At 45.3% G+C, this 144,179-nt stretch overlaps 2 protein-coding genes and 1 long non-coding RNA gene across 4 annotated transcripts; 2 read left to right on the forward strand and 1 right to left on the reverse strand.

Moving 5' to 3' along the window:
* The first annotated feature begins 16,479 nt into the window (after positions 1-16,479).
* LOC136619782 (alpha-tectorin-like) lies at positions 16,480-72,979 on the forward strand. Its single transcript, XM_066594545.1, has 9 exons — positions 16,480-16,606; positions 20,619-20,707; positions 35,684-35,788; positions 37,600-37,760; positions 38,574-38,709; positions 40,211-40,305; positions 43,886-44,054; positions 44,147-44,261; positions 72,509-72,979. The coding sequence occupies exons 1-9, from the start codon at positions 16,516-16,518 to the stop codon at positions 72,679-72,681; spliced, it is 1,134 nt and encodes a 377-aa protein (XP_066450642.1). The 5' UTR covers positions 16,480-16,515; the 3' UTR covers positions 72,682-72,979.
* A 3,122-nt stretch (positions 72,980-76,101) lies between these two features.
* On the forward strand, positions 76,102-113,321 carry FBXO30 (F-box protein 30). Of its 2 annotated transcripts, none has more exons than XM_066595824.1 (3): positions 76,102-76,282; positions 101,111-103,106; positions 110,096-113,321. In XM_066595824.1, exons 2-3 carry the CDS (start codon positions 101,124-101,126, stop codon positions 110,297-110,299), a joined length of 2,187 nt encoding a protein of 728 aa, XP_066451921.1. In that variant the 5' UTR covers positions 76,102-76,282; positions 101,111-101,123; the 3' UTR covers positions 110,300-113,321. The 2 variants fall into 2 exon arrangements, with proteins under 2 accessions (XP_066451921.1, XP_066451922.1); XM_066595825.1 differs by lacking the exon at positions 76,102-76,282 and adding an exon at positions 90,467-90,533.
* A 26,954-nt stretch (positions 113,322-140,275) lies between these two features.
* On the reverse strand, positions 140,276-140,833 carry LOC136619783 (uncharacterized). The gene is made up of 3 exons (XR_010791029.1): positions 140,758-140,833; positions 140,444-140,594; positions 140,276-140,346 (listed from the first exon to the last, which is right to left on the reverse strand). It is a non-coding gene; the product is annotated as an uncharacterized lncRNA (long non-coding RNA).
* Between the last annotated feature and the right edge of the window lie 3,346 nt (positions 140,834-144,179).

Raw genomic sequence — 144,179 nt, forward strand, 5'->3', positions numbered from 1 at the left:
TAAACTGTCAGCGGTATCTCGCTTCACCTGCATTTAACTCTTAAGTAGCTGATTAGCTACTTAGAAGTTTATGCAAAGATGATCACCCCTCAAAACTGTTAATCAAACTGTTGTTTGAACGATTTTTGAGCGATCATCTTTCAGTGTGAATGGGCCTTAAGAAAAGTAAAAGGGTAGCAACTTGATTATTCAATTCTAAGTACAGAAGTAAGTGACCCCCTATGTAATGTACCTACTCTAATTCTCTAACTTCCCAATGTCGTACAAATTTGACTTTTGGCACGACCATTCTTTAGGACCTACATAGGAAAAGTAAAGGGGTCACAACTTGATTATTCATTTCTAAAGCCTAAGGTATTTTCACCCCTATTAAATGTACCTAATCTAATTCTCTAACTTCCCGATGTCGTACAAGCATGAAATTTAGCATGAGCATTCTTTAGGTCCCAAATAGAAAAAATAAAGGGCTCACAACTCGATTATTCAATGCTAAGTGCAAAAATATTAGCACTCCTTTGTTATGTAACTTCCCGATGTTGTACAAGCGTGAAATTTGGCACAAGCATTCTTTAGTTCCTAAATAGGAAAAGTAAAAGGATAGCAACTTGATTATTCAATTCTAAGTACAGAAGTAAGTTACCCCCTATGTAATGTACCTAATCCTATTCTCTAACTTCCCGGTGTCGTACAAGCATGAAATTTGGCATGAGCATTCTTTAGCTCCTAAATTGGAAATGTAAAGGAGTCACAACTCAATTATTCAATGCTAATTGCAAAAGTAAGTGCACCCCTATGTAATGTAACTTCCCAGTGTCGTGCAAACATGAAATTTCGCAAGACCATTCCTTAAGTCCTAAATAGGAAAAATAAAGGGGTCACAACTCGATTATTCATTTCTAATTGCAAAAGTAACTGCACATAAAAATTAGCGCGAGCATTCTTTAGGTCTTAAGTGAGGAGGGTGGGAGGGGTGGTACATTCTGCAGAGGGATATCGGTACATGCAGCCTGAGGAGAATTTGACGCTCCTCTATGTGTATCCATATTTTATTCCTTGGTTCCTCTAAAGTAACCACAACTTCATTAAATTTTCTGTGCGAACACCACGTAAACACCTGTATCAAATAACTCGGGAGAAGCCGGGTATATCAGCTAGTATTACTATATTGTCTAAAAAGTCTTTGTATGCCATAGCAACATTATTACCCTGCACTAAAAACACATCAGCTTTTAAGTATAATTGGTTTATCAATTTATGCATATGAATAACTAGCTTATATACCCAGCTTCGCCTGAGTTAATTTGGTACAGGTGTTTACCTGTTGTTAGGCCTTGGTCAGATGACAGTTTTTTTGCCTCGATTTGCTGATCGCATGTCGGATGCGCATCCAGAAATCGCGTGACCGGGGCCGAAAAATCACCGGAAAAATCTCCTAGGCGCGTTTTCATTGAAACGGGCCGATGACAGGGGCGCTGTCCAAACCAAAGCAATGGGCTGCCGGCGAGCGCGGGATGAATTTGAATGACAGCTGAGAGCTGCCCCTGATTGGTCCCTGCGCTGAGCCAATCAGAGGCAGCACTCACTCACCTATTCATGAATTCATGAATGGGTGAGTGAGAGCTGCCTCTGATTGGTGAGGGCTGTGACCAATCAGAGGCAGCCCATTCAGCAGGCAGGGATTTTAAATCCCCGCCTGCTGAATACTACTCAGAGCAGTTCAGGAGAACTGCCGGCCGGCCGCGGCTGAACTCCGGCTGCACGGACAAGGTGAGTATAGATTTATTTATTTATTTTTTACACATTTTTGGATGATTTTCAGGGAAGGGCTTATATTTTTAAGCCCTTCCCGAAAATTCATCCCGCGCTCACCGACAGCCCATTGCTTTCAATGGAGCCGCCTGTATTGCTGGCTCCATTGACTTCAATGGGCAAACATCATTCTTCTCTGCCACAGCTGTTACAGCTGTGGCAGAGGAGAATGATTTCTGTAGTATATGTTCTCAATGGGGTCGGCGCTGCTGCCACCGGCCCCGTTGAGCACATATAGAGAACACAAGGAATCGCAGATCGCAGATGGGCGCAAGCTGCGATTTTTTTGTGTCCTATAATTTATCGGACAAGCGCATAAAAAGCGCCCATGTGTCCGATACCATTGCAAAGCAATGGTTCTAAAAGATCGCAGATCGCATGCGCAAATGGTGGGAAAAATCGCCCGTGTGACCGAGGCCTCAGCGTGGAAAATTTTATGAAGTAGTAATTACTTCACAGGAACTGAGGAATTAAATATGTATACACATAGAGGAGCGTTAGATTCTTGTCAGACTGCAAGTACTGATGTCCCTCTGCAGAATGTGCCACCCCTCCCACTCTCACTTGTATTCAAATTTACCCCCAGACTGGAGGTTACAGCCTCTTCTTAGTCTTAAAGGCATGCTCCATCCCTGCAGTCCATGGCCGCTTCCTTATGTACTTTGCAGCCTTGCAGTGTATGCACACAGAGGTCAGTTAGATTCTCCTCAGTGTATACACACAGAGGTCCGTTATATTCTCTTAAGTATATACACAAAGAGGTGAGGTAGATTGTCCTTAGTATACAAATTATTTCCTTCGGCCTTATAGTTTCATAGAAAAGAACTCTCTCATGTATCAAGGATTTTCACACAGTTTTTCATGTTTAGAATTGAATATTGAAGTTGTGACTGCTTTACTTTTCCTATTTAGGACTTAAAGAATGGTCATGGCAAATTTTATGTTTGTGTGGTACAGATGTGTGTTATTAGTTACATTACATAAGGGGTCACTGACTTTTGCACAAATTGAATAATCAAGTTTACTTTTCCTATTTACAACCTAAAGAATGGTTGTACCAAATTTCACGTTTGTACGATACCAGGAAGTTAGAGAATTAGATTAGGTACATTACATAGGGTGGTCATTTACTCTTGCAGTTAGAATTGAATAATCAAGTTAGGACCCCTTTACATTTCCTACTTAGGACCTAAAGAATGGTCGTGCCAAAGTTCACATTTGTACGACATCGGTAAGTTAGAGAATTAGTGGCAAGTGTCAGTCAGTGAGTCAGTCAGTCAGGGAGGGCTTTCGCCTTTGTATATATAGATTCAACATTAGGCTGAATGTGTAGATCCTTCAGTGCATCTCTCTAATGACCAGTACTGTGCAAAGGTTTTATGCAAGTGTGAAAAAATGCTGCAAAGGAAGAATGCTTTTAAAAATAGAAGTGTTAATAGTTTAATAGTTCTCCTAGATATTTGGAACAACCTCCCTGGTGAGTGCCTTCAAATATTGTGTGGAGGTGTACCGAGAAGAATTGATGCTATTTTGAAAACAAAGGGTGGTTATTAGAGATGAGCGAACGTACTCGTCCGAGCTTGATACTCGTTCGAGTATTAGCATGTTCAAGATGCTCGTTACTAGAGGCGAGCACCACGCGATGTTCGAGTTACTTTCACTTTCATCTCTGAGACATTAGCGCGCTTTTCTGGCCAATAGAAAGACAGGGAAGGCATTACAACTTCCCCCTGCGACGTTCAAGCCCTATACAACCCCCCTGCAGTGAGTGGCTGGCGAGATCAGGTGTCACCCGAGTATATAAATCGGCCCCTCCCGCGGCTCGCCACAGATGCATTCTGACAGAGATCAGGGAAAGTGCTGCTGATGCCGGAGCTGCTATAGGGAGAGCGTTAGGAGTGATTTTAGGCTTCAAGAACCCCAACGGTCCTTCTTAGGGCCACATCTGACTTTGTGCAGTACTGTTGAGGCTGCTTTTAGCAGTGTTGCACAATTTTTTTTTTTGTATATCGGGCGTGCAGAGCATTGCGTCCTCAGTCTGCAGTCATTGTACAGAGTATAGGGCCAGTACTGGTGAGGCAGGGAAAGAGATATCCAGGCTATATAGGCAGTGGGCTTTTTCAAAAAAAATTGGGGAAAAATACTATTTTTGGGCTGCCTGTGACCGTCTTCAGTTTACTGCGTATCTGCTGGGGGTAGTAGTCCTAATTAATACGCAGCTAAGCGTTACAGCAGGCTTGCACAAAATTGTTTCCTGGGTCTGCTGTCTCTGTTACATCACCGCCGTCATCCCGCCAGAGGGAAACAGTATACATAATATTATACGCTGCCTACAGTATCTGTCTGCTGGGGGTAGTAGTCCTAATTAATACGCAGCTAAGCGTTACAGCAGGCTTGCGCAAAATTGTTTCCTGGGTCTGCTGTCTCTGTTACATCACTGCCGTCATCCCGCCAGAGGGAAACAGTATACATAATATTATACACTGCCTACAGTATCTGTCTGCTGGGGGTAGTAGTCCTAATTAATACGCAGCTAAGCGTTACAGCAGGCTTGCGCAAAATTGTTTCCTGGGTGTGCTGTCTCTGTTACATCACCGCAGTCATCCCGCCAGAGGGAAACAGTATACATAATATTATACGCTGCCTACAGTATCTGTCTGCTGGGGGTAGTAGTCCTAATTAATACGCAGCTAAGCATTTCAGTAGGCTTGCGCAAAATTGTTTCCTGGGTCTGCTGTCTCTGTTACATCACCGCCGTCATCCCGCCAGAGGGAAACAGTATACATAATATTATACGCTGCCTACAGTATCTGTCTGCTGGGGGTAGTAGTCCTAATTAATACGCAGCTAAGCATTTCAGTAGGCTTGCGCAAAATTGTTTCCTGGGTCTGCTGTCTCTGTTACATCACCGCCGTCATCCCGCCAGAGGGAAACAGTATACATAATATTATACGCTGCCTACAGTATCTGTCTGCTGGGGGTAGTAGTCCTAATTAATACGCAGCTAAGCATTTCAGCAGGCTTGCGCAAAATTGTTTCCTGGGTCTGCTGTCTCTGTTACATCACTGCCGTCATCCCGCCAGAGGGAAACAGTATACATAATATTATACGCTGCCTACAGTATCTGTCTACTGTATCAGCTAAGCATTTTAAAAAAATAGAAGCAAAATACTTAAGGCCTACTACTGGCCTTTGGCCACTTGACTGCTTCTGCGCTGTCAATTCCACTAGCTCAGTCATACGCACCTACGTCTCACTATAGACGTGCACAAAATTGTTTCCTGGCTCTGCTGTGCGTTCCGTAAGCGAAGTCAGCCTCCAACCACAGGCCAATAAGCGGCACATTTAATTACAGCTTTCTGTTTCTGCACTACTGGTAATACACCATGCTGAGGGGTAGGGGTAGGCCTAGAGGACGTAAACGTGAGCGAGGACGCGGAGGCCCAAGTCAGGGTGTGGGCACAGGCTGAGCTCCTGATCCAGGTGTATCGCAGCCGACTGCTGCGGGATTAGTAGAGAGGCACGTTTCTGGCGTCCCCACATTCATCTCACAATTAATGGGTCCACGCGGTAGACCTTTATTAGAAAATGAGCAGTGTGAGCAGGTCCTGTCGTGGATGGCAGAAAGTGCATCCAGCAATCTATCGACCACCCAGAATTCAGCGCCGTCCACTGCTGCAACTCTGAATCCTCTGGCTGCTGCTCCTCCTTCCTCCCAGCCTCCTCACTCCATTACAATGACACATTCTGAGGAGCAGGCAGACTCCCAGGAACTGTTCCCGGGCCCCTGCCCAGAATGGCCAGCAATGGTTCCTCTCCCACCGGAGGAGTTTGTCGTGACCGATGCCCAACCTTTGGAAAGTTCCCGGGGTCCGGGGGATGAGGCTGGGGACTTCCGGCAACTGTCTCAAGAGCTTTCAGTGGGTGAGGAGGACGATGACGATGAGACACAGTTGTCTATCACTCAGGTAGTAGTAATTGGAGTAAGTCCGAGGGAGGAGCGCACAGAGGATTCGGAAGAAGAGCAGCAGGACGATGAGGTGACTGACCCCACCTGGTTTGCTACGCCTACTGAGGACAGGTCTTCAGAGGGGGAGGCAAGTGCAGCAGCAGGGCAGGTTGGAAGAGGCAGTGCGGTGGCCAGGGGTAGAGGCAGGGCCAGACCGAATAATCCACCAACTGTTTCCCAAAGCTCCCCCTCGCGCTATGCCACCCTGCAGAGGCCGAGGTGTCCAAAGGTCTAGCAGTTTTTCACTGAGAGTGCAGATGACCGACGAACAGTGGTGTGCAACCTTTGTCGCGCCAAGATCAGCCGGGGAGCCACCACCACCAGCCTCACCACCACCAGCATGCGCAAACATATGATGGCCAAGCACTCCACAAGGTGGGACGAAGGCCGTTCACCGCCTCTGGTTTGCACCGCTGCCTCTCCCCCTGTGCCCCAACCTGCCACTGAGATCCAAACCCCCCTCTCAGGACACAGGCACTACCGTCTCCTGGCCTGCACCCACACCCTCACCTCCGCTGTGCTCGGCCCCATCCACCAATGTCTCTCAGCGCATCGTCCAGCCGTCGCTAGCGCAAGTGTAGGAGCGCAAGCGCAAGTACGCCGCCACGCACCCGCACGCTCAAGCGTTAAACGTGCACATAGCCAAATTTATCAGCCTCGAGATGCTGCCGTATAGGGTTGTGGAAACGGAGGCTTTCAAAGGTATGATGGCGGCGGTGGCCCCGCGCTACTCAGTTCCCAGTCGCCACTACTTTTCCCGATGTGCCGTCCCAGCCCTGCACGACCACGTCTCCCGCAACATTGTACGCGCCCTCACCAACGCGGTTACTGCCAAGGTCCACTTAACAACGGACACGTGGACAAGCACAGGCGGGCAGGGCCACTATATCTCCCTGACGGCACATTGGGTGAATTTAGTGGAGTCTGGGACAGAGTCAGACCCTGGGACCGCTCACGTCCTACCCACCCCCAGAATTGCGGGCCCCAGCTCGGTGGTGGTATCTGCGGCGGTGTATGCTTCCTCCACTAAACCACCCTCCTCCTCCTACGCAACCTCTGTCTCGCAATCAAGATGTGTCAGCAGCAGCACGTCGCCAGCAGTCGGTGTCGCGCGGCACGGCAGCACAGCGGTGGGCAAGCGTCAGCAGGTCGTGCTGAAACTACTCAGCTTAGGAGAGAAGAGGCACACGGCCCACGAACTGCTGCAGGGTCTGACAGAGCAGACCGACCGCTGGCTTGCGCCGCTGAGCCTCCAACAGGGCATGGTCGTGTGTGACAACGGCCGTAACCTGGTGGCGGCTCTGCAGCTCGGCAGCCTCACGCACATGCCATGCCTGGCCCACGTCTTAAGTTGGTGGTTCAGCGCTTTCTGAAAAGCTACCCTCGCTTGTCAGACCTGCTCGGAAAGGTGCGCCGACTCTGCGCACATTTCTGCAAGTCCCACACGGACGCTGCCACCCTGCAACATCGGTGTAATCTGCCAGTGCACCGACTGCTGTGCGACGTGCCCACACGGTGGAACTCTACGCTGCACATGTTGGCCAGGCTCTATGAGCAGCGTAGAGCTATAGTGGAATACCAACTCCAACATGGGCGGCGCAGTGGGAGTCAGCCTCCTCAATTCTTTACAGAAGAGTGGGCCTGGTTGGCAGACATCTGCCAGGTCCTTGGAAACTTTGAGGAGTCTACCCAGATGGTGAGCAGCGATGCTGCAATCATTAGCGTCACCATTCCTCTGCTATGCCTCTTGAGAAGTTCCCTGCAAAGCATAAAGGCAGACGCTTTGCGCTCGGAAACAGAGGCGGGGGAAGACAGTATGTCGCTGGATAGTCAGAGCACCCTCCTGTCTATATCTCAGCGCGTTGAGGAGGAGGAGGAGGAGGGGGAGGAGGATGAGGAGGAGGGGGAAGAGACAGCTTGGCCCACTGCTTAGGGTACCCATGATGCTTGCCTGTCATCCTTTCAGGGTGTATGGCCTGAGGAGGAGGAGGATCCTGAAAGTGATCTTCCTAGTCAGGACAGCCATGTGTTGCGTACAGGTACCCTGGCACACATGGCTGACTTCATGTTAGGATGCCTTTCTCGTGACCCTCGCGTTACACGCATTCTGGCCACTACGGATTACTGGGTGTACACACTGCTCGACCCACGGTATAAGGAAAACCTTTCCACTCTCATACCCGAAGAGGAAAGGGGTTCGAGAGTGATGCTATACCACAGGACCCTGGCGGACAAGCTGATGGTAAAATTCCCATCCGACAGCGCTAGTGGCAGAAGGCGCAGTTCCGAGGGCCAGGTAGCAGGGGAGGCGCGGAGATCAGGCAGCATGTACAGCACAGGCAGGGGAACACTGTCTAAAGCCTTTGACAGCTTTCTGGCTCCTCAGCAAGACTGTGTCACCGCTCCCCAGTCAAGGCTGAGTCGGCGGGAGCACTGTAAAAGGATGGTGAGGGAGTACGTAGCCGATCGCACGACCGTCCTCCATGACGCCTCTGCCCCCTACAACTACTGGGTGTCGAAGCTGGACACGTGGCCTGAACTTGCGCTCTATGCCCTGGAGGTGCTTGCTTGTCCTGCGGCTAGCGTCTTGTCAGAGAGGGTGTTTAGTGCGGCTGGGAGAATCATCACGGATAAGCGTACCCGCCTGTCAACCGACAGTGCCGACAGGCTTACACTCATAAAGATGAACAAAGCCTGGATTTCCCCAGACTTTTCTTCTCCACCAGCGGACAGCAGCGATACCTAAACAATACGTAGACTGCACCCGCGGATGAAAGCATCGTTCTCTATCACCATCAAAAACGGGGACCTTTTAGCTTCATCAATCTGTGTATTATATTCATCGTCCTCCTCTTGCTCCTCCTCCTGAAACCTCACGTCATCACGCCGAACGGGCAATTTTTCTTAGGCCCACAAGGCTCAGTCATATAATTTTTGTAAACAATTTTTATATGTTTCAATGCTCATTAAAGCGTTGAAACTTGCGCCTGAACCAATTTTTATTTTAACTGGGCTGTCTCCAGGCCTAGTTACAAATTAAGCCACATTAACCAAAGCAATTAATGGGTTTCACCTGCCCTCTTGGTTGGGCATGGGCAATTTTTCTGAGGTACATTAGTACTGTTGGTACACCAATTTTTTGGGGCCCTCGCCTACAGTGTAATGCAATTAATTTTTTGCCCACCTGCATTAAAGCTAACGTTACATCAGCTGTGCTGCCCACTGCAATGGGATATATTTATGTACAGCCGGTGGGTTCCTGGGACCCTCCCATGCTGTCGGTCCACACAGAGTTGTAACTGCATGTGTCTACTTCTAAAGAACCCCAGTCTGACTGGGGCATGCAGTGTGGGCCGAAGCCCACCTGCATTAAACATGACATTACCTCAGCTGTGCTGGGCACTGCAATGGGATATATTTATGTACCGCCGGTGGGTTCCAGGGAGCCACCCATGCTGTCGGTCCACACGGAGTTGTAACTGCATGTGTCCACTTCTAAAGAACCCCAGTCTGACTGGGGCATGCAATGTGGGCCGAAGCCCACCTGCATTAAACATGACATTACCTCAGCTGTAATGGGCAATGCAATGGGATATATTTATGTACCGCCGGTGGCTTCCTGGCACCCACCCATGCTGTGGGTCCACACGGAGTTGTAACTGCATGTGTCCACTTCTAAAGAACCCCAGTCTGACTGGGGCATGCAGTGTGGGCCGAAGCCCACCTGCATTAAACATGACATTACTACCTCAGCTGTGTTGGGCAATGCAATGGGATATTTCTATGCACCGCCGGTGGCTTCCTGGCACCCACCCATGCTGTGGGTCCACACGGAGTTGTAACTGCATGTGTCCACTTCTAAAGAACCCCAGTCTGACTGGGGCATGCAGTGTGGGCCGAAGCCCACCTGCATTAAACATGACATTACCTCAGCTGTGATGGGCAATGCAATGGGATATATTTATGTACCGCCGGTGGCTTCCTGGCACCCACCCATGCTGTCGGTCCACACGGAGTTGTAACTGCATGTGTCCACTTCTAAAGAACCCCAGTCTGACTGGGGCATGCAGTGTGGCCCGAAGCCCACCTGCATTAAACATAACATTACCTCAGCTGTGCTGTGCACTGCAATGGGATATATTTATGTACCGCCGGTGGCTTCCTGGCACCCACCCATGCTGTGGGTCCACACGGAGTTGTAACTGCATGTGTCCACTTCTAAAGAACCCCAGTCTGACTGGGGCATGCAGTGTGGGCCGAAGCCCACCTGCATTAAACATGACATTACCTCAGCTGTGCTGGGCACTGCAATAGGATATATTTATGTACCGCCGGTGGCTTCCTGGCACCCACCCATGCTGTCGGTCCACAGGGACTTCACAATAGGGATTTGTACCTGCCTGTGTCTATGAATTAAAAACCCCGGTCAGGTTGGGGCATGCAGTGTGGGCCGAAGCCCACCTGCATTTAATCTGACGTTAGCTCTGCTGTCCAGGGCACTGCAATGGGATACATTTATGTACAGCCGGTGGGTTCCAGGGAGCCACCCATGCTGTGGGTGCACACGGAATTCCCATTGCGGAGTTGTACCTGCCTGTGCCTATTTATAAAAAAACGCGGTCTGACTGGGGCATGCAGACACCTTGACAGAATGAATAGTGTGTGGCACATAGGTTCCCCATTGCTATGCCCACATGTGCAGCTCCTGATGGAGGTGGCACAGGATTGGATTTATCATTGCTTCTGTACAGCATTGTGGGCTATCGCCCCGCCCCTTTTAAAGAGGGTCGCTGCCTAGCCGTGCCAACCCTCTGCAGTGTGTGCCTGCGGTTCCTCCTCATGGCAGACGCACTTATAAATAGACATGAGGGTGATGTGGCATGAGGGCAGCTGAAGGCTGCGCAGGGACACTTTGGTGTGCGCTGTGGACACTGGGTCGTGCAGGGGGGGGGGTTTGGGCAGCATGTAACCCAGGAGAAGTGGCAGCGGAGTGTCATGCAGGCAGTGATTGTGCTTTGTTGGAGGTAGTGTGGTGCTTAGCTAAGGTATGCATTGCTAATGAGGGCTTTTCAGATGTAAAAATTGTTGGGAGGGGGGGGCACTCTTGCCGCTATTGTGGCTTAATAGTGGGACCTGGGAACTTGAGATGCAGCCCAACATGTAACCCCTCGCCTGCCCTATCCGTTGCTGTGTCGTTCCCTTCACTTTCTTGAATTGCCCAGATTTTCACAAATGGAAACCTTAGCGAGCATCGGCGATATACAAAAATGCTCGGGTTGCCCATTGACTTCAATGGGGTTCGTTACTCGAAACGAACCCTCGAGCATCGCGAAAATTTCGTCCTGAGTAACGAGCACCCGAGCATTTTGGTGCTCGCTCATCTCTAGTGGTTATTCCAAATATTGATGTGATCTAGATTTCTCTTTCGTGCATTTACTTTGCATTTTGTTAATTGACAAAAATAAACTATGAATATCTTACTTTGCAGCATTTTTTCCACTCGCACAGTATTGTACGTTACATAAATTGTTTGTGTTGGCCATTAGTTTACCTCATAGTGACAGAAAATAAGCCTCTAACAGTGCAATATGTTTGATTGACTGCAGTTCTAAAAAACACCCTGCGTACCCAGCATGTTCCTTTCACAAACATAGTTAATTTCTGATTAATAAAATTGTCAAAGCCAATAAAGTCAACAATATAGTAATTTAACATCCCCTTAGGCAAACAATCCATCATTTTTCAATCTTATTAGGTCAGATGCCAGTATGACATTACTTGCGTTAAAGACTAATCCAGGTTTATTAAAATCATAACAATCCCTCTAAAATCCTAAAACTGATCAATGCCCACATGAGATATGAACATAAAGTGTATGACAGTGGATTCTGACAGTTCATCAATGCCCGTGAGAGCTGAGTTTCCGCAATCAATTTTTATGTGCAAATTCATCTCAAAATGTCATCCATATATTCCTTAAAGGGGGTTTTCCACTATTTAAAATTACTTCATAGCCACTCTGTACTTCCTGGTTGCTGCTGACCAGGACTTGTGACTGCTGCAGCCAATCCTTCTGTTAGGTCTGCTACCCGTGTCTGCCGCCCTCTTGTGGTTCCGGGCAGACGCGAGCATCACTCTGCTCCACCTGTGTATGGACTCCATATGTCTGTTTTCTTTTAGTACTGGAAGAGTTAACCAGTTCTCTTGTTCTTAGCCCAGCTGTGGGGTTAATAGGCATTACTTTCCCATTTAAGCTGGGCTGAGGCACTTCCTCCTTGCCTGAGAATTGTTGTTGTGTTAGTCTCTGACACCCAGCTTTCATAGGTCGCTTGTTCCTGTCTTTATTGTCTTTCTGATCCTATACCTGTGTTCTGTCTATTGGTTGCCTCCCTGTCCCTGCACCTTATCCCTTTTGTGTGTTTGGCCCTGTCATCCTTCATAGTCTTTCCACTCCTGTCTTCTCAGTCTGCCCTTTGATTTGTATGTTTGCTGCATCCTGACGTTTGTTTACCATCTGATCCTGTCCCTATCCTTGCTTGTGTCTTTGTGCACATCGGTCTGCTACCTAATCCAGTCCTGGTACGGTTCCCAGTTCCATGGGTAGTACAGCCCTGTACTATTGGTGCGTGGTATTGTACTGTGGTATTGGTGCGACTTGTGCTCAGTACTTCTCTCCTGTGTCCATTAGGGATAGTCAGGCCTGAGAGGAAGACAGTGCGGCAATTCTTATCAGAAAGCCTAAATAAGGGAGATGGGGAGCCCCACTTAGAGACAGGGGTTTCCCCATTTTCCTTACTTACAAAGGGCTAGATTTCCCATATGATCTCCAGTGGTCAGCTGCCAGCCACAGCGGGAGTAGCCTAAAAGCCAAACCGGTTGGCTGGTCCTGTGGGTCCACACTTGTTATCCGTAACACACTGGCTATAGAATGTCACTGTTAGGACTTCAACCCAGGAGCTCCTGTACTCCAGGTGGCTGCTCTACCTTCTGAGATATCCAACCCTTTGTATAACAACCTACATAATCTTGTTCTTGTCCCTAGCTCCTGCTCCTGGTTCCTGAATGGCTGCTTCCTGTTCCTTACTTGGATTTCCTATTAAAGCCTGGCCCTTCCTCCAGCTCCTTGTGAGATTATTGTGCTTCTGAAGCTCCTCCACCTGCCACTCCTCCAAACTGCTATCTGACATACCTACTTGTTTACTGACAACTGGCTTCCCTGACTATGCTGCCCGCCTGCTCCACTGCACCGCAAACTAATACTAACCTATGTACCGACCTCTGGCATCCCTGACTACGCTGACCACCTGCTGCTTTGTACCGCAAACTCATACCTTCCCATGTACCGACCTCTGGCTTCCCTGACTATGCTGCCTGCCTGCTCCTCTGCACCACAAACTAATACCTACCTATGTACTGACCTCTGTCTTCCCTGACTACGCTACCCGTCTGCTCCTCTGTACCGCTAACTGATACCTAACTGTATAGCAACCTCTCGATTTCCCTGGCCATGTTACTGATCCATACCAGTTACAACAAGAGACTCCAACCCTGAATCGGATCGTTATAGTCACTGCTGTGGCCAGTGATTGGTTGTAGCAGTCACAGGTCCTGGTCAGCAGCAATCAGGAAGCAACTTTAATTTATGGGAAAGCCCATTTTAATAAATAGGTCACTGACTAAACACAATTGGCAAAACTGTGAGGAACTGCAATAAAGTAATGCAATGGCTCATATTTATGAATAATGGTAGATTTTTCACCAATAAAATGGGAGAGGCTATTTGGAGAGACCTATGTCGAATTTACAAGATTCAAAATACTCAATAAATTTGGTGCATCTGCAATTTCTTTGTATGTCCACTGTGGGCAGTTGTAGATTTATGTCACTTATTTGCACTTTTTTAACCTTTTGCCTTTTTTTTTTAGAAAAAAAAATTGCAAAAGAAGTGAGATTGACATTACAAAAGAAAAGAACAGAATAAAGACACATTTTGAAATAGATCATTGGATGAAATAAAAGTTTTAACAGAAAAATAAAACAACCAAACGAACAAATGTGCATATATGGTGTCCCCAAATCCGTAATAACCATTAGAATGACATTATCATCATGCAGCTTTCACACAGCAGCCCTTTGGTTAATATTTGCAAGCCTAAATAAGAATTGGGTTCAAAACACTGAAGATTTACAATTGTTACACGGTACTTTTCTCAGTTTATTCAATTTGGCTCTGTAGTCAACTGTAGACTGAATGCAATTATGGTGTCCTTGATTACATAAGCGTACAATTTACAACTTGTTAGGGAGACAGTCAAAGGAAGAAAAGTAAAGGGCAGTCTAGCAGAGTCTCGCTCAAGCCATGAGGCTTTTACCACCAAGTCATGTCTCCCATCTGTGGGCTTGGCAAACGATAACTAATCACCACAGATAGGGCAGCCAGAACCCACCTGTCTCTTGCAGTAAAGTCACCAAATGAGCCTCCAACAGACTGGAGCGAGAGTTTTGTAACCTTGAAGACCTTTCAGCACATTTCTGCCTTAAGCTGAACATATAGCTTGTTGGTAGTAAATATTTGACTGCTGAAGGGCCAATGCTAAAAGCTCCACGATCAGTAGAACAAGAGTCCTGAGTCCCTATTCTAGAGTTTGGATGGAGCGGTGGTCGAGCATATGTATTATTGCTGCATTCAAAGCCTATAGGACTATTGGAAACAACAGAGCACTGTCATAGGATCACCTCTTTAAGGCCAGAAGGGCTTAGGCATTGTCCCAAACTGCTCATAGTGCAGAAAGTGACCCAGATGTGTTGTTATTGGATTTGGCTAAGCTGAGGGTAGAGTATAAAGAATTTTGTGATTTCACAATAAAAGTGCTGGACAACAGGTACCTAATGAGCCTTACATAAAAAAATAAGGGGACAGATTTTGGCAGATCTGATTATATTTACCAGGGAAACTACTACTTTAATTTTCTAATCTACACTGGAAAAATGAAAGTGATTGTCCAGTCTCCAGATTGAAAAGTCATTACGCCCTCCTTGTGGGATGTATTAATCAAGTTCATGGTTTTGGATTGGAGGGGATTGGGCAGACACTGGTGAATGACATCACCAATTGTGTCAGTCCGATATCGCCACATACTCAGAATGTGCCATACATTGCATAAAGGCTGTATTCAGAATCATTTTGTACTTTTTCCAAGGTTTTTAATGTGTTATTATTTGACGCCATGTCTGCCATCCCACCTGACTTCCCTCCACTGGTGGCCCAGGTACGTGTCCACAGCTCCAGCGCCTTTAACTGCATTTGCTGCCCAAAGGGCACACACGCACATGCACTCTTAAAAGGCTTTAGTGCACCTTTCTAATTTGTCCCCTGCCAATAATGGAGCAGCTCTAGTTATATCAGACATCTTACCCCTAAGGAAGGTGCCTAATCCAACTGAAGATGCTATTAGTTTGCTCTGACCTGCTGGTTTCTAACTTTACTGAGTTCTCTGCTACTGATCTCGGTTTGTTGTATTCACCCATCTTCTGTCTCCTGCCTGCCCCAACCTCTGGCCTATTTGTACCATGCTGAGCTTCTTCTATTTGCCCTGACCTCTGAACAGTCACTCATTCTAAAGTTCCACAGTAAAGTCCATATCCTGACTGGTGGGGTGAAAGGGTGAAGACCGGAGTTTCTCAGATGTTGCCTTTGGATTTGGCCCAAAGCTAATTCTGTGTTTCGTACAGCTAATCCACATCAGCTGATCCTGACATATTCCTTTTTTACTCCCCTGCAATTTCACAAGCAGCACATATGAACTGATGTATGGGTTGTACATACACTATGTTGGGTGCCTCACCAAGACTTTTGTCAAAAACATAACTTACCCTATAATAGTGCAATGCTATATGTTTTAATTAAGAAGTACAACTTCTTCAGCAAATTGACTGATTCTATACAACACCGATAGGATTACTGTCATGTGCAGCAACTACTCAGAGAGGTGTATAGTGCTGTAGCTGTATGCACGTATCAGTAGATAACTAATGGTGTGTCCTTTATGAGCTTTTCTGAAGAACATATGATTTTGTGTATTAAAAACACCCTAAATGTATCACTCTTTAAAATACCTCCACACAATCTTGTATCCTGGGAGTTCCCTACCATCATTTCTTATGCAATGCAGTAGTATTTTTCCATATTTTTAAAGATAATTTTTGTAAGCACAAATTGTTTGTGACACATGAGGCATTTATCGTTTCCTGGAATAAAACACATGGTGTTTCTCACCAAGTCTTCATAGATGACCGGACAAACACTGTAACATTTTACAGGCATCACTGAAGTCATAAGGGGTCCACACTCCAAGCCAATAAATAACACGTTATCAAGCTGCTACTATAGTACAAGCAAAAATGTCCATTGTTGGGCAATTTGGTCTTAAAAGAGAAATGTGAAAGTTTTATGTCTGTTGTCGTGGTTTCCACTAGAGGCTTTTGTGAATTTCGGGAATCCCATTGTTGCCTCTTCAATTTATTGTTCCTTGCCCAAGTAAGAGGCACTCATCACTGCAAAGGTGATAAAATGAAAGAACACTTTTACGAATTGAGGCTAGGCGTTTCCTTGATCACCTACTTACAAGGAACCAACGATGAGAGTCAACACTGAACGTCTGACCATCGATGAGTAAAGAGCTTCTGGACTTTCAACAATGATGCTGTATATTCAGATATTTCTTGTATTAATCCAAGTGTCATTCCTCGTGGACTATCCAGTAACCGCAAATAACGATGCTGAAATAGGTAAGTAGAAAAATTGTGTAAAATTTTGTAAACCCTGTAGGTGGTGACTAAAATATAGCAAATACTTTATCTCAACCACAATGTTCCATTGAACAATAAATTTAGTGTTGTTTTAATAACCACTTTTTATCCCAAGAGCCATCATTTTTTACCTTTTCATTGCGCAGCCATATGAGGGCTTCTGTTTTGCAGGATGAGTTAATTTTATTTTAATGGCAGCATTGATTGTACCATGTTATGTATTGAAACACTTTGAAAATATATTTTGTGAAGTCTAATGGTCAATGTGCAGTAGAAATGAAATGTGAATTACAATACCACATTTATATAGCTTTGGTTCTGTTTGGACTTTTTAAAAAAATACAAAAGCTTTAAAAAAAGAACCAAATTTAAATTTATTTGGTGTCAACATATTTTGAGTCCGGTAAACCTTTTGAATCATCAATGGAGCTTACTGAGGGCTTGTTTTTTGAAGGCCAAGCTGTAGTTTTTTTTATTGTTTTTGGGTGTACATAAGACTTTTTGATCACTTTCTATTCATTTATTAAAAAAAACACAGCAAGTCTTAAATTGTTATTTTTTGCAGCGGTATCAATAAAGCAGTTGGCGGTACCAATCATGTATAGTTTTTTATATTTTTTATGAAACAAATCGGAAAATGAGTTTATTTTATTTTTATATCTGTTTGTTAAAAGTTTTATTGACCTTTTTAAACTTTTTTTTTTAAGTTCCACTAGGGTAGAAGAACATCTAATCAAACTTCTGCATTGCAGCGCATTGTGCTGTCATCATTACACTATTACACGCTGTATTAAGAAGGGTATATTTGTCATACTATAATGGCAACATTTGAGACCATAACTAGGACCCGCTTGCTAACACAATCCCTCGGCATGCCAAAATTGTGTTGCAGGGGGCATATTTGGTGATAGAGGGAGCCAACTTGCAATGTCTCACCATTTAGATGCTGCAGTTGCTATTGACACCACCATCCAAGGATTTAACAACAGGGATCTGTCATTACAAACAGATGTCAGTTCTACAACACATTCCAGTGCGACCCCTGAATCCATTCCATAGATTCCACTGTATCTTCCATCGTGCATTTATACGGCAGGGATAGAGAACTGGTTAAAAATATTACAGCAAAATTTACTGGGAATGTTTTTAATAGTAGATAGTCTGTCTGAGTAAAAAAGAAAGACCCAGGTGAATATACCCATTTAACTGAATGTGTTTTATTTACATCCGATTTCTGATTAATCTTCTCTCTGTGTGAATATACTCTTAGGATAGCTGATGCAAGTCTGATCGATGGGGGTCTCACTGAGGAGACCCCCATTATCCCATGAATGAGGGCCTGCGCCCCCCTCCTCTTTACTGCAGGCTTACCCTAACCCTCACAGTGAGGAGATTAAAAGGAGCGATGGCCATGCATGTGTGGTGCCGCCTTCTTCATTTTCAATGGGAATGTCGAAAATGAGCTGAATACAAGCCCTCGGTTATTGTTTGGCAGCCCCATAGAAATGAATGGAACGGCGGCCACGGATGTGCAGCCATCGCTTCACTCAATCTGATGTCACTGAAAGTGAGAGATAAGCATCCCTGCAGTGATGAGAAGAGACGGACACAGGTCTCTCAATCTCGGGATGGGTGGGGGTCTCAGTGGTGAGACCTCCACCGATCAGACTTTTAGCACTTATGCTAGCACTTAGCACTTAACACTTCAAGTATAGCCCCTTTAATTGGAGAAAAATACCAGAAAAAAACTGCTGCGTATACAAACCCAATGTGAACTAGATAACAAGATTTATTAAAAAGGAACCTGTCAGTGGTTTTAACCGGATTAGACAGACTATAGAGGCAGACTACTGAATAAGAGGTCTTTTCAAATATATGTTTTTAACTGTCCCATTTCTAAGCGTACCTGCAAAAAACGTTTTTAAAATCTTCCCATGCTGCATGTAAATTCCTGTGGTCCGGTGGGTTGGTCTGGACTGTGTCTTCTGGCCGCCAGTTTCAGCATATACCCCCCACCCCACCCCACCTGCTGCTGTGTGACGTCATTATGAGTGTGCTTTGAACTTTAAACATACAGAGATACATAATAGTGTATAAAAAAATGTTAACGCCTCATGCCCATGGCCGTGTCAGACTCTGCAAGCAGAATATCGCAGCCGAGTCCAACATGGCGCCCCCAAAAGATGCCATACTCACCTTTCCGGATCGGCAGTGCGAGTCCTGTCCGGCAAGCCGGCGCACATATGCAGACGCAGCTGGCGGTGGACGGTGAGGCTAATCATGCGATACTTCCGCTGTGCTCACAGCAGACGTATCGTGTGACGGACAGCTTCCATTGACCATAATGGAAGCTGGCCTTGCGTTTTTCGCGACAATTAGAGCATGCCATGATTTCTCTCAGGTTGCAGAATTCCGCAGCGTGAGCTTTGAAAGGCAGAAATCTATTTAGGTTCAATAGAACCTATTAGCTGTGGGATAACGCTGCAGATTCCCGCCGTGGCAGAAATCTGTCCGTGGGCATTAGCACTAAGGCAGGTTTCACACTAGCGATAGCCTATCTTGCGTTGCCAGAGTGAGTGAAAGCGCATGAGCATGAAACCATTGAAAATCATTAGTTTCATTTTCATGCGCTTTCACTCACTCTCGCATCGCAAGATAGGCTATCGCTACTGCGAAGTCGGCCTAAATAGTGTAAAACACTAGATTACAAAACAGGGAAGCCACCAGAATAAGTGAACAACCTCAATTCCCCCCAAAATATGACACAATTATTAATGACCTGCCCTCTAGAGATGAGCGAACATACTCTTTTCGGGTGTTTTTGCACTCGAGCACCACGTTTTCCGAGTAACTGACTACTCGTACAAAAAGATTCGGGGTCGCCGGGGGGCGGTGTGGTGGATCGGGGGGTAGCAGTGGGGAACAGGGGGGAGCTCTCCCCCTCCCCCCACTCCCCTCTGCAACCCCCCGCTCACCCCCGGCGCCCCCCGACTCTTTTCGTCCGAGTAGTCAGTTACTCGGAAAACGTGGTGCTCGAGTGCAAAAACACCCGAAAAGAGTATGTTCGCTCATCTCTACTGCCCTCTACTATCATATAACATACAAGAAATATAAGCAGAATGGGCAAAACAATATTGCAGCATCCTAAAAATCATCTTCATGGTTAATAAGCATATGCATCTAACATGTCATAATAAAAATAGTATGTGCATACTTGTAACACAAATGGAATAGGATCCCTCCCTATAAAACACAATAGTAGAGGTTATAGGCTATAGCATAAATATGCTAAAAATAACAGGCGGGGTGGTGAAGAGGGGAGACTACCCCAAGTGTACTGTCGCCTAAAAATGGGCAGGCTTCCTCAAGGGAAACAGAGCATGGTACTGTGTATGTACATATAACAAAACTCTTAATAACTAAACATAACACACATGTAAAAGGTGAAGAGTCGTAGGCTACGGTGAGGCCATTACAATCCACTTGCTCAAAGAATATAATTTAAAGGGGTTGTCCAGGGTTACAAAACATGGCTCCGTTCTTCAAAACACAGTGCCACCCTTATCCTTGGGTTGTGCCTGTTATTGCAGGTCAGCTTTCATTCACTTCAATACAGCTGTGTGGATTAGGTAGTCTGAAGATTATGTCGGCCATCTTGGACAACTGAAAATGAGTTCTTGAACCAACGGATCTGAGGGGCACTAAAGAGGAACTGGAGGCTATATACCCTCTGGTCCTTGGACAGAATTTTGTCTGGAAACTGGAGGATTGCTTTAAGCTCTGTTTATACTTGTATCATGGCTGCCATTATAAATGGTCATAGGAAAGATTCATACAGCACTCTGCTGGCTCACAATGGGGTCCATCAAAGTTCCATTGAGGTATTTACATTCAGTGCTTTCTAAATGTTTCTTTTGTGACTTTGCTATAGAAGTCTTTGAGCTTTTGATGTTTTCTAACTACTGTCATATAATGCTTTATTTTAATACAGAAATTAATGAAACTGTCATTTGTACTAAGGACTTAATAGAACTGGAGATTCCACGTAGATTTTTCTTGACAAAGAACCCTCCAATTTACGTAAGTTCAATTACTGGTAGATTCTCAGTTAACGAAAATGAAAAGAATAGTTCAAAGGCATGGAGACACCGGAATATATGGAAAATGGTGGTTGGAAACACCAACCTGTGTGTGGCATGTTGCCAAGTTAAAGGTAAAGTCCCTTGGTGCAAGCACCAAGTCATGACTGACTCCTAAGGTGACGTCTTCTTGGCAGACTGTTTTTGCAGGGTGGTTTGCTATTGCCCTCCCCAGTCATCTTTTACCCCCGCAGCAAGCTGGGTACTCATTTTACCGACCTCAGAAGGATGAGTCAACCTTGAGCTGGCTACCTGAACCATGCAGGGATTGAATCTGCAACCTTCAGGTTGTGAGTGAGAGCTTGCAACTGCATTTCTGCTGCCCTAACATTCTGCTCCACACGTAAAGGAGGCAAATCTGTGAGTGGCAGTGTCCAACATTGCTGCCATTTAGAAAGCTGACATCTAGGAACCAAGTCAATATTGTCAAATAGGAAGGGCTGCATGTGTCATATGTATCTGATAGAGAATGCGATGGGTAATCCAAATCAAATGGCATGTATCTTTATTCCTGCCAAAATGATTAACACTTTTTCTGTGACATGGAACACAATAGCAATCAACTTCAGGATATGCTCAATGTGCTTCCCATTGTTTCAAATCATCAAGGCTATCCTCTTCTCCCATTCACAATGCACTGCGAGCAACCACTCATCAGAAATGCTTGCACAGGCATCTTGGATCCGCTGTATAATGTGCAGCACACTCTGCATTTTCACTGATTAAACCCTAGACATCACTCCACAGATAAAAGTCTTAGAGGGTGACATCTGGCGAGCAAAGGGTCAACGATGCCCCATTTCCTCGAAAACTGCTGATCCAAAAACTCACATACATCACGTCCATAATATGGTGGGACACCACTAGAGATGAGCGAACGTACTGGTCCGAGCTTGATACTCGTTCGAGTATTAGCGTGTTCGAGATGCTCGTTACTAGAGACGAGTACCACGCGATGTTCGAGTTACTTTCACTTTCATCTCTGAGATGTTAGCGCGCTTTTCTGGCCAATAGAAAGACAGGGAAGGCATTACAACTTCCCCCTGCGACGTTCAAGCCCTATACCACCCCCCTGCAGTGAGTGGCTGGCGAGATCAGGTGTCACCCGAGTATATAAATCGGCCCCTCCCGCGGCTCGCCACAGATGCATTCTGACAGAGATCAGGGAAAGTGCTGCTGATGCTGGAGCTGCTATAGGGAGAGTGTTAGGAGTGATTTTAGGCTTAAAGAACCCCAACGGTCCTTCTTAGGGCCACATCTGACCGTGTGCAGTACTGTTGAGGCTGCTTTTAGCAGTGTTGCAAATTTTTATTTTTTTTTGTATATCGGCCGTGCAGAGCATTGCATCCTCAGTCTGCAGTAATTTTACATAGTAAAGGGCCAGTAGTGGTGAGGCAGGGACAGTGAAAAAGGTGAAAGAGATATACTGTCTATATAGGCAGTGGGCTTTTTCCAAAAAATTTGGGGAAAAAAAATCTATTTGGGCTGCCTGTGACCGTCCTCAGTGTACTGCGTCTCTGCTGGGGGTAGTAGTCCTAATTAATACGCAGCCAGCTAAGTGTTACAGCAGGCTTGCGCAAAATTCTTTCCTGGCTCTGCTGTGCGTTCCGTAAGCGAAGTCAGCCTCCAACCACAGGCCAATAAGCGGCACATTTAATTACAGCGTTCTGTTTCTGCACTACTGGTAATACACTATGCTGAGGGGTAGGGTTAGGCCTAGAGGACGTGGACGCGGGTGAGGGCGCGGAGGTCCAAGTCAGGGTGTGGGCACAGGCCGAGCTCCTGATCCAGGTGTATCGCAGCCGACTGCTGCGGGAATAGGAGAGAGGCACGTTTCTGGCGTCCCCACATTCATCTCACAATTAATGGGTCCACGCGGTAGACCTTTATTAGAAAATGAGCAGTGTGAGCAGGTCCTGTCGTGGATGGCAGAAAGTGCATCCAGCAATCTATCGACCACCCAGACTTCTACGCCGTCCACTGCTGCAACTCTGAATCCTCTGGCTGCTGCTCCTCCTTCCTCCCAGCCTCCTCACTCCATTACAATGACACATTCTGAGGAGCAGGCAGACTCCCAGGAACTGTTCTCGGGCCCCTGCCCAGAATGGGCAGCAATGGTTCCTCTCCTACTGGAGGAGTTTGTCGTGACCGATGCCCAACCTTTGGAAAGTTCCCAGGGTCCGGGGGATGAGGCTGGGGACTTCCGGCAACTGTCTCAAGAGCTTTCAGTGGGTGAGGAGGACGATGACGATGAGACACAGTTGGTTTGCTACGCCTACTGAGGACAGGTCTTCAGAGGGGGAGGCAAGTGCAGCAGCAGGGCAGGTTGGAAGAGGCAGTGCGGTGGCCAGGGGTAGAGGCAGGGCCAGACCGAATAATCCATCAACTGTTTCCCAAAGCGCCCCCTCGCGCCATGCCACCCTGCAGAGGCCGAGGTGCTCAAAGGTCTGGCAGTTTTTCACTGAGAGTGCAGACGACCGATGAACAGTGGTGTGCAACCTTTGTCGCGCCAAGATCAGCCGGGGAGCCACCACCACCAGCCTCACCACCACCAGCATGCGCAGACATATGATGGCTAAGCACCCCACAAGGTGGGACGAATGCCGTTCACCGCCTCCGGTTTGCACCACTGCCTCTCCCCCTGTGTGCCAACTTGCCACTGAGATCCAACCCCCCTCTCAGGACACAGGCACTACCGTCTCCTGGCCTGCACCCACACCCTCACCTCCGCTGTCCTCGGCCCCATCCACCAATGTCTGTCAGCGCACCGTCCAGCCGTCGCTAGCGCGAGTGTTGGAGCGCAAGCGCAATTACGCCACCACGCACCTGCATGCTCAAGCGTTAAACGTGCACATAGCCAAATTGATCAGCCTGGAGATACTGCCGTATAGGCTTGTGGAAACGGAGGCTTTCAAAAGCATGATGGCGGCCGCGGCCCCGCGCTACTCGGTTCCCAGTCGCCACTACTTTTCCCGATGTGCCGTCCCAGCCTTGCACGACCACGTCTCCCGCAACATTGTACGCGCCATCACCAACGCGGTTACTGCCAAGGTCCACTTAACAATGGACACGTGGACAAGCACACGCGGGCAGGGCCACTATATCTCCCTGACGGCACATTGGGTGAATTTAGTGGAGGCTGGGACAGAGTCAGAGCCTAGGACCGCTCACGTCCTACCCACCCCCAGAATTGCGGGCCCCAGCTCGGTGGTGGTATCTGCGGCGGTGTATGCTTCCTCCACTAAACCACCCTCCTCCTACTCCTCCTACGCAACCTCTGTCTCGCAATCAAGATGTGTCAGCAGCAGCACGTCGCCAGCAGTCGGTGTCGCGCGGCGTGGCAGCACAGCGGTGGGCAAGCATCAGCAGGCCGTGCTGAAACTACTCAGCTTAGGAGAGAAGAGGCACACGGCCCACGAACTGCTGCAGGGTCTGACAGAGCAGACCGACCGCTGGCTTGCGACGCTGAGCCTCCAACCGAGCATGGTCGTGTGTGACAACGGCCGTAACCTGGTGGCAGCTCTGCAGCTCGGCAGCCTCACGCACGTGCCATGCCTGGCCCACGTCTTTAATTTGGTGGTTCAGCGATTTCTGAAAAGCTACCCATGCTTGTCAGACCTGCTCGGAAAGGTGCGCCGCCTCTGCGCACATTTCCGCAAGTCCCACACGGACGCTGCCACCCTGCGCACCCTGCAACATCGGTTTAGTCTGCCAGTGCACTGACTGCTGTGCGACGTGCCCACACGGTGGAACTCTACGCTCCACATGTTGGCCAGGCTCTATGAGCAGCGTAGAGCTATAGTGGAATACCAACTCCAACATGGGCGGCGCAGTGGGAGTCAGCCTCCTCAATTCTTTACAGAAGAGTGGACCTAGTTGGCAGACATCTGCCAGGTCCTTGGAAACTTTGAGGAGTCTACCCAGATGGTGAGCGGCGATGCTGCAATCATTAGCGTCACCAATCCTCTGCTATGCCTCTTGAGAAGTTCCCTGCAAAGCATAAAGGCAGACGCTTTGCGCTCGGAAACGGAGGCGGGGGAAGACAGTATGTCGCTGGATAGTCAGAGCACCCTCCTGTCTATATCTCAGCGCGTTGAGGAGGAGCAGGAGGTGGAGGAGCATGAGGAAGAGGGGGAAGAGACAGCTTGGCCCACTGCTGAGGGTACCCATGCTGCTTGCCTGTCATCCTTTCAGCGTGTATGGCCTGAGGAGGAGGAGGAGGATCCTGAAAGTGATCTTCCTAGTGAGGACAGCCATGTGTTACGTACAGGTACCCTGGCACACATGGCTGACTTCATGTTAGGATTCCTTTCTCGTGACCCTCGCGTTACACGCATTCTGGCCACTACGGATTACTGGGTGTACACACTGCTCGACCCACGGTATAAGGAGAACCTTTCCACTCTCATACCCGAAGAGGAAAGGGGTTCGAGAGTGATGCTATACCACAGGACCCTGGCAGACAAGCTGATGGTAAAATTCCCATCCGACAGCGCTAGTGGCAGAAGGCACAGTTCCGAGGGCCAGGTAGCAGGGGAGGCGCGGAGATCAGGCAGCATGTACAGCATAGGCAGGGGAACACTCTCTAAGGCCTTTGACAGCTTTCTGGCTCCCCAGCAAGACTGTGTCACCGCTCCCCAGTCAAGGCTGAGTTGGCGGGAGCACTGTAAAAGGATGGTGAGGGAGTACGTAGCCGATCGCACGACCGTCCTCCGTGACGCCTCTGCCCCCTACAATTACTGGGTGTCGAAGCTGGACACGTGGCCTGAACTCGCGCTGTATGCCCTGGAGGTGCTTGCTTGTCCTGCGGCTAGCGTCTTGTCAGAGAGGGTGTTTAGTGTGGCTTGGGGAATCATCACGGATAAGCGTACCCACCTGTCAACCGACAGTGCCGACAGACTTACACTCATAAAGATGAACAAAGCCTGGATTTCCCCGGACTTTTCTTCTCCACCAGCGCACAGCAGCGATACCAAAACAATACGTAGGCTGCACCCACGGATGGAAGCATCGTTCTCTATCACCATAAAAAACGGGGACCTTTTAGCTTCATCAATCTGTGTATTATATTCATCCTCCTCCTTCTGCTCCTCCTCCTGAAACCTCATGTAATCACGCCGAACGGGCAATTTTTCTTAGGCCCACAAGGCTCAGTCATATAATTTTTGTAAACAATTTTTATACGTTTCAATGCTCACTAAAGCGTTGAAACTTGCACCTGAACCAATTTTTATTTTAACTGGGCTGCCTCCAGGCCTAGTTACAAATTAAGCCACATTAACCAAAGCGATTAATGGGTTTCACCTGCCCTCTTGGTTGGGCATGGGCAATTTTTCTGAGGTACATTAGTACTGTTGGTACACCAATTTTTTGGGGCCCTCGCCTACAGTGTAATCCAATTAATTTTTTGCCCACCTGCATTAAAGCTGACGTTACAGCAGCTGTGCTGGGCACTGCAATGGGATATATTTATGTACCGCCGGTGGCTTCCTGGCACCCACCCATGCTGTCGGTCCACATGGACTTCCCATTAGGGAGATGTACTTGCCTGTGTATACTTATAAAAACTCGAGCCTGACTGAGGCATGCAGTTTGGGCCGAAGCCCACCTGTATTTAATCAGACGTTAGCTCTGCTGTCCAGGGCACTGCAATGTGATATATTTTTGTACCGCCAGTGGGTTCCAGGGAGCCACCCATGGTATCGGTCCACACGGACTTTACATTAGGGAGTTGTACCTGCCTGTGTCTATGTATTAAAAACCCCGGTCTGACTGGGGCATGCAGTGTGGGCCAAAGCTCACCTGTATTTTATCTGACGTTACCTCAGCTGTGCAGGGCAATGCAATGGGATATATTTATGTACCGTCGGTGGCTTCCTGGCACCCACCCATGCTGTCGGTCCACACGGAGTTGTTACTGCATGTGTCCACTTCTAAAGAACCCCAGTCTGACTGGGGCATGGATTGTGGGCCGAAGCCCACCTGCATTAAACACGACATTACCTCAGCTGTGCTGGGCACTGCAATGGGATATATTTATGTACCGCCGGTGGGTTCCAGGGAGCCACCCATGCTGTCGATCCACACGGAGTTGTAACTGCATGTGTCCAATTCTAAAGAACCCCAGTCTGACTGGGGCATGCAGTGTGGGCCGAAGCCCACTTGCATTAAACATGACATTACCCCAACTGTGTTGGGCACTGCAATGGGATATATTTATGTACCACCAGTGGCTTCCTGGCACCCACCCATGCTGTCGGTCCACACAGAGTTGTAACTGCATGTGTCCACTTCTAAAGAACCCCAGTCTGACTGGGGCATGCAGTGCGGGCCGAAGCCCACCTGCATTAAACATGACATTACCTCAGCTGTGCTGGGCACTACAATGGGATATATTTATGTACCGCCGGTGGCTTCCTGGCACCCACCCATGCTGTCCGTCCACAGGGACTTCACAATAGGGAGTTGTACCTGCCTGTGTCTATGAATTAAAAACCCGAAGTGCCGAAGCCCACCTGCATTTAATCTGACGTTAGCTCTGCTGTCCAGGGCACTGCAATGGGATACATTTATGTACAGCCGGTGGGTTCCAGGGAGCCACCCATGCTGTGGGTGCACACAGAATTCCCATTGCGGAGTTGTACCTGCCTGTGACTATTTATAAAAAAACGCGGTCTGACTGGGGCATGCAGACACCTTGACAGAATGAATAGTGTGTGGCACATAGGTTCCCCATTGCTATGCCCACGTGTGCAGCTCCTGATGGAGGTGGCACAGGATTGGATTTCTCATTGCTTCTGTACAGCATTGTGGGCTATCGCCCCGCCCCTTTTAAAGAGGGTCGCTGCCTAGCCGTGCCAACCCTCTGCAGTGTGTGCCTGCGGTTCCTCCTCATGGCAGACGCACTTATAAATAGACATGAGGGTGGTGTGGCATGAGGGCAGCTGAAGGCTGCACAGGGACAATTTGGTGTGCGCTGTGGACACTGGGTCGTGCAGGGGGGGGGGGGGTTGGGCAGCATGTAACCCAGGAGAAGTGGCAGCGGAGTGTCATGCAGGCAGTGATTGTGCTTTGTTGGAGGTAGTGTGGTGCTTAGCTAAGGTATGCATTGCTAATGAGGGCTTTTTAGAAGTAAAAATTGTTGGGAGGGGGGGGCCCACTCTTGCCGCTATTGTGGCTTAATAGTGGGACCTGGGAACTTGAGATGCAGCCCAACATGTAGCCCCTTGCCTGCCCTATCCGTTGCTGTGTCGTTCCCATCACTTTCTTGAATTGCCCAGATTTTCACAAATGGAAACCTTAGCGAGCATCGGCGAAATACAAAAATGCTCGAGTCGCCCATTGACTTCAATGGGGTTCGTTACTCGAAACGAACCCTCGAGCATCACGAAATTTTCGTCCCGAGTAACGAGCACCCTAGCATTTTGGTGCTCGCTCATCTCTAGACACCACCCTGCTGAAAAAGAACACTGGGAATGTGCCATCTATATTGCACAGAGATAGAAGATGAAGAATAGACCCACTAACTTTGTGCCCTACACATGGCACCACACCATGACTTTGTGTGCCAACCATCTTAGAGGGATCTTTCCAGTGTGGGTTTGTGTTAGACCAATAGCGAAGGTTTTCTTTGTTCATCTTCCCATTCACGTAGAAGTTTGTTTCAACAGTGAAGAGTACCATCTCTGTGAAATGTGGGTCCCGTTGCAATTGCTGTGACACTCATTCCGCAAATTCAAAATGTTGATCGGGATCATCCTCATTGAGATGATGCAGCAACTGGATCTTGTACATGTGCCATTTGTGCGTAGCCAGTTTCTACCTGATGGTGGTTTGACTCACCCCGGGTGGGTTCTTGCAGAAGGATGAAAGGATGCCATTGTTGCTGCTCCATCTGTAGCAGTTTTGTTATATCCACTTTTTGGCAGGTCTAGCACAGAACCTGTTTGTCAAAATTTGGCAAGAAATTGCAACTGTGCCATGGCGGATGGGTGGTCTGTTAGGGTGCCGATTATTGAAATCTGCTGCAATGACTTAGGTACTGCGCTCCCGCGAGATCAGCACAATCTCTGTCCTCTTCTCTCATGTTAATATCACAATTATATCTGTGTCTGTAACAAATAGAAAACTAATAAATAACTTTGGTAGAAATAAAGGCACATCACATGTAAGCCAAGATTTGGATTCCTCATCAAGTTCTCTATTAGATACATATGTCACATTCAACCCTTCTTCTCAACTTGGTTTCAGGATGGTAGCTTTCAAAATGGCCACCGTGTTATACACTGTCCCTTACAGACTTGCTTCCTTCCCTTAGCATTATGCCACACTATTCCAAACCACTATTTTCCATTTATTTCGGTATCCCCATACCTTTGGACCACCCTGTATATTGTCTAACATATGAAGACTTGGGGGGTGTGGGTAATTATTGTGTAACTAAAAGAGTAAATATTATATGGAATATATCATGGTTACTTAGAGTATAAGGCTGTGTCTGGTACTGCAGCTCAACCTGTTCACATATATCCACTCTTGTGTTTGGCTTCAAAAACAATACCAAAAACTTAACCCCTCAGTGACCAAGCCTGTTTGCGCCTTAATGACCAGGCCAAATTTTGCAAATCTGACATGTGTCACTTTAACATGGAAAAACACCAGAAAGGTTTTGCATATCCAAGCGATTCTGACATTGCTTTTTCGCCACATGTTGTACTTCATTTAGGCGGAAAAAATAGACCGATAGAAATTGTGTTTATTTATTAAAAACGCCAAAATTGGGAAAATTTTGAAAAAATCTTAATTTTTTCACATTCCCAACTGCAATATCTTAATTACGTGCAAACATAATATAGAAATTGTTGCTAAGATTTATATTTCCACCCGTTTACTTTATTTTGGGCACACATTGGAAAAACTTTCGTTTTTTTTTTAACCATTTAGGAGACGTACAAATTTAACATTACTTTTTAGCATTTTGAGGAACACTTTGTTTTCCTACACCAAGCAAAGATTGGAAAGGCTCATGAGTGTCAGAATAATAGATACCCCCACAAATGACCACATTCTAAAAACTACACCCTAAGGGTGCCCACCCACTAGCGGTTTTTTACTGCGAAATTCGCCGCTTTTTTTTCTTCTGCAGGGGTCTTTGGGCTATGGGACATGCAAAGCTAAAATCGCGATTGCGCAAAATCGCGATATCGCGGTAAATCGTGACTTTGCGCGATCGCGATTTTTACATTACAAGTCCCATAGACCCCCTGCAGAAAAAAAAAACCTGCGAATTTCGCAGTGAAAAAAAACCGCCAGTGGGTGGGCGCCCTTAGGGCGCCCACCCACTGGCGTTTTTTTTCCCTGCGAAATTCGCAGCATTTTTTTCTCTGCAGGGGTCTATGGGACTTGTAATGTTAAAATCGCGATCGCGCAAAATCGCAATTTACCGCGAAATCGCGATTTTGCGCGATCGCGATTTTAACATTACAAGTCCCATAGACCCCTGCAGAGAAAAAAAATGCTGTGAATTTCGCAGGGAAAAAAAACGCCAGTGGGTGGGCGCCCTAAGTGTATTCACTGAGGGGTGTCATGAATATTTTTTTTTCAGGAATTAATTCAATTTAGAGGAGAAAAAGTAAAATTTCATATTTTTGCAAATCTATCATTTTAAAGACATATTTTTTCCTATAATTTACATGAACATGAGGATTTACACCCCAAAATGGATACCCCTGTTTCTCCCGTGTTCAGAAATATACCTATTGTGGCCCTAATGTTATATCTGAGTCCACAACGGGGCCCAAAATGAAAGGAGTAGTCAGTGTCTTTCAAAACAGAAATTTTGCTTGAAGTCCTTTTAGACCCCATAGCACACATGTAGAGTTCTTGAGCGCCCAAAACCATAGAAAACCCCCACAAATGACCCCATTTTGAAAACTAGACCCCTTAAGGAATTTATCTAGGGGTGTACTGCATATTTTGACCCCACAGTTTCTGAATGAATTCAAGCCAATCAGAAGGAAAAAATTGTGATTTTCGTTTTTTTGGCAATTCTGTCATTTTAAAAATAGCTTTTTTTGTACAGCACACATATGAATGAAGACTTGCACCCAAAAATGGATACCCCTGTTTCTCCCGTGTTCAGAGACATACCCACTGTGGCCCTAATCTTATATCTGGATGCACAACAGGGCCCAAAATGAAAGGAGTAATCAGTGGCTTTCAGAACATAGATTTTGCTTGAAGTCCTTTTAGGCCCCATTGCCCACTTGTAGAGTTCTTGAGCGCCCAAAACCATAGAGAACCCCCATAAATGACCCCATTTTGAAAACTCGACTCCTTAAAGAATTTATCTAGGGATGTACTGTGTATTTTGACCCCACAGTTTTTGAATAAATTCAAGCAAAGCAAAAGGAATAAATTAGGATTTTTGTTTTTTTTGGCAATTCTGTCATTTTAAAAACAGCTTTTTTTGTACAGCACACATATGAAGGAAGACTTACACCCCAAAAGGGATACCCCTATTTGTGCTGTTTTCAGAAATATACCCATTGTGGCCCTAATCTTATGTCCGCATGCACAACGGGGCCCAAAATGAAAGGAGTAGTCGGTGGCTTTCAGAACATAGATTTTGCTTGAAGTCCTTTTAGGCCCCATTGCCCACTTGTAGAGTTCTTGAACGCCCAAAACCATAGAGAACCCCCACAAATTACCCCATTTTGAAAACTAGACCCCTTAACGAATTTATCTAGGGGTGTACTGTGCATTTTAACCCTACAATTTTTGAATACATCGAAGCGAAGCAGTAAGAAAAAATTACGATTTTCATTTTTTGGGCTATTGCGTCAATTTAAAAACAGGTTTTTTTGTACAGCACACATATAAATGAAGACTTTCACCCCAAAATGGATACCCCTGTTTGTCCCGTGTTCAGAAACATACCCATTGTGGCCCTAATATACCCGTTGGATTTCAGGGTACAACTGAATAAATTCCAGGCCCAATTCCCCACTTATAGAGCCATTGAGCAGCCAAAACGATAAGGAAGCTCCTCAAATGACCGCATTTTGAAAACTAGACCCCTTAACGAATTCATCTAGGGGTGTACTGCGTATTTTGACCCCACAGTATTTGAATGAATCTAAGCAAAGCAGAAGGAAAAAGTTACGATTTTCAATTTTTTTGGCAATTTTTTAAATTTAAAAACTGTTTTTTTGTACAGCGTACATAGGAATGAAGACGTTCACCCCAAAATGGATACCCCTGTTTGTCCCGAGTTCAGAAACATACCCATTGTGGCCCTAATTTACTTACAGGACCCATGGCAAGGCCTATAAAGGAGGGAACAACCGTTGGATTTCAGGGCACAACTGAATAAATTCCAGGCCCCATTGCTTATTTGTACGGGATAAAAATTGACTCCCTAAAAATCCCCCCCCCCCCCCCCGCCCTACACACACTTCGCGCCCTTTGTGGCGTTCGCAAATCTTAGATAAAAGTAATAATGTGAACTGTGCGGTATTTCCAAAGACAGGGGTAATTACGGAGGCTGGTTGGAATGGGCCCATGGGGCAATAAAACCGGGTATCCCCCCTCCTCTCATGCTTTTTGGGGGTCATTTCTTGGCCTCAGTGGCAGGGACGGGGTGTGAAAAGTGGCGTTCCATGAGTCTCCGTAAGCTTGATGAGGTGCGGCGGTTTCGCACAGAAGGTGCTCAACAAGCTGCTTCTGGAACTGCATGAAGGCGAACATTCCCGGGGCTTCTTGTAAAATACATATTACAGGTAGCGGTCTGAATAACGCCGGGCTCTCGCAGCCGTAGGCGGAATCTGCTTGCAGAGGCCTGCAGCGGATCCCATCTGTGAGCCCGGCTGTGACCCTGCGTACGGCCGCGTAATGTACTGCGCATAACTGCGTACTTACACGGGCGGTCATGCGCAGTACACCTTTTTTTTGTTTGTATTCCCCGCACCGTCGCTTAGCGATGACGTGGGTACCCACAGCCCTATACAACGTAGTTGCGTATGGGCAGCGGGTATATCCGCGACAATGGAGCACAATGGGCTCTATGTTGCGGATAGCCGCGGTAAAATAGAACCTGCTACGTTCTCTTTTCTGCGAGTGGATTACACAATTCCAACCCACTAATGTGAGCGGAATTGTGTAATCCAATGCGATTGATCTGCGTATTACCGCAGATCAGACGCATGCGGAATCCGTAATTCCTATCCAGTCATGTGAGACCGACCTAAGGTAGATCACTACCTTTTTATCACATGACCAGGGACCGCTCAACGAGGCCACCCATCACTGCTCCAGGCTCTCGGCGACCGTTGGTCGCCTGGGAGCAAGGAGATTTTAAATTTCCTGGGCTCCCCGACTTCTGCGCATGTGTCCGGTATTTTGCCGGCGGTCACATATGCAGAATCCGCGTAAGTTCACTGATGAGGATCGCGTCGGGGTGCAAATACGGAAAAAAGTTTCATCTCCTCTCACCGATCGCATCGGTGAGGGGAGATGAAACTTCAATTTTTTTTAAAAACTTTTTTACGTGATCGCCATTATCCATTGTATAACGGCGAACCCATGATCAGGAACCGCTCACCGCGGCCCCCGTGAAATCTCCAGGCTCTTGGCTACATTTTGTAGCCAGGAGCAGGGAGGATTTCAATTATCCTGGCAATCCACAGCTTTTGCGCATGCGTCCGCCATTTTGGCGACGGGCGTGTGCGCAGAAGCTGGGGTAAGGTCCGTGGATAAATCTGGGGGCCTTATGTGCGTACTTTCATCCTCCCTTACGGATATGATCCGAGAGGGAAGATGAAACGTACACTTTTTAAACTTTTTTAAAACTTTTTTAAACTTTTTTTTACACTTTTTTTTTAAACTTTACATGATCACTGTCATCCATTGGATGACAGTGATCATGTCCCCAGTGACATCCCTCTGCTCTTGGCTACACATGGCAGCCAGGAGCAAAGGGATTTTGAATTTCCCGGGACTTGAGCCCCTCTGTGCACGTGCCCGATGTCAATCATCGGGCGCGCATGCGCAGACGGGCACTTCGGGTCCCGGGACATCGGGACATCGCAGAGGACCCAAGGTGAGTATTTTCACCTCCCCTCATGGATCCGATCCATGAGGGGAGGTGAAACTAGCACTTTTTAAAAACGTCTTTAACTTTTTCGCGATCGCCGCTATCCATTGGATTGGCAATTGTGTCAATCCATTGGATAGCTATCCATTGCACATAAGGCACATCTGGCCACCTGCACAGACATAACACACGTTGCTGTTCACACCAACATACCAGGTTGTGCATACAACATATAAAGGAAACTCCACCCAGAGCTCAGGCATCATGCTGACATAAGAAAACAGTGTGAAGCATCATCCATCTGACACACACATAGGACATCAGATGTCTGCAGGCCGTACCTGTCAAGGGGAAGGGAAGAGGGGGTCTGCATATGATACAGACAAGGACTACAGGTGTCCAGACTGTCTTTAAGGAAGACGAGAGACACTTCAGACAAGCATGCACCACACCAGCTCTGAGTGGGATTGAGGCCTCATGTCCACGGGATAATTGTTCTTTAAAATCCGCAGCGTTTTTCCCGCACGCGGATGCGCGCGCCCATAGGGATGCATTGGACACCCGCAGGTAGTTAAATACCTGCGGATGTCATTTTTCCTTCAGGCGCGGATTGCGTGTGCCGGAAAAAAAACGCGACATGCTATTGAAGCCTATGGAAGCCGTCCGGATCCGCGGAACACCCGTACCAGAATTAAAAGTTACCTGTCCGGACGCTCCGGATCTTCCCTCCGTCGCGGCCGGATCTTCTTTCTTCGGCCCGGCGGATGTGCCCGGCGCACACTTGCGATCGCAATATTGCTGTGTTTTTTAATGCAAACATCACTAGGATTTCTAATGTTAAAAGCACAATGCACAAAAATCGCTAAATCACAATCCTGCGATTTTTTGGTGGTGTGTTTTTAACATTAGAAAGTCCTAGTGACGTTTGCGTAAAAAACCGCAATGATATTGCAATCGCAAATGTGCAGGAGCCCTGAGGGCTTATTTAGACGACCGTATATCGGATGGGTTTTCACGCTGAGCCGATATACGGTGTCCTTGTCTGCAGGGGGGGGGATGGAAGAGCCAGGAGCAGGAACTGAGCTCCCGCCCCTCGCCACTATTTGCTATGAGAGGGGTGGGATGGGGCGTAGCTAAGCGGTGTTACTTAGCTCCGCCCCCGTCTTGCCCACTCCTATTGCAAATAGTGGCAAGGGGCGGAGAGGGGGTGGGAGCTCAGTTCCCGCTCCTGGCTCTTCCATCCTCCTCCCCCTGCAGACAAGGACAACGTATATCGGCCGGGCCTGAAAACCGAGCCGATATATGGAAGTCTAAACAAGCCCTGAGGCTGCTATTACATGGCAGTATTTCTTCCCTGCAAAGCACAGGTGGAAAAATGCTGATTGTGTATGGCACGTGGAAAAATCCCGGTGATTGAACTGATTCTTCCAAGTGCTTCCAATCAGCATTTCTCCACCTGCGTTTTGCATGAAAGAAACGCTTTTGTAGTAGCAGCTTAACCCTTTTCTTTGCAAACTGCACAGCTTAGAAGGAACACTGATGCTAATGGTAGTGCATAAATACAGATGTAGCAATTACATTGCATATGGGTGGCATGTATGTAGGAAATATAAGCAAAAGCAAAAAAAACAAGTGTACTGCGCATGACAGCGTGCGTGAGTACAATTTTGAGCCATACGGGGCGGTACGCAGGTTCACAGCCGACCCCCACAAAGTTTCACACTTATGGCCGTGTGAGCCCGTCCTAATACCGGTATAAAGCCGGCTGTAATTACTGTTATTCATTATTTTCTGTCTCTTTTACATATTGAATGTCTCCTTCAGATTTCTGATCTGCACCTGAATGACGCAGAATGTCGAGGAAGAGAAGATGATGATTACTATATATTCAGCATTCAGACGAATTTCACAGACTGCGGGACGATAGTGGTAAAATGACACTGCAATATTACATATGTAATAACAGTCACAAGGCGACTTCTATGTAGTTCATGCAAAAGGTATTTCCAGTATACTCTGCCTGGGACCAGTGCTTTCTGGGGCTCCCATCCCAGAACCTTAGGCCTTATTCACACAAACGTTTATGGAAAAACATTTTTGCTGCAATAAAGCATCAGGTGAAAATTGTTATCATCCTAAGCATTGGATTCCAATGCTTTCATTTAGATGGGCGATTTTCCAGCACGTAAAATTGGCCGGCAGGAAGAGATAACACATACGCTGTGGATTACAGCTGTTCGCTTTTACGTGCCGCCGGAAAAGACAGGTCTGTCCTATTTTTTGGCCGCGATCAGCTGGCAGCACCTATAGAAGCCATAGAAGATTTTAGTAGCGGCTCGCACTGCTAAACTCCCTCCCATCTCTCCCCGTCCCTTTGCCGGCAACTCCCATAGCTTCTATGGGAGCTTCTATTGCCACTATCAGCTGGAAAAGGGAGGGGGAGAACTTAGCATCGCTATACTCTCTCCCCCCGGGCAACGGAATTCCAGGCTACAGAGTACATACATTTCACCAGGCTGTCTGAATGGGCAAGAAAATGCAAGGTTTACCCCCCATTTGGTCGTGACTTTCTCTGGCTTATGCAATCACATCGCCCGTGATGCAGGTGGACAACAATCCCATCGCCCGTGTGAAAGAGGCCTAACACTCAGTGACCCTCACCCACCACTATGGAAGTCCAGTCCTTTTACAGGTCGACACTTTTTAGGAATTTTAACCATGTGGTTGTTTTACTGCCCTATTTTTTTTTTCTTCAGCTACCAGAATTATTTTTGCAGCATTTTTTTCCCACGACATATAGGGCTATTTTTAAAAAAATTTTTTCACTGGCTTTTTTTCCCCGTTTTTTAGTTTTATTGGAGGTAAAAAACTAAAAAAATAAAGACTTTAAATTTATAGTTGTTTATTTTAAAAATTAGTATATTACACTTTTTTTTCTTTATTTCACACTTTTCCACTGTAGGTGGGGCATCCACAGGAGCAGCCTCTTTAGAAACCCCAGTTACAGGGAAAATACCCCCTGTAGTGACATTAGTCACTGGCAGAGCTGATCTGGGTCAGTAGGACCCTACAGCTCTGCTGTTGCAGGGAACACCTGGCGGTCACGTGACTACCAGGTCAAATAGTGAAGTGGCACTTCTGCTTTCTCCCTTTATTACATAGTGCTCATTTAGCACTATGTAGAAAGAGAGGAAGGCAAAAGCAGTTAAAAAACGCTTCAGTCTTCTCCTACAGGGCCTTAGCTGTGATTAACAGCCGAGGATCCAACCTCAACCAGTCAGGATTGAAGCACAGAACCAAGAGCCGTAGGTTTATGATGCTTGAACCTTAATGGGTTAATGGAGGCTACAGGTAATTTTTGGAGAACAGCAAATCAAATATTCAGCATCTGTGTTATATTCATCCTCACTGACTCTTGGTGCAAAGTAGTGCACATTACATGGCAGGCACCAATGGGATAGCTTGGCTGCCAAAGTTCCATTAGTGCTGTTCACTGGTATCACTTGCATTTTACAGTTGCACCAAAGGTTTTGACAGCGCAAATCTCTACTGCTTGTTACAAGTTTTTCCACTTCATGCATTAGTCAGGAAATATTAGTATAAATACCAGAAGTCATCATGCTAACACTAGAGGAATACTATATTCTAGCACTGCCATTTCTATTTACTTTCATCCCAGATCTTGAGACATAGACAATGCAGCTCAACCAACAAGAATTGTCTCTATGGTTGTCTTCCAGGCATCAGATGACACCCACATTGTATTCAGCAACACTATACACAGCAACTCCTCCGATGTGGTCACAAGATCTTATATCAATATTACTTTTGCCTGTCGCTACCCAATTAACTACATGGTGCAGCAGCCAAAAGGGGAGAGCAGGATCAGTGTTAATGTTAGGTAAGTGTTAATTTATGGAGGTTTTATGCTGCTTACTAATTGTTTTCAGTAACAAACACTGAGGGGAGCTTGTGATGTTTTCTTTTTTTTGCACACCTCTGTATGTATAGCTAGGATAGCAGGCAAATTATGGTAGATGGGATAAATAGATTGTGTAATGGCGGCTTCACACAAGCAGATGCATATTTGCATGCACCTCAGCACTGTGTATTTGCATAATTAACTATGCTTTGTTGTGTGTGCATCAGCGTGTTTTACTTCATTTTCTGCGATCACAAGACATGCTCATTTGTGCGGCAAAGACACACTGATTAAAATGGCCAAATAGTCTTAAGTAGTTAGAGCAGGAAAAAAAAATGAAAGTGTTTCATGAATCCCCTTGCGTGTGCATTTGTGCACTTTCCATTGACTTTTATGGAGACCTTTGGTGCGCAAATAGGCAGAAAAATAGAGCATGCTGAATTGTTTTCTTGCACAATGTGCACGCAAAATATGTAAATGTGACTGAACCTATTAAAATCAATAGGTTCTATTCTCTGCATATTCTCTGGTATTGATACCTGTGTAATGCCGGCCTAACTGTAATTCACATCAGGTTGCTGTCTTCCGGTATGTGAAGTAGCTGCTCATAGCCGCTTTACTTTTACAAGTAGAAAATGTGAAGTAGAATCTATGGTTTTTCTATCTCCACTTTTTCTCTGCACTACTTTTGATAACTCTACCTCATCCAACCAGAATTTGTTCATTAGTCTCTGGGAAGGGCCTCCTTTTACTATATTGTCTATTTCTAACAGATTTGCACTTAATTTTCAGAACCATAACTTTAAGCACAGAAGATGGAAACTTTTCAGTCTCCATGATGCTGTACAAGGATGAAGAATTCCAGGACATGTGGACCACAGTCCCATCTCTTACCCTTGATGATAACATATTTGTCAGAGTTTATATGGTAGGTTCATTGTGATGTTAGTGAATCTGGAAGGCAGCATTCCTGCACGTCAATGTCAGACCTTTTAACACTGATGAGGGGCAATGACCCCTTAACAGGCTGTCTGTACATGGTTATCTTTTTCTTCTGGAGAAGACTCTGGATTTGGCTCATTATTCCCAGTCATTGTTACAAGTCTTGTTAAAAAGTCTGACGTTGACTTGCAAGAATGCTGCCTTCCATTAGGTGGAGCTGTCGAGGCATTGTTCCATCATCCTTTTTGCATATTTCCCAGAGGAGCATGCATAGTTTCCTCAGACACCTTCTAGGTGCTCTCCACAAGGAAAAATGATACCCCTCCTGACCCATGTCTATAGTCCTCTAACTAGTATAAACTTACTGTATAGTGATGTACTAATGTACTAGATGGCGCTAAAGAGGCATTGTTCAAGCTTCCCATTTGCAATTTTTGTTTGCATTCATCCTGTATGTGCGGACAGCTCCTGATATACACGCTAAACACATCCATAGAGTTCCATAGTCAGACAGAGGCCAAAAGAATGTCCTGGTCTCTGTCTGCTCAGCATATGCCAGTAGGCCAAGTAGACTAGGCTTTTTTGTCCCGCTGTGTGCAAGAAAAAATGTATGTTAAATGTGCATGTGTAGCCTATGGATGATGGATTCCATAGTATGGCATCCATCACAGGCATCTGTTAAAGGGGTTCTCCAGGTATGGGATATTGTTTACCTACTAACATCTGATCGGTTGGGGTCTGCCACTTGGGATCACCGTCAATCAGCTGATTGAAGAGCCTGCGATACTTGGGTGAGTTTTGTGGTGTCTTCTCAGACTTGGGACATCAGTGTCATTGGTCAGCACCCCCCAATGGTGAAATAAAACATCACCTTGTACTCACTGAAATCCATATCCTGCCTGTGTAATACATGGACAAACAGGGTCTTATAAAGATGCTCTTAGCTCCAGCTAATTGATGGAAGTCTTGATGAGGAAACCCCCTTCTTGTAACTGAAAAATGCCCTAATAGGACATATTATGTGTTGTTACATTTGGATATTAATTACGTTATAGACAAAGTGTAAAATCATTCAAAGGACACTCCAAATGAATAATACATTATTTTTCTCAAATTCATTCATTTGTAGATGCTCTAAATATCGTTCATCAAACTAACAAATTGTAATTGGCAAGTGATGATTTTTGTTTGTAGCCATTGTAAACTATTACATGTATGCAAGTGATATTTTTTTGAATTGCTTTATCAATTTTAGAACGACTTTGCTATTTATTTGTGATGAATGTGTCACCTGTGTATATCAATATTCCCAATCATGGTTATAAGACTTGTATAAAGAGTCTAAGACTAATTTTCATATATGTGTATGGCAGCATTGATTTGTCCTCAGTAAGTCTCTGCTGCCCCCTGCTGAAAGATGTTTTCTCATTAATAAGTAGACATAACTTCAGTGACAAGAATGGGACTTTTTCCTTATTATCTTACAGATTCCAGAACATTTTATTATAAAAGTGGACAAATGTTGGGCCACTCCAACAAATGACCCTTCTCATCCCGTGCAGTACACATTTATCCAGGACAGGTGAGCGTAAGAAAAATGTACGGATGATTAAAAGCACTACTCTGGCCATCAATAAGAAAATATATCAAGCCTGTTCTTATTCCATCTTGCAGTTTAAAGTATATAGGCGACACGTGATCAAGGTTGTTTTTTCATCATAAGCATATAAAATGGACTAGTAATTATTAGGAAATTATAGTACCAGTGTTTCTGGTGGCGCAATGCCACACAGCTCTGGTACATGCACGTCACACACACAGCTCTGGTACGTGCACGTCACACACACACACAACTCTGCTACATGCTTGTCACACACACACACAGCCCTGCTACTTAGCTTTCGCATATGAGCTGCATGTGTTTTACAAACTTCAGCTGCTGGCTGAGGTGCAATCATGCTTTGTCGCTGTGTCATGTAAGCTGCATTAGCTTCACAGTGGCGTTGAACCGTCTATGGTGACATAGTTGCACGACAGTGACAGTTTGTTTCAACCCTGGACAACAGTTCACGATTAAATGAAGGCTGGACTGGTGTTGGCGGCATTAGCACAGGAGATGACATTATATCATGTTCAGGGTAATGAAGATAGTGATGAAGGACTATGCTTCAATGTTTTTAATCAATATGCACTGCCAGCTATGTATGTGGACATTTGTGGGGTGTCTTTTATTGGAGTCTCCACACAGGTGTCCAGCTGTCTCACAACATACAAACTACCAGACTGAGTACTGCTGTATCCATAGCAACTGAGGCTGCAGGGGTTTGTGGAGAATATAGTCCACCCATAATCCCTCATTCAGCTCAGACACCATGTGACTGATCACATGATGGTGATGTCATCACAGGGTCTGTCAGCACACGAGCTATGTATGTGCAAATCTGCAAGGTGTCATTTATTGGAGTCTCCACACAGGTGTGCAGCTGTCTCATAACCAGGTACAAACTGCCAGACTGAGTACTGCTGTATCCATAGCAACTGCGGCCACAGGGGTTTGTGGGGATGTAGTCTGCCCATAATCCTTCATTCAGTGCAGAAGGAAGATAAAGGACCTGTGATGATGTCACCGTCATGTGATCAGGGGGCAGAGCTAAAAACCAGTAACTGATATCACAGGTGCTGTCATGCTCTGCATGAAATGCACACGCCACACACACACAAATTGCTGGACAAGTGATCATTAGTAGTTTGATAAGTCCACAATGCAGGCCACAAAGAAAGTCCTCTCCTTCAGTCAAACCACTTAGATGCCACAGTCAACATTGATTGCAGCATCTAGGGATTTAAGTGGCTGTGGTCTGTGTTATCTCTGATCCCGAACATTGCAACAGAGTGTCACTTTTAATACACATGTATGAAGGCTGGCTTTAAAGATCTGGAGGCAGCGCCGGTTGACTTTAACCCATTCAGGCCACAGGATGTATATGTATGGGGTTAATATGGCACATACACAACCGGTGTCGGCTGTCTTGGACAGCTAACACTAAGCTGCAATCACACTGGCATCGCTGTACTTGTAATTTGCACGCACGTGAAAATCGCACATTATTACCTACAGGAATAAAAGCGCATTACACTCGCATGAAGCTCGCATGCATTTTTTCTGCTCCCATGCAGAAGAATGAGCGATTCTTCAACAGAATGACATGGGTTTTTTTTGTATCACTTCTTTTCACTGTGCTTGTTGTAGAAACAAGACGCACGGAAAAATTGTGAAATGTCAGTTGTTTTTTTTTTCTCTTCGCTTAGAATTTTTAAAAAGTTTTTCAGTACATTCTATGATACATTAAATAGTAGCATTGAAAAGTACAACTCTTCCTGCAAAAAACAAGGCCTCATACAGCTACGTCGATGTATAAAGGAGTTACGATTTTTTAAAAGGGGAGAGGAAAAAACGAAAATGGAAAAAATGGGCTGCGTCATTAAGGGGTTAAAGGAGCTGCAGGAGTTTCTGATAAGTAGTGGTTGTGTAGCGCATGTGACAAACATCTCCTGCATTCTTCATATGTCTGGGCTGTGTGGATGGGGGGCAAGATGGAAAAACATTAGAGATGAGCGAGCGTACTCGGAAAAGCACTACTCGCTCGAGTAATTTGCTTTATCCGAGTATCGCTGTGCTCGGGTCTGAAGATTCGGGTGCCGGCACCGAGCGGGGAGCTGCAGGGAAGAGCGGGGAGGAACGGAGGTAAGATCTTTCTCTCCCTCTCTCCCGCCCGCTCTCCCCTGCTCCCCGCTGCGATTCACCTGTCAGCCGCAGCGGCACCCGAATCTTCAGACCCGAGCACAGCGATACTCGGATAAAGCAAATTACTCGAGCGAGTAGTGCTTTTCCGAGTACGCTCGCTCATCTCTAAAAAACATCCAAGCTCGGCTATAGTTTACCAAAACTATATCAAGTCTGCCAAAGTCTGTGGCAGAACATGTTATGGACTGATGAGACCGAGGGGGAACTTTCTTGTCATAATTCAAAAAGGTATCTTGTGGTGCTAATCCAACACTGTGCATCACCAGTGGAACACCGTACTCACAGTGAAAATGGTAGAGGCAGCATTATGCTTTGGGGCTGCTGTTCTGCTGCAGGAACTGGGACTTCAGTCAAGGTGGAGGAAATTGTGAACAGTTCCAAATATCAGTCCATTTTGGCACAAAACCTTCAGGCCTCGGCTAAAAAGTTGAAGATCAACAAAAATTTCACTTTTGGGCACAACAACGACCCAAAGCATACCTCCAAATCAACAAAAGAATGGCTTCACCAGAAGATGATCCAAGTTTTGGAATTGCCCAGCCAGAGCTCAGACCTGAATCCCATTGAAAATCCGTAGGTTGTCCTGAAGAGGGCGCTACACATGAGATGCCCTCGCAATCTGACTTGGAGCACTTTTGCAGGGAAGAGCGGGCAAAGATAGCCAAGTGAAGATGTGCCATGCCAATAGACATCTACCCAAGAAGACTGAATGCTTTCAAAAAGTCAAAGGGTTCATCAACAAAGTATTAGTCTTAGGGTGTGTATACTTATTCAACCAAATGATTTCAGTTTTTTTTAAAAAATTTCCACCCTAAAAGATTTCCGTTTGTTTTTCTCTGGAAATGTACAGATAACGGGTCACATTGAAGGTGGAAATAATTCTGAAATGATTCATCATTGGCATATTTTTTAGGGCGGCTTCAGACGACCGTATATCAGCCGGGTATTCACGCCGGCCGATATACGGCGTCTCTCTCTGCAGGGGGAGGAGGCTGGAAGAGCCGGGAGCAGTGATCTGAGCTGCCGCCCCTCTGCACTATTTGCAATGAGAGGAGGCAGGACAGGGCGGGGCTAAGTTCTGGGAATTAGCTCCCCACCCCATCCCACATCCCCTCATTGCAAATAGTGCAGAGGGGCGGAGAGGGGGTAGAGAGTTGGTGGAGAGGGGGCGGGAGCTCAGAGCACTGCTCCTGGCTCTTCCAGCCACCTCCCCCTGCAGAGAGGGACGCCGTATATCGGCCGACATGAATACCCGGCCGATATACGGTCGTCTGAATAAGCCCTTAACATGACAAATACCTGGCATTTTAACAGGGGCGTGTAGACTTTTCATATTCACTGTATGTATTTCTAACAGCTGTTCTCAGGTATTTCTGGATGAGACCTTATCAATAATCATGAATGGGATGAGTGCAGAAGCCATGTTCAGGATTCAGATGTTCAAGTTTGTGGGTCTGGCTTACAACAATGTCTTCCTGCACTGCAGCGTGAAGATCTGTCACAACACAGAATCTATCTGCAAGCCAGTAAGTACCATAGTTATAACCTTACTATATTCTGTTTATTCAGAGGACTATAAGATACTGTCTGATGTCAATCTATATTACCCCGGTTCTAGAACTGCACTAAGCACAGAAGAGCAGCCAAAGAGAGGAGAGACTTGTCCGCTTCCCATACTGTGACCTATGGGCCAATTAAACTGAAGGTATCCGATGACTTAGCTGCCAATTCAGGTATCTGATGTTAGACTTAAGTATTCAAATTAATGAAGGTTATATAAAAAGCATTTAACAGGATGTCTTGTTTAAACTGTATGATGAAAAACATGCAACTTTCAAAGTTATCTTGTGCTTCCATTACTCATCATTTTTAACCCCTTAACGACCGCCCCATCGGGAAACTACGTCCTCAATAAGTGGGCTTTAATCCTAGAGGACGTAGTTTTATGCATCCTCTTTGGATTGATGCCCACTTGCCTGAGGACGTGACAGCTCCATGCTGTCGGTGCCCGCAGGTAGCCGACAGCATGGAGCTGTCATCCCAGGATGCGGGCAGTCCCCCCCGGCATTGCGATCGGCGCTATCCAATGGATAGCACCGATCGCAAAAAAGTAAATAAAACAGTGAAAAAAGTTAGATATTCAGCTGCCCTGATGGATCGGATCCATCAGCGCAGCTGAAAATACTTACCCGCCTTCTCCCCGCTGCCCGCTGAAGATCTGGTCCTCCCGGACCCGCCGCCGGCCTTCTGCGCAAGCGCGCCAGACGATGACGTCACGCGCACGCGCAGAAGCCCGGGAGCCCCCGGCAAATTTAAAAACTCCTGGCTCCCGGCTCCTGAAGGTAGCCGGGAACCAGGAGGTGTTACCCCCGGGCACGCGATCGCCGCTATCCATTGGATAGCGGCGATCGCGAAAAAGTTTTAAAAAAGTAAAGTTTCACCTCCCCTCATGGATCGGATCCATGAGGGGAGGTGAAAATACTCACCTCGGGTCCTCTGCGATGTCCCGATGTCCCGGGACCCGAAGTGCCCGTCTGCGCATGCGCCCGATGATTGACATCGGGCGCGTGCACAGAGGGGCTTGAGCCCCAGGAAATTTAAAATCCCTTTGCTCCAGGCTACCATGTGTAGCCATGAGCAGAGAGATGTCACCAGGGACACGATCACTGTCATCCAATGGATGACAGTGATCATGTAAAGTAAAAAAAAAAGTGTAAAAAGTAAAAAAAAAATGTAAAAAGTAAAAAAAAAAGTTTTAAAAAGTTAAAAAAGCTTGCATTTCATCTCCCCCCACGGATCATATCTGTGAGGGAGGATGAAATGACATACCTAAGGCCTGCGGAGTTATCCACGGACCTTACCCCAGCTTCTGCGCACGCCGCCGCCGCCACAATGGCAGGCGCATGCGCAAAAGCTGGGATAATTTAAAATCTCCCTGCTCCTGGCTACAAAACTTAGCCGAGAGCCTGGAGATTTCACAGGGGGCCGCGGTGAGTGGTTCCTGATCACGTGTTTGCCGTTATCCAATGGATAATGGCGATCACGTAAAAGTAAAAAAAAGGTGAAGGTTCATCTCCCCCCACCGATGCAATCGGTGAGAGGAGATGAAACTTTTTACCGGAGGCCTGCGTATTTGAACCCCGACGCGATCTTCCTCCGTGAACCTTCCCGGATTCTGCACATGCGACCGCCGGCAAAACACCGGACACATGCGCAGGAGTCGGGGAGCCCAGAAAATTTAAAATCTCCTTACTCCCAGCGACCAACGGTCGCCGAGAGCCTGGAGCAGTGACGGGTGGCCTCGTTGAGCGGTCCCTGGTCACGTGATAAAAAGGTAGCGATCTACCTTAGGCCGGTCTCACATGACCGGATAGGAATTACGGATTCCGCATGCGTCTGATCCGCGGTAATACGCAGATGAAACGCATTGGATTACACAATTCTGCTCACATTAGCAGGTCGAAATTGTGTAATCCACTCGCAGAAAAGAGAACGCAGCAGGTTCTATTTTACCGCGGATATCCGGAACATAGAGCCCATTGTGCTCCATGGTCGCGAATATACCCGCAGCCCATACGCAACTACCTTGTATACGGGCTGCGGGTACCTGTGTCATCGCTAAGCCACGGTGCGGGTAATACAAACAAAAAAAAAGTACTCCGCATGACCGCCTGTGTGAGTAGGCAGTTATGCGCAGTACATTACACGGCCGTACGCAGGGTCACGGCTGGCTCACAGCTGGGATCCGCTGCGGGCCTCCGCAAGCGGATTCCACCTATGGCCGTGTGAGCCCGGTGTTATTCAGACCGCTACCTGTAATACGCAATTTACTAGAAGCCCCAGGAACGCTTGCCTTCATGCAGTTCCAGGAGCACCTTGTTGAGCGCCTTCTGTGTGAGACCGCCGCACCTTATCAAGCTTACAGAGACTCACAGAACCCCACTTTTTACACCCCATACCCGCCACTGAGGTCACGAAATACCCCCAAAAAGCATGAGAGGAGGGGGGATACCCGGTTTTATTGCCCCATGTACCCATCCCAACCAGCCTCCGTAATTACCCCTGTCTTTGGAAATACTACACAGTTCACATTATTACTTTTATCTAAGATTTAGGGAACGCCGAAAAGGGCGCGGAGGGGTAGGGGTGTGTGTGTGTGTGTGGAGGGGGAGAATATTTTTTTAAGGTGTCAATTTTTATTCTGTACAAGTGGGCAATGGGGCCTAAATCACCTTCATGCTAAATTTCTGTTCTGAAAGCCACCGACTACTCCTTTCATTTTGGGCCCCGTTGTGCATCCAGACAAAAGATTAGGGCCACAATGGGTATGTCTCTGAACACGGGACAAACAGGGGTATCTATTTTGGGGTGCAAGTCTTCATTCATGTGTGTGCTGTACAAAAAAAGCAGTTTTTAAAATGACAGCATTGCCAAAAAAAAAACGAAAATCACATTTTTTTCCCTTTGCTTTGCTTGAATTCATTCAAAAACTGTGGGGTCAAAATGGGCAGTACATCCCTAGATAAATTCGTTAAGGGGTGTAGTTTTCAAAATGGGGTCACTTGTGGGGGTTCTCTTTGGTTTTGGCCGCTCCAGAGCTCTACAAAAGTGCTATGGGGCCTAAAACGCCTTGAAGCTAAATTTATGTTCTGAAAGACACCGACTACTCCTTTCATTTTGGGTCCCATTGTGCATCCAGACATAAGATTAGGGCCACAATGGGTATATATCTGAACACGGGAGAAACGTGGGTATCCATTTTGGGGTGTAAATCCTCATTTTCATGGGCACTATAGGAAAAAAATATGTCTTTAAAATGACATATTTGCAAAAATATGAAATTTTATTTTTTCACCTCTAAATTTAATAAATTCCTGAAAAAAACTGTGGGGTCAAAATACTCATGACCCCACTCAGTGAATACATTAAGGGGTGTAGTTTTTAAAATGGGGTCATTTGGGGGAGTATCTATTATTCTGACACTCATGAGCCTTTGCAAACTTGGCTTGGTGCAGGAAAACAAAGTGTTCCTCAAAATGCTGAAAAGTAATGTTAAATTTGTATGTCCTCTAAATGGTTAAAAAAACACAAAAGTTTTTCAAATGTGCATTCAGAATAAAGTAAACAGATGGAAATATATATCTTATAAAAAATTTGTACAGTATGTTTGGACATATTTGAGATATTACAGTTGAAAATGTGAAAAAATGACAATTTTTTCAAAATGTTCCCAATTTTGGTGCTTTTAATAAATATACACAAATTATATCGGTCTCTTTTTACAACCAAAATGAAGTACAGCATGTGGTGAAAAAACAGTGTTAGAATCACTTGGATATGTAAAGCCTTTACGGAGTTATGCTACGTTGAACAACGCATGTCAGACTTCCAAAATTTGGCTCCGTCACTAAGGCGCAAATAGGCTTCGTCATTAAGGGGTTAAAGTCTCTACTTGCTGTTCTTACTTTCAGCCTGAGAATCTGTTTTGCGCAGGTCGCAGTGTAACTAAACTCGAAAGAGCTTTGCCCTTGTATCATTTTCAGGGCAGGGGCAAACATACGTTTTTTAAATGAGGATTTTCAAAGAGGGGCAACACAAGCAGCACTTGTAGTGCACCGTGGTAATTTTTTTTACATTAAGTCATGCCTCTTACCCCACCAAATCCTGCCCACACAAATCCTACTTTTATACACCCACACAACAATATTGCCACTTTATGACATCTCCTCTCATAGTAGAATAAATACAGCACCAGAACCAAGCGCAGTACATGAATAAGCACCAGAACCCAGCTCAGTACATAAATTCAGCGCCAGGACTAAGCTTATAGCATAAATATGGCAGTAGAACCAAGCTCATCATATAATAACAGCCCCAGAACCAAACTCATAATCTACATACAGCACCCAAAACAGGCTCACAACATACATACAGCACCAAAACCAAGCTCAGAACTAAAACCAGCACCAGAACAAAGCTCATAACATAAATACAGTACCATAACCAATCTCAGTACATAAATTCAGTGTTAGAACAAAGCGCATAGCATAAATATGGCAGCAGAACCAAGCTCATAACATAAATACAGCCCCAAAACCAAGCTCATAACATAAATACAGCCCCAAAGCCAAACTCATAACATACATACAGCACCAGAACCAAGCTCATAAGATACACACAGCACCAAAACTAAGATCAGAACATAAACACAGCACCAGAACCAAGCTCACAACATACATGCAGCACCTAAAACAAGTTCATAACATACATACAGCATCCAAACCAAGCTCAAAACCTAAATACAGCACCAAAACAAAGTTCATAACATAAATACAGCATACCCCGCTCTGTATATTGCATAATGCGACTTCTCCCTCTCTGCTGCTCTCACTGTTAGCAGCAGTGCCCGATGAAAGAGGATAGGGCTTCTGCTGCTGGTTAAAGCGACTGCTGGTCTTTGTGGGGGTGGGGTTGTAGGCAACTGCAAATCTCCCTATGTGCACCGCAGCTGAATGGAAATTTTAATGTTTCTATTATATAATAGGCAGGGATCTACAAAATGGGGATAAACCGAAACTTCACTTTTCAATTTATTGAAGGTTGTGTTGAACAATTGTGGCATAAAAATGATGCAATTTATGGCACAAGCCACAGTTGTGCAATGATTTAAAGGGGTTGTCTCACGAAAGCAAGTGGGGTTAAGCACTTCTGTATGGCCATATTAATGCACTTTGTAATATACATCGTGCATTAAATATGAGCCATACAGAAGTTATTCACTTACCTTCCCTGCGCTGGCGTCCCCGTTTCCATGGCTCCGTCTAAGTTCAGCGTCTAATCGCCCGATTAGACGCGTTTGCGCAGAAGGGTATTCTGCCTTCGGCTCGGTTCGGCAGCAGCGGTGTTCTGGCTCCGCCCCCTTCTACGCGTCATTGCGTAGCTCCGCCTCATCACGTGTGCCGATTCCAGCCAATCAGGAGGCTGGAATCGGCACATGTGATGGGGCAGAGCTACGCGATGACGCGTACAAGGGGGCGGAGCCAGAACGCCGCTGCTGCCGGACAGACCCGAAGGCAGAAGACCCTTCTGCGCAAGCGCGTCTAATCGGGCGATTAGACGCTGAACTTAGACGGAGCCATGGAGACGGGGACGCCAGCGCAGGGAAGGTAAGTGAATAACTTCTGTATGGCTCATATTTAATGCACGATGTATATTACAAAGTGCATTAATATGGCCATACAGAAGTGCTTAAAGGAGATGTCTCGAGGAAGCAGTGAATTTTTTTTTTTGCCCAGTCCCCCTAATTAAACATACATTACTAATTACCCCTGTAAATGACTTTCCTAGCTGGTTTCTACTTACCGTTCCAGCGTTTCAGCAACTTATAAAACTTTTTCCCAAGATGGCCGCCAGCTCTTTTCGCATCGCTTGCTGTAGCCCGACGTGCGCGCTCCCGAGACGCTACCAGCTGTGTCTCCATGGCAACCAGACGCCCCGCAGCCGCCGACCGGACCCCTGGAGTGAACACGGCCGACCTGTCACCCACCGCCAGGCAGAAGGTAACCGGCGCAGCCCCCCCCCATCACAGCGGCAGCCCCCCCGGCCCAGCGACAGCCCCCCCCCGGCCCAGCGCTAGTTCCCCCGGCGCAGCGACAGCCCCCCCCGGCCCAGCGCTAGTTCCCCCGGCCTAGCGACAGCCCCCCCCCGGCCCAGCGACAGCCCCCCCCAGCCCAGCGCTAGTTCCCCCGGCGCAGCGACAGCCCCCCCCATCGCAGCGACAGCCCCCCCCATCGCAGCGGCAGCCCCCCCCCGCGCAGCGGCAGCCCCCCCGGCCCATCACTTACCAGGACAGCTGGACGGCGGGACAGCTGGGTGGCTTCTCCGGACAGCTCGGCAGCTCTGCACCTTCCTCTAACAGAGGAAGGTACAGAATGGCCGCTCCAGCGCGCTCCCGAGCAGTGACAGCTCGTCTGCGCATGCGCAGAAGAGCTGTAGCGGGGAGCACACTGAAGCGGCTCGTGCTGAAAGGAGAAGACCGGACTGCGCAAGCGCGTCTAAAAAAGCAAGCTGCCAGCGAATTTAGACGGAACCATGGAGACGAGGACGCTAGCAGCGGAGCAGGTAAGTGGAATAACTTCTGTATGGCTCATATTTAATGCACGATGTATATTACAAAGTGCATTAATATGGCCATACGGAAGTGTATAACCCCACTTGGTTTCGCGAGACCACCCCTTTAACCCCACTTGCTTCCGCGAGACAACCCCTTTAAGGCATTTTGTGCCACTCTTATTGAAGCAAGCGGGTGGAGCTTAGCAGAGGGGCGTAGTCTACTATATCCCAACATATTTACTATAATTTATGCCAAAAGTTCTATAAATCAGTGGTTCCTAAAGAGGTGTTGTGACTCAGTGGGAAGACTTGTAAGGAGCTGGGGGCTGTGGGGGGTTGTTTCGCAATAGGATTTACTAAACAAAACCAAAAAAGGCTCACAACAATGTTGAACATGAAAACAAGGAATATTTCTGTAGTTAGAGTTTATTCAGCTTTAACCTGCTTAGGACCAAGAGCCATACGTGTACGGTGTTTGATCCTGGGGTTTAATCTTGACCAGCATTAAAAATATGGTGCGGATTTAATGCTCCTGCATTCTCACAGGAGCAGGTCAGGTACTTGGTTGTTACTGACAGCTGAGGACCCGGAGGAGAAGATAAAAGCGGTTTCTAACTGATTCTGCCTCCTCTTCTCCAATCTACTTAGTGCGTAGTATGCGCTGTGTAATGAATAGAAGAAGCAACAGTGCTGGTCTCTTGATTGCCGGCTACCCCTTCGCATAACAGAAATGTTGGGTTTTAGCAGAACCAGATCAACTCTGCTAGTGACTAGTGGTAAGTTTTTCCCAGTAAATGGGTATTCTATGTAAGCCTCAGATAGGCCTCGGTCAGACGAGGGTGCTTTTTGTGCACGCAAAATGAACGCTTCTAAAAGAACCAATGAGTTCCTATAGAAGCGTTTATATGTGTTGAATTAGTGGCACAAAACTCCACGCATCTAAGAAAGATAGAACATGCACTATCTTCGGTGCACGACGGGCAGGAGTTTCCATTGACTCCTACGGGAGCAGGAGTTAATGGAAGCTCCTGTGTACAGAATAGCTTCCCCGTTGCTTACAGCAGGACATTTAAAATGTGCTTCTGGTATTCCTCCTGTTCCCCTGCTGGACAATTCCCCAGCAGCGGGGAGCAGTAGGGGACTTCCCCCACCTCTCTACACCAGGGATTTCCCTATTGCGGTGAGAGAGAAGGGGCAGGGTTACAGGGCTTTCCCCGAGAGCATGGGAGAAGGTGGCAGGGCTAGATGGATCGCCCTCTAGCCCCACCCCTCTAGACCTGCCCCTATAGCCCCACCCACTCTTTCAAATTCCACCCACTCACTATTTGCTATAGGGATATCCCTCTGGATTTCTCCATAGCAGGGAGATTTAGCAGAGCTATGGGGATCTCCACAGAGCAGGAAGAGTGAGCGGACCTATGGGGTTTTTTTTCGTAGTAAGGGACAGAGAGCGGAGCAATGGGGATTAACCCTTCGCCCGTTTTGTCTCTCCGTGCTATGGGGAAACCCCCCATAGCTCCGCTCACTCTCCCTGCTTTGGGGAAATCCTGAAGTTCTGCGGGGCTTCTTCTCTCTCCTCCTGGATTAGCTGCGCTTCTCCAAGCTCAGCAGCTCCACTGAACTGGCAATGTTTCATGCTGAGGCCTTACAGTGGGAAACTGCAAAATGAAAAATTCAGCGTACATATACTAATTTTAAAAATAACCATTAATTTAAAAAATAAAAATGTTTTGTACACAATAACTAATAAAGAAACTGAAAAAAGTCTGTGAAAAAGGTATTAAAAAGTCCTGTATGTCACCCAAAAAAATGCTGAAAAAATAATTTTGGCAGCACAAGAAAAAACAAATTTTGGCCAATAAAATCACCACGTGTAAAATCGCTAAAAAGTACATATAGCTTGTTCTAGTCATTTAATTAATATTATACTTGTCGCTCAACAGTACAGTGCACGGACTTGAAATTATGTGTTATCGCACTTCACTGCTTATGTATAGTTGAATTGTTTCCAGAAAACTACAGTGCCATCTAGCTGTAAATAGCACGCACTGTCAAATCTAAAAGTAAAAATAAAAACTATCCTGCGCCTGGCAGAAAACCAATCTTTTTTTATTCTTATTAAAACGGCACTGTCAAATATGTCAGACAGTCAAGAAAACAGTCAAATCAGCAGAATCCCTCCATCTATCGCTGCCATTGCAGAATTGATGTGACATTTTTTACCAGATTACAGCAAGTGGGATATGCTGCACCTGGATGATATATTGTGTATATTAGGCAACCCCTTTGGTCATTACTCATTAAATTAAAATCATTGAGTTAGATGGGAAGCCTTACTAAACAATCGGACTACAAATATATCTCCAAACTCTAGAAAGTTGATTTCGCTCTTCTTCCTAGACACAGAATAAACTATCGCTCGATCTTGGCAAAAAACCTCACTGGACTTCTCTGAGGTTAAACACCAAATGAATTGATACCTGATTAATGAGAAATTAACTTCAATGTCAGAGGATAGGTAGGACAGATTTCTAAATATTTGGCCCCTATAGATAGCATACACCCTCCCTACAGTGGAGGCTGGCACCTCAACTACACTATAAGTACAAAGCCCAAAAACTAACCTTGGCGATCGCTTCCCCCTTGGGTTGCTGCCCCGTGAGAGAAGAACCACCCCACCCCCACCCCCACCCAACCCTAATACCTGCCTACCTCCCTCCTTCTCCCCTTCTGTAAGTTGGCCCCTGATTTTAAATCATTTCTATGACAAAAACAACAATGAAAGAAGAATCTGGCTATAACGGATTAGAATTATACTACTACCACTAACCCAGCCAGCCATGTACGCCTACATACATTATCTCAATGTTATATTCCTTTGTAAAATGGAAAATTTTCAGTATAAATTATTGTGAAAAAAAAACATCAATGGGTTAGGCTGGGCTTACACAAATTCAATAGAAATCAATGGGTTATTGGCATTCCTGGTTACGTGCCATATGTAATGCCAATACGCCCATGTGAGCCCCACCTCAAAGATGATCTATCCGCTCTCCTGACAATTAGCAAATAGTGGTATTCCTTATGAAATAACCATTCGGGTTAGAGTCAGGAGTCAGCAGTGGGAGATCTCAGTTTGCAGTACAAATGGATAAGGTGGGCATCGTAGTCAGAAGGGAAGTCAGAAGTCAGCAATGGGAGGTCTCAGTTAGCAATACAAATGGATGAGATGAGTAGCATAGGCAGAAGGGAAGCCATAAGTCAGTATCAGGAGGTCTTGTAGTAATAGTAGAGGATCAGGCAGAAATGAAGCTTTACCAAATGCTGTGGAGCAGAATAATCACACAAGGATGGAGGGATCAGGGCTAGGTTTATATAGCAAGCATAATCAGAGACAGAGGTGGGGTCAGGACTAGGAGCCAGGAACTGAATAACTGGGATCATGAACAAGGCTAAGAGTCACGCAGGGGAACTGTCCACAGGCTGGATAGCTCAAAAGGGAGAGCAGCTGGCTGGAGTACAGGAGGTCACGGGTTCGATCCCTGACAGTGGGCCCCTCCTTTGAGGATGGTGTCCGGACATCCCAGGGTCTGGTTTACCAGAGTGCCTCTTGTGGCACTCCCTTGTGAGTTTTGGGGCATGCACATTCTTGTCTGGTTCTCAGGAGTTCTGCTTTTGCCTGTATCCTTGCCACTGCACATGGTATTGTAGTTTTCCTCTGTATTTTTGGGAGCCCAAGATTTTCTCAATGATGATCTTTTCGTGCCCCCAAACCTTCACAGAAGGGGGACGCAGTAGCTGTCTTTCTGTGAAGGTATTCTCCCGAAATGGCTTTAGTAGGGACACATGGAAGACTGGGTGGATCCTGAGGCTGCCCAGGAGCTGCAAGTGGAAAGCTGCCTCGCTGAAATTGCAAAAGCTCTAATAAACCTTTGCCCAAGTTTGGGAGAAGGTACGTGGGTCTTCATCAGGTTCCTGGTGGATAACCATACCTTTTCTCCAACCAAGAAAGGAGAAGTCACCAGATGGTGTTGGTCTGCCACTTCCTTGTAGGCCTCCTGACCTTCCTGCAAAGCGTCCTTTAATTCCTTTTGAATATCCGCCAATGCTACCAGTCTGTGGTTGACCGATGGGACAGGAGTGTTGGCAGGAAGGTTGGAATGAAAACAGCGTGTGTCCTGTAGTTGGCATAGAATGGTCTCTGGGCGGTAGAACTATGTTGGGCATTGTTATATGCAAACTCCACTGTTGATAAATAATCCACCCAATTGTCCTGGAGATGGGAGATGAAGCAGTGGAGATACTGCTCCAGAGTCTGGTTTGTTCTCTTGGTCTGGCCGAAACTGCAGATGAAAGGCAGAGGAGAGATTCACGGTAGTTCCCAAGGCCATGCAGAAGTGTTTGGAGAGCTTGTAGGTAAACTGTACCCCTCTGTCAGAGACCACATTATCAGTAATTCTATGTGATCAGAACCCTTCCCGGATCATCAACTCCATGGTGTGCTCAGGGGTGGAAATCTTTCCTATGGGGATGAGCCATCTTCATAAGGTCCACGACAACAAGGATGGTAATCGTCCCTTACGAGGGGGCAAGATCCACAATACATTCCATAGATATAGATCCCCATGGCCTTGGTGGGACTGGAAGGGGCTGTATAAAGGGCTTGTGGCGTCTTGGTCCAAGCAAATAATTTGCAAGAGGAGACATAACTCTTCGCATCCCTCCTGCAGGCGGGCCACCAGAAGGAACAAAGCAAAAGTTCTAGAGTCTTTTTGACCCCAAGGTGACCAGCAAGCATGGCATCATGGACTAGGTTAAGGACTTTGAGTTAACCAGCCTTGGGAACATATAGTTGTGTTTTTGCCTCCAAAGCCCATCTGTAAAGAAAAAGATACACATCCTTAGAAGGACGACTCAAGAATGGGTCTTTTTTGTATCCTCCCTTAAACTTCGTTAAATGGTCTTCAGAGTGCAGGATGCCTCAAAAACTTTGTGGGGGAAAGAATTGTTGTAGTGTCTTACCGGTGCTGGCTAGGAGCCGTGGGTGTAGTAGCTGTGCAGGTCACTGGAGAGTAGTCAGGATAGCCAGGAGTCATTAACGGGAAGTTTTGGTTTGCAGTACAGAGGGATGAGGCAGGAAACATAGTCAGATGGAAAGCCAGAATTCGGTATCAAGAGGTCTTGTCACAATAGCAGAGGAGCAGGCAGATGTGTAGCTGATCATTGCTGTGGAGCAGAATAATCATGCACTGGAGGAGTGTGAGGGTCAGACTTTAATAGTGAGCCTGATTAGAAGCATGACGGGGCCAGAACAGGGAGTCAGGAACTAGAATACACAGAATCATGGAACAACATTAGGTTCAGCAGTGGAGCTTTGTCCAGAAAGCTGGATAGCTCAGCAGTGAGAGCCACTGTCTGGAACGCAGGAGGTCCCTGGTTCAATTTTCTGACAGTGGAGCCCTCCTTCAAGAATGGCCTCCAGACATCTTAGGGCCTGGTTTACCAAGGTACCTCTTGCGGAACTCTCTCCAGTGAGCTCTGGAGCATGCACATTTTCATCTGGCTCTAAAGAGTTCTCCTCTGGCCACTGCACCAGGTAGTGAAGTCTTACTGTGTCTTCAGGTAAATGAAAAAGCGTCAGGCAGCAAGTTGTCGGTGCAATTTGTTATGTATCCATCAGAATACAGGCTAACAGCCTCTACATCACACAAAACACGACGTTTCGACCTTCTGTGCTGGTCTTTGTCAAGCTTGACAAAGACCAGCACAGAAGGTCGAAACGTCGTGTTTTGTGTGATGTAGAGGCTGTTAGCCTGTATTCTGATGGATACATAAAAACAAATTGCACCGACAACTTGCTGCCTGACGCTTTTTTATTTACCTGTGACTACAAGGGATTTGGATCCGATCCCGGTCAGGCGTGCACATTATTCATCCTTTGATCAAGGACCCCCCCGGATAGGTAGTGGTGAGTGCTGCTGATACCTTCTTTATTTGTGCTTACTGTGTCTTCAGGCATCCAGGATCTTTTCCACAAGGAATTTATCATGTCTTTGTACTTTTACTGAAGGGGGAGATGGTTGCTGTCTTCCAGTGACAGTGTTTTCCTGAAAAGGTTTCAGCAGGCATATGTGGAAGGCAGGACGGATTCTGAGGCTTTTTGGGAGCTTTAAATGGAAGGCCACCTAGCTGATCCTTGAGGAACTGATGAATCTCTGTCCAAGTTTGGGAGAGGGTACATCAGTCTTTAGATTTTTAGTGCACAACCATACCTTTTCCCCCACCTGGAAGGTAGGGGCTGCTCGGCAATGCCTATCTGCTGCTTTCTTGTAAGCCTCTTGGTCTTCTCATAAGGTTTCCTTCAATTTTACTTGTCTTTTGGACAAAGCCATCAGTCTATGATTGACCATTGGGACAGGAGTGTTGATCCAAAGGCCAGGAATAAAAATGGGATGGGTACTATAATTGGCGTAGAATGGGCTCTGGGTGGTGGATCTGTGCTTGGCATCATTGTAGGTAAACTCCACCATTGGTAGATAGTCCACCCAGTCATTCTGGAGATATGAAACAGCAAAGGGTCTGGTTTGTTCCCTCAGTCTGCCCGTTAGACTGGGGATGAAAGGCAGAAGAAAGATTTATAGTGTTTCCCAGGGCTCTACAAAAGTGTTTCCAGAATTGCGACGTGAACTGAACCCCTCTGTCAGAGACGACATCATTGGAAATTCCATGTAGTCTGAAAATCTCCTGGATCATCAACTCTGCAGTGTGCTCGGCAGTGTGCATTTCTTTGATGGGGATGAAGTGCGCCATCTTTGTAAATCGGTCCACGAAAACAAGAATAGTGGCCATCTACTTTCAGGGAGGCAGATCCACAATGAAGTCCATAGATATAGACCCTCTATGGCCTGGCTGAGACTGGAAGAGGTTGTAGGAAACCCAGAGGATGAGCCTGTGGTATCTTGTTCTGAGCACATATTTTGCAATAGGTGACATACCTTTTCATATCCCTCCTGCAGTTGGGCAACCAGAAGGGATGAAGCAGGGGTTACACAGTCTTTGTGACGCCAAGGTGACCGGCAAGCTTGGAATCATGGTGTAGCTTGAGGACTTTGAGTCGACCAGCCTCTGGAACATATAGTTAATGTTCTTGCTTCCAATCTGTAAAAAAAAGTTTCACATCCTTAGAAGGACAACTCAGGAAAAGGTATTTTTCTTATGCTCCCTTAAGCTGTGTTAGAAGGTCTTCAGAATGCAGGATACCCCAAAAATTTCTTGGCGACAGAATTGTGTGGTCTGTATTTGACTTCTCTTCAGGCTCCGAAAATATCCTGGAAAATGCATCTGCCTTGCCATTTTGGGAACCGGAATGGTAGAACACAATGAAATTGAACCTTGAAAGGAAAGGGACCATCGTGCTTGTCTCACAGATAACCTCTTGACAGTATGGAGAAATTCTAAATTTTTATGGTCAATAAGAACTGGTATGGGATGATGGGCTCCTTCCAAGAGGTGTCTCCATTCAGTGTAAGACACCTTGATAGCCAGAAGCTTCTTGGTCCTGACATCTTAGTTTTTCTCCATGGGTGATAAGATGTAGGACAGAAATGCACAAGATTGTTGTTGCATTTTTATCTCCGACTCATTGTGACAGGATAGCTCCCACAGCAGAGTCGGAGGCATCCACCTCCACAACAAAAGGTAATTCTGGTCTTGGATGGATCAGTACAGTGCTGAAGTAAAAAGTGTCTTTAGTATCTCCAAAGTGGTTTGTGCCTCCAGGGACCAAGAAAACGTGCGTGCTTTCTTAGTGAAGGAGGTGATGGGAAAGGTGACTTTTAAGAAGTCCTTGAAAAATTTTCAGGTGATCAGGCACTGTATTTCCTTCAAATTTCTTGGAATGGGACAATCCAGGATGGCTTTAATCTTGCTGGGGTTCATACTTAAGCCATCTGGAGAGATAATGTATCCCAGAAATTGCATTTGGGTCTGTTCAAACTTACACTTCTCTAGTTTGATGTAGAGGTTATTCTTTTGGAGTCATACCAAGACCACCCGAACGTGCCTGCAACGTTTTTCCAAATTGTCAGAGAAGTGAGGATATCGTCGAGATATGCCACTACAAATTAATTCAGCAGGTTTCGAAATACGTAATTGATAAAGTGAGGAAGCTAGTGGGAGCACTGCAGAGACTGAACAGCATCGCTAGAGATTCAAAGTGTCCATATTTTGTTCTGAAAAACGCCTTCCATTCATCTCCAGAGAGGATCCATACCAGATTACATGCTCCTCTGAGGCCCAGTTTAGTAAAAACTGGCTGCCTGAATCCTCTCCAGCACTTCTGGGATTAACGGGAGATGACAGCGATTCTTAGTAGTAAGCTTGTTTGGTTCCTGATAATCCGTGCATGGTTGAAGAAAAGAATTTTTCATTTCAACGGAAAAAATAGGTGCTCCTGCTGGGGGCGAAGAGGGCTGGATAGAGCCCTTCTTTAGATTTTCATCCGAATGTTCCTAAAAGGTTTTTAACTCTAGTTCTGAGAAGTTGTAGATACGCCCAAATGGAATAGAAGAACCAGGGAACAGCTCTATGGGTCAGTCATACAGCTGATGAGGTGGCAGCTGGTCAGCTTTCTTCCTACAGATATCCATGAACATTTGGTATTGATTCGGTACCTTTTTAAAGTCCTGTTGACAATCCTCAGACTCTTGTATTGGTTTAACGGCGGATGGTGTTATCTGGAAGCCTTCTTTACAGTATTCTAAAGGGAAGGCAATAAGATTGGGACATCGAAAACCGATATTGAAATATCGATATATCGCTAATGCTTTGGCGAAACTTTTCATCGATGTTGTTATGTCCGATATATCGGTAACATCGATAGTTTAAGGCGATATAATATAGATTTTTGTACGGAAAAACGTGTCTTATGGTCTGGTGACCAGATTTTCTTTCTTTATATTCTGCCCTTTCCTTTGTGTTGGTACAGGATGTAGTTTTGCTCGAGGCACTAATGAACTTATAAACAAGTTCTAGAAACTTTTGGAAAGTGTGAGGTTGCTCTGTAACCAATAAGGTTTGCTGCAGGCAAAATGACTCTCAGAAAAAGTGGGGGTTTTAGGCCCCTTGTCCACATGCGTTTGTTCATCGCGTTGGACGCAGGCTCTGAACGCTTGTGTCTAACGCGATGGCTGTGGGCAATGCTTTCTAAATGGAAGCTTCTCCACATACAGATGGAGGGCTGCGCTGAACGCACGAAGGTCGCGTCCAGAAAAGGAGACATGACATGTCATGCGTTCAGCGTCTAATGCGAACGCAGTGCCCATAGAACCATTACTTGGCTCATTAGATAACGATTATTGGGGCCAATGATAAAAAACTTCTTTTCATACACCTAATTTTAATTATGTTTCATCTGTAATTTTTAATTTTCATTTGTAACTTTAATATATTTTATGATGTTATGAATAGTTATAATTTAATAAATTCAACAGTTTAAAGTTTTAAAAGAAAACTATAATTTTTTTGTTGATTGGGTTGCTTTATTAACCCTAAACCTGTTTTATTTTTATATAGCATTTTGAAAAGTCGATATATCGAAATCTCGATATTTTTCCACCAATATTTTACAATAATCGATAGTTTGTTCAGTGATAGTCGATACTATCGATATTTTTGTCTCGATGTCAAAATCTTACATGGCAATGGTCCTTGATTCCCAGTTAATAAGAGGGATTATGGATAGAGAACCAGGGGATCCCGAGAATCACCAGAAATTTAGGGGACGAGATGAGCTGGAAGCTGATCGTTTCCTGCTGGTTAGATTTCACGTGGAGCTCCAGTTCGATTGTTTCCTGTGTGACAGGTCCTGAGGACAAGAGTGACCCATCCATGGTTTCCATATCAATCGGTATGGGCTAAAGTCTGCTGGCAATGTTTTTGTCAAGAGTGAATTTTAAGTCCGTGAAGTTCCCTTCTACTCCTGAATCCAACATTACTGAGCCCTGCATCTCTATTGGGAGGAAAAAATGGTGGAGCGGTGGAAGGGTTTTCACACCATCTTGAACTACCAGTGCGAAGGTGTGTTTGGTGGCATCCCCTTGTTTTGTGACAGCTGGATTGGTTGTGGTCCTGATGTTGGCTAGGGAAAGAGTCCTTTGGAACTTGTTGGTCAAGCGGGATGTCATCTCTCCTTATGGAGAGCACCCAAAAAGTGTGTGGAGACACCTAGGGTATGATTAGGTCAGAGGATGGCATTGTCTCTCCCCAAGGATAGCACCCAGAAGGGGTGTGAGAAGACACCTGAAAAGTGAGTGAGGAGACTTATAAGGCCATGCATGGGTAATTTATGTAAATAAGGAAGATGGAACAATACCTCTGCAGTGCCACCTATTGAATGGCAGCATTTCTTAAAATCAATATATGACTTTTTAACAGGTCTGTAAACAATGATTGGGAATAGGAAACCAAGCCAGAAAACCATACAAAGACAGCTGTTTTGGGGTGTTAACCCATCATCAGTGTGCAGTAGATTTCTGGCTTGACTGGGGAGAAGCCTGTGATGTGGGTCTAGAGGGGCCCCTATTGATCCAACAACAGCGTCTGTAATCCAGAAAACTTCTCCTAGTAGGAGGCACAGACTTCTTGGAGCCCTGTCACTTGTTTCTGCAGGGTGGTCACTACAGGCTCTATTTTGGGCGTGATTATTTTGTAGGAGTTTCAGGTACTAAGGTGGAGCCTCAGGTGTAGCAGCCGCAGGTCTGTAGATTAGTTGGAGAAGAGCCAGGAATCAGCAATGGGAGGTCTCGGTTTGCAATACAAATGGATGAGGAGGGTAGCGTAGTCAGAAGGGAAGCCAGAAATCAGCAACAGGAGGTCTCGGTTTGTAGTACAAATGGATGAGGTGGGTAGCGTCAACAGAAGGTTAGCCAGATGCCGGTATCAGGAGGTCTTGTAGTAGGCAAGCAGAAATAGAGCTAGACGAAATGCTGTGGAGCAGAATAATCACGCAAGGAAGGAGGGATCACAGCCAGGTTTATATAGCGAGTCTAATCTGAGACAGAGGCAAGGTCAGGACCAGAAGGCAGGAACTGGATGACCGGGATCATGGAACAAGGCTGAGAGTCATGCAAGCAAACTGTCCACAGGCTGGATAACTCAACAGGGAGAGCCAGGGAGAGCTAGAGTACAGGAGTTCCCGGGTGCAATTCCTGACATCATTTGAGAGAGCTATGCATTGTATTAATCCTCCTGCAAATGTAAAAATAAAATTGACAACTGGGTGTTTCTATTTTCTTTGTTAAATGGGCTTTGTCACTGTCAGCACTGATTGGACACTGTCAGTCTATTTAGGGACGTCCCAACTAGTAATACCAAATTGTCAATTTATTCATATATTTCTAGGAATAATAACTGCTCAATGCAACGTTATAAGAAAAGTTGTTCCAGAATGGTAATATTATGTAAAATACAATAATTTACAAAAAAACAGACACGTCAGAACTGGTGTGGTGGAAAAAATGGAAAGAAGGAGGGTAGAGCTACTTTGGAGGGTCATTACTGGGACAGAAAGCACCGATGTGCAGATCTTGAGGTTTATGGGGAGTAGATGATCCCACCTAGTTGCACTAATCAACTAGAGTTTATGTGAGATTTGATGAACATTGACAGACTAACAAAGAAAGGCTAGGAACATGACGCGAACTACTAACGATGAAATGATGCTAACTGGAGCACCAGTGGTATGAAAGAAGTCTTTACTGAGAACCAGCAGTTAGCTCGTTTCGAAGTCAGTAAACTTATTTTTACACAAGAAATATCAAATCAGGAACATATAAGTGTGAATCCAGGAAGGTTGGGTGGCATACTCCTGTTCACTCTTAAATAAATTATATAAATTACAAAATGTCTAATAATTTCACATATTAACCAGGTTCTTATTCTTGGTTTTGGGTGGGATTTTTCCTTTTTACGACTCCTCTACTTTAAGAATGACGGTCATTTTAAAGTAATAAAGCAGTGATCTCAGTCTACAAAGAATTTGTGCAGCGAGACTAAGAGATTACTAAACTGTGTAATCATTTTATCTCTGTCAGTAATAGGAATAGTCCCATCCACTGCAAACAATATCCACTAAAATATGTAAACACAAGAAGTGTTCTAGTCTCCAACACCCACATAGGCTGGAATCTACTGGTCAAGGGCTTTCTATAAATGGGAGTCACATGCCGTCTCTGCTCAATATAGAGTCTGATTTCAGTTACCTAAGAGCACTTGGGCTGATATGTAAGATCTTTTTGATGACTATACTCCCTGCAGTAGTGGATTAAGGCCTCATGTCCACTTGTAAATTATCATTTAAAATCCGCAGCGTTTTTTCTGCACGCGGATCCGCGCCCCATAGGGATGCATTAGACACCCGCAGGTAGTTAAATACCTGCGGATGTCATTTTTCCCTGCAGACGCGGATCCGCATGCAGGAAAACATCCGGACCATGCTCCATTTGGTGCTGGTCTCCCGCAGGCTTCTATTGAAGCCTATGGAAGCCATCCAATCCGCGGGAGACCTAAAATCAGAATATACTCACCTGCTGCGGGCCGTGCGTGTCTTCCCTTCTTCCCGGCCGGATCTTCTTGCTTCGGCCCGGCGGATGTGCCCAGCGCATGCGCGCGGCACGCAGCCGGCGTGCCGAGCACATCCGCCGGGCTGAAGAAAGAAGATCCGGTCGGGAAGAAGGGAAGACACGCACGGCCCGCAGCAGGTGAGTATATTCTATTTTCAGCGCTCATGTCAGCGGGGCAGGAGGGACCCGCTGCAGATTCTCCATGGAGAATCCGTAGCGGGCCTGATTTTCCCCCTGGACATGAGGCCTTAAGGAACCATGGACTCGCGGTTGTTCACACAACTTGTCCCCCGACCCCGCTATGTAGAATATTCTCTGGTAAAGCATCAAAGGGATGGTCCAAGTTATATTTGTTTAGTAAAGGTTTGTTCTCCATGCAGTAAAATACTAAATTGGCATATACTTACCTCTCCCCGCTGTACCCCGTACCACAACCATGGATCTCCTCTCTGACGTGATGTTTACAGGCTGCCCCAACCTGTTTACGAGACGTGACAGGCACAGCAGCCAATGACAGAGCTCAGTTCTCGATTGTTGAGCCCGGTTATTGGCTGCAGTGCCTGTGACATCCTGTAAACTTGGCGAGATTGCCGCCTGTAGATAAAGAGTATTAGTATAAAAGAGTTATTTTACTGCATGAAGAACAGATTTTTACTAAAAAAATATTACCTGGCCACCCCTTTAAATAATCAACGACAACAATATACATTTAGTGTGAATTTTGGTGTGCATCTGTACCAGGTTTCACGCCATCAATTGATGGCATGAAATCTGATGTGGAACTGTACCAAAATCTGCCATGTGTGCATTTTCCAACCCCCCCCCACTACCTTTCCCCTCAAAAAAAGAAAACGGGCTCTACACAATTCTAGCAATTACAATGCAGTTACCTCCAGTGATCACAGGTGATATCATCTGTGGAGTCATCGGCATTCAGTTTTCTTCTCTCTAGGTCCAGACTGCCATTTACATTTCTTACAACCATGACTTCTCTCTGCACATTCTCCCCATTCTGCTGCTGCAAACCTTAATCTACTTTCCAGCGCCCCCATAGTAATAATGAGCATGCTGTGTTCCCATTTATTAAAAGTGAACCCCTCTGTGTTCCCACTTATTATTAAGACCACCTATGTGCCCCCGCTTAGTAATATAACCCTCTGTGGTTCCAATTAGTAATAGGACCCACTCTGTAGCCACACTTAGTATTTGGACCCCTTGGTTTCCCCTACATATAAATAATGACCATCTCTGTGGCGCCACTCATTAGTAAGACCCTCTGTTTTCCCGACTTAGTAATAAGACCCCTGTGTGCCCCAGTTAGGAATGGTGATCCACTTTGTGGCTTCAATTAGTACTAGGACCCTTTGTGGCCACAGTTAGTATTAGGACCCTTTCTCTGCCACAAATAGTATAGAGCACCATCTGTAGCAGGTAGAGAGACCGGCCTCACTGCTAAAATTCTGGCAGCTGAGAGAAAAAGGGGTTAGATTCCTATATTAACTCATGCTGAATGCCTTCTGGCTGGAAGAGGAAGTGGTCAATTCATGAGCGCACTCAAACAGCCTTCTCTATGCTGCTCAGCAATCATGGTGTCTTTACTCTTACCCTGACTTGGGCACTCCACACGTACTGGAATGATTTAATGAATCCTGCATTGAGCAGTGGGTTGGACCCGATGATCCTAGAGGTCCCTTCTAAAGGCCCATTTATACACAACGATTATTGCTCAAAATTCACTCAAAAGCCATCTTTTGAATGGTAATCGTGTCTAAACGAGCGGCCATCATGCACTATTCGTTCATCATTGTTTTTTAGCAAGCCAGAAATCAATGATGACTCTAATCAGCACCGCATGCTGATTTTCTCAGCGGGCGGCACTGATAGCATTCTTTCAGCTGGTATCCCACCTGGACTTCCCAGCAGGATACTAGCTGAAAGCTCCGATAACAAAGCTATCAGCGCTCCTGCTGTTTCTCGGAGCTATCAGCTCAGCGGGCTACTGCTGATAATTGCAAGAACAAAGCAGCTGTTTTGTATATGCAAATAGCTGCTTTGTTCAAGCAATCAGCGGTGTCCTGCTCCGCCTGCATGTATAACTCTTTAAGTAGCTAATTAGCTACTTATGAGTTATGCAAAGATGATTGCTCAAAACTGTCACTTAAACTGTAGTCTGAGCGATCATCTTTTTAGGCTAAATGCACCTTAACTCTACCATTCTATGAATCTAAGACTGTGAACCTGTGCAAGATTGTTGGGCAGCAAATAGAAGGCTTTGTAAGTGCTTTAATGAAATTTACCCCCTCCTCTCCCAGTGGCCGAAGTTTTAGTAGCGGGGCCAGGCAACCCTCAATAGCGGGGCAGTTTCAATGGCCGTGGGCCCACCTGGAGCCTTATGTCCTGGGTCGACCACTCCAAGAACCCCACTTTTATTATAATCCACCATTTTATTTGGCAAATAACTGTCAGCAGCAAGTTGTGCTATTTTGTCCTGTAAATTCTGGCAAAATGCTGGACTGCTGGCCGGAAATCAAACAGACCCCATTATATTCAGTGGGGGTTTGTTTGACGACGTTTGGTTCATGAGACAGATATGTTCGGCCAGGAGTGATGTTTTTCTACTCCCCGGACCCACGAACAATATAAACGAGCCCTTACCTATTTATGATAATTACGTTTCATACAGAACATGATTATAATTACAAATTGATGTTAATATGATAGCCAATGTGTTATCTAGAAAAATTGCAATCTACTTTATTTACCAAAACTGATGTTTTCTGCATGAAAAATCACTCCAACATTCTGAACACTAAGGGTCTCCCTTGCTTCTAATATGCTGTCCACTGCCTGTTGTCAAGTGATGTCTGTCTCTAGTAACAGACTGATTTTAGGAAGTTGGTGACGGGATGTAGCTAGCATGAGGGAGCTCAGTGTAATATATACAGTTCATACAGGGTTCATCCTGCTTTACTCAGCTGTTACCAGGGGCGGATTGTGAAATCAAAGTGGCTCTGGAAAAATTGACAAGGTGGCGCCATATGGTAGGTGGGCCCAAACCAGCAACAAGTGGGGTGAATACAAGTAGTAGGGGGTCATCAGATCGCCTGCCGCAGCCACGAGGGTGTTGGGAGGGGAGAAGCCTTTATGGCTTGCATGGTTCACCACAGCAAATTTACTATGTAGCACAGAACATGTTAGTCCTGGCGATCACATTAAGGTGCTACCTATTTCTAACCCGTTAAGTCCCCATGATGTAAATGAACGTCATAGACTGGCCTGTCTTTACCTTCTATGACCGACATTTATGTCTTGTGTCCCGTGCCCTGTGCTGACTGCCAGCTGAGCTCTAGCTGTAATGCAAGGGTCAGAAAGACTCTGATCCCTGTCATTAAACACCCTAGATGCCACGGTCAATAGTGACCATGGTATCTAGGTGGTTAGACTGAGGGAGGGAGCTCCTTCTGTTCCCATCAGCCCTCACAAATGCAACTGCAGGGGTTCTTGATGGCATATTACCCATGGCAGCCGGAGACCTAGGAAAGACCCCCCCAGGCATGCCACAGCTGTATGCCTATTTGGATGAGCCTATAGCACTGCCTAATAGATTGTTTTGCAGTTTTAGACGCACATACAATAAGGCCCACTTTACACGAGCAACACTGCATCACTGCGAGGGAAAAAAAAATTGCAGCAATATCACATCGCTGGTCTGTGCGATATCGCTGTGTTTTCTTGAAGCGATACTACAATTTTGTAGCCCTACAAAGTCGCGTGACTTTGTAACACCACATGCGAGGATTTTAGTATGGTGGGCTTGAAATATAAGCCCTACCCCGAAAATAAGCCCTAGCTGCAGGAAATTTTTTTAAAAAAGAATACATCACTTAGAAGCGCTTTCCAGGGCTTCGCTGCATCTTCTCCCCAGTCACCAGCACTGTTCTTCTACATCTCTTCTGGCGGGGGGTTGAAAAATCCCTGCCTTCTGGAAGCGCTGCGATTGGTTCATCGAGCGCTGGCTCTGATTGGCTAAGTAGATTTTTCTACTGTCAAAGTTGCATCGCACCTCACGAAAATCGCGCTTTCTTGCGATGCAAAAGAGAGGAAGCCCCGTAGGGAAATATGGGCTACAAAACCTCACAAGATCACATTGTGGGTCTCAATAAATAATGGAATACATGTTAATAAAGTCTATTTAAAAAATGTAAACAGTTAAAAAAAATATATGTATATATTTTTTTTTCTATAAGTGAAGAAAAATAGACCACACACACTATCACTGTAATCATCATGGCCCATATTATTACCTCCATACTGTCAGTGAACAAGACCCATTATACCAAGACCCACATTACCAATAATAAGGGGCAAATAATTCCACTACAATGATCAGCATTACACTAGATTAAGCCGAGATAATAGCCCCAGACTGTGGCCATAAAATACCACTGCAGTGTTGCTAAAAAAAACTACACAAAGACCAATATTGCACCCGCATACAGTGACCATATAAGAGTATATACTAGATCTACACAGGCACTTTGAATACTGTATAAATGATTACAGTACCGTTATATCCAGTGATAACAGGTGACATCCCCTCTGACTGGAGTTGTTGACTTTCCCTTTTTCTTAGTCTGACCCAGACCATCATGATGACTTCTTCTGGTCATAACTAGTCTCTGCAGAATTTGACATACAAACATATTTGACTCTTAAATTTTCCAGGGATCTAGTTTTATTTTCCAAATTTCTATATGATCTCCCCATCTATAGTGCCCCATATAGTAGTAATGTCACTTGAGGTGACCCACTTTTCATGTCCCACACATAGTAAAAGTGCCCCCACTCTATAATAATGCTCCCCTTATGCCTTCACTCTTAACAATAAGCCAAATATGCCCCATAAAGGCACTGTCTCAGTAATAATGCCCCATATAGGCCCTAATTTAGTAATAATGCTCCTAACAGGCCCCCACTCAGTCAAAATACCCTATATAGGCTGAACTCCGAAATAATGCTCCATATAAGGCCCCACTCAGTAAAAATACCTCATATAGGCCTCTACTTAGTAATAATGCCCCTCACAGGTCCCCATTCAGTTATAATGACCCATATATACCCCATTCAGTAATAATGTCCAACATAGGCCCCACTTAATAATAATTCCCCTTAACACCCCCCCCCCCCCCCAGTAATAATGCTCCTCATAGGCTCCCAATTCGTCATAATACACCATGTAGGCCCAACTCAGTAATAATGCTCCATACAGGAACACTGAAATGTTCCCAGTTGGTTGAATGGCCAGTCTGCCCCTGGCTGTTACACTGTGTGCCTTGTGAACCTGTGTACCACCTCTTCCCCCTCTGTTTTCAGCTCTGTACAGTAAGTAGCCATCAGTCTTGATAAAGCCCTGTCCTCCTACAAGCCTGACATGCTATGTCTGCCAGACAGCTGTTATGCTTTTGCTAATCCTGCAGCTCTTACAAAATTCATGAAGAGCGGCGGGGTCACAGATCAGGACAGTACTCTTATTGGTCAAGTGCCAGAGACTACTAAGGAAAAGGAAGTGGCAGCCTGTCTAGCACTGACAGACCTCTCAGGCAGGGTTACTGCCAAATGACAATGAGTGGATGGATTATAACAGTGCAGCAGCTCTAGGGCGCTGTTCAGGGATATGTACCACAAAACACATTACTGAGGCATTACAGCTGCAAGCCCATGGACACTCATTGTAAAAAAAACATCCCTCCCCTAGAAGTTGTCGGGATCAAATAAAACTTTCTCTGTGTGATTGTAACATTGAGATAGGTAAATGATTACAATATCAGAGACAAAGGATCATTTATTGCAGAAAACTGACCCCTTGAAGGGAGGCTCTAGTACCCTGTTGGGCCGCCTCTAGCTTGGATGCAAGATGTGATACAGATGGGCATGGAGGCTCTAGTACCCTTTTGGTCCTCCTCTAGCATAGAAACAAGATGTGATACATGTGGTAACGGAGGCTCTAGTACCCTGTTAGGCCGCCTCTAGCTTATATACAAGATGTGATACGGGGAGCATGGAGGCTCTAGTACCCTGTTGGGCTGCCCCTAGCTTGGATGTAAGATGTGATATGGATGGGCTCTACATTTGCTGTAACTGCCCCTCTAGATTGTGCAAAGTCGTATGCTGTCAAAGTTGGTCCCATACATGTTCTATTGGTGATAAATCTGGTGACCAGGCAGCCCACTGAAGTGTGACAATGTTGTGGGGGTATTCCTGTGACATCCTTGTGTGTGCAGTCGAGCATTATCCTGCTGGAAATGCCTCTTGGAAGCCTCCATGAGAGGAACACATGTGGCTGCAGGATGTCCTGAACATATCGCTGAGCTGTCATTGTCCCCCGTACCACTACTAGGGGTGACCGACTGTTGTATGCAATAGCCCCCGAGACCAGCAGTGAGGGCCATGTGTTGCTCTAGATCAAAAGACAGAATTGAAGCACTCACCCCTAGGTCTGCAGACACGAACATGGCCATCATCAGTGCCCAAACTAAACCTGGATTCATTGCTGAAGAGAACCAGGATCCATTCCATAGCATCCAGTTTTATCATTCATCACACCACTGCAAACGGAGGTGAAGGTGAGTGTCCAAGGCAGTACATGTAATGGGTGCCGAGAGACCAAATGTCCTTCAACTAAGCACCTGGAAATGGTCCAGACAGACACAGGGGTGTAATGATGGTGTCACCTGTCTCTGGATAGCGGACAATGAAACAGTTGGAGCTGCTTGTGCTTGTCGGATGATCCTCTCTACTGGTGGTCCATTGAGGATGTCCTGAGTCCAGTCACCTTGTGTGCCCTCACACATCCACTGGTCCCAAAACCTCCTAACAGTCTGGTCAGAACGGCCCAGGTGGGGGGCAATTCGTCAACGACCATCCAGCTTCTCGCATTCCAATAATGCTCCCCCTCAGACTCCGGTAACGGGGTGACATCTCTTCTCTGCGTCGTAGAGGCGTCTAGTGGTCAGCAAGCTCTACACAAGTGGAAAAAGAGGTCACTACACACAGGGAGCCTCTGAGAGCCTTTTATAGGCCAAGGGGGGAACCTCTTTTAGGGCCTCAGGAACATTCATCTAATCACACCCACTCTCATCATTTGCATATCTGCCTGAGATGTAACTGCGTGCTGAGTTTTGCAGCAAAACAACAACTCCTTCTACAAAGGATGTATTTTTTTCAGAATGTGATGAAATGACAGGTGAGATTTAACTTCTTTAGGCCTCATGTCCACTTGTAAATTAAAATGTAAAATCTGCAGCGTTTTTCCTGCACGTGGATCCGCGCCCCATAGGGATGCATTGGCCACCCGCAGGTAGTTAAATACCTGCGGATGTCATTTTTCTCTGCAGACGCGGATCCGCGTGCAGGAAAAAATCCAGGCCATGCTTTATTTGGTGCGGGTCTCCCGCGCGGACGGCTCCCGCAGGCTTCTATTGGAGCCTATGGAAGCCATCCGGATCCGCGGGAGACCTAAAATCAGAATATACTCACCTGCTGCGGGCTGTGCGTGTCTTCCCTTCTTCCCGGCCGGATCTTCTTGCTTCGGCCCGGCGGATGTCCGCGCGGCAGGAGGGACCCGCTGCGGATTCTCCATGGAGAATCCGTAGCGGGCCTGACTTTCCCGGTGGACATGAGGCCTTAGGCCTCCTGCACATGATAGGGTTGAATCTGGCATGCGGGATCCAACCCTGTGCCTGCCGGTGACCCCTCTTACCTATCTGGATTCTTCTATATCTGTACTGCGGGAGTGCCGGCTATCACACCGGCGCGCATGCACAGTACAGATCATGGCGCGCCGTGGCTAGGCGATGTGGATCCCGCGGCCTTTTCGCAATGGTTATTGCAGAAGGGCCGCAGGATGGACGGCTTGCGATGACTTCAAACGGAAAACTGCACAGAAATGGAGCGTGCTGCGTTTTTTCTGCAACAAGCAGAAATCACAGTTGATTTCCGCTCGTTTGCATGAAGTAGTGGTTCTCCATAGGAGGCTATGGGCAGCATTTGCTGCGGAATCTGGGGTCAGCCGCCAGCCCCGGTTTCCGCAAATCAAATCCGCCCGTGTACAGGAGCCCTTATGCATCTTTGTTGCACCGGAACAATCCATCGTGTGGGCGAGATCTATAGCACTGTTTAACCTCGGCTATGTTGTCCCGCGCCGAAACGGGTTGTTTTTTTTTTCAATAGCCCCCCCATTCGGCGCGAGACAAACCCGATGCATGAGTTGAAAAAAAAAAACGGATAGTACTTACCCGAATCCCCGCGCTCCGGTGACTTCTTACTTACCTTGCGAAGATGGCCACCGGGATCTTCACCCTCGGTGGACCGCAGGTCTTCTGTGCGGTCCATTGCCGATTCCAGCCTCCTGATTGGCTGGAATCGGCACATGTGACGGGGCGGAGCTACGAGGAGCAGCTCTCCAGCACGAGCAGCCCCATTCAACACGGAGAAGACCGGACTGCGCAAGCGCGTCTAATCGGGCGATTAGACGCTGAAAATTAGACGGCACCATGGAGACGGGGACGCTAGCAACGGAACAGGTAAGTGAATAACTTCTGTATGGCTCATAATTAATGCACAATGTACATTACAAAGGGCATTAATATGGCCATACAGAAGTGTATACCCCAACTTTGTTTCGCGGGACAACCCCTTTAAGACTTTCCCCCTTCATAATAAACTTCTGTTTACTTGCATCAGCCACTAGGGGGTGCTCACTACCTATAGATCAATACAACTCCTGTTCAACAGGGTAGCTGTGTAAATCACTACAGTGAGCTCTCTTCTGGTGGCTAATAGAGATATATATGACTAGATAGTCTTTAACTCTTTCCTGACCTAGGACCTCTATTTATGCCCTGGGTGAGAAGAAATTCCTGAGAATGGGCATACATTTTCTGCGTATTCCATCCGCAAATACATAGGCGTGAATCTAGCCTAAATCTTCCGTATTGCATTTGATTTCTGTAAATACCCCAAATCTAAGGTTTCCAGAAAGTTAGTTGATGGCCTATGTTAGCATTAGTTGTCACTAGAAGTTGTCATCCAGGATCTTTGAAGCGTTGTAGAAGACTCGACACGAGAAAACAACTGGAGGACGTATACGGCTATTTAAATGCATTTGATGATATAAGAGCATGACTGATAAACTGTGCCTAGATCATTCACAATGATTCCAGTAACAAATCTTTGCTTTTTCTTTACAGCCCGGGGAAAACTCATTCCGGTAGAAACGATGATCCTTCTCTGTGTTTTGACAGTGGTGTTAGTCATCATTGGAGCATTTGGCATGCTCATATTTAATTCTCGGAGAGCGTATCCCGCCATGCAAGCCCAGTTAACACTCGCCAATATCCACCACTCAGAGGTGGCATCATGATGGAATATCCTACTGCTCATATATGTACATAAGACCATGAGTAGTCAGTGACAGCGTGAAGAATAAATGCCATTACTGTTAATTAAGATATATTTTTATATTTTATGGAAGAATGATACATATTTCTAATATTAGACTGTTTACTTAAACTTCATAATATGTTGTGGACGTTGGGTACTAGTAAATTCTAATGAGCAGTAGAGTATTCTGCGTACCTTTCGGTGAACGGCAGTATCCGCTGATATCAGTGGTATTGTATAAAGATACTCTTCATTTAATAAATAACTTGAGTATATTACATGGACACATCTCTTTCTTCTTTTTTTATTGCACTGATATATGTGAAGTGCAACATAACCACAAGAGGGCGCACAATTACAAATTTCAGTCATAGAACAAAGGGCAGCGACTAATTTCTGGTTTAATATATATAAAGGTTATTAGGTGTCGTACCAAGAAGGTGTCCCCATCACGGCATATGAATGTCATAGAGCCGGGATCCCTTTCGGTACCACCCTCTGTGTTCTAGAACGTGGACCTTCTGCTGCACTGTTTTTACTGTCTATTCACATGGGCAAGTTTAATCTCTTCCCGCAACATGATATAAATGTATGTCATGGGTGGGCAAGGCTTCCCGCAAAATACCATACATATATATGGCATATCGATGGCACAGGCTAAGGAGCTGAGCCTGTGCCATCCACAGTGGGAGCTGGCTGTGAGTGATAGCCGGAGTACCTCTGCAACGGCGGGGATCAGAGAGAACACCGATCCCTGCCATTAGTACCTTACATACTGGGAGCACTTGCAGACGGCTGTATGCGCAACTATGCATGAGCGGTGTTTTTCCCCCTTCTTCTCGGGCCATTCAAACTCCACGCAATAGCACATAAGCTTGAAAAAAAACAAAGGAAGACAGAGGAGAGAGGCAGGGAGCTGGTGAGGGGGAGAGAAAGGGGGGACTGCATAGATGGAAGCGTATATCGGCCGGCCGTGAAAACCCGACTGATATGCGCTCGTGTAAATAAGCCCTTAGTCCCCTTATTGCCTGTCAAAATAACGAAACGGAACTAAACCATTAATTCCAATGGTACTGACCTGCATAATCACATGATACTTCCGCTGTGCTCACAGCGTTTTTCCGTGGCAATTAGAACATGCCGCGATTTCTTTCACACTGCAGAATTCCGCGGTAAATATTGATATACTTACCTCCCCCTCGTCGTCTTCAAAGCGCTGCTGCTCCTTTGTTCGGCGCGGCAGTGAGCAACCAAAGTGGAGATTTCATGGGAGAAGGATCCCAGGTGCACACACTGCCCTCAGTACGTGCATCCCACAGCAGCGCCACTGATTACCAGCCATGGAGATGTGGCACCCCAGCTGGTAATCACCTTCATGGTGACCCTGCATCCAAAAAGCGGGACAGACATCCCAAAAGCCGGAAAAAAGGCTGTCCCGCTTAGAGACCCAGGAGAAAGCAGGACACAGGGTCCCAAAGCGTGACTGTTCCGCCTAAATCGGGACAACTGGTCACCTTACCTAAGGGGTCCTTCACACGAGCGTGACGTTCTCTGAATGGAGCACGATCGCAAGCGATTCTGCACATGTAACTATACTTTTTTGCGCAGCCCGTTGTCTCCCATGGCGGTTTGGAACCGACTCAGTAGCCTAATTACTCTCCGGTGTTAACACTGCAAAATCGTTCAGTAACCTGCGCGATTTTGTGCAGAGGGGGTGCGCATTCCCATAGACTCCTATTGAGCTTTGCGTGTGCAAATGTACACAAAAACAGACATCTAGGTGCAAAAACGCTCCCTGTGAAAGAATGGCTACTTTTGGATGCGGTTTGTGCGCACTTTTTGCACGCGCAAAATCACCTGTGTGAAGGAGCCCTAAGGCCGGCTTTATTCGAGCATATGTGCAATTGCTTACACCTTAGCACAACATTTTTGTGCTGTGAACGAGGCTTTTTTGCGTGCAAATTGGTGTATTTAACTATACTTTTTCTTGTTAAATTTTTTCTTTTTCACGTTCATTTGTGAGCGTCAAACAAACGCACCGATTGAAATGGCTAATGAGTTCCAGATGTGTCCTTTTTCCCGCAGAATCGCGCAGTGTTCCCCACTTCTCCTTGTGTATTGCACACACATTTGCGCACTCTGCATTAAATTTTTTTGAAGACCTTTGGTGCGCGAATACGCAGGAAAATAAAACACGGTCTGTATTTTTTGGGTGGCTGAAAAGTGCACAAAATATGCAACTGTGAAGAAGCCTATTGAAATCAATGCAGGACATGCAGCTCATGTGAAAGAGCCTTCAGTCTGGATTCACACAAGCATATGCGTAATTGCACCATTGTTTTGTCGAAAGGGCGTTCCGTAATTTGCGCACACAACTGTGATTTTTTAACGGTACTTTTTCCACATACAAATGCGTGCACAAATATGCAACGATGCTCTCAGCCATTAAAATAGCCAATGAAAATCACGTCCACAAACGAAGCAAAGCCATTGCTTTAAATGGTTTCGTTCTCAGAAGCGTGTTTCTTGCGAGATATTCCTAAGGCGAGAAAAGATAGGCCTTGCCCTATCTTTCAGCTTTTTGTTTTTTTGCGCATGCAATAGCGCGAAGTTTGAACTGCAAAAAGTAAAGACTGTGGACTAGTTCATGCGCGAGTGCGCTCCATAGCGGTGAGCGTATTTGTGCCTGCGCCTGTCTGTTGAAGACCTTACTCAACTTTTTAAGGCTCCTTCACACGGGCGTGTTTTCATTTGTAGTTGCCTGTGTAAAATTTCCGTGCGCAATACTCAGAGAATAGAACTTATTTCAATGGGTTTGTTCACATTTCCATATTTTCCGCATGTATTTTGGTTGTACAAAAAAAAACGCAGCATGTCCTACTTTTTTGCACACCCAAGGACCCCATAGAAGTCACTGGGGGAGCGCAAATGCGCATGCAATACTCAAGAAAATGCGTTAAACACTGCGTAATTGCGCAGGAAACAGAACACATCTGGAACTCATTAGCCATATCAAGCGGTGAACCTTGTTTGCCGCACGCAAATGAATTTGCCTTACAGGTTCAAAAAGTACAGTAAGATACGTCTATATGTGCGCCAAAAAGCACTGATCATTACGCAAAAATGCAGCGCTCAACAAATACCCACACGCCCATGTGAAGAAGCCATTAACTGGATTACCAATATTAAAAGTACAAGCACCCCAATCCTTCGTCCCGTTTACTTTCTGTACTGCATCATACAATATGGATGCTGCCATGAGCATAACAAGAAGCGTTTCCATAGCTACTCCTTCCAACAAAATGGCTTCCGACAGTGACCCAGCGACACTTTGTTGACGTCACCGCCTCTTTCCTTGTGTTGGGCGGGGAGTGGGCGGAGATTGGTGACGCAGGTGATGACGAGTTAGCCGACGGGAAGGACGGCGGAGCAGTAGAGCAGTGAGACAGCGGGTGCCGGGGCTCGGCAGATGTAGGGGGAGTGCTGAGCGGACCACTCGGGCTTATAAGGAAGCGGAGAGGCGGCGGCTCCGGGAGCGGAGGAGGCCACGTCCGGACGAGAGGAGGCCGCAGTGGGACGAGGTGAGACCTCTAGGCCCCGGCGTAGTCCTCTAGCAGGGGCTCATTATATAACCGGTCTACCGGGACGGCAGTGACGTCATAGCCACCCTGCGCCGCTGTCCACAGTCTGTGCGGTGTAACGTCACGTCACGGCCGTAAAGCGGCTTGTAGGACAACTTTCTACACGAGTCGAGTTTGATGCTGTTCGAAAAGTTGTCCCCCCTGTGCCCCCCCTTCCCATTTCCCCCCTCAGTGGTGAGAATAGCATATATATAATTGTTTCCGATTATGTCCGTTATTGGGGTCACTCAGTGGATACCATGACAACGCGGCCGAGTGATGGTCGCTGTTAACTGAGCGGCGATTTCTGTATCGTTACGGGCTGATTGGACGGCAATACGATTTTCTGTCGGTGCTGATCTCTGTGGGGGCGAATGCGTATTCCTGTCCGTGAATACGCCGCACGTTCACAGGTTGCGGTACGCCGTTGCCTTACGTTTTTTCGTCAGCCTTTCCACGCGCATTAAAATAATGCACAAAACTTCAGTTTATTTTGTGCGTAAATACATGGCGAATCCGGAGGTTTCCTACCTATTTACGGGCGTCCATTGATTTCAATGGGCCGTTTCGCTATCGCGCTGTGAAATGGGACATGCTGCGTTTTTGTTTTTTTTTTTCAATGTTGGCGAAACTGTGTGAAAAATGCGCCGCTGTGAACGTATCCATTGAAATGAATGCATTTATACTGGTGTAGAATGGCCCCCGCGGCCCGTCACAAGGGCGGAGGCGCATTTCCGTTCACACTTACACAATTAGCGTTGCGTATTTGTATGCTTGTTTTACTGTACTTTGTGTGCGGAAATTGTGCACATTTGCGCACATTAAAACAACCATCGCACACGTAGGTAATATATTTCGTTTTTTTTTTAACCATTTCCATAGATTTTAATGGGTGAATACAGACCATAATAGGAGGTGCTCCGATCCTGAGAGTTGGGGTCCCGTGTCTCCCCTCCCTGTGCTCTCCACACCCACCCACAGTGACGTTCCGTTCATTTTTAGTAGGACCGCCGGAGGTCGCTTAGCACATAGTTGGCGCCATAGAAATGAATGGATTGGCGCCCACACACGCTGCATGCAATGTGACGTCCAGTGATGGCAGTCCCGCCCCCATCTTCTGTCCTTGGGATCGGTTGTGTGACCCCCAACGATTATACTTTTATCACCTATCCTCTGGATAGACAAGTGTTTTCGGGTACAACCCCTTTAAATCTTAAAGGGAACCTGCCACGTCCCCACCAGAAACTAAGTTATGGTGGTGTTAGGGGACATGACGGAGCCAGGCGAGAGATTCATTATACTTGTGATCTAGCTGAATTTGGCGCGGCACAAAGTTCTTACTCTTCAGAGTCCCGTGCGTTCGCTCCCTCCGCCATAGTCTGGTATAGGAGAGCGTGCACGGGACTCTGAAAAGAGGCAGATTGCCATGTGCTGCTGGATGGCGGGTGAGTATAACAAGTAGATCCCCGACTCCCTGTCACACCCCCTAACAGCACCATAACTCCGTTTATGGGGTGGACATGGCGGGTGCCCTTTAAGCATCTCTACCACCATGACTTACCATCTGTCGACATGAGTTTTTGGGGAACCCTTGGTTGCATCCTCCATCCCAGGCCATATCATGGGGGTTTCTAGGTGGGAATCTCTCCATATGGGGCCGCAGACCACCCCGCGTGCCAGTGTGCAAACCGCTCACGAAGGACGTGTCCGGGTACACCAGAGCTTCGGCTAAAATAAACACACAAGATATGACAAGTCCTAGTGTACTTTTTGGTTAACTGTGGTCACATCGGTGTGCACATAAAACTCACATCGTCTTGCTGTAAAACCAATCTTCTTATCTATAAAACAAGACCAGCCTCAAAAGCCTGTCAGTAATAGAGCCTGAGATATAGCCATTTAAATCAAGGACATGCAGTAACTCCTACATCCTTGGCTATTGAAGGGCCACTCTGCAAGAACGTAGGAGATATGCCTTGGGCAGCGAAAGGGTTAAAAGGCAGCAGGGACGAAAACTGCGTGAAACGAAGACCGAAGAGATCCGTTAGTGGAAACGGGCGTCTACTCTACTCTGTGATGGTGGGGTGCTTGTGCCTAGTCCTTAAAGGGGATGTTCGTCTTTCAACACCTGACATGTCCATGAAGCATCATGGATGGGAGTCCACACCCTGTTATCACAAACCGTCGCTTAGATGAAGCAATTGCAGGCGGTGCGGCATAGATCGCCCTGGTGAGGCGTAAGGGCTCTCTCATACGAGCATATGCAACCGCGTATTACACCCTGTGGTTTAGCGGTGCTGATCTCACATTGACTTTCAGTTGTGCCTCTTGCACACAGAGAGCGAAATGCATGGCAAAAAAGCCCCCGGCATGCCCTGTCTTGGCACGTATTACCAATGCATAGTGTATGGGGATTGTCGGCACGCAGCAGATAAGCGTATAATTGCTTACTTGCTGTGTGCTGCTGCGCACAATAAAAATATGCTGGCGCTAGAGACTGTAAGGGTCCTCTTGGGCTGTATTTACACAAGTGAGTTTCACGTGTCAGAGACGGACAGAACGCAGAACGCGCACATGAATAGAACCAATCACTTTCAATGGATTAATTTATATGAGCAATTTTTCACTTGCCCCAATAATGTACAAGCAAAAAAAAAACTCGCAGTATGTCCTATTTTTGGGCAACTGATGTAAAAATCACCCATTATTTCCCGTTTTTATTATTGGAAGCACTTGCAATTTTTGTGTGCGTGAAAATTGCCAGTACATCTGATGCATATCGCACGTTTTTTGCTCCAAATGCATTGCGACACTCAAACTGCGTGTAAATTGCAGGTAAATGAGTGTAATGTAGGATTGAATTTCATTCACCCGTGTAAATACAGCATTAGGCTGCATTCACACGACCGTATATTAGCTGGGTTTTCACGCCGGCCGATATACATCTTCTCTCTCTGCAGGGGGGGAGGATGGAAGAGCCAGGAGCAGTGCTCTGAGCTCCCGCCCCCTCTCTGCCTCCTCTCCGCCCCTCTGCACGATTTGCAATGAGGAGAGGAGGGACGGGGGCGGGGCTAATTCACGGAACATAGCCCTGCCACATCCTGCCTCCTTTCATTGCAAATAGTGCAGAGGGGCGGGAGCTCAGTTCCTGCTTCTGACTCTTCCCCCCCCCCCCCCCCCCGCAGATGAGGACACCGTGAAAACCGAGCCGATATACCGTCGTCTGAATCCACCCTTAGGCTGCTTTCATGCAACCAAGAAAATTATATGAGATTTGTGCATTGTGAGACATGCAAATCTTGCATGAATATGAACCTCATGCCTTTGAAGAGGGTCATATACATGAGCGATTTCTTTGGCTCTTCGATACGGTAATCATGTGCCTGCTGAGTGCTCCCTGCACAGCAGGGCTGCAGGGTCCTAGCAGACCCTGATCAGCTCTGCCAGTGATTACTGTCACTACAGAGAGGTTTTCCATGTAACTGTAGCTCCTAAAGGCCCTTATGAATGCCCCCAGTTACAGTGAGAAAGTGTGAAAACGCGGCCTAACTCACATGAGCTTCGGATTACCACGTATTGTGTGTGCTGTACGCTCCTGTTATACACAGTAATTCACAGGCAGTCAAATACATTGTCATACGCAGTTTTGCTCAGAACTGCATGTAGGAATAGCTTAACCCTTTCCAATCCAATTTGTATCCTGGTTTTCCTAGGGGGCTTTCTCTTTTTCTGCCGTTATACAACAGCGCTATATGCTGGCTAAAGCCAGTACTGCATGAGGTGACACGTTGGATAGGCTCCGACAGCAGAGAGGCTGGCAATATACAGTAAGAGAACCCCGATGGATGTCTTCCAACATCGGAGCTGTACAGCCTTAAAGGGGTTGTCCCGCGGCAGCAAGTGGGTCTATACACTTCTGTATGGCCATAATAATGCACTTTGTAATGTACATTGTGCATTAATTATGAGCCATACAGAAGTTATAAAAAGTTTTATACTTACCTGCTCCGTTGCTGGCGTCCTCGTCTCCATGGTGCCGACTAATTTTCGGCCTCTAATGGCCAAATTAGCCGCGCTTGCGCAGTCCGGGTCTTCTGCTGTTTTCAATGGGGCCGCTCGTGCAGAATGCCGGCTCCGTGTAGCTCCGCCCCGTCACGTGCCGATTCCAGCCAATCAGGAGGCTGGAATCGGCAATGGACCGCACAGAAGCCCTGCGGTCCACAGAGAGACAGGATCCCGGCGGCCATCTTCAGCAGGTGAGTATGAAGACGCCGGACCGCCGGGATTCGGGTAAGTACTACCCGGTGTGTTTTTTTAACCCCTGCATCGGGGTTGTCTCGCGCCGAACGGGGGGGGTGTTAAAAAAAAACAAAAAAAACGTTTCGGCGCGGGACAACCCCTTTAAATCATAATGTCTTCAGAGGTCAGACAGTGGATTGGAAAGGGTTAATATGCAAGCGCAAGAAAGAATGTTCTATTTTCCTGCGTATTACGTGCAAGAGAGCCCATAGTTCTTTGAGTGTGTAATCGATGCCACCCATTTCATTGCGTATAGGCCGTGTGCATACACACAGTGACAAAGCTACAGATGGACTGCATGTGACAGTGTGTGTGAGATACGCTGCCATACGCGGTGATGGGCCGGGTCACCGCCGGCTGAACAGCAGTTAAAAACTCATGGACATGTGAGTGCGGCCTAAAAAAATGTGAATGACCCCTAGAGGCCTTATATGATGTCATGGGGGATGTAGATGTTAAAGAAAAAAAAAAGTTACAAAAATAGGGGTAGGGCTTATTTTCAGGGAAAACGTATCAGAATGTCAAAGCAAAATGAAGAACCCATTCCTGTACTTTATTTTAGTATGAATCTACTAATTTTAAAAATAAACCTTAACTGACCGACTGGTAAAGAGCCCAAAATGCGGCCTTCCTGCCGCAGACTTGGAGCATGGCATATGATCGTGCGCACAAGCAAAACTATTCTGGGGAGCGATGGCACAATACACCCAAACTAAATGGAAGGTAGAAATAGGTGTAAACAGGCCCTCCCTACTCTTCCATGCCGAACCCAACAGACCCGACCGAACAACCACCCATCCCTTCGTACATGTGATTCCCCCTAGCTGCCAAACGTACAATCCTAAAACACTGGCTCTCAGACGCTCCCCAAGGCAGCAGAAGTGGTGGCCCAACTCACTCACACAATGTACAGAAGAGAGGCACAAGGATAGGGGGGCAGAAAACACTTAAAAAATGGAAGGGATTTCTCACTGGTCAGAGACGGAAGTATCTGCTATAGTAACCCCTTATATATACAGAATGGTACCCAATGGAGGAAGTAAGGGGAACGCTGGGCAGGCTAGCGGAGAGCAAGCAAGGGGCAGGGAGCCCCAACCATAAGGCAAAAACTGCTCCTGGTCTGTATCTTGTAGTAAACGTATGCACTTCACCTACCCCCTCCCACTGGACACCCCCCCCCCCCCCTTCCCAAGGGGGTCAAGGGCATTAGGGGTCAGGACTCTTCTGAGTCTACTCCTCCGGCCACCAAATAAAAAGAATGTAGAAACCAAGTACAGAAACAAAAGCCGCTTGCAGGAAAATATTGTACGTCTGTTCAAGAAACCTGTCCTGTGCCGTGTGCCTGATCCTGCGTGATCAGTATGAACATTGATGCTGCTCGTTAGTATTAGGCTAATGTTCTTGTATCCCAATAAATGATTAACGATGAAAAGAAAATTCTAAACTAAAAATCAGGAGGCTGGAATCGGCACGCATGATGGGGCGGAGCTACGCGATGACGCGTAGAAGGGGGCGGAGCCAGAACGCCGCTGCTGCCGAACCGAGCCGAACGCAGAAGACCCTTCTGCGCAAGCGCGTCTAATCGGGCGATTAGACGCTGAAGTTAGACGGAGCCATGGAGACGGGGACGCCAGCGCAGGGAAGGTAAGTGAATAACTTCTGTATGGCTCATATTTAATGCACGATGTATATTACAAAGTGCATTAATATGGCCATACAGAAGTGTATAACCCCACTTGCTGCCGCGAGACAACCCCTTTAAGCCCCTTTGGCACTACACAGAGATTTCTGTTCCTGGAAGTGTGCCATGTCCTACCCCAGTGAGATGAGCGGGTACGGAGGGGTGGTAGTGCGGAGGTTCCGTCTGCGCTCGTCAGGCCTCTGCATGGTGGTAGGGAGAAGGATGAGAGCAGCGGGTTCCCCCTCCGCCTGCATGAATCACAATGCACTTATCACGGTGTGGTATTTGCTCTGTCCTCACCTGTGACTGCACAGCAGTGATCTAGATACACAAGCCCAAAACCGCCAATAACAAATACAGGGTGACCTCTGGCATTCCGCGCCCTGCCCAGTGCAGATTAATGGGCTTTTCATCTGCCACCGTACATTTCTTGGGACCAGCGAAGTGCTGAAGGGAAGATTCCCGTCTCCTCTGACCAGTATTCTCGCTAGATCAGCTATAGGACGTGAACAAGATGCGAGCGGGACCCTTCATACTGTAGACAGGAGAGTAATCCGATCCTTAAAGGGAAACCTCAGTAAAGGTGTAGTTCGTTGACTGAATTCTGAGCTATGCGGCCAGGTCCACACGGTGAACCTTTCTGCTCCCCGCAGTGGATTTCACACCTGCTGCATTGAAAGGGGTGAAATCGGCAAGCTGCGGGTTTGAAAATCTGCACAGGGGGTCAACTTCTGTGTGCAAACCTTCTGCATCACACAGATGAGACTTGTTGGGATCTGATGCAGCACTCGCTGCGCAAATCCAAAGGTACAACCCCCACAGCATTTCTCTCCCCTGCGGAAGTTTCTGAAGTCACAGTAGTCTCTTGTAGTGAGGAAACATCCGGGCTGTTCAGATTGTCCTTTTGCCACCATCCGACTGGTCTACGTCTGTATTCATTATTTTTTTTCCCCCTGAGTTGTATGGAGTAGCACGGTTTGCAGAGCTGTTCCATACAGAGGCATCCGCAAAAAAAAAAGTATATATGTGATATATTATGTTTTTACCATGGGAGCCCATGTGTAATAAATGCCAGTGTGTGGCTATACAGCAGTGTGAACATATCTGAAGGCTTTTCTGTCCTTCCTGCAGTGGGTTGGATTTTTCGCACCGCCTTTCATTTGCTGCAGCGCAGCCCGCAGCCTCTCCTGGGCATTGCATCTGTTGCTCTCCGGCAACTAGAACCCTGAGGAAATGACTGACTACGACTTCCCCCGGAATAATCAGCTGTTTGTAAGGTGGTGTCCATGTATTTTTTTTTTTTCCCCCCTTTTTTATTTTAGTAGCGTAAACCTGCAAAGAAGTGCGGCATTGTGGACGTCCTAATAACTACTTCCGCTTCTACAAAGTACTCTGCGAAATACCATTGTGACTGCGGTGCAAATAACATCACTTCACCTAATAAGGATTACTAATAAGGTTAAGTAGCTCGTCTCATGAACGGCCTTCAATTTCCACGTAGAGCGGAGTTTATAGGAGATTAGTCTGTTAGGTATTTAGCATGTTTTTGAAAGCATTTCACATCTGTATGATCACGGGGACCGTTAAACCGGAAAACATCCCCGTGATCGCTTTACCCTTTTACGGAGAAAGCGTAATTTTTCCATTAAAAAAAATGCATAAAAATTTTGTTTAGTGGTAAAAAGTGGGATCCAAGCAGAAGGTTAGATGGGTAATACCTGCTAAAATTACAACTATGGGTTCTCCCTCAACATGTGCAGAATTCATTTATACCTTTTGGGTTACCCACACACAGGCGAGCGCGATCCGGGGCCGAGAAACTTGCGACGCAGGAAAACATTACTCGTGTATATGACTTCATTCAAAAGGATGGGGTTCATATTCGCATGAGATTTGGGAGTCTATTTTATGTGAGGGTATGCTCACACGGTGGAATCGACTGCATAATTGTTCGCACAGATTCCGCCTGTGAAACCATGGCGGTAGTTCTGTCGCAGTTTTTGCCATGGATCCGCAGGTGACATTAGCTCTGTCAATAGGCAAAACCGTTGTATGGAATTCCGCCGTGCGTGAAGGGACTTGTCACTTCTTGGCGGCGATCTGCACAGGACGACAGCGGAATTCCGCACACAGATTTTGCCTATTGGTGGCGTTAAATATCTGCGGGTATTTGTTGCAGTTTTACAGGTGGAATCTGCACAAAAAACTCTCTGATTCCACCGTGTGAACACAGCCTCAGGTCTTTGTACATATCTTAAGAAAACTGAACTAGAAGAACCATAAATCTGGTTTTAAGCTGGAAATGTAAAAAAAAAGTAACCTATAAATACAAGAATTACACACCTTAAATAGTGCACCCCCTAAACCCTATCTATTACCTGAAACTGGACAATCTGCTTAATGCATTTGTGTTGACCGCTATATCCACCTTTACATAACTTTTTAGGCAAATGGGAATTATTTCTTTTAAATGCATTAACATCGGTTTGCACATAAAACTCACATCGTCTTGCTGTGAAACCAATCTTCTTATCTTTAAAACAAGACCAGCCTCAAAACTCTGTCAGTAATACAGCCTGAGATATAGCCATTTAAATCAAGGACCTACAGTAAGTAACTCCTACATCCTTGGCTACTGAAGGGCCACTCTGCAAGAACGTAGGCGATAGGTCCTGGGCATCAAAAGGGTTAAAAGCCAACAGGGACAGAAACCACGTGAAACGAAGACTGAAGAGGTCCACGTCTCACATTATTGAATTCTATGGTCCTGTTCCACTTTCCTTACCTAATGTAGCTTTTTGCACAGAAAAAGGGAAGTCAGGATAAAGCCTGTGCTGGATACAGTGGGTATTATGAGTACTGTCTCTTTAAGAGTATTCACGTTTAGTTATTACGTTAAAAGTATGAAAACCCTCCTATGGAGCGTAACTATGTTTATTATCCAAACGTTCAGTAAAGTTTTTGGTTTTAACACAAAAATTAATCGCCCCTCCCTCCGTCTGCGATCGCTACGCCATCTTGAGCCGGTGCCGCACCATCTGCGACAATATCTTCAGTTATTTGCATTTGTCAATCTAGCATCCTAACTGAATGTCTAAAAGTGCTCAGATGGGGGTATATTTTTATAAATGACGACCTCTGATGCTACCGTAATATCCTAGAACCAGCGCAGCGCTCACGACGGCGGTTCGGCACACAAATCTCTGCTCTGTTTAGATGCAATAAAGCTGAAAAGTAACAAAAATAAACTGTTATATTTAGAAAATGTTGTGAACAATACCGCCGCCTGTAAGCGGACACGCAATGGCTATTCTTTGCCCATGAGACATCAGGGAAATGTTTTTACAAGGTTTTGCGTTACTCTGGGCTCGTGTGGGTTTATACAGAGGATCTGGCAGTGCGTTACGTCTTAAAGGGGGTTTCCAGGGTGTAAAATATAATCCAAACTGACCTGCTCACCTTCTCCATTATCCTCAGCAGGAGATACAGCGCTCCCTCACCTCCGAAGACTTCGCTCTGACAGCCGGCGGCCTGCAGCGAGTGCAGTGCCAGTTGACAAGCGGAGCTACGCTGACTGCAGCCTGGTGATGAGGGGGGCGCTGTGTTTTCTGAATTCTGCTTTGGAAACGCAGCCGGTTTTGAGTTGAATTCCGCACCAGCGGTACAGATTTTGACTCCAAAATGCTCCTGAATTTTCCGCTGTGTAAACTTTACAGCATTTTCCCTACGTGTAAAACGAACCCGAAGATGAATAATTTGTGTGTGTGTTTTTTTTTTTTTTGTTGTCCCCCCCCCCCCCCCCCCCCCCCCCCTCTATTCTCTTGTACGATTGGTTTATGGTCAGATGTAGGAATCGTTTAGACTCTCTCCCACTTTCTGATTGCCTACAGCTTATGTTATGTGTATGCGCCAATCCTGGAAGTGCGTCGCCCACACTGCGTCTGGAACGCACAATATCTCCAGGAATGCAATGTGCTGTGTAGACACCGCATGCTCCGCACTCTCAGGATGTGACGGCAGTGTCTTCAGCCAAAGAAAGCTGGAGACCTCAGTCAACTGCATATTGGTTAGACTGAAGCAGAAAGAAGGTAAGAGTCCAGGCGATTCCTAAGCCGTATGCCAAACACTGCACTGCTTGTGCCTAATTAGTATAGGGGTCAGGAAGGGTATCGTTTCTCCTTAGGGAGAGCACCTAGAAGATGAGGGGAAACCTAAAAGGCCATTCATGCTCCTCTGGGAAATATGCAAATGGCAGATTGGAACAATACCTCTACAGCGCCACCTATGGGAGGGCAGCCTTCCAGCAAGGCAATTTCAGACTTGATAAACAAGCCTTGTAATATTGACTGGGAGTTGTAAGCCATGGTGATTCTGGCTTTGGCTCACAATTCCCAGTCATTGTTACAAGGCTTGTTTATAAAGTCTAACATCGACTTACAGGTTGTAAACCGCTATTTTGGGGCCGTGAAGGTGATGACCATTAAAAACAAAAGGTATAGTTTGATCTGTCTACAGTTAGTATAGGTTGATGGGAGGGGGATGTGACTGACAGATTCCCTTTAACTCTTCATAGATGTGGATCCTACTGTCACCTTTTGATGGGAATTTCTCGATGAAGTCTCAGAAAATTTGGACCCCTTTACACCAAACAATATGTAGCGTTTGAATGAGCAAATGATGTCGGTGTTTGGTCATGCCTCTTGTTTATACAGCAGATAAATCGTTGCCTCGTTCAGTCTTTCACATTCCCTGTGTAAGGGAATGAGGACGAATGAATGATCGCTGTTTAAACCGAATGGTTAGTGAACGAGCCGACTGATTTTTTTTTTTTTTTTTTTTTTTTTTTTTTTTTAATGTTTGCGTAAAATGACCGAAAAGTGAACAATTTATTTGTTGTTCGACCGTTGAGCGCGTTTACACTGAACGATGATTGCCCGTTTTGGCTGGTTTGAATGATTTCTGGAACGATAATGGCTTGGTGTAAGAGCAGAGCACTGCCTGCCTGCCTATTTCCGTAACCCCCATAGATTCTAATGAAGATGTCTGGAAGTAGGCGCAGCCGCCTCTCGACTTCTATGCATAAAGTGACAGATCTGACTTGGCATACGGGGCGTTGGACCTCTGTTCTGCTGATTATTGAGGGTCCCAGAGGTGCGACCCACACTTGTACTATCACAACCTCTTCCGTGGAGAATGGGAATGGTGTAACATTGGCCCATGGAATTGTGTGACTTCATGAAAACGTTGTTCGTAAAACTGTAACTTTGGAGTTGCCTTACTCAGCCTTTTTTTTGTAAAAGGTGAAACTCCAGAAGTACAAAGGCTGAACTGCTGAGCTAGAAAGGAAGTCTAATCCATGTGACTCGGCTTCTCTAACTTATCCTGGGGGCACGCTCTTCTACAGTCACAAACTTGGCGTTGTTTCACATCTGCGTCGCGGGGGAGCAGGAAAGGGGAATCCCCGCGGCCAAACAGCTTTCTCTGGGTGGACCCCATTGACTATAATAGGGTCCATCCGCCCCTCAGGTTGGCTTTTGGATGGAAGAAAAAGCGCTTCATGCAGCGCTCTTCTATCATTTTCAGCCGAATTGGTGACTGAACCTCCAACTGGAGATGTGGCACCGACCCTAGCATTTCTATAAGTGAGAGGGGAGATGTTGGACATACTGGGATCAGTTTTATGTAGAGGAGAATCACCGCAGTTATACGTATACCTGTTTCTACTTTACTTAGGCCAGATTGTAGTAGTGTAGTAATAGTGTAGGCCGAAGTGTAGTAACGCACACATTTGCATTTCTTTTTTTGGGGAATGGGCACTGCGATTTTGAGAGGGCAAGTGCGCATCTGTACACACAAAAAAATGCTTTCAGCCATTCAACTGGCCAATGAGTTCAAGTTGTGCTCTTTCCCCGCACAGGAAAATGGAGCATGCTGCGTAGTTTCTTTTTTTTTTGAGCGCCAGATAGGCGCATGTGAATGAATGAGTGAAATAATTCGGCTCTATTTTCTCCGTATTGTGCACACAATTTTTTTATTCTTGCGCAGATAATGCTGGTGTGAATCATTTACATCAGCGCTTTTGTTTTCTGCTCTGCCACCAGAGGGGACACTAAACTGTTCTTCTGGATTCTCTCAGCTTCGGTAACGCTTGGTTCAGTTTCCTCTGCCTTTTTCTTTTTACTGGAAAAAATGGCGCTGACTGTAACAAAGTTAAAAAAAAAAAAATGTCTACCAGATCTGTTAAAGGGGTTGTCCCGCGGCAGCAAGTGGGTCTATACACTTCTGTATGGCCATATTAATGCACTTTGTAATGTACATTGTGCATTAATTATGAGCCATACAGAAGTTATCAAAAGTTTTATACTTACCTGCTCCGTTGCTGGCGTCCTCGTTCCCATGGAGCCGACTAATTTTCGCCCTCCAATGGCCAAATTAGCCGCGCTTGCGCAGTCCGGGTCTTCTGCTGTCTTCAATGGGGCCGCTCGTGCAGAATGCCGGCTCCGTGTAGCTCCGCCCCGTAACGTGCCGATTCCAGCCAATCAGGAGGCTGGAATCGGCAATGGACCGCACAGAAGAGCTGCGGTCCACGGAGGGAACAGACCCCGGCGGCCATCTTCAGCAGGTGAGTATGAAGACGCCGGACCGCCGGGATTCGGGTAAGTACTACCCGGTGTGTTTTTTTAACCCCTGCATCGGGGTTGTCTCGTGCCGAACGGGGGGGGGGGTTAAAAAAAAAAAACCCGTTTCGGCGCGGGACAACCCCTTTAAATAGAAACTACAGTCTCCGTTTGGTTGCATTTTAATCTGCTTTGCTATCCATCTCATTTAAAAAAAAAAAACAAAACAATGGATCCATTAGAGATGGAAAGCAAAATGCTGTTGTGAAGGAGCCCTCGCTGGGTTTGGCACATCCGTCCATTTGTGAAAATGCTAAATGTGTCCTGATCAGAGAGAATTAGGCCGGGGTCACACGGACAGACCAGATTCGGCATACAGGACGCCCACTGTGAATACCGGTGGTCCACCATGTTGTCTGTGGTACATATGCTAGGACGGAGTGGAACCCTGCTCAAACCGAGACCTCATTAGTCTCCTTAACAGTAGAGTCCTATGCCCAGGTTTCCCTCTGTCCGCCGGTTTCGGCAATCCAGTTAGAAACAAGTGATGTAATCCAGGGACAGATGAACTTTATGAGTGCTGGAAGAAACCTTGTGTTTTGGGACAGAGGGCTCAATTAAGTGCGAACACGCCAAAAATCGATAATTGTGATGCTGAAATATAATACATCTAAAAGTTCATCTTTCCAGGATAATGTTGGGAAGCTCAGCAAGGGAAAAGAAGAATTAAGTACCTGTGAAGTCTCAAGAAAATAACTCCTTAAGGGGTTGTAAGTTTGTAGGGATATATGGATAGATTTCCTCCCCTTTTTTTTAGTGCTGCCCATGCCTGAAGATAATAAAACCCCCTCATGCTCTCTGCAATCCCAGTGCTGCAGTTCCAGTTACCTGGCTGGGTCTGTGTGATCCCAGGCTACTACAGCACTGAGGTCTGATTGGCTACAGCAGCTTGTGATGTCCCATACACATACTGACTGCAACCATTAGTGGGGGACACCGGAGCTCCAGGGGAGTCAGGAGAGGTGAGTATAGGATGATTTATTATTTTCAGAAATGGGCAGCACTAATTAAAATCTATAACTGACCTCTTTATTTTCTATATGGTAAAGATGTATCATGTTCTAATGCTCCTATATCCTGATATGTGTAAAACTTGTGAGTAAGGGATTAGCATCATATTCTTTCCTCCACACCCTCAGTCAAGTGTGACCAGCAGCTGTCCTAGCGCAAGTGGCGGAGGGGGGCTGATAAATGAGATGGAATGTTCAGATGCCTCGTAAACCATGGCACATTCACACATAGTGCTCACCGCAGCATATGCCGTACTGTACTAATCCTTACAGCAGACACTACTCCCTTCCCAACCAAATCGACTTGTATTAAATAATTATCTTCTACATTTTGCTGTCTTTTATAGCCTGGTAAATTGTCAGCATCTGTCTCGGCTTTCTGAGTCGCAGCCCATGTTCTGTTACAGTATATTCTCACGTCTATTACTTCTTGGTGACCTGTATTTCAGGAAACCTTACTTGGAATCGGGCTAAAGGTGGGAGCTCCAGTGAAGAAACCAGCCAATCGCATTCACTGCTGAGGTCACGTGATTGGCCAGCCAACTGTTAGTATAGATTTAAATTACCATCCATTCTTATAAGGCTAAATTCACACGGGGCGAGCGCGATATCGGGGCAACGTATGTGAAATGAAAACCGCCTTGCAGCTCTGCTGTCAAGTTGCGATCCTCAGGCGTGAGTTTCAACGGGAAACCTCACATCAGTTCTGTGGGAACGCCAAAGATGGAACATGCTGCACTTTTTATCTTCGCAGCGTCGCTGTACGGGCAAAAAGCGCTCATATGAAGTCCATTCAAAAGAATAGTTCAACACACAAAACTCACAAGAGATTCTCGCCCATGCGAATAATTCTTGTCTAACACTTGCTGTAGACACCTCTTGACATTTCCGCATCTTTGTAATAAGGATCCTTTTGTATATATTCATGTGGAACCACTTGAACACAGAAGCGGTGATCGCTGGCATGACTGTCGTCCTCTATAAGAGGACCCTGTAGCTCCCTGTTGTCTTAATCATGGACTGGTAGAGTTGGAAGGGACCTCCACGGTCATCTGGCCCAACCCCCTGCTCAGTCTAGACAGATATTTGTCCAGTCTTTGTTTTGAAAACTTCATTGAAGGAGAACTCTCCTCCTCCTGTGGCAACCTGTTCCACTCATTCATCACTCTCACTGTCTAATATCTAATCTGTGTCTTATTGTACTTGCTTGAGCATCCAAAAGAGAACAGATGTTCACCTTTTTAGGGTATGTTCACACATGGTGTAAGGCCAGTCTCACATCTGCGCCGGAACCTTCGGCTGGAGGTTTTGTCGCAGATCCACCCCAAAGCCGGCCAGCTGGGTGGAAAGTGGGCGGACCCCATAATAGTCAATGGGGTCCACCCTGCTCTATTCGGCTCCATCCAGAGATGGAACCATTCAGCCGCGGGATTCCCCATTCTCCCGATGGAGCAGGAAATCCTGCCACAGATGTGAAATTACCTTTAAATGTTGCAGAATCTTTGCTAGGAAACTCTGCCACATTTTACAGTAAAATTGCAAGGAGAACAATCGGCTAGGAATCTGCAGCGGGGCTCTCATGCGGGGTGGATTTTAAATCCACATCATGTCAATTTACAGTGTGGATTTTCAGTGCAGATCTCGCATCTTGATGATGGGGATGAAATCTGCACCAGAATCTGTATGTACATTTCGCTGGGGATCAGCAGCAAAATACAGCAGATTATCCACTGGGGACGCCAGAATCTGCCTTGAAATCTGCATGCAACATGTCACACTAGGGTCACACAGGGCGGATTTGTTGCGGTTTTGCTGCGGTTTTTCCGTTGCGGTTTTGACGCAGAAGAACTGCTTCTGCGGCAAAACCGCTTCAAAAGTTAATTTTGGCTTGCGGATTTTCGTGCGGAAAAATCCACAAGCGTTTTTTTCCGCAGCGCTTTTTTACTTTGACGCGTATTTGGTGCGGTTTTGGCTGCGTCCATAGAGGTCTATGGACAAAAAAGCGCTGCGGAAAAGACCAAAGAATGAACATGCTGCATCTTTTAAAACCGCGACGCAGTTGCATTTCCACACTGCGGCTGTGCGGAAAATATCCATCCTGTGAGAACAGCTTTTTGGCAAATCTCATTTGTGCTGCATTGCACTGCAAACGCAGCGGTTTTGCCGCAGTGCAGATATGCAACGGCAATCCGCGGCAAATCCACCCTGTGTGACCCTAGCCGTAGAGCTTAACGCAGCTTTCACCCTCCCGGGTGAAGGGGTCAAATCCACACTGAAATCTGCACTATTAATTGGCCGGCTGTGGATTGAAAATCCTTACTGTAGGTCACTTTCTCTGCAGCATGTGGATGAGGTTTCTTGAGCTCTCCCCCACTGCCGGAACTGTAAGATGCCACGGGCTTCCCACAGCCAATTCTGCTAGGCGTGAAACCTCTTTTATGAGCCTGCAAAATTAAACAAAAATAATCAAAAGCCAATTAGTCGTTCACATCTAAATAGTAATGAATTACTTGGGAAATGATCTATCTAGTACCACATACATTGCACACAAGGAGGGCGAGAATGATGTAGATCCTCTTCTACTGGGGTGTAGTCATTGACATCCACACGATATAAAATAGTGCGTCTGACGAGCTCGTGCTCCTCATATCTCCCCATTTAGAAGAAACTTGTATATACGGTATTATTTCCCAGAGCCCTTGGAAAAAGGTGATGCAAAATGTATGTGCATGCAGTTGGTAGGAGAGGATGTCTGTGGTGCCATACAGTGTAGGGACCCCATGTGCTGCTGTCCAGTCTCCATACTCGGCAGTGTCCGTTTTGGCTTTATGCTCCAGTCTTTTATTATAAAAATGTAGTTAAATTAGTCTATTATGAGATGATTGTCTGAGTTGTTTAGTTTTTGTATAAATACCTTCCCCGTGTGTAATAACGGGGCGTGTACAAAAACTAAATCCGACAACAGCTCCCCATGAATGATTGACTTATCCCCCCCTGCATGTTGGTCTAAAGATGGGGACATGATTGAAACTATCGTAGGAGCCTGCGCAACACCCGGACAACCACTTTAATTCAATTTTAACAATCTGTTAAAATAATGGTGATACTTGCCTGTCCTCACACCCATCAATCCACAGCTGCAGCAGTCTTTGTTTTGGACCAGTTACCACCTGACCACTTCAGCCAATCTGCAGCCACAGCGGTCGCATGGCGTTCTTTTGGCATCACTGCTTAGATGCTGGGAGCGATGATGCAAGGAGAACGGAACCCGACCGCTGCTGCAGTGCTGGGGAACAGGACTGGTAGGTACCTCTGCTTTTATCATTTTAACAGAATTTTAAAAAAATTTACAACACCCCGAAAACCCCTTTAAGATCCCCCATTGCAGTGGTCCGTTACCCTTGTGTCTGAAAATCATATATTGAAGTGGTGCTTCTGCAGGGGAGCTGAAAACCTCATTCAACTCTTATACTTTGACACGCCGGCGCACACTTATCAATGTATGTGCGCCAGTTCTTGGTGTAAACTGCACCAAAATTGCACAAAAATATCTTTTTACACTATGCACAGCAAAAATGTTACAATGGAGTGGTCCCCGTGTCTGAGCGCTGCATATTTGTGGAATGAACAATGCTTTTTTGCGCACGTATCTGCATATTTTACTGTACTTTTTGTGTGCAGAAAACGGACGCATCAATTGAAATGGCTAATTAGTCTTACAGGGGTATTCTTTTTCCTGCACAATTGCGCAGTATTAAACACATTTCCCCAGCATATTTTGTATAGGGCCTTAAAGAAAATGGCGCATGCTGAATTTTGGTTTTTTTTTGCGCAACCAAAATGCGCAGAGAAAAGGGCATGTGAATGAATGCATTGAAGTCAACGGGTTGTATTCTCTGTGTATTGCGTGCTCAGATACGCCCGTGTGAAGGGGCCTTATACGAGGATCCAGCCAGACGCCCGCCTGTTACAGCTGCGTAGTCCTAATCGGAGTTAATCTTGTAAGATTTCTCCTTCCTTGCCGGCCGTGTTTATCGCTGTCTGACATGTAGCTGGTCCGCTGCCCAGAACTGAATGTGCAGGAAATCTTTCTGCTTTCCTTTTAAGGTCTGACAGAAGACAGTGTTATTAATTTAGTGCCTATACCCGGTACAAGAACGCCTATCTGTTTATCTGCTAAGTGGAACTGTTAGATCTACCAACATCAATGCAGAATGATGGGAAACCTCTCCACCTATCTGACTCTACCCTCCTGCCAAGCAGAACCCACCAGAAGCCGGATGCCACCTGACTGTCCATTGTGACTTCACCTCTGCGCTGGGGATTCCACTTTCCTGCTCCATTCTGGGGGAATCTCCTCAGCCAAATGGGATCAGTCTCTGAACGGAACCGAATAGCGCCGGTTGGCAAGCATAAACTATTATGGGGCCCGCCCACTTTCCACCCAGCTTTTGGATAGAAGAAAAAGTGCTGTAAGCTGTGCTCTTCCAGTATTTTGAGCCAGATCTGTGATGGAAACTTCAGCCGGAGGTCCCGACACACATATGAAACCGGCCTTACCTAGGCTGGCAGACCTGTATTATAATGAACCATGCCATCCTGTATTATAATGAACCATGCCATCCTGTATTATAATGAACCATGCCATCCTGCTTTTTTATAAGGTTGATTCACACAGAATCACGCAAAACTTACGCTCGCAGTAAACGGAGAATAGAACCGATTGGTGTAAATGGGTTTGTTCACCTGCACATAGTTTTCCTGTGTATCTCGGTCAAGCAAAAGAATCCAACATTCTCTATTTTCTTGTGCATTTACGCACCAAAGGTCCCCATAGAAGTCAATGAGGGGTGCGCAATATGCAAGGAGATGCGTAATACTGCCGGAAAAAGAACATTTCTGGACCTAATTAGCCAGTAAATCTGTACGTGTATTTTACAGGCGCAAAAAGTCCAGTAAAAGGAGTCGATACATGCAGAAGAAAAGCCTTGTTCAGCGCACGAGGTTGCATATATGTTTGCCTTCCCTGTAATAACACACAGCATTCCCACAACACTCTCCTGCAGTCCCAACTGTAATGGCCCATTCATACGGGAAGATTGTTGGGTGCGTAACCCCTTAGTGACTGCCAAGACGCATTTTTACTGACCTCACTAATGGACTTTTAAAAAGATGTATGTGCTGGTTGTCTGTGGCTTGGCTGACTACTGACAGCCAGGCTCCTGCTCTAACCACCAGGTGCAGAGAAACCTCAGATCCTGGACGTTTAACCCCTCACATGTGGACGTACCCTTAGGCCAGCTTCACACAAAACTTGCGTGCAATACGCAGAGAATAGAACCCATTGATGTCAATGGGTTCGCTCACATTTCTGTATTTTGGCTTGCACATTTCGGTACGTAGAAGATGATAGAATAAGTTAGTTTTTTTTTCTCCATATTTGTGCCCCAAAGGTTCCCAAAGAAGGCAATGGCGGGGGTGCAAATGTGTGTGCAAAACGCAAGGAAATGCATGAAAGGCTGCGCAGTTCTGCTGGAAAAACGAATGTGGAATGAATTGGCCATTTCAATCGGTGCATTTGTTTGCTGCACGCAAATGAACATTCCAGAAAAAGAATCGTTAAATACGCCAACGTGCGCAAAAAAAAGCCTTGATCATAGCACAAAAACATTGCTCTTGTGTGAAGACTGTTTTGGGTGAGTTCACACATCATGGAGTTGCTGTGGAATTTTGTCTGCACACTCCATGTTGAAATTCCGCCGCAATGTAGAGTACAATGTAAGTGGGGGAGGGCAGGGGCTTTACCAAACTCCATTCACTCACAGCGGAAAATAGTAACGATGCAAATTGTGAAATCCATAGCGGGCTTTATGGTGCAGATATCATTCATCGCAATGCAGTGGGAGAATTCTGTCAATCTGCATCAAATCAAGGTGTGGATTTTCTCCCCTATGTGAGTACATACCCCTGACCCACCCAGTTTTGGGACATAATTTTGTCCCGGGACCTGAGGGTGGAGTGGGTAGATTATCTGTCGTTGATTTTTCTCACCTGACAGTTAACGTTTTTCGGATGGCCTAGATTACCTAATCGCCTATAGTGCATGAGTATGGGCACTGCCGATACACTATACATCTGCTCTGTGATGGCCCAGTACTAGTTATAGGATCACCACTGGCCAATCACAGCCTAGTTAGAAAACGGATGCAATGATATTGGCCACCCTGAACCGATGGAGCAGGGGTCGGCCAAGAAGATCCAAGTACAGGTGATAGATCTCCGGTCCAGGGACAGAATTAGGTGCTAAAACCAGAGGGACCTGATATGTTGTAGCTCTGCGGCTTCGCTAATTGCGCAAAATAACAAATCTTTGGAATGGCTGTTGTGGGAGCAAATGGCCGATCCCAGAATCATGTAAAGAACATAGAATAAAAAGCAAATGAGAGAATAATTTTAGTAGATCCTGTTCTAATCCCGCTTTCTATAAAGTAAATGTCCTCCGCCGCCCCTCTTAGGTTTACTATGTGTTTAGTGTGGGGTTTTTTCCCTGTTTCATTGTTGCTGCATGCTAGATCCATACAGAAATGTGAGATTAACGACGGTGTGTCCTCAGATACACTCTGGAGGTCTTGTCCTGACAACTCTCAAGAAGTCCAATACACCAAGCCAAAAGTGTTCTCGAGTAGAGGGGGGCGCTGGGTGTTCAGTACACACTGCACTGTATGATCCCAGATGGCAGGTTACTTCCAGTAGTGAGCGCTCGGTATATTGCGGCACACCGGGGCCGTTTGGCTACATACATGTAGTTTTACAAACATGCTGCACATGGAAAAAAGTTGCTTCTGTGAATGAATTGATTCAAAACGATGGATTTCATATCCGTACAAGTATTTGTGAGCATCATACAAAACTCACGTGAGAATAGGGTTCATGTAAGGGCGCCCTTAAAGGCATATGCATTTTATGGGATGTAAAGACTATTAATATTCACTGTGTGCTTTGGGATATATCATTTTGAAGTTTGGTAAAGAAATTCTATAATGGCTCCCTATCAGCATTTTTGTGTTTTTCTTTTGTTTTTTGCTAGGCTGATGAGCAGCCAAATAGAAAAAAATGATTTTAGTGGGATTTTAAGTTACAACTACTGTTTTTTTGTTTTGTTTTTGACAGCTCTGCCTGTTGGATCTGTTTAAAAAAAAAAGTAAACTACATGGTTTCCTTCTAAATCCATTTTACATCTGAGTTATTAAAAAAAAAGAGATCCCTTAAAAGTAGAACACTCATGCAGATGAGCCTTAACCCTTTCCAATCCAGTGTGGGACCCCGTCTGACATTGAGATTTGGCTGCACAGCTCCCATGTTGGGCGAGGTCCGACACGTGTCTCTAACACTATGCAGAGGAGAGCTCCGATGTCAGACCTCTCTGGTGCATAGTGTTAGAAACATGTGTTATACACATTGTGTGCAGTTATGGGATACCTCTGTATTGCAGTGTATTACAGAGATAGATGGCTATCATTAAAGAAATGAAGTCTTATTATATAAATATCACTATACATATACTTACAGGATTATTACAAATTATCTTCCCGATGAAAACCGCTTTAGTACTCATTTAATTTTCAAAAAAATTGCTTTTAAAATCATCATGACGTTTTTAGGAGTTTCTCTTGAGTAATTTTAAGCAATCCACAACGCACTTTCCCACCCAAAATAGGAGCTGGGGAGTGTGCGGGTGGCAGGGAAACTGGGTTGGAATGGGTTAAGTATAATAGCAAACACAGTCCCCCTACCTGATTTATGCTAGGGGATTTCAGGTTTGCCTTGGCTTCACTTTGGTAGCTTTAGGCCTCATGCCCACGGCCGGGTTGGATTCTGACTGCAAAATCTCACAACAGAATCAGACCCGGTGCCCCACAGAGACCCTATACTCACCTCTTCGGATCCGCTGCAAGCGTCTCGGCCGGTGCGCATGCGCTGTGCAACACATGACGCGCCGGTGGTAACAGGATTTCCCGCAATACTTCTGCTATGCTCACAGCGGAAGTATCATGGGACAGACTGATTCTATTGACTGCAGTGGAAGCCATCCATGCGATTTTTGATTTTTTTTTTTTTTTTTTTTTTTTTTAACGCGCAAATTAGAACCTGTTGCGATTCTCTCCCGCAAGTTGAAAATCGCAGTTGATTTCTGCTCAGAGGCAGGAGAGAATTGTTTAACATGGCATGTCTATGGACGGACATTGCTGCAAAATTCGCGTGAGGTGTCTAACTGTGAATTCTGTGCCGATAATCCGTCTGTGGGCATTGGGCCTTAAGCCCCACCACATGTGGTTGCAATGTCTACATGCAATCGCCTTCAAATGGGAGGGTGTCGCGGCTTGAAACATGCCAGAAATTATATAGCAACTCTTCACTGATTACTTTCTAACTTCTAGAACTGTCACCATGATTGACCCTTCTGAGGGTGTGCTCACATGTAGTGTAAATGCAGCAAATCCGCATTTACATTACACGCCATGTGGACCACTTTAGCCGATCTCATTGACGTGGTGAGGGAAAAAATCCACAAGTAACTTATATGTAGAGTGGATTAGAAATCTTCAACATGTCAAAAATTTGCTGCAAATTTTCACTGTAGAGGTTACCCGTCTCAATATGCTGGATGAATCCCATGGTGGACGGTGTGTCCTGTGTATCGGGTCCCCAACTCCAGTCCTCAGGGACCACCAACATGTCATGGTTTCAGGATATCCTATAGTAAGAACACCTGAGGCAATGTCTGAGGACCGACAATAATTACATCACCTGTGCAACACTGAGGAAATCCTGAAAACATGACCTGTTGGCGGTCCCTGAGGACTGGAGTTGGGGAACACTGCTGTATATAGCCTTTGTGTTCCACAGATGCTCATTTACAGACATGGCTTCCAACTAACTGGGTGGCCTCAGCCTGTCTGTCCGGAAGCTCATGTGAACAGCCCCTAGATCCTTTAGAACACCTGTTGGGGGGCATTTAGATCAGCATCGTTGTACAAATGTGTTCGCGTTTCTCCATGTTAGTCTGGATTATGGAAGGTGTTTTTCTTGCGTGATTTTCCTAATGTCCTGCACAGAAAACACAATGTTGCAGCAATATCGTAACGTGAGTCCATGTGTAGCCCTTTACTACGGACTGCAATCTGCCTCGTGTACAAATGTCCTACCGAGCCGAGAGGTTGCGTAATCTTGTTATAAACAGCCGGCACAAGTTGCTTGTCATGAGTTTGTTGTCACGCAGCTGTAGGAAATACCCTTTATAGTTCTCTGCCCAGCTGGTCCTTCACAAAATCTGCTGCTGTTCGTGGAAGCTTTTTAATCAGCACGGACGTTTCCGTGGAAATGCCTTATTTATAGTTTTCCTCTACCAACAGATTGTTCTCGGGATCATCTTTTTTAGAAAACATCTCCATTACAAAGCGGACCTGTAACCCGGACGACAGCCCCATTTACACGCGACGATTGTCGTTTGAACAAACACGTTAACGCCTTGTTATGCTTTCAAATGCTGAGCGTTTACACGTACAGATAATCGTTTGAAATCCTCGCCATTTCCCTTGTCAGCTGTGTAGACGCTTTATGTGTTTATGAGAAGAATCTCTGGGCGGGAGGTATTTAATTAGTGCAAAGAAAATGCACTTGTCTGCCACATGAGTCATTGTATTTAGCATGGCAACCAGCACCCCTCCCCTCAAGTCGTTTGAAAGACTAACAGCAATTGAACAAACTAACAACTATTTCTATAGAGGCTAAAACTCTGCAAGAAACGAAACGTTATCAAATAGTGCGCAATGGCTTCACGTTTACACACAACTATTATCACTCAAATTGGTTCATTTGAACAGATTTTGAGCGATAATCCTTGCGTGTAAATGAGCCTTAGGTTCACCCAGTCACTTATCCTCAACTCGTTACGATTTATTTTTTGTTTTACCCTATTTCACATGTATGAAGGTGTCCATGGCTTCCTCTGGCTGTGTCAGCTGATTGAGGGACCCTCCGCCCGACATCAGCTTATTTCTGGGTGAACTGCATTTTTAACGGGCTCTCCAAACTGCGATAATCACTGTTTTTTATGCAGCGTTTTTATATGTTCTTGTTAACATGCAAAGCTGGAAACGAATTACACTCCACATCTTGGCCTGTATAATAACTGCTTTTGAAGAGTGCCATATTTATTGTATAATGTATGCAATCTGCATGTAGAGCTATGAAAGTAAGTAAGGTAATGAAACTTAAAGGGAACCTGTCAGCAGAAATATCTGCACATGAACGAGACGGCTGTGACCCCTGTCTATCTGCAAAATCTGTATTGCAGGAAAGGTCATGCACAGTACAGATATATATTTTTAAATATTTTTTCCCGCTCCGTCGCTAGGCGATGACTCGGGTACCCACAGCCCATCCACAATGTTAATTGAGGATGGGCAGCGGGTTGGACCGCCTCCATTGACTTAATTATTTTTTTTTATTTTTAGTCCACATAGGGGACATGAATTTTTGATGGTTTGCTCTCTCCTGCAGTATGATGTAATATCATAGTATTACATTATACCGCGATCTGACAGGCAATCTATTAAACTACGTCACAGGCATGACGTGCTGGACAATCTGCAATGGCAGTCATCGGGGCTTTCAGAAAGCCCCTGACTGCCATGGAAGCAGAACTGCACCTCACCATGTCATAACAGGGGGCCATTTGGGAACCCCTGAACTCCAGGGCATTTAAATGCCACTGTCAGAATTGACCATGCCATTTAAAGGGTTAACAGTTGCGATCAGCGGCAGTGCTGATTGGAGCTGTTGTGGGCGGCCGTTGGCTGTAAAATAGCCAGCACCTGCACTGTATGTAGCGGGATCACATACAAAAACATGTGACATGCGTATCACATGCCCAGTAGCTCTATGGGGGCAGATTTACATAAATCTTTCTGCTGATAGGTTCCCTCTTAAAGCTCAGTGTTTTCTCATACTGACATTTATAGGCAGGAACAGTTTAAAAATGGAAATGTCTGGTTTGAAAGAAGTGATTTAGTCAGAAATGGTGTTATTAATTTTGTTTTTTTTCCTTATTTTTTTTTAGACCTGGCCTCATCATGGATGAAGAAAATCAGCATTCACATTGTACTTATTGTGTCAGCCGACGATGCATGATTAGACCAGAGACTGGAATTTCCTGTGACCTGATAGGCTGCCCTTATGTTTGCGGGGCAGTCTTTCATTCATGCAAAGCCGATGAGCATCGAATGTTGTGTCCCCTAGAAAGAGTACCTTGCTTGAACAGTGGTTTTGGATGCCCTTTTGTCATGACCCGTAATAAACTAGCTGAACACTTACAGATCTGCCCTGCCAGTGTAGTTTGTTGCACAATGGAATGGAATAGGTGGCCGGTGAGCTACGCGGATAGAAAATCTTACGAAAATTTGAGCAGAGACGTTGATGAAGTAGAACAACTAGATATGGCTCTAGCATTGCAAGATCAGAGAATGCTCTTAGAGTCTCTGAAAGTGGCAACAATGATGTCTAAAACAGCCGAGAAACTTGAATCTCCCGAACAAATATCGGTCAAAACGGAAGACGAGGACAAAGTGATTACAAACGGTATATCGGCCGATGAAGATTCCTACAATGCACTTTATCAAGTAACGGTTGAGACCACTAAAAGTTTAGCCGCTGCTCTTGACATCCTAAATAATGCCACAAGAGACATTGCAATGCTTAATGGAAGACTACGAGATGCAAGTTGTGAGATGAACAAGAATTTCCAGCTCTCCGAGCACAACGGTAAACCCTACAACTTTAAGGATCAGGAATTTGACGATGAAGAAGGCATCGGGGCTGCTAGTGGAGTGGCATGTAGTTCCTTGAAGCAAAAGTGTCAAAATGGTTCAAGCGATTTCTATCCAGGAACAAATGGTAGTTACGTGGTGGACCATGATAACGGTAACGTGAGCCCAGTACCCGTTTTGTGCAACGGTTACCATGATGACAGCGCACTTGCTCCTCAGGGAAAAGAAAATCTGTTCACTGTGGGACCTAATGAAAACGGGGCTGTCATCACCTTGGAAGGCGTCGAAAATCTAGTCAGTCAATGTAGTTCGTTGCCTAGTGTTGACCCGCTCTCTTCTGCTCCGTGCATTAATGGCTCTGACGAACAAGTACTGGATAAGAAAGATGAACAAGGATTACGAAACATTGCTGTTTTTGGAAGACGTCCCTTCTTGGTTGATACCTATTGGTTCAAAGCTAGAACAGAGAATAAAGCAGTGGACACTTCTGACTTGGAAGTCCAAGAAGACCCAATGGGACTGAACGGTATTGACTTAATCACGGCTGCTTTGTTGTTTTGCTTAGGGGATTCACCTGGAGGTAGAGGGATTTCCGACAGTCGAAATGTAGATGGTTATCATGTTGACTTTGGGACACAAACCTTTTCATTTCCATCTGCGATATTGGCAACGAATACCATGGTTGGGGAGATTGCTTCAGCTTCGGCTTGTGATCATGCTAATCCTCAACTATCCAATCCTAGTCCTTTTCAGGCGCTCGGTCTGGACTTGGTTCTTGAATGTGTTGCGAGACACCAAACGAAACAGAGGTCTATGTTTACATTTGTATGTGGACAATTGTTTAGAAGAGACGAGTTTTCTTCTCATTTTAAGAATGTTCATGGCGATATTCATGCTGGCCTAAACGGCTGGATGGAGCAAAGATGTCCATTAGCATATTACGGATGTACTTATTCCCAACGTAGGTTTTGTCCTTCAACACAAGGATCAAAAATTATCCATGATAGACACTTAAAATCATTTGGCGTTCAACCTCATTTACCCAGTAACCTTGAATTTACAAAGAGTTCTTCATTAGGACCATCTGTTGATCATTTTAGTAGTTTGCCTTATGAGGTTCTGCAGCACATTGCAGGGTTTCTTGACGGTTTTTCTTTGTGCCAACTCTCAAGAGTGTCTAGACTTATGAGAGATGTGTGTGCCAGTTTACTACAAGCTCGTGGAATGGTGGTTCTGCTGTGGGAAAAAAGACAGTATCCTCATGGAAGTTCCTGGCAAATCAAAGAGAAGGTATGCTAATATGTTAGTTTTTTTCTTTATTATCCAAAGTATTATCAAAGTCACTTTGAATTGTTGCAAGGGGGGGGGGGGGTTGTTTTGGTTTTTATTTTCTCTTTTGTGCACCCATTGATTTGAAGTCAGACCAGAAAAAGACATACTTAAGTTGTTTTTTTTTTGTTTTTTTTAATGCAATTTTCAGTTGCGTGAAAACAAAACACAGCATGTACTATTTTGGTGTGCAATTAAGCATCGGAATTGATGGACTTGTGTATATACTCAAAAAACGACATTACTGCTACGTATTTACGCAAGAAATCAATTGGATTTTTTGTGTAAATACGGACCGAAATATGCAATACTTTCATGGGAATGAGCCCTAAGGCTTAGGGGCAACTTGCCTTTATGCTATCTGATTTACACGGACACAGCACATTCGAATACACTGGTATGACCTATTTCTTGTCCATGAGACGGACCGGAATAGGACATGTCATGAGTTTCTTTGTGGACAAATGCATGATGCTGAAACGAGCAAAAAATGAAGTGTGAACGGAGTCCATAACCATAGTGAAGTGGAGTTTCCTATAGAAGTCCGGATACTTCAGTCTTCCTCGTAATTTTGGGCTGCTGTGACTTTCAGCCTGGAATGTCAGCGATATGCGTCTTATCTGTCAGTTACTCTTTTTTTAGGAGTTTCATTGCAGTTTTGGGTAAGAGAACATTCCCAGCGGTCAAGAGTAGTGAAATTTAATGTCCCTATCCCTGGTGGTCTGGTGGTAGTAAAGGGGTGAATGTTTGTTTCCTTGGTGGTCTAGGGCAAGTGCTTCTGAATCTTTTAAAGAAGGCACCGCCTATTCAAATAGATTTAAAAGTACCCTCAAGGCTACAATCACATGCCGTGCTGTGTACATCTTGGCATACATTCAGCATAGTTGGTGATCTTGGGGTATTTAAGGCTTACTCCCTGCTTCCCTAGGTAAAGGGTAAAGAGAGGGAATGCCCATCTAGGTGATCTATTATAGCGGGTGAGTTAGTTCCTTGTGTATAATGGAACACTCGTCTCCTTAGGCTCCGGTGAGGTCTCCTGCACCCAGTTTCTCATCCTGTCCCTAATCCTACAGATCATTGATGGGCAGAGACTGAGTATTACTCTGTGGCAGTGATTGAACAGTCGCACAAATCACTAGAAATGGGCAAAGCTCTTAAATACTCTGTATGATCGTTGAAGAAATTGTTAGAGGGTTTCTACACTCTTATTTGCTAAAACACACTTCTTGGTCATAAAAACTTTGTCAAAAAAAAAACTCCAGCCCCTAGAAGTTGTTGTTGTTTTGCTGCAAACTCTGCACGCAGTTCCATCTCAGGCAGATATGCAAATGATGAAAGTTGTGGTGTGATTAGATGAACGGTCTTGTCACTGGAGGCCCTAAAAGCGGTTCCTCCCTTGGCCTATAAAAGGCTCTCAGAGGCTCCTTGTGTGTAGTGACCTCTTCTTCCGCTTGTGTAGAGCTTGTTGACCACTAGACGCCTCTACGACGCAGATTAGAGATGTTACCAGAGTCTGAGAGAGGCGCAATATTGGGATGTGAGAAGCAGGATGGTCGTATCAATGAATTGGGCCATTCTTACAAGACTGTTTGGAGGTGTTGAGACTAGTGGATGCATGAGTACACACAAGTCAAGTGCGCTCAGGACGCAGTCAAAGAGTCTTTACTTACCAGGTTTACTGGTGGTCTGTCAACTGTGTCGTAGAGGCGTCTAGTGGTCAACAATCTCTACACAAGTGGAAGAAGAGGTCACTACACACAAGGAGCCTCTAAGAGCCTTTTTATAGGCCAGGGGTGGTAAGACCACTCATCTAAGCACGCCACAACTCTATTTGCATATCTGCCTGATATATAACAGCATGACGGGTTTTGCAGTGAAATGACAACTCCTTGTAGGGCTTATTTTTTTGACAATGAGTGTTTGTAGACTACAGCCGCCTTCAGAATTCCCTCCCAGTTTTAGTGACCTCGTGTTTGTTTTCCGTGCTGATACTTGAGCCATATGAATTGCATCTTCTGACAGGCGGCATGATGAGGCACATTTCATTATAATCCTATTTGGTTGATTTGTAAGCTGGGGCAGGAAATGGCTCAGATGAAAAACACTAATAGCTTGCTAGAAGCTGTGGCCTACAGCATCCACGTTGTGCCCTCTAACTGTTTTTTCTCGTAGTGCGATCATATTTTACTATTTTCGTGTCGGTCTTTCTGGAGGCTTTCCCCATCTGTTCTGCGCTGACTTTGCCTGCTGTTCTCTGCACGGCTCCGTCTGCTTCGTCATTTGGCTAGCACATTTGGAACGATAGTCTTTGCCAATCAACACGTTTTGCCATCGAACCAAAATTAGCAGTGAAAACAGCTGTTACCGGGCAGTTCTGGGGTGGAGGACAGAAATGGGTGCAGGCAAACTCCTTCATGTTGGGAGAGCTACAGAACGAGGACTTGCAAAGGACAGTGTAAAGTAATGACGGACAGTGGTCTCGCTAGAGCCTCTAAGATGGGGTGTGACAAATAAGAGTATCCTTCAACATCAGCAATGGCTTTAGAGTTCTTCTACATTTTTGTGATGCCATGTAGGAGACGCTGCTGGTGGGGGGAATTAAGTGATTTTTCGAGCTGAAAAATTGTAGAAGGTTCAACCTCTACGGGTACGTCTGGAATTACATCTGTGGACGTGAATAGGGGTAATCGCACCGTGCTGCGTAAAGAGGATTAAAGCTCTGTTCACACTTCATTTTGTACATGAATCCGGCATATGTGCCAGGAACGGTCTTTGCGTATGTGCTAGACGTAACCGTGCCTTCACCCAGTATGTGCCAAGTGTCATTTTGGTGAACGCTGAGCCAGGATGCTTCAGCATACTTGTTTCCCTCCTTTTTATACCATACAGTTTCCTGGTTTTTTTTATATGGGAAGTCAATGGCTGACGTGCTGTTGTATGCATACGTATACAGCAGCATACCCCAAATATATAGAAAGTTGATATATGGCTTTTAAAGGGTGTTGTAAAAATTGCTGCAAAGAATGCTTTTAAAGATAGAAGTGTTAATAGTTTATCAATTAGTTTATCAATTAACAAAATGCAAAGTGAATGAACAAAAGAAAAATCTAAATCCCATCAAAAGTTGGCGGGACCAGCCTATGTCTTCAAAACTGCATCTGTTGGTATACTTGCCCACAGATTTTGAAGGAATTCAGCAGGGAGGTTGTTCCAAGAACTAACCACAGATCTTCTGTGGATGCAAGCTTGCTCAAATCCTTCTGTCTCCATGTAATCCCAGACAGACTGGATGATGATGAGATCAGGGAGGGCCATATCCTCACTTCCAGGACTCCCTGTGCTTCTTTAGGCTGAAGATCGTTCTGCTGGTATTGCATGATGGGTAAGTATCTGGCTGCACTTCTCACCATGGAGGACAACATTAAGAGCTTATTCACACAGACGTAAGGGTATTTCGACCACACAGATACGCTACGTGTTTGTGTGACCGAAATAAGCTTAAAGCCATGTATTTTGCTTCGGTGCGGTTTTGTGTGCATAAATGCACCACGTGTTAATGCACACGCAGATGCACACAATCATATTAATTCTGTGCGTCGTATATGCCGGTTTTCTGCATATGTCATGGGGATTTATGCTTGCCTATTGATTTCTATGGCTCCTGCTGTGCACAAATGCGCACTAAGAGAAGTCATGCCGCGTATTTCTTCACACGATTGAACATTGTGTGAAAAATACAGTCATGTGAACGAAGACCTTGAAATCAATGGGTTCTATTCACTGCGCAATATTCTGCCCTAATCCTGACCAAATCCCCAACTCCATTTGCTGAATGCAGCCCCAAACTTGCAGGGAACCTCCACCGTGCTTCACTGCTGCCTGCAGACACTCATTATTATTCTCCTCTCCAGGTGAACAAACCGCCTTCTGTTCCAGATGCATATTTTACATTTTGGCACCTTGGCCCGCAGCTCATGCTGCCATTTTCTGCAACCCAGTTCCAATGGTTTCCTGTATGGTTTGTTTCGCCTTGTTTCTACTTTGAAGATAGTTTGTGGCCAGACTTCTCTGATCAGTAGATGGGTGTACCTGGGCCCCGCTGACTTCTACCAGCTGTAAGGTGATAGCACGGTTGGATATCTTCTGATTTCAAAGGGAAGTAAGCTGCACCACTTCCTTGGCCGACCCCTGCATCTACGGTCCTCCACGTTGCCCATTTCTTTGTTCTTCAAAAGAGCTTGAACAGCATATCTTGAACCCCCAGTTTGCTGTGAAATCTTTGCCTGGGAGAGACCTTGCTGATGGAGTATAACTCCATTGTGTCTTGTTGCTGGGCTCAGTCTTCCACAGCCTCACCTTAGTGTCAGAGTTTGGCTGTTCCTCACTCAGATTTAAGCCTCCTACACAGCTGTTTCTATTTCAGTTAATGAGTGATCATCATTTTCATATTTAGGTTGAAATACAATTACCTGCTTTGTATACTTGGTTAATCGTACACCTGATTATAATTCTACAAAATCCCTGACTTTGTGCAAGTGTGCCTAGAAGAGCCGATGCTGGTGTGAAGACAAAGGGTGCTCACACCAAATACTGATTGAATTTAGATTTCTCTTTTCGTTCATTGACTTTGCATTTTGTTAATTGACAAATTAAAATATTTAAAGACCTACTTACATGGAATGATGATCGCTCAAAATTCGCTTAAACAGTTTGAGTGACAATTTTAAGCGATTATCTTTTCATAACTCTAAGTAGATAATTAGCTACTTAAGAGATACGCAGACTGAGCAGGATACTAGCGCGATAGCTCCCGAGAACGAAGCAGCTATTTTATATATGCAAACAGCTGCATTGTTATCGGAGCTTTCAGCTAGTGTCCTACTAAGAACTGCCAGCTGAAAGAATACTATCAATGCCGCCTGCTGAGAAAATCTGTGTGTGGTACTAATATTTCTTGCTTGAAATCACGATAGCCGTGCGTTTAAACACAACGATTATCGCTCAAAAGGTGGCTTTTGAGCAATAATCGTTGTCTAATGGGCCTTTACACTTCTGTTTTTTTAAACCATTCTTACTTTGTTTTGTTTTTTTTCTCTACACCCACCTAAAACTTACTAGTACTTGACAAAAAACAATAGTATGCTGATATTCTTTCACTATACATTTTAAGAGTGATAATAAGGGGCTTGTTTTACGACCTCAGCGAGGAGGGGTCCACTGATAGAAATCTTGCAAAGAATGCCCAACAGTACATCAATATTCTACAAGCCCCAAAACCTAATGGCGCTAATGAAATGGCTAAGGAAGTAGGTGTTAGGGGAGCTCCAACAATCCTTAGCCAGGGTATTAACACCTTGGAGTGTTTTTAATTTTTCTATTGACATAACTGCATGAGGGCTTTGTTTTCTGTGGGGCAAGCTGTATTTTGTTTTTTTATTTTTTTTTGTAATTGTACCATTTACTTAGTGTATCAAATGTACTGAAAAACTTTACATTTTTAAGTGGAATGAATTTAAGAAAATGCATTTGGGCCAATATCGGGTGTAAAAATGATGTGAACTGTGTTCTGTGGGTTAGTGCGGTTACAGGGATATCAAATTTATGTTTGATTTACTACTTTTAAAAAATAAAGAAACTTTTTTTTTTGAGTACCTGCACTTTCCCTTTAAAACAAATGCCTTTCATCACTAGATTTTGAGACCCATAGAAAATTTTTCCTTTTGATTTTTGTCGTCTGGGTTTTCGCAGGGTGAGCTATAGTTTGTATTTAATTCCATTTTGGGGTACATACTCATCTTTGATTTTGAGGCCAAGCACAATTTTATCTTGCATGGTTTACCCAGCTGGGTTGTTGCGATATTTTAAAAGTTCGCGCCTTTATGAGCATGGTGATGTCAAATATTTGGGTATTTTTAATGTTAAAATTTAAAAACCCCTTTCCCATAAAACATTTCTAAAATGATCATTTTTAATGGGTTAAAAAATTTTATTCAACATTTTTCTACATTTTTATTTAGTCCCCCATAGGGAAGTTGAACGTACAATCATTTGATTACTTTTACTACATCTGACTATATTTTAATGATGTCTGTTAGAGGGGCTCTCCAGTGGTATAATTTTTTTTTTTTCAAAAACTTGCTCAACCCTCTGTAGTAAAATAACAGAATGCATACTTGCCTTGCCTGATCTCCTCCGGGAGGGATGGGATGATGAAACGACACGAGGTCACAATAGCTGGTGACTGGCTGCAGTGGTCATATGGCCTTTTTGTTGGAGACCTTTGGGGACCAGGCATGCTCTAAATTGAGGCAGTTGGGAAGGGGAGTATGTATTCTGTTTTACTGTGATTGTTCTCAGCAAGAGAAACCACGTAATCTTGTAGATATGATACCTTTTAATGGCTAACATTTTTGTTAGCCATTAAAAGGTATCATATCTACAAGATTACGTGGTTTCTCTTGCTGAGAACAATCACATTTTGCTCTACTGGCTAACACGGTACCAGATCTTTGTTTTAATTATACCTTCTGTTTTACTAGCATACACTTTGCACATTTTTGGAAAAAAAAGTATGTCCCTGGATGACCCCTTAAGCTTAAGGCCGTTACACAAACCCATTGACACCCTGTGGGTGGGCAGTGGAGTACTGGAGGGGCCCTTCCCCTCCAGCTGAGTGTCTAGATAAGTGATCAGCTTTGATTGTTGCAGTATGTAAACATTAACTGCTGCAACTGGAACTAGATGCAATCTCGGCAGTTGCTAGCAGTCAAAAATAGCTTATAGCCGCTGGATATGGAGCGAACTCTGCTCCCGAGCCTGCACCCTTCATAACCGGATGATGTATATTTATGTAATGCAGTCTGGAAAATACAGGCTAGGTCAGCAAACTGAATCTTGGCCCCTTGTGATAGAAAACCTAACCAGGACTCTAACGCTACTGTGTTTTTCAGGTTTGGCGGTTCAGCACTGCTTTCTGCACGGTGAAGGAGTGGAAGTTTGCAGATATCGTAAGCATGGCTGACCATTTGAAGAAATGCAGCTACAATACCGTGGAGAAGAGAGAAGAGGCCGTCCCTCTACCCTGCATGTGTGTGACCCGAGAACTAACAAAAGATGGCCGCTCACTCCGCTCAGTCTTGAAACCTGTTCTTTAATAGGAACGGAGCGCCCACGGTACAAAGCACCAACACTCAAGCACCAGTTTTAAATGCTATACGATATCCTTTGACACTTTAATATTAGACTATAAGAAGCCACTCTATCACTGTATATAACCGGTTTTGGAAGTGATGTTTATTTTTTTATAAATCTATTAAAGAGAAATAGTTTAGGCAGAAGTGGTGAGAAATGCCTTAAAAAGTTTGTGGGACTTTTTGGACTTTTTTTGGATGTGTAAATGACAAGAACCTTCTCATGGATCTCCACCGTGGTATCCCGATTCACGAATGGCCGGTATCAAGCACTTAACAATACTAACCAGTTCCTTCATCCTGACCAAAACAAAAACCAGAATGTACATGTCGGTTCACGTCCGTTTTAGCGGAGGTCAACCTGCAGAGCGTTTTCTCTTAAACTTCCTCCCTCTTCATAGATCGGCCTTCCATCAGTACTGTATATGGGATCCCTTCCTGGTGGTAGTGTTCCCGGCTGACCTCATATAGTGCCATTAACCCCCTATAGTTTCCTCCATATAACACAGATTACGCACTTGTATTTGGAACAGACGCTGTGTTAGCACTTTATCTCCAGGTTCTGGAAGTTTTTGGGTTTTTTTCAGACTGTGCTAGGGATCAAGTACCGCCTCTCGTCATGCAGCGTATGGAAGTAAGAGGACTTTGGTCTGGTCTATCTCCTTAGGAAATGTTTTTCTGCATGTTTGGTCTTCTCAATTGCACTCACTAACGTATTTATCTACAGCGGAATCCACTCAAGACTGGGGTTGTACGGCATAGAGCACACGCGCACACCTACCATTTTAACATACGGCTTCTTTTACATTTTTAACGTGTTTTTCTGTTTTACTGAATGATATTTAAGACTAAGAAATATGTGATGGACTTTTTAAGACTTTTTTTTTTCTTCTTCTTGTTTGGTTTTACTTATCATCTTTGTGAGATGAGACAAATCGGTTTTCAATTCTACGTTTGGGATACAGATTTTTATTTCTAAGCAAGTCTTCCATAGCTGAGCTCAACTTCAGTGCCTTTTGGGCAAAAAAAAAAGTGCTATTTAAATTTTTTTTGTTCTTTAGCCGGATTGGTTATGGGCATATCATGTGAAAACAAAACAAAACAAAAAAAAACCTCAAAACAGGCTGTGGGAAGAAGCGGAAGGAACTTCTAGGGAGCATAAATGTTTGTACTGAAGTTGCCTGTGTGGCTTCCCGGTTAGCAGTATTGGCCAAAGGACCAGAAGATTGTTACAGTTGAAAACAGTAAAATTAATATTGATGATTTTTTTTTTTTTCCGTGTAGTTGCTCCATTAAAGGCCACTATATGTTTAATACAGATGCCTTATTAGTTAGGTTTGTGTGGATCAGTAATTGTGTATGTTGACCGGTTTTTAATTACAATAGGTTAAAACTTCTGTGCAGATTAATTTCTTAAAAGGGGTTTTACGGGAATAAGAAGTTATCCCCTAGTCACAGAATAACTTGCTGATCTGTGGAGGTCTCACTGCTGAGATCCCCGCCGGTCTCGAACGGGACTCGTGTCCTACTCTCCTGTCACTGCGATGGTCGCTCTTCTTCTCTCTTCAACCCCTCAACAGAGACATCACTCAGAATGGAGTGCTGGCTGAGCGCGTGTGGTCCGCGCTCCTTTCACTTTCAGTTGAACTGCAAAGATACCCGAGCGGGACCCGCCGAGGCATTTCCATAACTGAATGGAGCGCTGACTCTCCATGCTTGATCAGCGCTCCATTCAGAGTCATGTCATTGCTGGGGAAAAAGCAAGCCCTGCAGTGACAGGAGAACAGGACACTGAAGTCCCATTTTCAGGATCGACAGGGGTCTCAGAGGTGAGACCCCCACCTATCAACTACTTGTGGTAAAACCCCTTTAATGTGTCTTTATTTAAAGTGGATGTCCAAGGCTTAGGGCATTTTTTTTTCTATTGATGGCCTATCCTGATCAGTTGATTCCTAGCACCGCTGTCTTTATGGACAGCCCAGGAAGTAAATCACATGGTCTGTAGTACAGTGGCCCAGGTTGGTATTGCAGGCACAGCTCTTATTGAATTCAATGGGAGCTGTGTCTGCAGTTCCAAACTGGGCCGCAGCATTGTTGACTGCTGTCTGTTTCCTGACTACATTGAGAGGGCCGATTGGTGGGGTTCCCTAGCCACAAACCCCCTGCTTATCATTTATTGATGCCCTATCCTGACTATAGGTCATTAGTAGGAAAAAAAAACCCACGTCCTGGAAACCCCTTTTCACCATCAATGCAGGAGACTTGGAGCACTGTATCTGGAAAACAGAGCTCTGGTGACTCGAAAGAGAAATTAATCCGCCAAGAGTCTTGTACGTAAAGGCGGTGGACAGTCTAAGGTTTTTGCTGTGACGTGAGCCCACTCTGTACCATCTATATACTTGTCAGTGTTTCATAAAATCTCGGCAAAGGGTGAGTAGCCAACAAGGCTTTACTACCCGTGTATGGAAATACATTCATACCTTGCCCTATGCACCAGGTGAAGACATGTTTTATGCTTTTCAGAAGTAGCAGGCCACGTCCAAAGTGTTAACACAGTAAATGAACCTGTTCTAATAAGTTCTGAGTGTGGGCGACCTCGTTGTACAAGTCTTGTTTCTGTCGTTTTGATCCATCTTTTGAGAGTTAAACAATGGAACAATCTCACTATTACATAACTGAAAACCTCATGTAACGTCTTGGGACTACAACTATAAGTATTGATGCCTTGCTAATACCTCGTAATCTACCTTTCTGTTAACTGATTCTTTCACAGCATCCAGATCTGCCGAATGGATCGCAGTAAGATATTCCTAGACATGCATGGTGCCTAGATTACCAATCTTGTAATGAAGCCTTTTCTTCCCCTCCCCTTCTCCTGAGTTACATTTTGATCAGTAAAATTTGATTGTCACTTATCATTGTGTTCAAATGCTTTATTTTCCGTTATGAAATATTTTGGTGTATAATAAAAGCTAATAAAACAGTTTCACATTTGTTTGCACGTTTTCTTGGATGGTTTTTTTTTTTTTTAGTTGTTTAAGTTGTGAAATGGTGTTTAATTTTTTTTTAATTTTTTTTTAGTTTCTGTGTCTGTATAGAATGATACTCCATGAGGTGTGAATGTCATGTTGTCTCTCTTGCATAGGACGATGCAGGCCTCCTCACTTGGGTTTCACACAAGCATATTATTACATATATAATACGGGCATTTTACAGCCCTTATACACAGAACGATGATCGTTCAGATTCTCTCTGGATTGCGGGAATTTGAATAATCGGTCAATGCCGGCAACGACTGATTAACGAATGATTCTTTCATCGTTCAGTTTCTGCAAACATAAACATCCACCTTTAAACAACCGCCTGTTTACTGTGAATGGATGCGGGTGAAGGCTCAGGAGCCATTATCACTGGGATGACGGTCGGGCACTTAAGAACCCAACAACCGTCTGATGTTAAAGGGTCCTTGCAGCTGATATTGCAACCTAATATTAGTATTTCATCATTGTTTTTGCATTTGCTGTCATAGATTTCATTTTCTACTGGGTAAATACTGATCCACACTGGCTTAATAAAAAAAAAAGGAATGAAAAAATGGCCTGAAAGCGGACTTAAGCAGGGAAACCTTACAAGACTGAAGTTGCAGAAATGCATCACAAGAGCACTAAAGGGTGCCAATTTGTGTTGCTAAAAGCGGTTTTGTCAGGACTCCTGGGCTACTGTATCTGAGGGCAGCTTAGTATAGTGTTTAATGCCAGGACTCAGAGCGAACCTTTTATTTTTTTTTTTTTTTTGGAGCGAACCTTTTTTAGGTCCAGTTACACGCAAAGATGATCATTTAGAATTAGTCAGAAACTGACAGTTTTTAGCAATCACTTTGCATTAGCTATTAATGGGCTGCTCCACCCATTAGTAGCTATCTCTCTGTGTTTGCATGTATCTAGAGAACAGCGGGTGGGCTGTTCTCTAAATACATCACTTTTGTTCGGCTGCTGGCTGCATACAATGTTATCAGCACTGCCCGCAGTGAACACAGCATGCGGTCTCTTATCAGCGACTACGGATTCTATGCTGATTTGAAGTCTGTGATGGATGAAGAGTGCACAGTAAGTGCACGATGGGCACATATTTACACGGAACAGCTATTGCTCAAAAGCCGTCGCTTGGTCGAATTTTGAGCAATAATCGTTGTGTGTAAATTGGCCTTTAGAGTCCTGCTTCCCCAGCCTATACTAAGTGATTGACAGCTTTGTTATGTATGCGTTTGTATACAGGCAGAGCTGTCACTCCCTGCATGTGGGTGGGGGACTCGGGACTCAAGGCTTTGTTGGATTAATCTTGGCAGCAGCACTTTACACGAATGTAATCAAGTTTTAGAAAACTGTACATCCCAAAGCTCAGCATATTCCCGCTAGTCTATTGCTGCTATATATGTAGGACATCTGACATATCAACTAGAGGTTTACCATCTAAAACCTTCAAATATAATAATGACATATTGCTCAGGACTAGTGTTGCTCATCTTGGTTAGTCAGGCGATAAAATTGTCCGAATGAGGAAGAGGAGGAATAATAATCTACGGTAAACATTTAAAACTTGGCTAAAATGTAAACTCAACACGTGTACAAACAGCCTCATAAATTCCCACTGCCTTGGGAGAGTCCACCTCTTCCTCCATCTCGCACATCCCCCTCCCATCCCCGATCATGCAGTAGCCTCTTATCACAGAGAGGCAGTTTTGTGTAGGGAAAGTAGCTCGCCTACTTCAGGCCTCTCCTCTGCAATTGACAAGCCAGGAGTGGGAAACTGAAAGCAGAATTTGAGACGCCACCATCACCTTCACCGACATTAACATCTACCCCATATTGCAGCATGTCCCAGTTCAGCAGCCAGCTCTCCATTCCTGAGCTATGGGAATGTAAAACAAATACCACCCCAACCATTCATGAGCACTCAACCAGAACGAAAGCCTTACCTAGCTGCTTGCAATGGAAATGCGCTTCAGCCAAGTGGACACCAGCACCTTTCGCAATGTTATGCTCTGCACTAACCCACATTACCAGATACCCAGCTGCCATTTCTTTGCTCCAAAAGCTGTACCTGCACTGCCATGTAAGTGATATGTCCTTGGTGTTGCAGAACGCTGCCAGTGGCAGGCTGCACCTGCCCACAGACATGAGGTTCAGCAAGCATGGCCAGGGGCATTACAGATGCTTAACAGCACACTGGGTCAATGACCTGCAGGTGGGGGAAGTCAAAATTGGTGATCCATGTTTCATGGTACCACCAAGAGGTGCAGGACATTTCATCCTTGCTTGTTCCCTCTTCACCCCCACTTCCCCTTTACCACTTTGAACCACATTTCAACACACTCCACATCGGTAAAGATATCTGTATGTGACAAAAACTGGCCCCCATACTGCACTGCACATTGTAAAAGCCAGGATGCTATCCTAAAACTCAAATGAGCATAGCCACATGGCCAAAAACCTGTTGATGGCTCTGCAAGCCCAGGCTGACACATGGCTGAACCCACACAATGTGAAGCTAAGCATGGTTGTGTACAACAATGGCGCCAACCTGCTGACAGCTCTTTGACTTGGCAATTTGACACATAACTTGCCTGGCCTGGCCAATGTGATGAACCTTGTAGTCCAACACTTCCAAAACAGTTACTCAAGTTTACATCCACTGCTGGAAAAGGCCAGCACACCTGCTGTCTTCCAATTTTTGATCTAGGAGACCCTATGTGGGCGTCCTTTGTTTTAAGTGACACCCATGTACTACGATTGACCCCCTACTCCACTGTACACTATTTTGACCAATGTTTGGAAGGAGCACAGTGTTCTCTAGATGTCTGTCTGTTCTCCCATGGAGTTTTGGCTGCATTGGGGACCTTCTGGAGGTCAAACTTTAAATGGAGTCAGAATTGACCATCCCGATTCACAATGATTTTCGTAAAATCGGCCTGATACACAAACTGATTATTCCACAATCACTCATCACTACTCAAGATGACTGCTATGATAAGTAGGAAAAGGATTGTATTTGGATTTACTATCGAAGAGGCGCTTGTATGAGCACTGCAACCCCTTCAAACAACTGATCAGCAAGGGTGCAGAAAATCAGACCCCTGCCGATCAGATGTTAATGGACAATCCTGAGTATAAAAGCGTGATAACTTAAGGTTTTGTAGTGTGAAATTAAATTAGTTTGCACTTTTGATGCCACTTCTTGTATCTACTGAACATGTCCTCTTCATAAGTAGCGGTTCAGGAAATGACCTTTCAGTACAACAGATGCCCAGGCCTATGTCGCTGAGGAGCCGAGATCTAATTTGTGCGCCATTTACATGGAGAGGCCTTTTAGACTTATTACATTTATAAAGGTCGTGACATTCTGTGAATTGTTAACAAAGCTGAGAAGTTAATTCAGAGCGACATTTCTCTATCTGAGCAGCATGTAAATGTGTATTATTAGTCTGGAACTGATTAGGAAAGGAAAACGCGGAACAAATGGGCTGCAAGTCCTAATGTAAACCAATGCGCAGACATGCAGATTTACATCAGGACATTCTTATTCAGTTCTGAAATTGCTTTTCGATGCAAAGGTACAAAAATAGTTTGATATTCAGAATCTGAACTTCGACCTACTGTTACCATCTCAAATATGAGCCACAGAAGGGGACCTTTTCTATTCCAATGATAGCAATCCCTACTGTTACACCCTCTTGCAGTTACTTCCTGCTGCTTGAGTCCAGGTATCCAAAGCTAAAAAAATCTCTTAAAGGGGAACTATCACCATGTTTAAAGGGGTTTTCCAAGTAGAATACTATTGATGACCTATCCTCGGGATAGGTTATCAATAGTTGATCAGCTGGGGTCCGTGACTCAAGATACTGTCCGATCAGCTTATTGTGCGTCCGCTGACAGCGCCACAATTACACAGAGGTCAGAGGAGAAGCCTATACTACAACCTCCATGTTGCTGGTGCGGCTCTCATTGAAATCACTACGAACCGAAAACTCAGTGATGGTTCTGTCTGTGTAAAATTTCTACGGAATATGAAGATTTCTGAAATCTGCACATGAAAATTCGGTTTACGGCCTGTGTGAAGACCGGGCTCATTCTCATGAGCATATGCAATTTTGGTCTATGAAAAACAGACCGATTTCACTCAGTATGTGTGCAAGTTGCATGCATTTTTGTTGTGTATGCGCATTTTTTACGTCTGTGTGCTGATTTTCACAAGCGCAAAGAAAAAACACAAGAAGACCCAAGTGATTTCACTTTTTCACTGTCTCCTGGCAACACACTTAAAAAAATGCATGTAGCATCCATATTTGCTGCACTTTTTTTATGCTGTCATAGACTTTCATGGACAGTTCTGTTCTGTGAATACATACCAGAATAGAATAACGCTGTTTACACGTGATCACTAGGGCTTATACAGATGAGTGCATGCACAAATACTCTTGCTGCTACAGAGCGTATTTGCCCATGACCAAGTCACAGTTCTTTCTTTTTTTTTTACCATCCAACTGTGTTGCGCCATTGCACTCTGTATAAAAAAAATAAATAAAAAAAACAAACAGGAAGATAGGTCCTGCCCTGTCTTTTCTCGCACGTAGAAAAACTACACATAAGAAAGATAGGGCAAGGCCTATCTTTTCTTGGGCGTATTAATATGACTGAGGATCCCGCTAGTGAAAACTAAACCATTGAAATCAAGCCGGTTGGCGTCCTAGTTTTTTTTCATCGTCACATTCCAGGAGCCATAACTGTTAATTTTTCCGTCTGTGAGGGTATATGTATATATTGCCATATGTTTTTTAAGCTTTTATACCTATATGCAAGTTCTATTCAAAGCTAAAATGAGAAAAACTTATATGTCGCCTTACATCAGATATTCCAAAAGTTTGCAAGGCCGAGAGAGATGTGTCCAGAAATTCAGAGATGATACAGAACCGAACACGAAGGCCGCGTGCTTGGCTGTTTTCCCAGAGACGCCGTATCAAGATAACGACTGTTCAACTACGTATATAACTTTCACTGTCTCAGGCCGGAAATCCGGACTTTACATATATGGTTATGCGGTGAATTTGAGCCAATGAGCCCATCACCCATTCCTAGTGATGAGACCAAAGGGTATAAGATCCCATGTAATCTGTAATAAAGTGCGCAGTCATGTCCCCGTGTGAGGAACTATACCAGACCTCCGTGTGTGGTGTCTCTTCTTTACCACCGGCAGCGGGGCATTGGGGAGGGCCTGATTGGTGCTGTACGCAGAAATTTCCCTGACACGTCAACACAGCCATATGAGGGCTTGTTTTTTGCAGAACAAGTTGTATTTTTTATGGCATCAATTTTGGGTACATAAAATCTACTGTATAACTTTTTAGGGGGATTGGGGAAAAAAATAAAATTCTGTCATTTATTTTTTTGGCTTTCATTTTTACAGTGTTCAGTGAGCAAAATAAATAAGTGATGCTATTATTCTCTGGGTCAGCACGATTCTGGCGATACCAAGTTTATACAGTTTTTTTTTATACACAAAAAATGTTTCATTTTGTTTAAGATTAGCTTTTGTGTTGCCGCATTCCAAAAGTCATAACATTTTTACTTCTCCATCGATGGAGCTCTATGAGGGCTTGTTTTTTGTGGGATGAACTCTAGACTTCATTTTTCACATTTTTGGGAACATATAAGATTTTGATTGCTTTTTATTACATTTTTTCTAGTGGTAAGATTAACAAAATCTGCAATTCTGGCATGTTTTTTATTTTTAACAGCATTCACCGTGCAGTATAAACAATATGTTAACTTAATTCTACAGGAAAGCACAATTACACCAATATCGAATTTATGTGTTTTTTTGTTTGCATGCAACTTTTTCACACTTTTTAAAAATTATTTTTTGTTTATCGCTGTATTCAAAGACTCCTAAAATTTTTCTTTTTTTTGCCAATAGTGCTATGTAAGGATTTTTTTTTGTGCAACGAGTTGTACTATTTTTGCTCTACTAGGGAACTTGAATATCAGCATCTCTTATCATTCTTCTAAAAAGTGTCAGAATTGATGTGTTCTCTCACCCTGTTCCCCCTAAAAAAATAAAGAAATAAAAGACCTCATCTGTCTTTGCTGACGAAAAATTAAAAGGCTATTGTTTTTATACAGTGTAGTTGAAAGAACCCAAAGAAAAAAAAATCGCCCCACCCCTAAGTACCAAACTATGCCACGTCATTAGGGGTAAAGATATGCATTTTTAAACGTCTTCTTAGTATATGCATGCCAACCTTGTAAAATTCTTCCATGCAATAATGCAAAATATAGGAAACAGTGAAGACTTGATTCCTCCTCTTTTTGTTGTACCGCCGGAGACATAAGAACAACCAGCCACTTCCACCACCATTGCCCTGAGGCAGGAGTCAATGTGTCTGTGTTGCTGCTGCTCAGCTGGCTAAGAGCCAGGATTGAAGCAGACACTATCAAGTGGTCCTAGAGAGCACCAAAGGCTAGTTTCCAAAGGTTGGCTGCTGAGCGGTGCCGGAGCAGCCAGTGAAAGGCAACTAACTGTAGGGACCTGGGGTTGGCCATCTTGTAGGTACTGCTCCTGCTAATTTTAAGGATGAGCAATGTGTAAAATTCAAACAATATGGTTACATCACAATTTTATATTGCAACTGCAGTGGTGACACAGCAGTCATGATACCCAAAAAGGGACTTCACTGCAGTGTCTGAATATACCCTTTTGTCCACACTGTCTCTCTTCTGTTGTCTCTGTCTTAGTGGCTCTTGCTGTAGTTTAGCTACACCCCTTATATAAACCACACAGAGAGGTGTGGTCAGGGGGCGGAGCTTATCACAACATATGAGTTTACTTCCATCCTTCTAAAAAAGACAAAAAAACTAAAGGAACGCCCTGTGCTTTTTTCCTAGCTGGAGCCCTGGATGGGCTATGAACATACGCTGTTAGCACTATATAGGCCTACTCTATAATTTTGGTTATGATTGTATGTTACCTCACAATGCACTGCAGTATATTTAAATGGCAAATATATATCATAAAAAAGATCAGTTCTACCTTCCATTAAAAAGTGAATGTTTTTCCTTTAACATGCGATGATTTACGCTTCGGCAGATGATGGACTCTCTGTCAGCTTGAGTAGTAACAGTGTCCCCTACAGTGGCACCAGTAATAATAGTGACCCCTATATTGGCCCTAGTAGTAATAGTGCTCCCTATATTAGCCACATTAATAATAGTGACTCCCATAATGGCCCCAGTAGTAATAGTGCCCTCTATATTGCCTCTATTAGTTATTGTGCCCCCCCCCCACAATGGCCTCAGTAGTAATAGTGACTCCCACAGTAACCTCAGTAGTAATAGTGACCTCTATAGTGACTCCAGTAGTAATAGTGACCAGCACAGTGGCCTCAGTAGTAATAGCGACCTCTATATTGGCCCCAGTAGTAATAGTGTCCCCACAGTGACCTCAGTAGTAATAGTGTCCCCTATACCTCAGGGAAACAGGGTATTGGCCGCAGTAGTAATAGTGACTCCCACAGTAACCTCAGTAGTAATAGTGAGCCCCACAGTGGCCACAGTAGTAATAGTGTACCGTATTTCAGCTCCAGTAGTAATATCGACCCCTTTATTGGCCCCAGTATTAATAGTGACCCCCCTATAGTGACCTTAGTAGTAAAAGTGTTCTCTATATTGGCCCCAGTAGTAATAGTGTCCCCCACAGTGACCTTAGTAGTAATAATGTCCCCTATACCTCAGGGAAACAGGGTATTGGCCACAGTAGTAATAGTGTACCCCACAGTGACCTCAGTAGTAATAGTGTCCCCTATATTGGCCACAGTAGTAATAATGACCCTCACAATGGCCTTAGTAGTAATAGTGTCCACTATATTAGCTCCAGTGGTAATAGTGACCCCAAAGTATCCTTAGTAGTAATAGTGACCCCCCCTATAATAACTCCAGTAGTAAAAGTGCCCCCCCCCCCCCCACAGTGGCCTAAGTAGTAATAATGATCCCTAAATTGGCCTCAGTAGTAATATTGCCCCCCACAATTGCCTCAGTAGTAATAGTGACCGCTACAGTGACCTCATTAGAAATAGTGCCCCCTATATTGGCCCTAGTAGTAAAAGTTCCCCCACAGTGGCCTCAGTAGTATTACTGTCCTCTATGTAATTTTATTTGTCCATACACCACCCAGCCCGCACAATCCAATCAGCCAACACATTGAGATTAAACGCCCCTCTAATTTGATCCTCACATGCTCCTCTCCAGGACCTCTCTAGATCAGCACTGGTCCTCTGGAACGCTGTACCCCAAAACATCCAGACAATCCCCAACACACGAAACTTCAGATGCACCCTAAAAACGCACCTCTTCAGGGAGGCATACCAAATCTCCTGATCCAATCTCTCACCCCCACAACATGCCCCCTGCCCCTCCCTATGGCTCCCCACACTTTCCACTTTGCCTATCATATAAATCTTCTGCCCCTGTACTTCCATATCAACCCAGCCCGTTCTGTTTCCTAATAACTAAATACCATATGTAATTTTTGTACTGTTTCGTGTCCCCCGATGCCTCATCTCCTGCCCCTGTACCTTCTGTGTCACCTCCATCCTGTCTGTCTCCAAATAATTGTATACAACATGTAACTGACGTCTTGTTTTGTGTTTTCGCAAGCTTTGAATGCGCTGCGGAATAAGTTGGCACTATACAAATAAAGATGGATATTATTTATATATACATACACACACACACAAATTACATTAACGTTAAATTACTGACATCCTTTATGTTAGAATTACAATTAAAAACATTGGTAGGATATAAAAAAAGCTGACACTCAATATATTACTATTCAGAGAATTTCAATTACACACACACACAAATACACACACACACACGCACGCACGCACACACGCACACACACATTACACATTGTAAATAAATAAAGTATATATAAATAACGCTAATAGTAAAGAGGCTTTTCCGCTATAAGGCCTCCCTCACACAGGGCGTTTGCAGAAACGCAGCGTTTTTCAATGCTGCGTCTACTGCAGATTCCGCCCCGTTTCAGCAGCGCTGGCATACTTTATGCCAGCGTTTTGGCTGCGTTTTCAGCTCGGCTGAAAACGCAGCCAAGGATGCTGAAAAGAAAAAAATAAGCAATACTCACCTAGCCGCTGCAGTCCGGGTCGCGGCCGCTGGTCTCTGCCGCTGATCTGGGCTTCCTCGGCACTCCCAAGTCTATTGCCGGAGGCCAGGTTTGAGAACCCGGCCTCCGGCAATAGAGTGCTGTGGTTGGTTGTCGGTGCTTGCTCGATGCCCAATCACAGCCCTTCATTGACTGTCTCAGCCAATCAGGGCTTGCCAGCGCTGATTGGCTGAGACAGTCAATGAAGGGCTGTGATTGGGCATCGAGCGTGCCGATAACCAATTACAGCACTCTATTGCCGGAGGCGGGGATCTCAAACCTGGCCTACGGCAATAGAGTTGTGAATGCAGGGGAAGCCCGGATCAGCGGCCGCAACCCGGACTGCAGCGGCTAGGTGAGTATTACTTTCTTTTTTTCTACCTAGCCTAGCTGGGGCAGATTTTTGGGGTAGGGCTTCTATTGCAAGCCCTCACCCTGAAAATCGGCGAGCGTTTAACGCTGCCAAAAACGCGGCACCAAGTGTTGCCGCGTTTTCAGCAGTGCTAAAACCGCTGCCCAATCATTTCAATGGGCGACGCAGGGCTGAAAACGCCCCAAAATAGAACTTGCATCGCTGTCAAAGCGCAGCGTTGGAAGGCGCTGCGTTTTCAGCCCTGTGTGAGCAGCCCCATTGAAATGAATGGGAGTGTTGTACAGCGTTTAGCGCTGGGCTGAGAAGGCAGCGCTAAACGCTGTATAAAACGCCCTGTGTGAGGGAGGCCTCATAAATGATATCACATTGCTTGGATATGCCATGACTTACATATCTGTGAAGTTTATAGCCTACCTTAAATCCTAACTAAGTACCGTCATGTTTAGAAGCGATAAAAATCGTGACTATCGGAAGCATTGGATTCCAATTCATTAATTCAGATGGCTGATTATTATGTAAAAACGTCCGGCCGGCGAAGATAGGACATCGGCGGCCGAATATGTTGGCTGATGTCTTGACGCGGCTGGAAAAGATAGGTCTTGCCCTATCTTTCGGTCGCGATCAGCTGGTGGCTCTCATGGGCTTCTATGGAAGCTGCTGGCAAGGGGAGGGTGAGGGAGTTTAGAAGGCTAGTGCTGCTAAAGCATGTCAGCTGGCTCTATTTAAATAATAAAGCATTTCTCGGCCACGACGGGGCCGGATGAAAATCGCGGAGCTTTTGTGAAAGAGGCCTAAAGGGGCATTCCATGGAGATACTATTGATGACGTATCCTCAAGATAGGTCATCAATAGTTGATTGGCTGGGGCATATATATACTCGTATATGTGTGCGAGAGTGTGTATATATACACACATATTTTCATGTTAGTATATACTTTATGCAATGCAATACGAAAGGTAGACCTTACACACATATGTGCTACTATGTGCTATATAAATATTATTGAAATATATATATAAGCTGCAGAAATATTAGACACAGAATATATATTATGATCACATTTGCAAACATTATATATGTGGATATGACACTATATGGAAAAATATTGTATACATGTTTATATTACATTGTTATACTTATGTAGATATATATGCATAAATACATATACATTTATACATACTCCCTGGCTCCTGACTCCTATTGATCACTATTGTGAAAAGGCTATGAAGTTCTTCATCACTTTTGGCTCTTGTCGCCCTCCGATGGCTATATGGGTGATATGCTTTTAGCATGATTATTAGAGTTGAGCTTGATGCTTGTTCAAGTATTAGCATACTCGATGGTGCTCGCTACTCGAGCGAGCATCACGCCGTGTTCGACCCCGCCCAGTTTTGGCCCCTCCCCGCTGTGACGTGTCAGTTTTGACCCCTCCCTGCTGCTCACGTCAACAGTAGTTTGTGGCTGGCTTGACAGAGGAGAGAGAGAGACAAAAATAAAAATTTAAAAAAAGCTTGGCAATCGGCGGGTACCATACAAAAATGCTCGAGTCTCCCATTGAAGTCAATGGGGTTCATTACTCGAATAGAGCTCTTGAATTTTATGAAAAGCTCGACTCAAACAACGAGGACCCGAGCATTTGGGTTCTCGCTCATCTCTAGTGATTATATATAACATACAAGAACAGTAACATATGTACAGTATATATAGTACCATTTGAATATAAATTACATAGACATGCTTATATTAAATAAAAATACGCTACATTTCTAAGTATAAATTAAATACGCACATATTATTTACCTATATTACTTATCCTACATTATACAGATACTAACAGTATCTACAAACATGTGTTATCTACACATTTCTATTACACAGTTGTACCCATGCACATACCTCTACATGCACAGGTTCCAAGCATCAAATTGAGCTCTAAAACTTCTTGTCCCTGTGGCTACTGATGGCTTATCTTGACATTATTCAAGAGATACTTTTGGCATATGTTATATAAAAGAACAGTACAGTGGTGCCTTGACATACAAGTTGAATCCGTTCCGAGACGGAGCTCGTAAGCCAAAAAACTCGTATGTCAAAGTACTTTTCCTGATTCAAATGTATTGAAACGCCATTAATGTGTTCCAATGCATTTCATTGGGGAAACTAACTGTAAGTAAAAGAAAGAAATCAATACTCACCTATTGCCAGCGTTCCCCGATGATCTGCGGCACTGCTGCAAGCTGTCGCTCCCTCCTCCACGACGACACACAGCACTGCTTTCTGGATGCGGGGCTTGAATGCCCACCTCCAGCAAGCTAAGCTGTGATTGGTTAACTCAGCGCCGCGTCAGCCAATGAAAGCCGGTGCTGGGTTAACCAGGCCAGGTGCTGCCTTTGATTGGCTGAGTGCTGTGACCAATCACAGGCAGCACTCAGCTGTCATTCAATGAATGGCTGACAGCTGTCTGTGATTGGCTGAGCGCTCAGCCAATCAGATACAGCCCTTTCAGCAGGCAGGGATTTCAAATCCCTGTCTGCTGAAAGAGCTTTAGAGCAGTGCAGGGGGAAGACAGGCTAGACGCGCCTGAGCGCCGGCCATTCTAGGGATGATTTTCAGGCAACGGCTTATGTTTAAAGCCCTTCCCCGAAAATCCCTGCAGGACTTGCCAGCAGCCCATTGCTTTCAATGGGATTGCAGAAGTGCCGGTCCCATTGAAAGCAATGGGAGAACATCACGATCCTCTGTCACAGCTGTGACAGCTGTGGCAGAGGATTGTTTACTCCCCGCAGAGATTAACAAGTCCTCTGCTACAGCTGTCACAGCTGTGGCAGGGGATTTTTTACCCCCAGCGGGGAGTCCCCTTGGCACTGATCACTGTGACAGTGCTGTGACAGTGTTCAGTGACAAGGGGACTCCCCTCTGGGGAATATTGACACCACGGACCTATGGTGCACGCATGTCCCATGTTTTGCAGGTACATGCGTTTGCACGCCTGTAAAACACGGACATGTGAACACACCATAGGGAACCAATGTTTCTAATAAATCTTTGTATTTGTATAGCGCCAAGTTATTCTGCAGCGCTTTCAGGTAATAATTACTTATTACCCCCCACCAAGCTGGGTTCTCATTTTACCAACCTCGGAAGGATGGAAGGCTGAGTCAACCTTGAGCCGGCTACCTGAATCATGCGGGGATCGAACTTGCAGCCTTCAGGTCGTAGGCGATAAACGCGTGTTTTTGTGCACACGCTTGTGTGAATCCCTTAAACCTATATATGTCGACATAACACAAAGGATAAAAAAATACATACAATGCATGGATATTACATAAATGTATATTACTATATACTATATAAATATTATTGAAATATATATATATATATATAAAACCTGCACAAATATTGTACATAAAGTATATACTAGGATAATATTTGCAGACATTATATATGTGGATATGACCCTATATGGAAAAACATTATACACATATCTATATTATCTAGTTATACATTTGTAGATATATGTATAAATACGTATACATATATAGATATTCAGAAGTTTCTGACTCCTGTCATCACTATTGTGAAAGGGCTATAATTCTTCATTCCATTTGGTTCTTGTTGCCCTCTTGTGGCTGCACGGGTGAAATGCTTTTGGCATGATTATATATTACATACAAGAACAATACACACCTGTATATGCTATATGGTTATAGTTACTATAGGAATCACATACACATGCATATATTACACAAGAAAACATTAAATTATAAATATAATTTGAATATGCACATTTTATTTACATATATTACTTATATAGGCATCACATTCATGAAAAGATTACATTTTCTACATTATACAGATACCAACAATATATACGAACATTTGTTAAATATATATATATATATATATTTATAAGGCTAATTTCACAAGAACGTACCTGAAAAGACATTTCCGCACGTGAAAATGTCGCCAGTGTAACGTGACCAAGCGATGCCTTCGATTTCAGTAGATTCATTCAGATGAATGTGTTTTTTCCATGCAAAATATTCGTCTGCGAAAAGATAGGTCTTGACCTCTCTTAGTCCATGTTATGCAGAAAGCTGCCATAGACTTGTATGGCAAACGAAAAAAAAGGAGGGGGTGGTAGTTACCCTGCATACAACAGAAAGAAAAGAAAATAGCTGGCCCTAATTAGGCATTTAATTGCCATTCTATTCCACGGGAAGGATGAAACACGCAAGCGTGTAAAACGGGCATTTGGATTGCGAAAAAAGCCGATCGATCAGCCAGCACGAATGTATCAGCCTGTTTCTTGCCATCCCCGCCCTTCTTTCATGCAAATATACATTCTGTACAGGCGATCGTATTAACTCATAGGTTCATGTGAATAAGCCCTTACACAGTTTATATCCATGCACATACCTATACATACATACTCACAGGTTCCAGGCTCACTATTGATAATCAAGTGTGGAGCTATAGAAATCTTGCTACTGTTGGCCTACCTTGACTTTATTCAAGACTAGCTGATATACCCGGCTTCGCCCGAGTTAATTTGGTACTGGTGTTTCTCTGGTGTTCACACGGAAAATCTTATGAAGTCGTGGTTACTTTAGAGATACCGAGGAAAAAAAATATGTTCACTATTTTGCATGGTTCTTTGCTTTACCCAGGAAACACCACGTGGAGGCAACCATGCAACGTTTCCTTTATATAAAATGACATCAGGAAGTGAGAGAATTAGATTAAGTGCGTAAAATTTGGATGCTAATTCTTTTGCACTTAGAATTGAATAATCAAGTTGGGACCGATTAGCTTTTCCTATTTATGACATAATCAATGCCCGTGCCAAATTTCATGTTTCTACGACATCGGGAAGTGAGAGAATTAGATTACGTATGTAAAATTTGGATGCTAATTCTTTTGCGCTTAGACTTGAATAATCAAGTTGGGACCCATTAGCTTTTCCTATTTATGACATAATCAATGCCCATGCCAAATTTCAAATTTCTATGACATCGGGAAGTGAGAGAATTAGTTTACGTACGTAAAATTTGGACGCTAATTCTTTTGCACTTAGAATTGAATAATCGAGTTGGGACCCATTAGCTTTTCCTATTTATGACATAATAATCAATGCTCATGCCAAATTTCAAGTGAGAGAATTAGATTACGTACATAAAATTTGGATGCTAATTCATTTGTGCTATAATTGAATAATTGAGTTGGGACCCATTAGCTTTTCCTATGTATGACATAATCAATGCTTGTGCCAAATTTCATGTTTCTACGACATCGGGAAGTGAGAGAATTAGATTACGTATGTAAAATTTGGATGCTAATTCTTTTGCGCTTAGACTTGAATAATCAAGTTGGGACCCATTAGCTTTTCCTATTTATGACATAATAATCAATGCTCATGCCAAATTTCAAGTGAGAGAATTAGATTACGTACGTAAAATTTGGACGCTAATTCTTTTGTGCTTAGAATTGAATAATGGAGTTGGGACCTGTTAACTTTTCCTATTTATGACATAATCAATGCTCTTGACAAATTTTAAATTTCTATGACATTGGGAAGTGAGAGAATTAGATTACGTACGTAAAATTTGGACGCCAGTTCTTTTGCGCTAGAATTGAATAATCGAGTTGGGACCCATTAGCTTTTCCTATTTATGACATAGTCAATGCTCGTGCCAAATTTCATGTTTCTACGACATCGGGAAGTGAGAGCATTAGATTACGTACGTAAAATTTAGACGCTAATTCTTTTGCGCTAGAATTGAATAATCGAGTTGGGACCCATTAGTTTTTCCTATTTGTGACATAATCAATGCTTGTGCCAAATTTCATGTTTCTACGACATCTGGAAGTGAGAGAATTAGATTCCGTATGTAAAATTTGGACGCTAATTCTTTTGCGCTAGAATTGAATAATCGAGTTTTGACCCATTAACTTTTCCTATTTTGGACATAATCTATGCTTGTGCCAAATTTCATGTTTGTACAACATCGGGAAGTTGGAGAATTAGTGGCGAGTCAGTGAGTCAGTGAGGGCTTTCGTCTTTATATATATAGAAATGGTTTTGGTATGAGTAGATGTTACATATAAGAAAAGTATGGGCAAATATTTATGCTATGTTTACAAATTTCTTAAATATGCATATGTTGCATTCTTAAGAAAAAGATGTAAGCTTTATGTACACACAGGAAACATTACATGCGCAAATATTATATACATACATATATATTATATATGTTCAAATGTAGAATTTATACACATATGTAATATATGTTCAATATAGGCTGCATAAATATACTATATATACAGTACATAATTAGAAATTACATATTGAATAGATATACAAAATGTGCAGAGACCTATTACATACATAAGAGAAAAAATGAAGTGATACGTATTATATTTGCAAATACAGCATACATACCTGTGTAAATTATATATGAAGATACTATACACATATAAATGTATAATATATGCAGATAATATATTTATAAAATATATTATGACTTAGCATCATACATATAACCTGTAGGCTGGGTTCACACAGGGCGTATTTGTCGCGGAAATATCGTGGTTTTACCGTTGCGGTTTTGCCGCAACCTTTCCGCATCTGCGGCAAATCCGCATGCAATGGCCAAAGTTAGACGCGGTTTTCACTGCGTATTTTTCAGCGGTTCTACCGCCGGTAAATCCGCAGGACCTTTGCTGCAGTATAAACCGCAGCGGTTTTTTTTGGAGAGGCGCGGTTTTAGTTGCTGATTTGCTTGCGTATTTTTAGGTGCAGATTCTAAAAAAAAACTGTTTCCTGTGAGGTCATCGTTCCCGCCCATTTCTGCACAGGGTAGGAAGAGTCTTGTATTCGTGGCCATTTTGTATTGTAGAGCTAACCTGACAACATGGAGCCTGCAAGCCGACTCCGCCTGAGGCGTGCGTACCACCGCAAACTGATTGCCCTAGTGGTATTCATGCAGGGAGAAGAATCCGAAAAGGTGAGCAAGGGTTTTTATGGACATTGTGTGCTTAGTTTCCTTGTTGTTTGTTGATGCATTGTGGACTAGAGTGTGATTGCGGCCATGTGCTTTAATTCCTGCTAATATTCTTTTACAGACTGATTGTGCTTCCCGGCGTCAGAGACGCTATTGGGTCCATCCTCTACTGACAGAGAGGGGGACGAAGGGCCATTTCGCCAGCCTGTACCAGGATTTGAAAAAGTAAGTGAAGTGTAGCATGTGAATAGGTTTGAGGTTGCGCAAAGAATTTTTATATATTTTAGCCCGCTCTCCCTTTCTCTCTCTCTGCAGCCATCCGGAGAAGTTCGTAGCCTTCTGCCGGCTGCCTATGGAGGCCTTTGAGCGCCTTCTGGAGCTGGTGCGCCGGGACCTTACGTACCAGGATACGCAGATGAGGAAGGCGATCACTGCAGAAGAAAGGCTGCTCATCACCCTTCGGTAAGTAACCTTTGTTATCCTTTCACAGTTTTTATATCTGTAATGTAATTTGTGACTGTAGAGCATAGAGGTTTTTTTTTTTTCTGCGAGTTTTTTTGAGTAATACCGCTTTTTATTTTTCATGCGATGCTGTGATTGCTCCGGCAGTAGGACGTAATGCTATAGCATTACGTCAAACTGCTTTTGGACAGCCAGGCTATCGAGCACCCCTTTCATTAGCACCCCGGCCATCATGACACCTGCACGGCTACCCCGAGCTCACCGGGCGGGTGGGTGGTTGGTTGCCCGTGTGTGACCCCTGAACAGCATTCGGGGTATGTAAATGCTGCTGTCAGAATTGACAGTGGCATTTAAAGGGTTAATAGCCGCCATCGGCCCAGTGGCCGCGCAGCTCCTGACCGCGTGTCTTAGTTGTAACTAGCTGACGCCCTTGCTGCATGGAGGGAGACAGCGCCGCTAGCTCCCGCGATACACGTCCTGCAACAGCTGGACATAGTTTTACTTTTGCCCCGTCACAAAGGGGTTCATCCAGCGGAAGACTCCATTGTTTAATTCGCAGGCCACGTTGCAGAAAGTGTACAGTTGTTCGTTTTCGGGTATTGATCTGGTAGCTTTCGGAGAGGCAGGTTGAACTGTTCGTTGTCTTTGGCATTCTCTCTTCTGCTACATAACACAGCCATCATCATCTTGTGGCTGGTTGACTTCCGAAACAAATTGGCAGCAGAGAGATTGTTGAACTTACCATACCAGCAAACGTGGGCAACCTTTGTTGCGCACCGGCAGTCAACGGACCCTTGTTACGTTCCTGAGTGTGGCAGGAACATGTTTGCATTTTCTCATTCTCTCTCCCCTTATGTTGTGGATGGGGAGAATGGAAATCAGAACCATGTGTGGCGTGTAAAGTGAAAATTTAACCTCCCCCATGGCTACCTCTGCAATGCACATCTTATTTCCTTCACACAAAGTCTACTGCGTTCTCCTATAAATTTCGTGTTGAGAACAATATCTGAATACTGTATATATGGAAGTGTTGAGGTAATGCAAGTCTTCAGTGTGTACTAACTTTTGTTTCTCTTCTCTGCTTCTTTTCAGCTTCTTGGCCACAGGAGAGAGCTATGCATCCCTGCATCTCCAATTTCGTGTTGGTAAATCTACCATCTACCATCTGGCAGAAGTTGCAGCCCATCGTGATGCCTTCACCTACCAAGGACACTTGGCAACGTGTTGCAGCAGGCTTTCAAGCTGTTGCCAAATTTCCTAACTGCATAGGCGCGGTTGACGGCAAACATGTGCGTGTACTTCAGCCAGCCCACTCAGGCTCAAAATTCTATAACTACAAAAAGTTTTTTTCTATTCTCCTGATGGCCGTGGCTGATGCACATTGCAAATTTGTTTGCATCGACATCGGCGCCTATGGCAGCACTGGAGATTCTCGGGTGCTGCGAACTTCACAGATTGGGATGCAAATTCTCAGAGATGGCGTTACGCTCCCAGCCCCACAACCTTTCTCGGGAACCACACATCCAGTCCCCTTTGTGATGGTATCAGATGAGGCTTTCCCGTTGATGCCAAACCTGTTGCGCCCATACCCACGAAGAGGACTGAATGCCCGGAAAAGGATTTTTAATTTTAGGCTGAGCCGGGCACGTCGCGTGGTTGAGTGTGCCTTCGGGATTATGGTAAGTCAGTGGAGAGTTCTAGGGACTACCCTTATGGTAGACCCTACCACAGTTGATGACCTTGTCAAGGCATGTTGTTTTCTTCACAACTACCTCCGGGAATATCGCCCCGAGGCAGATGTCGAAGAACTCGATCCTGCCTTTGACACGGTCATCAACTGGGGTGCAGGTCGCACGCCTGCTACCGCAGTGCAGGTACGAGAACTCTTCACTGACAATTTCCTTAGTCACGAAGGCACTGTGCCATGGCAGTTCTCCTGTGTCGGTGGTGTGCAGCCCTAGCTGCAGTGTGACACCCCCCCCCCCCCCCGGCGCCCAGCCCCAGAAGGACGCGGAAGGCAGAAGTGGAATACAGTTATTTCTTTATTCAAGACACAGCAAAGACTGTGGTCACACCATTTTAAGAAATTATTTAATATATAATAAAATTTGCACAATAAAAATTCAAGAAATATCACGAAAAACATTGTTCTTCTATGAGGGTTAAAATTCTAAGTGCAACACCAATCGGGCCCACCCCACTTGCCCCATTGCCGGCCGTAAGAAGAGACACCACACACAGGAGTCTGGTCTAGCTCCTCACACGGGAGAAAAAACTGCGCACTTTATTACAGATTACATGAGATCTTATACCCTCTGCCCTCTCACCACTAAGGGGTGATGGGCTCATAACCATATATGGGCAGTCCGGATTTGCGGACTGAGACAGTGAAAATCATATAACAGTCATGTACATTTGAACATCTTGATATCTTGTTCCAGCGCTTCTGGGAAATCGGCCAAGTACATGCGGCCTTGTGTCTGGTTACGTATCTTCTCTGAATTTCTTAGAACATCTCTCTCAGCCTTGGGATATCTGATGTAAGGTGACATTTAAGTTTTTTTCTCATTTGGAATTGAATAAAACTTGCATATAGGTATAAAAGCGTAAAAAACACATGGCAATATATATATACCCTCACAAACCCCCCTAAAAAACTTAATATGGAGATCAAGCATCAGACTTTGCACTCTTCCTCGGTCGTCTCTCCCTTGCGTCAGGGTTTCTCCACTGCCCGTAAGTCCCTACTCCTAAAAGGGAGGGATCCCTACCTCACCTCAGAAGGAGGCCATGGATTCCCTGGGCTTATTTCCGGGCCTCCATACCCTCTATCTGTACAAGTTAACACCCCACAGGGTGTGCCCTCGCCGGAACCTAAGGTCTTCTGCACTTTCCCTAGGCAAATGGGAAGTCCACTGACAGTCCATCTTATGAGACTGAGGCAGACACAGTACTAGTCCATCTCTCCATTCTTCTGGTAACGTATCTGGTTGGCATAATCGGAACTGGCTCTTCATCTTTTTCAAACAAGGGAAATTTTGGTCACATTAAAGGGATAATACACAAACAGGAAATTACATACCCCACCTCTTTCTGCTAAAATCATATCCAGGGCCACTCTATTTTGGAACGTCATGGATGCAGTGGGCCCTAACTGGTCCGCTAAACCTTGTAAAGCATCCCTGGTGTAGTTTACAAACCTCTGCTGATTGTAATAGATATAATTCATCTAATCTACATTATTATTAACAGTGACAATAACAAATAAGGACTCAAAACTTGCTTTAACCTGATCTCTAGAATTAAATTCAGCTCGCACCCCCCTTGGCACTCCTATTGCATCTATGTGTACATGATAGTCAAAGTTACCACCTGGAGCGTCAATGTCTCTCTTAGCACGATGCGGTGTTGGATTCTCACCCTCAGTGTACTCTTCATATTGCACATTTCATTGTATTAATTTGTTCTGAAACAGGGGCTAGTGTACAGTAGTCAAAGGTGTGTGTTAGAGGAATTGTACCACATTATAGCATGTAAAGGATATGCAGGATCATTAGTTTTTTCAGTGCGAAGTGTGGATCCAAGTGGGCTTTCCTTCGAGCTTGACTGCAGTTGGGTGAACAACATCTGGTAAGGACATTCAAACCGGGTTTCTCTCTCAAACTTTTTCACATAGACCCTGTCACCTGGTTTTAGATTGTGACACTCATCTGTAGGACCTTGGAGAAAAGCAGAGACTACAGAATACATTATTGACAATTCCTTGGAGAGACCTATGACAAAATTAACAAGAAAATCATTCCCCAAACTCAGCTACTGTGGCATGTATCCTCCTAAAGAAAAAAGAAACTAATAGAAAACACTCAATTCAAAATTTTACCATTTTCTTCATTGCCTTTTGTATCTACTTTCCCCCTACTCCGCGGATGGTAGGGTGTGTGAAAAGCCTGGAATGTACCCAAAGCAGACATGGTGTGTTGCATTATTTCACCTGTGAAGTGTGTACCTTTGTTTGACTCAATCACTTCCGGTGCCCCATATCTGCGGATTACCTCATTCATGAGCTTCTGTGAGATTACCTGGTTATTTACTTTGGTAACAGAGTAGGTCTCCAACCTGAAAAGAAATCAACAACAAGCACATATTCATGCTTCCCAACAAGTAGGAGCTGAGTGTAGCCAATTTGCAATCCCTGAAATGGGTAGAGTGGTCTAGGCAAGTGTGATGTGGCAAATTTACTTCTGCCCTGTTGCTTTACGGCAAAGATCATGCAAAATTGGACAAATGATGCAGCAGCTACAGAAAACCAAGGAGCCACCCGTCCTTGTTCAAGTCTTTCCGTGCGTCAGCTGGGCCATCATTGGGCACAGGGACTATGGTAAGCAAGTTCTGTTGACTGTTCACCATACGCCGTCCCTTTTTAGTCCATTTGTCTTTTTCTTCCTTGCTGGCTCGTAACTGTAAAGTCATTAGCATATCAAAGTTCAAGTTTAAATCAAAGTCCAAGATTTTTATCAAAGTCCAAGATTTTTATCAAAGTCCAATGTTTTTATCAAAGTCCAAGATTTTTATCAAAGTCCAAGTGTAGTCAAATTCTTCTTTTCTTCTGTCTTCCACGGCTTGAGGGCCGCTGCTTTTGCTGTGTGGCCTGTGATGGCGTTGCCTCTTGCTTCTTTGGTGTAGGAATTGGTGTGAGCTTTCCACTTTGTCAGGTAGAAGTAGGGTCTCCATGAGACTCTGCACCATTGCATCATTCTTAATTGGCTGTCCTGCTGTGGTAAAAAACTGTCTGGCCTTCCATGTTGGGCCGTAATCATGAGCTATGCCAAATGCATACCGGGAGTCAGTGTAAATGTTTGCCGTCTTACCTGTGGCCACTCCACACGCCTCCGTGAGTGCTTTTAGTTCCGCTTCTTGTACTGCGACATGCGGAGACATTCTGCTTTTTTAGGACATCTTGTTGTGTAACCACCGTATATCCAGTGTGGAGTCGTCAATCACCCTGGGTACCATCTATAAAAAACAACTCAAAATATGCATTATTAACAAGGGCTTTCAGTAACTTTTTTAAACTTAAATTTTCTTGTTGCATCAATGCTAGACAATCAGGCTGGTATTCTATTTCAAAAAGATCAGAATCTTGTTGCAAAAAATTTAAAAATGGCTTGCAAAAAAAATTTAAAAATGGCTGATTTGCAATACCTAAAATGGCTGATTTGCAATACCTAAAATGGCTGACTTGCAATACCTAAATCACCTATGCCTTCTCCTCCCCCCCTTTAAACCAGGGTACGCAATTGGAAGAATAGTAGCCGGGTTTAAGTTATTATAACATTGTAAAAAGATTTGATGGATGCAGATAAGGCCTGTAAGATGTTAGCACCTATAACAGAAACATGAGTTACACCGGGGAAGAATAACCTACAAAACATCTATTAATATTTGAAATGTGATATCCCTTTAAGTGAATTCATTATTAGTCTGTTCCTGCCTGCAATTTCTTATCAAATCTCAGACAGGAGAAGAAAAACAAAACAGGAAAAAAAACTAGCTGCTCAAAATTCTCCCCCCTCCCTTGTGCAGGAGGGATGAAACATTATTACGTACTATTACATCATCTAGCTCCACCCCTTCGATATTGGCACATTGCGTCCGTCTTCTCAACTTAATTTTAGCTTAACCGTCTACACGTCCACATCTCAACCAAGCAAAGTCCCATGCATGGGGTAGGACTTTTACCCCCAGTCAATTTCCACATCACACATTCCACCACAGCTTGAACACGGGTCACTAACTCTCATCCATCCATGCGCTCAAGTCTGCTCCGTCACCCCCCTTTAAAGGTGTACCAGTCCATACAGATGCACGGACAAAAAAAGTTTGACAAACATACATCAGTTGAAAAACATTGAGGTGAGTGCTATTATTTTTATAAAGTACATAATTCTATTGAGATGAGATTGTAAATGAGCGCTATCTTTGACAAATTATGTGAAAAAGTTTGCTGAGTGACTGAAATATTCTATATTTCTTATCTACTGAAGCTATTATATGCTGTATTAAACACTGAAGTATTTAGTTTCTGTGACCCTGAATTTGGAGTGAGTTCTGAAAGCCCCCACCTTTTCAAAACAAATCTCTTATCTCTCCGCGACTATGAAACACATACTGAACAAGTTTTAGCCCAAACCATTGAAAAAACATTTGAACTCATAACTAACACATATGCTGGGACCTTGCAACACTCACCCTCAACCCCTGTATAAGTAAGAATATACATTAGAAATTGCTATATTTCCCTGCCTACTAAGACAGTATAACTAATTAAATTCATTTCAATTCATTGCAAGCAAGCCAAGATATTAACCAAGGATGTTATTGTATTTTCTCTCTCGCTGTTATCTTCGAGACCTTGGAAGGCTACACAGACTTTGCAGCTATATGTCAACAGACTCTTCTCCCCTACAAGCAAGCTGTTAACTATTTGCACATACAGTATATATATATATACACACATATACCCACCTAGTATGGATTATACATATTATCTATTATCTATCTTGTATTATACACTTTTTTTCTTTCTTTGCCAACAAATCACGTGCATTGTACTTCTCTCCCCTACCTAACTGGCAATATAACCTTCAATAGACACTCTCCTGACGCCCTCTTGATCACTTACTGTACTTTTCAACATTTCACTTACGGATACTTTCTTAAACAAATAATGTGTACATACGTAACTTTCTCTGACTGTCTCTCTGCTCCTAGCAAACCTTGGTCTTCCAAGGCACCTCTCGGTCCTAAAGACCTCCTCCCAGACACCATTTTGTAATCTACCGTGCGGGTCGGTGTGACACACATTTTCATTAGAGTTTTCTTACATTCTACAAATTCATCCACACGGCGGCAGCCCTTGAGGGGCTCTATCTTCTTTAATAAGGTCTTACGCATATTAGAACAACAACAATAATAATAATAATAATAACACGCTCCATAGAGTGAATCCTTCTGACCCGAATTGTCAGCCCCTTATATATGGCAATACAACCGAAGGCATCTTCTTCTTATGGAACCAGTCCCAAAGAGTACATCCCTCTCCTCAGCTAAACCATCAACAACTAAACTACCCGAAAACGGAGGGTTCCTTCGTCAATGGGACCTGTCTTACAGAGTGCTTCCCTCTCCTCTAAACCATTAACGACTAAATAAACTCGAACGGAGGGTTCCTTCGTCTGTGAGACAAAATGAAAAGTAAGAGGAAAAAAATTCTGCAGATACAACAAACAATCTCCACTATTGCTAAAACGCTACGGACTTCAAAGTACAAATAAACTACAGACTAGTTTCTGGGTGAGCCATTGGTGCGCATATCACGGTCAGTGGTCCATGACGGCAAACCCGGAGCCCACACGAGTTACCGTGTAGAACTCTTAACCCAACCCGTCCGGTCACAAACCACAGATAGTCAGTCCTGCTGCAAGACTCTCAGCGTAAAACACAACATAAATATATGTTTGTCTTACCTGGAGTTCTAAGTGAGTTGATCAGGCTCGGTTTGCAGTAGGACGGTTTCTCAGTAGCGTGGATCCGGGTGAATTGCGCTGTAAGCTCCGATTTTACCGCCCCAGTTGGTTGCGCCATTTATGAGGGTTAAAATTCTAAGTGCAACACCAATCGGGCCCACCCCACTTGCCCCGTTGCCGGCCGTAAGAAGAGACACCACACACAGGAGTCTGGTCTAGCTCCTCACACGGGAGAAAAAACTGCGCACTTTATTACAGATTACATGAGATCTTATACCCTCTGCCCTCTCACCACTAAGGGGTGATGGGCTCATAACCATATATGGGCAGTCCGGATTTGCGGACTGAGACAGTGAAAATCATATAACAGTCATGTACATTTGAACATCTTGATATCTTGTTCCAGCGCTTCTGGGAAATCGGCCAAGTACATGCGGCCTTGTGTCTGGTTACGTATCTTCTCTGAATTTCTTAGAACATCTCTCTCAGCCTTGGGATATCTGATGTAAGGTGACATTTAAGTTTTTTTCTCATTTGGAATTGAATAAAACTTGCATATAGGTATAAAAGCGTAAAAAACACATGGCAATATATATATACCCTCACACTTCCTTTTTGTCGATGCACAGAATATGTCAAATTTCGATTAAAGTGGAGGAAATTGTAAGGCAATGTGGTATTTTAATAAATAGCTTACGGAACATTGCTGGTGTATTGGTGTTGAAACGTATGCTTTTTAAGCATATAAGTAGTTAACGATTACAACTACATGACTTCGGAAAAGCAATTTTGCGCAAGCACTGGAAGCACATTCGCAAGCTAGACGCAACGCCACAACCTAGCGTTACATCTGCCACGCACCAGGAGGACATGAAATCAACGTATGTCACAAATTTTTTCCCATCATTTTTTAACTAGAATGCTGACAGAATTTAACCTCCCTGTCGGGTCGTGGAATGCTGTGTTTGCTGTTATATTTTTCGCCACAATATGGAGGGCCTGTAGTAGCACACATTTGGCACGTGATGACAATGAGCAGTTTCTGTGGAGTTCCTTTTTTGTGCGTCGCAGCCCGATACACTACCAATTTGGCTTTTGCAATAATTGACGGAGATACCGCAAGCGAAAATGCTGATGGGAACAGGCCGACGTACTGCCCCTGTTCTCATCAGCATTTTTTGTAGTTTTTTTCATGTTAGAACACCGGTAAGAAACATTACACTGGAGCAAACATGAAGATACACACGAAAATTAAAAAAGGAAAACAAAAAAGAAAGGACAATGACACCGAGAAATGAGTTACCCCAACCTTGGAGGACAGCGAGGCAGCTAAAAAATACCGCTACACGCACAAACACAATCCTTCACGTACAGTCGCACAGCCTGCGAAGAATTTCACGGTCATGCCACTGACGGGAAGGAATGTGTCTGCCTTGCCTATATAGCAGCAGAGCAGATAGTAGCTGGCAGTGAGCAATGTAAGAAATTGCTCCCCAATCTTTCCCATGACCATCCGTTCGAATTTCTGGGACAGCAGGCAACTCCATGCAGTGTTACAGAAGGCAGCATCACAACGGAACCAGCACTTTCCAATGGTAGCGTCTAAGACATTGCAGTTATCCCCATGCAACAGTTGTGATCACTGCAATGTCGTATAACTAATAAAAGAGCCTTCTCCTGTACTGGATTGAGATCCGGTTGGTGGCGAGTACAGTACTGAGGTTGTGTGTTGCGATATCTGATGCAGAGGGTTGCTCATCAGTGAGAGAAACGACGATTGGGAAGGGGATGGGGACCCGCCCAAGACCGTGTCGCCTTAGCCAGTGTCTTGAGAGACATGGTGCATGGGGTTTCCCGTTGTCCTAGAAACCCTGCCTGGTTGGTCATGGAAAGATTGGGGTGGAGGCAACATGCGGTTAGTGGGTGAAGCTGCAAAGGCTGCATTTTTCATAGCCAAAATAATGGCACAGCTATTGGCAATGGGCCTTTGAGAAGCAAAAACCTCTAGCACAGCGTAAAGAACGGGCGCAATAGCCCACTGACGCTCCGACGTCAGTTCACGGATGCGTGACGCCATGGTGGCACCCATTGTGTCCCACTGATCCTCTGTGTCAGCCCGGCGCAACAACGCCAGCACCTCTTGGGCGGCATCTGTCTGGTTATTCTTCCGGCGCAAACGAGCAGCAACGCTGCGGCTGGTCCGCTCGGAACTCACCTCCCTGCTACTACCTGCTCTGCTGCCAGGGGCAGCACTACTGCTACGCGACACGTTTTGTTCCCCCACTTCCGGTGTTACTGAAGTGAGGTACAAATCGGGCGTGGGGTACCTTCTCTGGGTTCATCATCCCGCGACCTGTTCCGGCCCTTCTGTGTCGGCTGAAGCGTTTTCGACCGTGGGAGGCGCGGCCGTGATGTTCCCGCTGGATCTGTGGACGAAACAAGAGTACCGTTTAGAGACATACAACCTCAAAATGCAACGTCAGTGACGCCGAGCTGTAAGCTTGTCGAAAAATTTACACTTACGGACGCAATGCTCGACTTGTTCTGAGGAACAGCAGTATGTCCTGGTGTGGACACTTTTTCTTTGACGGGGAAGTGCCGCTTTTTTCACAGTCCTTTTCGTGTTTCTTGAAGCGGTCCCAAACTGACCGCCAGCGATTCTTGACGTCTTTAACTGCAAAATTACAGATGGCAATTAAAGATGGCTTTTAAAAGCAGTCTGCAAAACTATGTAATCCACCGAACGCTGCAATAAACAGTGTGGTTAGATGCAGTACAGTTCTAAGTACATCCAAGAAAGAACCACCAAAGCGTTACAACCAATAGTGTAGACTTACGGATTTCACTTTGGAGGGCAGCAGTAGCAGAGTCCCAATCGGGATACATCCCAGAGCAGACCGCAATCCAGGCATCCGCCTTTAAGTCACGGTCACTGTAGCCCGGCTCGGCTGGGTCCCAAAGCAGAGGCCTACTTTAAACCTGCAAGGAGGGAGGAAAGAAAAAAACAAGTTGAATTGCATTCCGAGGGGGGTGGATATGGTTGTGTCAGCGGACACTAAACTCACCAAGAGTATCATCCTGGGACGTTGATCCCCATCCGTTGATACCAGGCCATTGTCCGGAAAGAGGGATGACTGTGCGAATCGAATGTGCTTGGCGACTGCAGAAAATGTAGGTCTTCCTGTGAGCAATCAGAAAATGTTTACATTTCATCTTATACACAACATTATGGGCCACTGGCGCACAATTGGAAGTCGCCAAAAATAACGACGAGGCTCACATCTACACAAGTGACATGCCGAAGGGAGAGCAATTCTATAAAAGGAAAAGTGTTAAAAAATGTTTGCAGCTTCCTATTTGTAACTCAGGGTAGGCAATGCAAAAAGGGACTAAATGCGTGGCCTCACCCGTGCAAAGGAACGCCATGCAACAGTGGTGCAATGCAGGGGAGGAAAACAGCGACTACCGTGGGTTGCAATGCAAAAAAAAGGACGCAAAAGAACACGATGCTGCGAGGAGAGAGCACAAGAAGGTGGGGTGGAGCTGGACGCGTGTTGCCTGCAACTCATATGGTGAAGTAGTGCATTACCTTTTTCAGCCGAGGTTGACGATTGTGCCGCTGCTGGTGGTGGTGGTTGCAATGCTGGTGGTGAAAGTGGTGGTGGCGCTGGTGCGGGTGGTGGTCCCGTTGGGTGTTGTTCTCCTGGTGGTAGTGGTATAGCTGTTGATGGTTCAGGTGGTAGCCATGCTGTCGGTGGTGGTAGTCAAGCTGGTGGTCCCGCTGTGGGTAGTGGTGCTGGCGGAGATCGTAGCGTGGGGGGGCCTGGTGGTATTCCCGCTGCGGGTTGTGGTTTCGCTGGCGGTGGTGGTAGCGGTGCTGGTGGACCCGCAGGTGGTTGCGGTGGTTCTGGTTGTGCCGCTGCCGGTGGTTGCGGGCTAACAGCTGGTGCTGTTGGTGGTTGTGGTGGCAGTGCTGCTGCTGGTGGTGGTAGCTGTGGTGGGCCAGCTGCTTGCCCCGCTGGGGGTAGTAGTGCTGCCGCCGCTGCTTTTCCCGCCACTGGGCGTGGCTCCGCTGGGGGTTGTAGTGCTGCTGCCGGTGGTGGTAGCTGTGGTGGGCCAGCTGCTTGCCCCGCTGGGGGTAGGCGTGGCCCCGCTGGGGGTTGTAGTGCTGCTGCCGGTGGTGGTAGATGTGGTGGGCCAGCTGCTTGCCCCGCTGGGGGTAGTGGTGGCCCCGCTGGGGGTAGTAGGGGATAGTAGTGCTGCCGCCGCTGCTTTTCCCGCCACTGGGCATGGCTCCGCTGGGGGTTGTAGTGCTGCTGCCGGTGGTGGTAGCTGTGGTGGGCCAGCTGCTTGCCCCTCTGGGGGTAGGGGTGGCCCCGCTGGGGGTTGTAGTGCTGCTGCCGGTGGTGGTAGATGTGGTGGGCCAGCTGCTTGCCCCGCTGGGGGTAGTGGTGGCCCCGCTGGGGGTAGTAGTGCTGCCGCCGCTGCTTTTCCCGCCACTGGGCGTGGACCCGCTGGGGGTTGTAGTTCTGCTGCCGGTGGTGGTAGCTGTGGTGGGCCAGCTGCTTGCCCCGCTGGGGGTAGTGGTGGCCCTGCTGGGGGTAGTGGTGGCCCCGCTGGGGGTAGTGGTGCTGCCGCCGCTGCTGGCGGTGCTTTTCCCGCCACTGACAGGGTTTGGAGTTTCTCGCCTGTGGCCCGGTATTTTCCCCTGGGCGCGAGTGAAGTCCCTACCAGTGGTGCTGATAGTGCTGCCAATGGGTGTTCTTTTGCCGCTGGGGGGGGCTGGTGCCGCTGGGTATGGTGCTGCCGGCGGAGCTCCTGCTCCCTGCTTCCTCTCTGCATGCAGTCCTAGCTGAAATGGCACCAAGCGGCCAAAATGGCCGCTGAACCTTTTCCTGTGAACAAACTTTATTGCCTCTCTTTTCTCATGTGAACAATCTGCAGCGGAACCGCTTGGAAAAACCGCGACAAAAAAACGCAATAGCGGTTTTCATTGCGGTTTTTGCTGCGTCCATGGGGCCCTATGGAAAAAAAAGCGCTGCAGAAAGGTCGAAAGAATGGACATGCTGCATCTTTCAAAACCGCGACGCAGTTGCTTATCCGCACTGCGGCTCTGCGGTAAATTTTTCGCCCTGTGAGAACGAGATTTTGGCCAAACACATTTGCACTGCATTGCACTGCAAACGCGATGGAATGGCCGCAATGCGGATATGCAACGGCAATCCGCGGCAAATAAGCAGCAAATACGCCCTGTGTGAACCCAGGCGTAAGAACATTATGTCAATATGAAACATTTGTATAATTTGCTTACACAAACATTAAACATGTAACAATACTATAGATAACTCTGCATAGCCACACATATATTATTGTACAGTTAAACTAACGGTGCTTTTAGGCCGGCTTCACACGAGCGTGATGGGCTCTGCCGCGGAATATTCCGCTGCGAAGCCCGTCACGGCGCCTCCCAAAGACCCCATACTTACCAGCGGAAGATAGCGTGAAGACGCTTCCCCGCCCACCACCGCCGCGTCATGTGACACGCCCACCGCGTCACATGACGCGGCCGGCCGTGTCACGTGACGCGCCGGCCGCGTCATATGACGCGCCGGCGGTAGGCGGGAAAGCGTTTTCACGCTATCTTCCGCTGTGTTACAGCGGGAGATAGTGTGAATGGACGGCTTCCATTGACTGCAATGGAAGCCGTCAGCGCGTACACCCGCGGCAAATAGAGCATGCCGCGGGTGAGGACGGGAGATTTCACGGTGCGGAATTCCGCATCGTGAGCTTTGTGCTATTAGGTTCAATAGAACCTAATAGCAGCGGGCAACGCAGCGGATTTTCGCCGCGAATTACGCGGCGTAAATCCGTTCGTGGGAAGGAGGCCTTAGACAGAACGATATTGTTAAAAAAAAAACGTTCAAACATGTATGATAGTTTTTCGTTCTAAATGTGAGCCAACGACTGAATGGCAATCGTTTGCTTTTCGTTCGTCGTTCATTTTCTGCAGGCATAAAAATCATCGCTGGCTCATTCACTTATCATTCGTTTTAAACAGCGATCATTCAGTCGTTCTCACTTATACAACGAATGTGAAAGACTGAACAATTTCCCATTTTAATGAGTCAACGATGAGTCTGCCTATGTAAGCAAACAATGTGTAAAATGGCCCTTACACAGGTGTGTGTGTGTATATATATATGTATATATATATATATATATATATATATATATATATATATATATATATATATATACA

The sequence above is a fragment of the Eleutherodactylus coqui genome, chromosome 3 (genome assembly GCF_035609145.1).
Source record: "Eleutherodactylus coqui strain aEleCoq1 chromosome 3, aEleCoq1.hap1, whole genome shotgun sequence".
Lineage (NCBI taxonomy): Eukaryota > Metazoa > Chordata > Amphibia > Anura > Eleutherodactylidae > Eleutherodactylus > Eleutherodactylus coqui.

What these genes read in the sequence shown, in the direction of transcription:
- LOC136619782 (XM_066594545.1), top strand. Translation starts at nt 16,516, where the DNA reads ATGATGCTGTATATTCAGATATTTCTTGTATTAATCCAAGTGTCATTC. An exon ending in AAATAACGATGCTGAAATAG is followed by an intron (nt 16,607 to 20,618) that starts GTAAGTAGAAAA and finishes ATTTTAATACAG; the next exon opens with AAATTAATGAAACTGTCATT. An exon ending in AGGATCAGTGTTAATGTTAG is followed by an intron (nt 37,761 to 38,573) that starts GTAAGTGTTAAT and finishes CTTAATTTTCAG; the next exon opens with AACCATAACTTTAAGCACAG.
- FBXO30 (XM_066595824.1), top strand. Translation starts at nt 101,124, where the DNA reads ATGGATGAAGAAAATCAGCATTCACATTGTACTTATTGTGTCAGCCGA. An exon ending in CCTGGCAAATCAAAGAGAAG is followed by an intron (nt 103,107 to 110,095) that starts GTATGCTAATAT and finishes TGTGTTTTTCAG; the next exon opens with GTTTGGCGGTTCAGCACTGC.